General features: G+C 52.3%; 6 protein-coding genes across 13 annotated transcripts in view; 3 read left to right on the forward strand and 3 right to left on the reverse strand.

Annotated features, from left to right (window-relative positions):
• The window catches only part of NR2F6 (nuclear receptor subfamily 2 group F member 6), a 20,693-nt gene extending 20,691 nt beyond the window's left edge, over positions 1–2 (reverse strand). Inside the window, exon 1 of the mRNA XM_084614373.1 lies at positions 1–2. This exon is cut by the window's left edge and continues 1,004 nt beyond it. The gene's annotated coding sequence lies outside the window, so the exon portion shown is untranslated.
• A 23,308-nt stretch (positions 3–23,310) lies between these two features.
• On the reverse strand, positions 23,311–37,337 carry USHBP1 (USH1 protein network component harmonin binding protein 1). The gene is made up of 15 exons (XM_084614502.1): positions 37,086–37,337; positions 34,918–35,075; positions 33,320–33,435; positions 32,338–32,501; positions 31,363–31,647; positions 30,332–30,469; positions 29,503–29,663; positions 28,651–28,791; positions 28,064–28,164; positions 27,686–27,833; positions 26,943–27,225; positions 26,096–26,308; positions 25,486–25,577; positions 25,002–25,124; positions 23,311–24,204 (listed from the first exon to the last, which is right to left on the reverse strand). The coding sequence occupies exons 1-15, from the start codon at positions 37,092–37,094 to the stop codon at positions 24,030–24,032; spliced, it is 2,307 nt and encodes a 768-aa protein (XP_084470628.1). The 5' UTR covers positions 37,095–37,337; the 3' UTR covers positions 23,311–24,029.
• Positions 37,338–38,566: 1,229 nt separating this feature from the next.
• On the forward strand, positions 38,567–46,660 carry BABAM1 (BRISC and BRCA1 A complex member 1). Of its 2 annotated transcripts, XM_084614665.1 has the most exons (9): positions 38,567–38,669; positions 39,294–39,621; positions 39,897–39,955; positions 40,467–40,587; positions 41,050–41,128; positions 42,305–42,329; positions 43,894–44,023; positions 44,723–44,809; positions 45,819–46,660. In XM_084614665.1, exons 2-9 carry the CDS (start codon positions 39,346–39,348, stop codon positions 46,017–46,019), a joined length of 978 nt encoding a protein of 325 aa, XP_084470791.1. In that variant the 5' UTR covers positions 38,567–38,669; positions 39,294–39,345; the 3' UTR covers positions 46,020–46,660. The 2 variants fall into 2 exon arrangements, with proteins under 2 accessions (XP_084470791.1, XP_084470792.1); XM_084614666.1 differs by lacking the exon at positions 38,567–38,669 and having other exon boundaries at positions 39,085–39,621.
• A 238-nt stretch (positions 46,661–46,898) lies between these two features.
• On the forward strand, positions 46,899–62,300 carry ANKLE1 (ankyrin repeat and LEM domain containing 1). Its single transcript, XM_084614718.1, has 9 exons — positions 46,899–47,172; positions 49,792–49,944; positions 51,564–51,669; positions 52,711–52,831; positions 53,921–57,220; positions 58,790–58,952; positions 59,463–59,622; positions 60,363–60,492; positions 61,467–62,300. Exons 1-9 carry the CDS (start codon positions 47,105–47,107, stop codon positions 61,637–61,639), a joined length of 4,374 nt encoding a protein of 1,457 aa, XP_084470844.1. The 5' UTR covers positions 46,899–47,104; the 3' UTR covers positions 61,640–62,300.
• A 491-nt stretch (positions 62,301–62,791) lies between these two features.
• ABHD8 (abhydrolase domain containing 8) lies at positions 62,792–94,496 on the reverse strand. Of its 6 annotated transcripts, none has more exons than XM_084614721.1 (6): positions 94,400–94,496; positions 93,658–93,759; positions 71,773–72,514; positions 69,290–69,460; positions 68,518–68,734; positions 62,792–67,445 (listed from the first exon to the last, which is right to left on the reverse strand). In XM_084614721.1, exons 2-6 carry the CDS (start codon positions 93,677–93,679, stop codon positions 67,293–67,295), a joined length of 1,305 nt encoding a protein of 434 aa, XP_084470847.1. In that variant the 5' UTR covers positions 93,680–93,759; positions 94,400–94,496; the 3' UTR covers positions 62,792–67,292. The 6 variants fall into 6 exon arrangements, with proteins under 6 accessions (XP_084470847.1, XP_084470848.1, XP_084470846.1 ...); XM_084614722.1 differs by having other exon boundaries at positions 94,365–94,496; XM_084614720.1 differs by having other exon boundaries at positions 93,867–94,496.
• Positions 94,497–101,415: 6,919 nt separating this feature from the next.
• Positions 101,416–117,286, forward strand: DDA1 (DET1 and DDB1 associated 1). Of its 2 annotated transcripts, XM_084614409.1 has the most exons (6): positions 101,416–101,511; positions 107,460–107,540; positions 108,051–108,102; positions 108,443–108,504; positions 109,804–109,846; positions 110,792–117,286. In XM_084614409.1, the coding sequence occupies exons 1-6, from the start codon at positions 101,509–101,511 to the stop codon at positions 110,851–110,853; spliced, it is 303 nt and encodes a 100-aa protein (XP_084470535.1). In that variant the 5' UTR covers positions 101,416–101,508; the 3' UTR covers positions 110,854–117,286. The 2 variants fall into 2 exon arrangements, with proteins under 2 accessions (XP_084470535.1, XP_084470534.1); XM_084614408.1 differs by having other exon boundaries at positions 109,804–117,286.
• Positions 117,287–121,501: the final 4,215 nt, after the last annotated feature.

Here is a 121,501-nt window from a genome sequence, read left to right on the forward strand (position 1 = left end):
CCTCCCCTTCCGCTGCCTCCTCGGGACCGCCCCCGGCCGGCCCCTTCCCGCCCCCGGCTGCCCTTCGTCCTCCTCTTCCCCTTCCCTAGCACCGGGCCGCCCGCCCCCTTCCTTCTCTTCCCCCCACTTGCCTGCCTCCCTCCCCCCTTCGTCCTCCTCTTCCCCTTCCCTCCCTAGCACCGGCCGCCTCCCTCCTTCCCCCCTTCATCCTTCTCTTCTCCCTTCATCCTTCCGCCTTCCCCCCTTCGTCCTCCTCTTCCCCTTCCCTCCTTCCCTAGCACCGGCTGCCTCCCTCCTTCCCCCCTTCATCCTTCTCTTCTCCCTTCCCCCCTCCCCCCTTTGTCCTACTCTTCTCCTTCCCTCCCTAGCACTGGCCGCCTCCCTCCCCCCTTCATCCTTCTCTTCCCCCCACCCGCCTCCCTCTCCCCTTCCTTGTCCTCTTCTCCTTCCTTCCCTAGCACCAGGCCACCCATCCACCTCCCTCCTTCCATCTCTTCCCTCCTTCCACCCACCCGCCTCCTTCCCCCCTTCATCCTCCTCTTCCCCTTTCCCATCTTCCACCCACCCGCCTCCCTCCCTCCTTCCCTAGCACCAGCCCACCTCCCTCCCTCCTTCCCCCTCATCCTTCTCTTCCCCCTTCCCTCCTTCCACCCCTCACCTCCCTCCTTCCCTAGCACCGGCCCACCTCCCTCCCCCCCTCCTTCCCCCTCATCCTTCTCTTCCCCCTTCCCTCCTTCCACCCCTCACCTCCCTCCCCCCTCCTTCCCTAGCACCCCCCATCTCCCTCCCTCTTTTCCCCCTTTGTCCTCCTCTTCCCTCCCCAGCACCCTCCCATCTCCCTCCCTCCCCTCTTCTTTCCCCCCTTTGTCCTCCTCTTCTCCTTCCCCCTTCCCTAGCACCAGCCCACCTCCCTCCTTCCCCCCTTCATCCTTCTCTTCCCCCTTCCCTCCTTCCACCCACCCCCCCTTCCCTAGCACCCACCCTCTCCCTCCCTCCTTTTCCCCCTTCCCTCACACCTGCCTGACTCCCTCCCTCCCCCTTCCCTCACACCCGTCTCCCTCCCCCTTCATCCTTTCCTAACACCCACCCCCCTCCCTCCCTCTTCGTCCTTCTCTTCCACCTTCCTTGGAACCCACCTCTCCCTTCCTTCCTTCCTCCCTCCCCCCTTTATCCTTCTCTTCCCCTTCCTGTCTTCCCTAGCACCTCCACCAAGTCTCTCTTAGGGTTTGGGGCCTGCCCCAAGGGGAGCCAGCACCCGAGGGCAGGAGGAGATATTGGAGTCCCAGGCTCTGAGAGGAAGCAGTGGATCCCCCGGTGCCAGGCGCACACCCCTGCCCTAGTGCCAGGCACATGCCCCTGCCCCAGATCTAACAGCTGCCTCTGGAGTCTCTGGGGACTGGCCCCAGCCCAGTGACCAGGGCAGGCGCTGCGGACCTTTGTCAGCTTGGCCCAGGGCAGCCACCCCACAGCTTCCCCTCTGCACTAGGTTTCTCTTCCAGGAGCCCTTCTGCCTGCCCCCTGGGCTCACCCCAGGCTCCACCAGCTGCCACTGCACTCCTCACCCTCAGGCCCCTGCTCCCCATGGGGCCCCTTGCCCTCCCGGCCCTGCGCTCCCCACTCAGGGTCCCTTCCCCTGCAGTGTGTGATATGAACGTGCACGGCTGCTCTCCAGAGCTTGCTTTGCAATCCCCTGCGTTTCAGTTTCCCTGCCAGTCAGCAGCCCCTCTGCTTGCCCGGCTGCTGGCAGCCCTGTTTGCTTTCCCAGCCGTCCCCGCCAGATAACAGGAGCCATTTACAGCATCTCCAGTCTGCTTCCCAGTGGGCCTTGCAGAACATTAAACCAGCTGCGCATTCCTGAAAGGCCTGCAGATAAGGAGGGTGGCAGAGGCCATGACAGGAGCAGGGAAGGTTCAGGGTGCAGCACTTCCTGCTCTGGCTGTTTGTCCGGTGTTACAAAACGTCCAGGGATGGCAAAAATCTCCCCTCCACTGGCTCATACCCAGGCACCCCGTGATTGTCAACCTGGGGGCAGGGGAGTTGGAAACACTCAACCCCCAGCATGTGCCCCACTACAGCAAATTAACCTTAGGAGCACTAATACTATCCAAGGGCCTGGCTTTACAGGGATCTCTGCGCAGCACAGTGTTACTCCTGCATGCACAGAATTTATGTCCCCCGCAGATTTCTTTGCTTCCCCCCTCCCACTTCCTGCACCCATCAGTCCTCAGCTGCAGGGAGAGGGATTACTGTGCAGGGAGCTGCTCTGCCATCTCCCAACCACCGTGCATCCAGACCCGCCCATCGAGCCCCACTCCCCGTGCACCTAGACCACCCTGGTGAGCCACCCGCATCTGGATCCCCACCCCACTGAGCCCCAACCACCTTCACCTAGGCCCCCCTGCAGAGTCCAATTACCATGGCAACCAGAACTGCCCCCACCCCCAACATGCCACTGCACAACCAAATCCCTCCTGCACCTGGATTCCCCCACTGAGCCAGCCAGACCCAAATTACCCCACACAGAACTCTCTCAACCCACACCTGGATCCCTCCACACTTGGATCCGGCCTTCCTGAGCCTGGCTGCCCACACCTCGCATGGAGGGGCAGGGCCCTGGGGTGTTTCTGGGGCAGGCCCTGTCCTTGCGCTGTGTCAAGGTTGGGTACAGCTTCGCCGCTGAGTCCCACCTCCATGCAGCCAGTGGCCTGTACTCCCCAATGCCAAGCAGGAGCCTTCACATTTATTTGACAAATAAGATTTGCAGAATTAAAAATTCTGCACACAATATTTTAAAGTTTTTTGGTGCAGAATGCCCTCAGGAGTAACAGCGAGGCCCTGTCACCTTCACCGCAGCAGCGGGGCTTGAACTCATTCTCCTGTTCCAAATGCACAGGCCCCTTGAGCTAAGGGAGAATCTCTATTGGCTAAATGCAGTATAGGGTTAATGTCACACAGAGCGTGTCCACCCTGCAACTGGGAGGTGTGACTGCAGCATGTGTAAACGTACCTGAGCTGGATCAGGGGGTAGGTCTACACATACTGCAATCACACCTCTGCTGCCGTGTATTCAGACCAAAAGCTGAGCAGTTCTGGTTGCATCCTGTAGAAGATGGTTGTTACACGTACCCACACTATTATAGTGGCATCTAGAGGCCATACCCAAAGCTAGGCACTGTACATGCACCAGTACGAAACGCTCCCTGCTCCAACCAGGCTATGATACAGACGCAAGGCATGGGAAAGGGAGGATTATTCTTCCCATTTTATAGATGGGGAAATGGAGGCGCAGAAAGACAAAGTGACTTGCCCAGGGTCAAACAGGGAATCTGGCAGAGTTGAACCTAAGCCTCCTGAGTCCCCCCCACCCTGTGCCCAAGGCCACCCTTCCTCTCTTATAGTTTAACTTTACCCCTTTACTGAATACAGCAATTCTTTCCCCAAAGTACTTCCTGCACTGTACTGATCAGTCACTATTACCCTAGGACTGTGAAATGTGATGTTTGCGCATTCAGTGTGGTCTTCTATTGACAGGGTGGGACAAGGACCCCAAATTGAAATGGGACATATATATCCTAAGTCACTGAAAGGTCATCAGCTTACACAAAGGATATTAACGGCACTTGTGGACTGGGCACCCCGAAGAGAAGGCCTCCAGTTTGGAGGAATTAGTTCTGTGTAGCGAACTGCAGCTGGAGGCATGGACAAAGGGAACTGTAACCAAAGGTGAACGGTTTCTGATAGTCCAGCCATTGGGGCAGAAGCAACTATGCTCAGCTACAAGACTGAGAGGAAGACCTGGATCATTTCTCCCAGCCCTGGAATGCAGCCACTTCTGGAGGAGAGCAGGGCAGCTGTTTAACAGCACACAGCTGCGATGTCATTTAGGACCAAAGTAAAGTGCTGTATCCAGCTGCACTACAGTGGTGGGAATCTAGCAAGATAGAAAATAGTTGCCCACATTTGGCATGTGGCCAAGACGCAATGTGAGCATCCCCCCACCCCTGCAAAAGTTCCCACAGGCTCTTCATCACTGAAGTAGCACAAGGTCTTCATTTGAATTCTCACCCCAAACAGCTCCTGCATCAGCCCAGCAGCTCGTTGGGGAAGGGCCTTCGTGCAGCGCACTCCCCACCTGGGTTCTCTGTGGGTAGCCCAGGAAGCAGGTCTGACTGTGCTCTCCAGGGGGACACAGCTAGAGGGGGCATAGAGGGACGATGGTAAAGGAGCACAGATGCAATGTGCGGGCCTGCGTGTGCAGTGCCTGCTAATTAGCGCACGAGCTCCAGATTTATTTTGGTTAATGAAATCTTGTTAACGAATCGGTGGCAGGGATAGTCCCTGTGGGAGCCAGGCAGCTTGCAGGTGGGAATGCATTCTGCAGAGTCAGTGTAATGCTGGCTTAATAATTAACTAAGAACTAAATTACAAACAAGGCAAGTGAACTGGGGCTTGGGCCCTTGCTATCATACTGCCTTAGCCTTTCACCTTGGGGCCAAATTCTGCACTTGGTTGCAGTGCAGCAGCCTGGTTTTGTAGCAGAATTATCAGCCTGGCTTTGGTGAGCAAAGCCCAGGGCAAAGGGGCCAGCCTTGTGGCTCAGGGGACCAGCGTCCTATTCCCTGACCTACCGTGTGACCTTGGGCAAGTCTCCTCAACTCTCTGTCTTGTCCAGCTTGGTTTAGACTGCCAGCTGTTTGGGGCAGGGACAGTCTCTTACTGTGTGCGTACAGCACCTGACACAACAGCACCCTGCTCTCGCCTCTGGCCTCTAGGCTCTCCTGGAATAGAAACAGGACTAAACTGAGCACACTGTGTGGTCGCTGCACTATGGGGGCTAGACCGGGGGGCAGGTTTGAGGGGCTTGAGAAGAGCTGCAATGTGGGGGCTTGTCCAGCGCTCTGTGCGTTTCTCCTTCACTTTCACACCTCGCACCACCGTCCCACTCATCCCAAAATACAGAAATATGCACCAACAACGCTGTGACCCAAAGCACAGGGCTTGAGTCAAGCCTGCTCTGAGACCGCAGACAGAGCACAGCTAAGGGACATCTACTACTGCTCAGGACATAAATAAAACCTCCATTTCCTCTCGGCTGAGGGTGGTGGCTCAGGAGATACCCACTAACAAACAGGAAGGGAGGCAGCCACTGTGTGGCCTGCAAACTCAGTGGGCGTGCCATGTGCTAGGTCTTAAGGTGACCAGGTTACTGGCACCCAAGCAATGGGGAAGTGAGCCTGAACAATCAGCTGCTTGCTTTTGTGGTTTCACTCGGCCTCCGGGGTCTTTACATTGTAGTTTCTGGAGTAGCACGTGGGCAGCTTGGTTCTAGCCTGCAAAAAGCTGAGCGATGCTGTAGCGGGGCAGGACTCACCGCCACGGCGCCTCCTGCTGGTTGTCCAGGGAATTAGCTCACCAGCCTCCAGAGCGCCCTCTGCAGGCTGGTGTCTCACTTGCCGCTGGGCCCCCAAGTCTCTCCCAGACCCTGGTGCCCCTTTCACACCAGGGTGTTGCCCCCTGGCAGTACCCCGACAGATCTGGGTCCCCCCACCCTCTATCCCCACCTCACCTCAGTCTTTGGCTACTGCCAGTCACCATCTAGCCCCCGCTCCCTGGGGCGGACGGCAGCGTAAGTGTCACTCATCATCAGCAAGGAGGGTCTGGACCTGCTGCTTCTGCCTACCCTTGGGCCATTCTCTGCCACCCCAGCACCCTTTTCCTAGGCTTTCATCAAGGCCTGCAGCCTGGTGGTTTCCCAGGCCAGAACTCCCCAGCTCCTCTGGCCTTTCCCCAGCCCTGCTCCACATTAGCTACCCTGCTCAGCTCCCAGCAGTGAGGCCCTTCCCTCTCAACATGTAGAGAGAGACTGTGTCCTCCTGGCCCACTGCCCTCTTAAAAAGGCCAGCGGGGCCCTGACTGGGGCGTGGCCACAGCTGTGGCCGTTTCCCCAATCAGCCAAGGCTTGCTGCTCCCCACTGTATTTTCCACTGAATGCATCGGATGAAGTGAGCTGTAGCTCATGAAAGCTTATGCTCAAATAAATTGGTTAGTCTCTAAGGTGCCACAAGTACTCCTTTTCTTTTTGCGAATACAGACTAACACGGCTGCTACTCTGCACCCTGCTACAGTTGGTTATGTAAAGTGTGATTACAGACAGTCATTGTCGTGTGAAAGTGACGCTCCAGGGTCTCACTCAGCAGCTCCCAGATCCAACACTCAGTGGTTTTATGAGGCTGAAGGACGTTTCCCCCCCGCCCGACTTCTAGTGCTGCAGGCCAGCTAAGCATCTTGCCAGGCTGATTTTGCTTCCTGGAGCATCCTGGAAATGGGGTGGGAGTGGTGATTTCTGTAGATGATGTGGGAGACAGAACAGACTTTGGTTTGCTCTTCCTGCAGGGGCTGACGGGAGTGAGTTGTGTGAGGCAGGCATAGCACTTAAAAACATCCCAAACCTGGAGGAATTTTTGGCTAGCTTGTAAGAGAAAGAAGCCCCCACTTGCGCTGCTCTCGGGTCTCTTATCTCAGGAGTGAGGCAGGGAGGGGAGAACATCACCGAGTGCCAAACCCCTCCCTGGTGTAAGTCCAAGGGCTTAGGCCATGTTGCACCTGGGATGAATTTGTCGCAGGCTCTTCAATCTGAGAAGCGTGACAGTCATCTCCCCATAGCGGAGCATCTGGCTTGCTTTTCCTTCCTCCCCTGTCAGCCTTTGATTTATGGCCTTTCCCCCCCCATCCCCCCACCCCCCGACACTCCCCCAAAATAATAATCCAGGAACAAAGGAAGAAATTGGATCTTCTTTGCCCAACCTCCCGCATTCCCCCCCACCGGAGGCCGTGTTTGTTTTGACATCGGTGTCCAGTTGGCGAGGGCCTTCAATCGCCGAAGGAATTCCTTTCTCCCCTCCACTGCCCCGTGCTGCTCCGCTGACTCAGCAACACAAAAGGGCCTCTCTCCGTTTTCAGCAGGAGGAGGGGGGTTTTTTTGGTCATTGTTGTTTTGTTTGGGCCTTCGAAAGGGCAGCTCCATGCCTGCCCCCGGAGGCTGCTGTGCACAGGAGAGCAGGAAGGAGTCCACCGGGTCCTTAGCACTGCCCTGAAAGTGACGTGAACGTTTCAGCAACGCAAAATTTCCTGCCGGTGTCTCTCCGCCCTTTCCTCCAGGGCCACCAGCTCCAGACCCAGAAATGTCATTTTCCCCCCATAAAATGGGCCATTTTCCTATCAGAATTCACAGATTCGTCCATTTTTAAAGTCATTCTGATCATCCAGGGCCTGTTTTATGAAAGTCTTTAGGCAGACAGGTACCTAAAGGGATCTACCGAAGCACCAAAGTGAGCTAGGTACCTAGGGCCCCTTGTCCGACCCCCTCTATAACACAGGCCGTAGGATTTCTCCTGCTGACTATCATCCCAAGAGCCTCGTCTTTTAACCCAATGTGGTTTTCTGTGCCTATTGATTTCCACCAAATAAGTTGGTATAGCCGAAACCATCACATTTCCTTCGCGAGACCATTTCCCATGGCCTTTCCGGCCTGCTTTCGCTCCTTCTTATTTACAACTCAAAAAGCACCATGGGTTTTGAACTGCCTCATGGAGGGTTGGGGAGTGCAGGGGGGACCATGGAACTTTCAAACTGTCTCCTGCTTTCTACCTGCGGGAGTTCCTCCATTTAAGAAACTGCCTGTCACCTGCACATTGCTTTGTCTTATCGTTGGGTAGCGTAAACCCCCCAAAACTTCCGTGTCCAGAAACATTCCCCCACCCACATGAACACTCTTTGTGTGTTATTTGTGAATTTCCCAATGGTTCCAAAGCTGCAGAGCTGGGTAGATAACACATCATCTTGGGTCTGACCCTGAATCTACTGAAATAATTGCTTCTCTCTTTAGCAAGTGACATAGAAAGCCACAAAATAAACTGCATGGAACAGAAGTTGGGGGCGGGGAAATACTCCCTGGATGGAGTAGCGCCAGAGAACAATTCAATTCAACTCCGTACTTTAGTGGCATGGCAAATGCTGCCGCAGTGAACAAGAGAGAGAGGCAGATTTGCAGCTCAGTGAGTTTGGATTTTCATTCCCTGGTCTGGAGGCCAGCGGGTTATAGTATGATGCCACAATGGATTTTGCGTGGAAGATGCTTGGCTACCATGGCCATGGGTGGCTGGAGAACACCGTCAGTTAAATAGCTGCCTGCCCTCTCTACTGTCACGTCTCCTTTCTCCTTAAATCAGGCACATGGTTTTCCTCAGTGCTTTTTCATAACAAATTTTTGACCTTCCCTGCGCATTTGAGACAGTCTCCTCTCATTCCCTTGTATTTCAGACACCAGAGCAGAAAGTGACTCTCTGTAGGGTGACCAGATGTCCTGATTTTATAGGGACAGTCCCAATATTTGGGGCTTTGTCTTATATAGGCACCTATTACCTCCCACCCCCTGTCCCAATTTTTCACACTTGCTGTCTGGTCACCCTCAACCTCTCCTCTTAGCACACTGGGTGGCCTGCCAGTCCTCGGGGCTCAGGCTGCCCTTGCTGCCTCTGTAGGTCACCAATTCTGGATTTGGCAGGGTGTCTGCCCTAGCTTTGCGCAGTCAGCTGCAGCGAGGTATCTGCTAGTGGCATGACAGCTCTGTGCAGGGATCTGCAGTGGTCTGGCTTGTTGTTTGAGATTTGTTCTCCCCCGACCCTCCCATGATGTGTCTTGGGATGTTCACAGGGCTGGAGACGGAGTTGCCGAGGTCTCGGGAAATGACAGTACATTGGAGCGGGATCATACTTTCATTTGGCTCTTATGTGTGAGCCTCCAGTTCTTTGGGTGGGTGGCCGGAGAGCTGCTTGCTGCTTTGGCTGAGAAGGCACCAGACCTTTAGGACTCCATTTTTCAATTCCCCTCCACCTTAGGCTGTCATTGAGACCAGGGCAAAAGGATACAAAGGGGGAGGGGAGTACAAACCAGGGCTATTGTAGTGAGGCTGAGTTTCGCACCCGTTTTGCCCTGGTGTAAATAACTACCCTTTCCGAGTGGTCTTTTCTAGGGAAATTGAGCCAGATCTTGCTTTCAGTCACTGTTGCTGAAGTTCACAGATTCCAAGGCCAGAAGGGAGCACTGTGATCAGCCAGTCTGATCCCCCCCCCACCCCTTTTCCCGGTTTAGCACAGGGCAGAGAATGCCCCCAGAATCATTCCTAGAGCACAGAAGAACATCCAAGCTTGATTTAAACATGGCCAGGGATGGAGAAGCCACTGTTCTAATGGTTCACGGGTACTATGGGGTATTTGTTTTGCTGAACTGCAAATGAAGGGTTGATTGAGCGGTTTTTAGCCTGCCAGGTGTCATCAGCTGGTGAAGTTGGACCCCAGATTTCATTCCCGTCCAAGACGTTGTCCTGTCATATAGTTTTATCGGTAGTTTTACGGGAAGGCTCGGGGGGCAGTTTAGGACATTCTCCTGGTTGCTCCACTCCAAATAAATCTGGGCCCAGCTCTTCCCCCCCCCCCCGACAACTGCGCCTTCGTTCACTGAAAGAGAAAGTTTGGCTGAGTCACCCTGCTCTTTTTGGAATCCGTTTGCTGTCTGTTGCGTAGGGGGACGAGGCTGGGGGCGGTTGACCTGTCACACAGAGATGTTTTATGGTGGCCCCAAGAGAATTTGCAGCTGCTTCCTAACTGGCTCCAGTCTGGGGAGAGGCCCAGCTCCTTGCAGATGTGGGTCAGGGGGATGAAATTGCCCCTGTTAGCAGCACTGTGGATCCATTCTTCTGCTGGGAGCCCTGGATTTTCTCGCCCATTCTCCACTGTTCTGTGTGTCTGCAGTCGCTCCCAAATGAAGATGCATGTGGGAAACGCCAGCAGCTTTGCTTCTCAGGGGCTGATGTGGTACAAATATCGTCCCTACTTTCCAGTTCTGATCTAAACCCCGAAATCAGACCTACGTTCACTGGGAGCTGGGCCCTGAGTCCCCAGCTCAGTTCATGTATTTTAACGAACCCCGGCTGAGTAAGTATCCCTGAAACTACCTCGCAAATATCTCGCTCAGCCTCAACTCCAAACACCTCCCAGAGCAAGTTAATCCACATCTAGACATCTGACTTTAAACCAACAAAAGCAGGGGAATCTGGAGTGAGAGAGGACAGTGCCAGATCACCTCTCATCCATAACTGTGGTGTTTAGGCAAGCGTTTTCCCCTTAACAAATAAGAGCAAGCATCAGATCAGGGCTCTTGGGGGTGTAGCTGAATTTGCAAAGCCAGTCTTTGCCTCTCACCTTTAATGTCATGTAGCAGCTCTGAATGACTGAGTATTTTTGCTTTTAAAATGCAGTGAACAGTCTGAAAAGCAATGGCACCAACTTCTTCCCTGTCCACAGACCTGCTCCTCCTGCGTCTAAGAGTCACAGCTGCTGACCATCAAAATTGGGGACAATAATCTTTTCTTTTTCCCTCCTCATCCCTGTCTTGTGTATTTAGACAGTGAACTATTCTTTGCAGGGTCCCTCTCTCTCTATCTGTTTGTACACCACCTAGCACAACGGGACCCTGATCTCGGCTGGGGCCTCAAGACACCACTTGTAATAATAATGATGATAAACAAATTTCCACAAGAGCCGATCCAGCTACGAAAGAGCAAGCCAGAGTCTGTTCTGCTTCATGCATTGTCATCAGGACGGAGCCACGCTCTGATTGCGGCTCTTTCCCACCCAGGTCACAGGCAAAAAGAACCGAGCTGAATTTTCATATCCTGGGGTTCGACCTTTTAACTATTGCAGAACTGGGATGGCTCAGGTCATGTTTTAGGGGAGCCAGGGGCAGGGGATCGATGCTGCTGATCTTCACGATTTTATCACGAGTGTCATGAACTGTGGAGGTTTCCTAAAGCCCGAGCTCCTGGACTCATGTTATTACATGAGAATCTTGGCTTTTTTTTTTTTAATGTAATATTTCTTAAAGTAAGTTTCTGGGCCTCCTGGACGTGGCGAAAAGCTTGGAAAACAGGACCTGCTCAAGACCTAGAGGTTCAGAAGCTAGAAGGTGAAGAGAAAAAAACCAGCATAGATTATTATTGCAGCAAGGGAGGTTTAGGTTGGACATTAGGAAAAACTTCCTAACTGTCAGGGTGGTTAAGAACGGGAATAATTTGCCTAGGGAGGTGGTGGCATCTCCACGATTGGAGATTTTTAAGAGCGGGTTAGACAAACACCTGTCAGGGATGGTCTACTTAGTCCTGCCTTGAGTGCAGGGGACTGGACTAGATGACCTCTCGAGGTCCCTTCCAGGCCTATGATTATTTAAGATCTCATGATTCTTCAGCCGATCTCCTGCTTTTTGCAGGACTTACCACCCGATTTTTGATCGTTCAGTGATGGCGGCAGGGGGGGGTGGGGGTGGGGGAGCAGACCCTTCATATGTTTCCTGTGAGCTGAGACCCACAGGTCCTGAGTTAGCACAACCTTCCCTAACGTCAACAGGAAGCTGCAGGTGCTGCTGAATATCAGGCATAGGAACTGCCTGGGTGGTTTCTTATCAGTTACATTCCTGGGGCCTGCTTCTCCAGGAGCCAAGAAGCTGCCAGCCAGTTGCGTGTGTGTGTGCGTGTGTGTGGGTGTGGGTGTGGGTGGGTACGTACATGCAGGTGGAGGAGGAGGTGTGTCATGCGTGTGTGTGTGTGTGTGCGTGTGGGTGGGTGGGTGGGTGGGTGCATGTGGGTGTGTGTATACACCTCTGTGCGTGTGTGCGCATGGCTCTGTGTATGTGTGTGTGCGTGTGTGCGTGTGTGCATGTGTGCGTGTGTGTGTGTGTGGGTGTGGGGGTGTGTGTGCGTGTGTGCGCATGGCTCTGTGTGTGTGCGTGTGTGTGTGTGTGGGTGGGTGGGTGTGCGTGTGTGTGTGTGTGCGAGTGTGTGTGTGTGCGCGTGTGTGTGCGTGCACATGGGTCTCCGTGCGCATGGCCCTTGCGTCTCTGTGTGTGGGCGTCGGGAGAGAATTCGGCCTCCAAGGCCTGCTCCCCGAGGCAACGGTGCGGGGGGGGGAGGGCGCCTCCCGCCCTGGGATGGGCGCTCCCTGGCTAGGGCCTCCCGGCCGAACCATTAACCCGCTGCGCCGCGCCCGCCCCCTCCCACTGTGCGCGGGGACCTTTGCCCCCCGCTCCTGTCAGGCGGGGGAAGGTTAACATTTGACCTTGGCGGGGCCGCGGGGCCGCCCCAGACACAGGAAGGGGGGAGGAGCCCCACAAAGGGAGCACGGCCCCGTGGCCATGAGACAGCTGCCAGGGCAGCCTGGGAGAACCGCGGGCACGGCCTGCGCTGCCAGGAGCCAGAGCCAACAGGAATCGGCTTCCCCTGCAGCGGGCAGGGCCAGTGACCTCTCATCCGCCCCGCACAACCGGGCTCCGCCTTGGGCTGTCTCCCTGCCCCAACCGTCAGAGCACGCGCACACACACGGCACACACACAGCACACACACACACACAGAGCACACACAGCACACACAGAGCACACAGCACACACACACACACACACAGAGCACACACACACACACAGAGCACACACACGGCACACACAGAGCACACACACACACAGAGCACACACATGGCACACACACACGGCACACACAGAGCACACACACACACAGAGCACACACACAGATCACACACACACACAGAGCACACACACACAGAGCACACACAGAGCACACACACGGCACACACACGGCACACACACACACACGGCACACACACACAGAGCACACACACAGCACACACACACACAGAGCACACACATGGCACACACACAGAGCACACACACGGCACACACACACACGGCACACACAGAGCACACACACACAGCACACACACACACACGGCACACACAGAGCACACACACACACAGAGCACACACAGAGCACACACACGGCACACACATGGCACACACACACAGAGCACACACACACACAGCACACACACGGCACACACACACACACGGCACACACACACACAGAGCACACACGGCACACACACACACACGGCACACACAGAGCACACACACACAGCACACACACACACACAGAGCACACACACAGCACACACAGAGCACACAGCACACACAGCATGCATGCGCACACACACACTCACACACACAGCATGCACACTCACAGCACGCACACACACAGAGCACACACACACGCTCAGACCATATATATACACACACACAGCATGCACACTCACAGCACACACACACAGAACATATACACACAGCATACACGCAAACACACACTCACATATACACACACAGCATATATACACTCACACGTGCAACATACACACAGAGCATACACACACAGAGCACCTACACGCCGCATATATATATTCACACACACAGCATGTACACACGCACAGAGCATACACACACACCATATATACACTCACACACACTATACACACAAAGTATATATGCACTCACTCACAGCATGTATTCACACACACAGAGCATATGCACATACAGCATATATACACTCACAAGGACAGTATATATATGCACTCACACATAGAGAGCATACACACACATAGAGTATATATACACACACACACAGACACATGGCCTCTCACACACACATGCAGACTCACTCACAGACACTGTCTCACACACACTCACAGAGCATGCACACAGCACAGACACAATCACACAGCACAGATCGGTCTCTCTCTCCTGTGCACACACACACATCCAGCCACTGTGTCACACACAGACACACATTCTCAGAGCACACACACCGTCTCACGCACTCACACAGAGGCAGAGACACACAGACCCTGTGTCTCACACAGTCCCCCTCCCTCTCCACTCACAGCCACCAGACCCAGATATCTCGTCTGACCCTGCTCAGAGCGTTGTCCCAGTGACAGGAAAGTCCTGGGTTAAGCCAGCCTGCTAGCCCTGTGGCTAGTGCCGGGAACAGACTTGCCTCCTTTCCCCTCGTCCTGCCCCATGCTCCCTTTGCTGGGGCCAGAACCCAGTGACTGCCTCTCCCCTGTGAGGTCTGATTCCCACATCCTCTTGCTCACAGCCTGTGGCTAGTTCTTACTTGTGACGGTATCACCAATGAGATCAGAGCCCCACTGTGCAGGGTGCTGCCCAAACACTAAGGGACCGACAGCCTTTGCCTCAGTCCAAATAGACAGGACAAAGAGTGAGAGGAGAAACTGAGGCACGGTGAGGGGAAGTGACTTGCCCATGGTCACACCGCAGAGTCAGTAATAGAACCCAGGTGTCCTGAATGATCCCTCATCCCATGCCCCATCCTGCATTAGTCCCTGCTGCCAGCTCTCGGATGTCTCCCTCCCCACGCACATCCCGCGGCACAGAAGGGGTTAAGGCCTCTTTAGTGGCATTAAAACTTTGCTGCTACTCTGGGCTCCTGCAGGGAGAAAGGCTGCGGAGAGGGGAACCGTGGATGTGGCGGGCATTGGCGGGGCTCCCCATAGGCCACGGAAACATCTCGAACAGGAAAATGCCCCCCCCCCGGCCGAATGTGTCTGCCCTTGTTTGCTTGCGAGTGGACATCTCCCCGGAAGGACTGCAGCCCTGGAGGTGATGAGGACGAGGGGTAGCTGTGGGGTGAGGGGAGGCCCAAGAGTGGAATAACTGGGGGGTGGAGGGGTGGATCAGGAGTGTGGGTCGCTAGCAGATCTGCTGCGGGAGTCCGGGCTGGAATAGCAGGCAGGACTGAGGGCCCGGAGTGAGGGGCATCCGCACAGCTGTGCATGGAGCCCAGGCCTGGGGGAGCAGCAGGGGGGCTGCATCTCAGGACTGAGTGGCATTGGCAGAGCTGAGGGGGGCCGTTTGTGAAAGACCTGCATGTGGTGCCTGACTCAGCCAGCACTAGCCACCCACACCCGAGATCCGAACCAGGCCACAGAGCCGTTCCGTTCCTCTTTTGATTTGGGACGGTGGCCGCGGGTAGAAGGACTCGAGCTCTGCTAAGGCTGCAAACACCCTGCTTTCGTTATCACACAGCCCAGGAGGAACAGAGAACGTGATGAGGCTGAAAGGCTCCATGTGCACAAGGAATGACTGCCCAGAGAGGCGCCCGGGGCAGGGGGGACACAGCAGGGGAGATTAACCCTCCTTATCCCAACCCAGCAATATCCATGTGGGTCCTCTCTGGGGTGGAGAGCCCCCGTGCTAAGGATGCAAGGCCGTGGTTCCTTTCCAGCTGAAGATATCCAAGCGCTTTGCAGACGTCACTGACTTCAGCTTCCCAACCCCCCACTGTACAGATGGAGAAACTGAGGCATGAAAACACTCACCTAGGACAGCAGCTGCCTGATCCGAGACAGCTTCACTCCCACCCTCCACCTGAACCACAAGGCCACGCTCAGGGGCCCCAGTAACAACCCAGCTAAACTTGATGTGGTGTTTTAGTGACATGGACACTGGAGCTGCTTACAAATCATTAACACACACACACACACACCCCTCCACCTCCCTGAGCTGGTGCGTGCGTGCGTGTACACCCACACACACACACAAAACTTCCCCAAGCACACACGCCCCCTCTGCACCACCCCAAGCTGGCCGAACTTGCGTGGTTTCAGGGTTTGGTTGCCAATTCAGAAATGCCCCCGGCCAGGTTCTCCAGAGGAGCAACCCGCCAGGCAGGCCCCCCGGGGAGCCAGGGGAACCTCGGAGGTGGACAAGGTGCAGGATTCTGTGGTGTGGAGCTGAAACGCCGGCAGAGGTTGGGCTGAGTTCTGCTTGGAGCTTTCCGGCCTGTTGGGAGCTGGAAATCAAAGTGAAACCACCCACTGGAGCAGTGCATGCCTCGGCCGGAACCCCACTCCCTCCCAAACACAAGGTCCCAAGCACAGCGTCCAGACCTAGCACTGACCGGGACCACCAGCTTGTTTGGCAGAGGCCATTCCATTCCGTGATTTCTACTCACGCCCTGCCCGGGTTGGATGTGAACCACTAATGCCCTGCCATGGGAGAGCGAGGCCCCTGCACCCCAGAAGCAACGGGCTCTCTTGCCCAGTTGGTACATTGAATTGGTCCCCATAGAGCCCGAGGGCCTGAGTCTCAGCTCTCCTGCTCCTGTGCATGGGGCTTTGCACTCCCTCTATTCTGGGGCTGTGCAGGGCCCTACTGGCCTCTGATATAAACTGGAGCAGCCTTGGGGCTGCTTTAACTTATGCGGTGTTCACCATAGCCCACTATGGGTGCTGGGATGCAGAAAACCACCATAGCACAGTGCTCTCCCCTCACCCCACCCCCCCAGTGCTGGGGGGACACCCCAGCTCCACACCCACTGCAGAGGCCCCCGGTGCCAGGGGAATCCTCAAGGGGCTGTGCCCACCCTTTTACGCTGCCAGAGAAGCCTGAGCATCATAAGAACCAGTCCCCTAGACCAAATGGACAAGGAGAGACAGACAGATACCCAGCAGGGGCAAGGGGGGATCTACCAGCGTGGTTTTCACTGTATGGATGGATGCCCAGGGGCGTCATGGGGGCAACGTGCTATGGACGCTGAGCTCTCACCTCTCCCAGCCCCCCACAGGCACGGCCTCACCTGCCCAGGTACTGCACACCTGCGGCTCTGCTGGCAAGGCTCCAGGGTTAATCTTGGAACAAAGCAACCTGCCTGGATGATGCAAGGAGCCCAGACAGGGAAGGAAAGCTGCTCAAATCCCCCTTTGGCTTGTCTTCATCGGGCCCAGAACCCTCCCCCCTGCTTCAGCAGCCGGCTCTGGAGCGTTCAGCCAGCCTGGGCGCTGCTGGATTTCCCGCAGTGGTTACCCTTGGAGCCTCTGCCACACAGGGAGGGGTGCCCAGTGCTCCCCAGCCCTGTGTGGCCCCGGTTGTCACCCCATTCCTGTCCACGGTGACTTTCCTGAACCTGCCTGTCAAGCAGGCCAAGACAGGACTCATGGGACCTCGGCTCTCCTCCTGTCTGATGGTTCCTACAGCACCTGGCGCTGTTCATCGGGCCCAGCCACAAGGGGAACCAGGTCAGTACCTGGATGGGAGAACACTTGGGGCCAGAGTGAGGCCTGCTGCCTGGCTGCACAGCACCCCAGGGATGCCCCCAGTGCAGAGGGCCTGGAGCCAGGAGCACTCCATGGCCAGGAGGGGCTGTGACCGGGGCTGTTCCCCAGCAACTGCAAGGCCCATAGGGCAGCCAGAATGCTAGTCCTAACCCCCACCCAGGGCCTACCAGGCCCTCAGCCACCCCAGGGTAGAAGCCGAGGGTGTCCAACGAATTGGGGATTTGGGGTCTCCGGGAACCAGCTGCTGCTGGCAATTCACTAGTGGGCATGAACCAGTACCCAGCATGGTGCTGCTCCATCCTGTTGGGTTAAACTGCTCCTGCGTCCCACCCAGAGGTGGCTGCATTGCAGTGACCAGGGAACGGAGCTTCCCCTAAGGATAACAAGCTGCCTTTGCCTCGTTCACACGGGGGAGGAGAGGCCTGCCCCGCTCGTGTCAGCAAAGGGCCTTGGATGGGAGGTGAGGCGCGGGTTCTGCATGAACGATTCCCTCCCGCGCTCACCCTGAAAACAGACCAGAACAGAGAGGGGACTTGAAAGCCGGGGCAGCAGCCCCGGCCCTTTCTTTTCGCTCTCACTGAAGCTTGACCCCGGCTCAGGCTCACAAAGCTCCGAGGCCCCCATTTGAATGTGAAAAGGGGCCTGAGCAAAGAGCACTGACCTTCAACCCGCAGGTCAGCCTGTCCAAGGGCCAGCCCCTGGGAAACCTCTGCTTCGGGGAGGGGGGGATTCCACACCAGGCCAGTCACAGAGGGGAGAGGCAAGAAAGAGAAGGGGGCGGCCGGGGGATGACATTGGCGGCTTCCCCGCACTGGCCGCAGCAGAGACCAGCAATCAGCCCACGTCTGCAGGCCTGCTCCATATTTACACGTTTCCAGGCGTCCCCGTCCAGCGTGCGGGGAAAGTCCCTTCTCCAGGGACATGGGCAATGGGAACTTACTTGGCACAGATGAAACCTGGCCTGTGGCTGGTTTTAGTGCTGTTACACTATCTGTGGTCCTTACCGTGACATAATCCATCACCGTAGGGACCGGGCCCCTGACAATTCCTAAGGTAGCTATCCCCCAACACCCCGTTGTAAGCTCTGTGGGGCAAGGACCATCTCTTTGTTCTGTGTTTGTACAGCGCCTAGCGCAGCAAGGATCAGGGCTCTGATGTGCCACCATAACACACCTCAGAAGAATCATATCACCCCCCTTTGACAGATGGGAACTGAGCCGGTAAGTGACTCAACCCAGGCGTCCGTGGAGGGACAGAGAATTGAACCTAGGTTGCCAGCTAGCATCCTAACCACTGCACCATCCTACGGTCATGCTTCCCTTGGGAGTGGCTCCAGCCCTCTGCCCGCCTCCCGGTGCAGTCAGCACAGGGGTTTCCCCGCCTTTGGGCTCGAATCCTACTGGCTTTGCTCAGGAAAACTCTCCCTCTGCTTGGCCCTGGGGGGATTGAGCGCACATGGGCCAGGCCCATAGACATTCATCTTTTATGAAACCTATATGGATGTCACATTCTTTGCATGGGATTAGGCTGTTGGGAACCGAAATCACGGCCAGTGCTTGAAACAACAGGCCACTGGGATGGGGCTAATCAGACGCAGTGTTGTGATCTCTCGTGATCTTATCGTGGGTCTCGTGAGATTTGGTGCTTTTTGCAAAGCCCCAGCTCCTGGAGTCCTGTGATTCATGCGAGACTTCCGGCTTTCATTTCAGCTAGCGCCCCCGGCCCTGAAGTTTGAGGGAAAAGCTGGTGAATGGAAACCTAGGGGCTCAAAAGTAAGAGCTGGTCGGAATGTTTTCAACAAAATGTGTTTTCCTCAGAAAACCCCTTCGCCTCCGAGTCAGAATGCTTTGCGGAGCCATTACTGGTTGTCGATAACATTTTCAACAGAAAGGTTCCCGTGTCCCTGGTGGACTCCCCGCTCGGTTCCAGAGCGAGATCCGGCCTGCAAACCTGGCCTTGCATGCCGAAAAGGGACCTTCGCCAAAACCCCACTTCACAAAAACTCGCCATGTGGTTTGTTCCGATGTGACATGAGAAGAGCTTTCAAAGCCTCAGAAACCCTGCAGCCAGCGCGGCTCCAAGGCCTCAGAGCCAATAAACCCAAGCCAACGTTTTTAAAATCAGGAGATTTTTGGAGCCCGACTCATGGCTTTTGAGGCTGGAGATCCTGCAGCCGGAAGTGCCCCTATCATCCGTTTCCATTAACCCCTTCGTTGCCAGCCACCAGACAGCACAGCTTCTTGACCTTCCACTGGGGTGTTCCCAAGAGAGACCTGGAGGGGAGGTGAGGCTATCTTCTCCCGGCCCAGCTTGCATTTCCAGGGCAGGGCTGCTGGAGCTGACTCCTGTTACAGGGCTGGGACATGCTAATTGCCACGAACCTATTTCTGTGCCCGTTGGGCTGGTGTCCTGTGTATTGGGTAATTAGCTCCGTGGGCTCAGCGGGATCCAGCGGTGCCCAGGCTCTGGCAGCGGAGGGGATAATTTTTCTGCAGCAATTACCTACAAACTGAAATTGTCCTTGAAATCCATGTGAGTCGAGTGCTCCTGTTTTAACTGCAGCATTTCCTTGCTGGGTCCACCCCCTCAGGGCGTTTCCAGAGAAGCCTTTCTTACCTCCAGTTCCTACCCTGTCCTGGGAAGAAACACACAGCACTTTCCTCCTGCCAGATTGCTACTACCCAGTTCCCGGCCGGTGCCCTGCAGCTCTCGCTCCCAGTGCCTTGTTGAACTCCGCAGGCGTCCGGACTGGGCTGCTGGGACTCCCCGTGTATACAGCACTGATAAACAGGCCTTTTGCTTCCAGCGGGAAGACGCCACGGCTGGGAACGGCCCCAAGTCTCCACCGTTCTGGAGTCTGCACCTGCGTACGGTTGCAGGACAATTGTGGGGAGCCTGGGGGTGGATGGGTGATGGGCTACAAGGAAAAGGACAAGGGCAGTCCCTCCAGCAAAGCAGCGAAAAACAGGGAGCGGCACCACGGCGGCTACTCCTGGAAGTGGAGACCTGTGCTGTCCTCCAGGCCCCGTGGTGGTTTGTCTGCAATGCCCTGCGGCTGAATAGCAGGGCCCGTTTCCCAGCGTATGGGCAAGGTGTCAGTGCCCATTTGCTCCCCTCCAGCTGAGGTTGCAACGCCTGTCCGTGTACACACAGACACGGTCGGCACGCCCGGCTGCACCCGCCCAGCAGAGGGTGCGTAAGCACAACGGGGCACACGTGCCCTGTTTGCACCGCCTTGGAGCACACAGCCTTTACCCTGCAGCGAGGAACACGGAACCGAGCCCGTTTCCATCGCTGCCCGCTTGCCCTGGGAGCTGCCAGCCTGACCCCGTCTCAAGTGGGGTCACCCCCCCATAGAACCCCGCTGACCCCAGGCCTTGTGCCTCTGACCCGCTCTCGCTGCTCCCCTGTTTTCACATCAAAGACCCACGACCTTGCTCAGCTGCCCCCAGCCCGTCCCCCCCCCCCGCACTTTGACACTTGGCCTCCTTGGGGAAAGGCCGACAGTTGGTCGGCGCTAGGTGAATCGATAGCGCCGAGACAGTCAATTACCCTGCACAACACAGCAGCTCCTCAGCCCCTGAGCATAGACTCAGAGACCGGCAGGGCTGGACCAGCCACCGGGGTGAGTGAGTCCAGCCCCACGCCAAGGCAGGACCGAGGAACCCCAGCTCGGCCCTGACAGGCGTCTGTCTAGCCTGGTCTTACAACCATCCAGTGCCAGGTCCAGCGAAGCAAGGGCCAGGGGGGAGTCCACAGCCCATGCAAGCTCCAGGACCAGCCCCAGTTCTGCTGCTGGCCTCTCAGTGACTGGCAGCTTGGGGGCCTCACTCGTGGTTCAGGACCCTGCAAGATGTCAGCTGGCTCATGCTCCAGCTGGGTCCTGAGTGTGGGGTGACACGGGGCTGCTGGAGAACGGAAGCCCCCATATAGCAACACCCCCACATCAGCCAGGGCCGAGGCACTGAATCAGGGGCAGCTTCTGCTGCCTCTCGATGCTGCGTGACTCCACTGACTGCCATGGCTTTAAGCCTGCATGGCTGGGCCCTGGCTGCATCCTGTCCCTGGAGACCATCCCTCCTCCGTCTGCACTGTCAGGGAGGCCCCCACCCGACCGAGGTCAGGGCCTCGCTCCTCTCATGAATATGCACCGCGCCCTCCTGCCACCGTCACCTCTGATCCCACTGTCGGGGTTACCAAATGTCTTCAACGGCGCCCAGGAAATATGGGGGGGAGGGCGGTCTTTGTTCCCAGCAAGAATGAGCTGACCTGCTCCGCCGGAGCCTCCCAGCCCAGCCGCCTGTGACCCCCGAGAGCAGCTGGGGGCCTGGCGGCGGGTGGGGGACCGGAGTCACCCTCTCCAGCCAGCCCAGGTTGCGGGGGCAGGGAGGGATTGTGGCTGCAGGCTGAGTGGGTGACATGGGTGCATCGCAGTCCAGTTTCGAGTGGGCAGGGCATCCCCAGCCCGCAGGCAGAGCGGCCGGGGAGCTGTGTCGTGCTCGACGGAGTCGGGTGTGGCCCCATGCACTGGCAGGGCAGGGTGGGGAAGGCGGCATTGCTCTGTGCCTACAGGGTGTCGTTCTCCTGGGCTGCCCTGGTAACGCCCAAATCTCGTCACCCTCCCGTCGAACCCGCTGCCTCCTTGCCGCAGAGGGCGAGAACCGTCTGCTCTGCAGCCCCGCTGTGCAGCAGCTCCCTTCTCGCCAGCTCTCTGCCTCTGATCGCCCTGGCCCTGGGCTCTGCGCTGCGTGCTGGGGACACAGTCAGCATGAAGGACGCCGTGCAGATCCCAAGCCAGCGACAATGCCCCATTTCCGCTCCGGCTGCTTGGGCTGGGGAGGCGGGTTTCCTCTCTCCGCCAGACCTATCCGTCCTGGGTGCAGTCAGGGCAGCGAGTGACGGATCACTCAGGCGCTGGTGCAATGCAGGGGCAGGCAGGGCAGCCGCTCCCACTGCTCAGCATCAATGAAGGGCCTGTTAGAAACCGCTGCACAGAGCGGGGGTCAGGCCGAAGGGGGGCTTGCTTTGAGCAGCAGTGGGTCCAAGGTGATCGGCTGCCCCAGGCCAGGCAGCGCACACACTCTCGAGTGCCCCCGGCTTGGCGCTGGTATTAAACGGGCCAGGCACACATCAACTCCCTGGCCTCAATAGGGATCACTGCTGCTCTGGGGCAGCGAGCACTCTGATAGATGGATCAAAAGGGTTCCCTGCTTCCACCCCCTCCCCAAGCTGCTATTCACATGACTCCACTTCACATATTCTTCGAGGCTGCCCATAGCCTGGGGGGGACTTGTTTTTTCCTCCTCCCTTTCTGCACTGGCCAGATCATGCTAGTGGCTCTTTCCACAATCCGACTAGCACGTCCCGCCCTTCCTATGGACCATGGGAGAGAGACAGTGCCTGGGGCAGGGCTGAGGGAGATGCTGCTCTGCTCACAAGCCCCTGCCTGACCTGCTCAGTGCTGGCTGGGAGCTCACTGTGCAGGTTGGAGCTCGCCATGCCCGAAGGCGACTGCAGACATCAAAGCCACTGCGGGCTGAAACCTCTTGGCCCAGCACTGAACGGGCGCCGCACTGGGGGGATTGGCCCTAGACTCCTCCTCAGCTCTCGGCCTCGACAAGGTCTTGTGGCAGAGAGTTCCACAGGATAAGTGTGCATGATGTAAAACAGCTAAATTAGTTACTAAAAGCAGCTGAGTTCAGTGAGGCCCTCCCCTCTATGCTGCTCTGTCTGAGGCTACAAGAATGTGCTCCCTTGGGAAGGTCTGGGCCCGGTGCTGGGGCTGCACTTGGCTTTGAGGCTACCCGAGTCGATTTGCATTGCTGGGTTTCCCCAGGGCAGAGATGTTTCAGGGTAGCAGCCGTGTTAGTCTGTCTTTGCAAAAAGAAAAGGAGGACTTGGGGCACCTTAGAGACTAACCAATTTATCTGAGCATGAGCTTTCATGAGCTACAGCATCGGATGAAGTGAGCTGTGGCTCACGAAAGCTCACGCTCAAATAAATGGGTTAGTCTCTAAGGTGCCACAAGTCCTCCTTTTCTTTTTTCCAGGGCAGAGAAGCTCCCTGTTTGTGTGCAGAGGCGCCCTCCGCTGGCTCTTTGCTGGCACTGCAGGTCTGTGCTGGGATAGATGTGAATGCAGAAAGTGCCCGGCTCCATTCAGAGAGAGTGAGAACTTGCTTATTCTGGCTCCCTCCATGCGAAACACACCATCCGGAAAGGCAGGAGCTTTCCTGTTCCCATTCCCACCCCCTGTCACCCCTAGGAGAGGCCCAGGGGAAAGGAGCTGTGTATTTTCTTACAGAAGGGAGTCCCGCAACCCCTGGAGTCCCGCAACCCCTTGTCTCTAACATTGTCCAGAACAGAGGATGGTGATCTCCAGGACCCGCGTTAAGGATGAAGCTGGAGAATCTGCCATGCCAGGCGTCCCCCTGGGCAGCTGGGGAAGCAGCAGGAAGACTCGAGAGGTAAAATTTATGGAAGCCTGTAACAGAGGATGTGCAAAGAGCAGCCCGGCTAGACCCAGACAGCTCAGCCTTGTCCGTGCTCTCGGGGATGCCGGAAGGCATAGGGAAGAGTCCCATTCGAACTGGAGATCTCTTTATTGAGTGATTTCGTCTCCACCCAAATGCCACAGACCCTGGGCCCAGCATGGACTAAAACCAGACCCAATTCATCTGTACAACCCTCTGCTATTAACCCCTTCCTGCTCAGCACCAAGAATAAACCTCCCAAGCACTAACCTCCCCCCAATGCAGCTCTCTGGGTGGGAAACCAGGACAGGCTGGGAGGCATCGGCACAGCTGTGTGTGAGGAGCCCAGGGCTGGGCTAGCAGGGGGCTGCGGGGTGTGATTTATGAGCAATAAACTCAATGAACAGAAGACCCCCTGCTCCCAGCTCCCCATGGATTGGAGAGGCGACCCTGGGCCCTGCCAGCTGGTCACCCCTGCACGCCAGCGGGAGGGACTCGGCCACCCCCACTCCCCACCGTGGCTCTGCCCTAGATGCAGGTCTCGCTGCCGGCCATGCGACGCTCCTCCAGCCTTTGCAGAGCCTGTGTGAGCGAGCGCAGCTGCTCCGCATGCCGCTCGCCCATCGCGCCCATCTGGGCCTCCAGCCTCTGCAGCTGAGCCTCCTGCTTCCTCCTGGCATTCCTGTAGGCCAGCACCAGGGCGCTGCGGAGAGAGGTGGACTCAGCAGCAGGGACTTGGCTCGCGAGATGGGGCAGGAAAGGGAAGTTGCTCTGGGATCAGCTGGGGCGGGGAGCACAGGGAGGTGCAGAGCTCAGGACAGGCTCAGGGAAGCCCCTGGGGTGTTTCTGGGCCTTAACCAAAGTGCAGCTAAACCCCTCTGCTGGGTGCACGTTGATTGATAATCTCACCCAAACGGCCTGCTGCAGACAGAGGCTGCTGCCTAGGGACTAGCAGGGGGCTGGGAGCAACTCGTGGCCCTGGGGTCTACCCCTAGCCCTGGGAGGGGATTGGGGCCCGGTGGGTTAGAGCTGGGGCTGGGAGCCAGGACTCCTGGGTTCCATCCCTGGCCCTGGAAGGGGAGTGGATTAGAGCAAGGGGCTGGGAGCCAGGACTCCTGGGTTCTACCCCTGGCCCGAGGAGGGGAGTGGGGCCCAGTGGGTTAGAGCAGGGGGCTGGGAGCCAGGACTCCTGGGGTCTTTCCCCAGCTCTTTTGCAGATGCCCTGTGCGACCTCGGCTCCATTCCCACAGAGACCTGGGCTCTGCCCTTGTCTTTACCAAGCACTCGGAGCCGTTCAAATGAGGCGTCGCCAGGTTGCTGCCCTCAGACCTTTCCCCTCGGGGCGCGTTGCCCCAACTGGCTCCTGCAGACACCGGACAAAGAGCTCCCAGGCTGGGCTGCAGCCCCAGGAGAGTGGCGGGAGGGAGCCCTGGGACTGGGGCTGTGTGGAGGAGGGGGTGCAGGGGCTCCCAGCAGGGCCTTGGGATTCTCCATCCCCACCTGTGAGCCTGGAAGAAGTCTCTGGTGATCCCGACGCACTGGGCCTGCTGCACCCGGCTGGTCGCGCTGCGGTGCTCCAGGGAGGCCGCCAGGCCCTGGGCTTGGCCCCTCAGCTCCCTGCTCCTGCCACGGAAATGAAGGCTTGAGGGAGGATGTCACAGATCCCATGGAGAGGGGAGGCCCCCTTCCTCGCACACTGAGACTGGATTTCCCCCGCCCCCTCCCCTGAGATGGGATCCCCCCAACCCCAAAAGCATGGACCTTTCCCCTCCCCACAGCCGCTGGCTGAGTCTCCACTGCACTGCGCCCAAGAGCTTTCCACTGTGGGCCCCCGAGCTGGGCAGGGGCCCCGATTCCTCCACCCAGCCTGTGGCCCCCGTGCAGTCACTGACGCTGCCAGGGCTGGGAGGGGGTGGCAGGGACATGGGGCACCAGCAGATGGGTGGAGGAAGGGGCTCTCCACGGAGGGAGAGGGGGTGCTCACCGGGCCAGCGCTCCAACCAGCTCCAGCATCATCGTCTCCCGATCCAGGGCAGCCTGGGGTCTAGCAGCTTCTGCCTCCCGTCTCCCGACGTCCTGGAGAAACCCAAGAACAACCCCTAAGCTCCCCCATCACCATACAGCGGCTGCTGGGACGGGGCCCGGGGGCACCTGACAAACCCAGCTCACAACCTCTCCGTCAGCTGGGCTCAGAACCCACCGGCCCCCCACTCCCGGGAGGGACATCGGGGTCACAACGGCCTCTCGGCTCCTTGTGAACCCGGCAGAGGCACTGATTCTCGCCTGGATCCCCCTTGCGGGACCCCCCACCCTGTCCCCCGGGAGGGGCAGATCCCCCACTCCGTGGGGCCATCTACACCAGTGCACAATGGGTGTGAAATGCCCAGGTCAGGGGCAGAGCTGCTCTCCCTTTGGGGTCCGTGGCTGCCTCATGGGCCAGGCCCCAGGGAGTTTCCCTTTTGTTCCTGCGTTCCCCTGACCCCGGCCACCTCCAGGTACGCCCCTCTTCCTCGGGGTCCAGTTGGCCGTGCCTCAGGGCCCCCCTGCCCTGCTGTGTCTGCAGGCGGGCGGGCGGCGCCCAGCCCCTGACGTACCCCGAGGCAGCTGCTGCAGCTGGTGCTGTCTCCACTACTGCTGCTCCCGGAGCTGGGGCGTCGGCCCCGCTGCCCGTCCAGCTCCCCCTGCAGGTGTTCGATGAGCAGCAGGTGGGCGGCCTCCTGCGCCCGGTGCGTGTAGGTGCAGAGCTCCAGGCCTCGCGTCTCCTTCTCCGCCAGGTGCAGCTGGGTCTTCAGATCCGCCATTGACTCCTGGGGCCAGAGGGAGGCGCCGTCAGGGAGGCAGAAGCGAGCGGCTGGCCCTGGGCCACGGCGGGTTCCGGCTCCCCAGGCCTGGCCCCTCCGGCCCGAGCTAAACGCAGGGTCCCCAATAGCTGAAGCAGATCTCCCGGCTCGTGTCCCTCTGTGGGGGGACAATCCCGCCACTAGAGGCCCTCATGCCCCACGTGTTGTGCTCCCCCCAGCCCCTCACCCCACCCTCCGGGCTCCCGTTATGGCCTGCTCAGCAGTTACCCCATTAATAATATTTCACAAATGCTAACCAAGCCTCGCCACCCTCTGGGTCCCTGATATACATCGAGGGAAACTGAGGCACAGTGAGGGGACATGCATTGCCCAAGATCACCCAGCAGGTCTGTGGCAGAGCCAGAAATAGAACCCCGGAGTCCTCACACACACACACACACACACACACATTCTAGCCACTAGACCTCTCTCCCCTCACAAAGCCAAAAACAAATCCCAGAAGTCCAGCAACCCCCTACCCTGACCTGGCTCTAATCACTAGACCACACTCCCTTCCCAGAGCCACAGACAGAACCCCGGAGTCCTGGCTCCCCGCCCTGCACTGTGGCCGCTAGCCCAGCCCGTCCTGCCCCGTGCCTACCCTGATGGCCACTAAGTCGTGCAGCAGCTGTGGTTTTTCCATCTTTGGCCTTGGTGTCTCCCTGGGCAGGACCCCCCCTGCGACCCTGACGGCCTCATCCAGCTTGGCCTTGATGGCGTCGTTACTCTGGATCATGGCACCGGCAGAACCAGGCGCGGCCTGGCAGCCCAGCTCCAGCAGGGAGACCTCCACCGAGGCCTGCTCCGCCCGCAGCCGCCGGATGTACTCGTGCAGAATCCCCTCCTCTGCCCCTCCGGGCCCCAGGGCCCCGGGGCTGGGGGTGCTGCTGGGACAGAGAGGTGTCGAGAGCAGGCTGGGAGAAGAGGGGGAGGGGCCCAACAGCCCTTGGATCTGGGTTGGGGGCTCAGGGTCCCATTCCCGGAATGGGGGGGCGGCTCGGGGGCTCACAGTCCCATCCCCTGGGGTAGGAGGCTGATGGTCCCATTCCCTGGGACTGGGGAGTGCTCAGGGTCCCATCCCGTTGGATGGGGGAGCTCTGGGGTTCAGGGTCCCATCTCTGACTCCTGGGGTTGGAGGCTGCTGGTCTCATCCCCCGGGACTGGGGCCAAGGGGTCCCATCCCCCTGAATGTGGTGGGGGGGAGGATCCAGGGCTCAAGGTCCCATCCCCCTGGACTGGGGGCTCGGGGTCCCATCCCTCAGGGCTCAGATCAGAGTCTTGGGGCCCATCTCAGAAGCCCACAGCCCCAGTCCCTGGACAACCCTCCCATAGGAGCTCTGCTACCTTTCCCATCCATGGGTCCCAGCCCGGTCCTGCCCCGACCCGGCTTCCTCGCCCTCAGGCTCCGCTCTCCCCAGGAACCTCCTGGCCTCGTCCAGCACAGCCCCAATCCTGCCACCGGGGCTGTTGGGAGCGCGCGCCCCGGGCTCTCCTAGAGCAGGGAACAAACTCATGCTGGTGCGTCCTCTGCTGGCAGGGCCCCCCGCTCCTGGCGGGGTTGGAGTCCAGGGCAGAGCCTGGCACAAGGCAGCTGGTTCCCCCCTCGCCCCTGGGGGCGCCGTGGAGCGATGGGCTCCCCCCACCGACCCCTGAGCTGCCAGCCCCACAGCGAGGGGCGTTTGGTGGCTGCGGGGTCAGAGGGGACCAGCTGCAAGGACTCACCTTTGTCCAGGGCATCTCCCTCCTCCACTGGCTCCAGCCAGGGCCCCAGCTTCACCCCGGCCAGGGACAGCAGCACCTCGTAGGCCTCCACGCAGCGCTCGCTGCCGGGCCAAGCACAGAGAGCAGCCTGAGAGCTGGCGGGGCCCCCAGCCCCTTGTAACCCATCCTGAGCCCCCCAGGCCCTCGCACCCCCTCCTGAGCTCCCAGCCCCTCGCACCCCCTCCTGAGCCCCCCACAGCCCCTTACGCACCATTCTGAGCCACCAGCCCCTTGCGCCCCCTCCTGAACCCCCCAGGCTCTCGCACCCCCTCCTGAGCTCCCCAGGCCTTCGCACCCCCTCCTGAGCCCCCCACAGCCCCTCGCACCCCCTCTTGAGCCCCCACAACCTCTCGCACCCCGTCCTGAGCCCCCCAGTCCCTTGTGCCCCTTCCTGAGCACCCCCAGCCCCTCACACCACCACCCCCAACCCCCGGAGCCCTTTGTGCCCCTGCCCCTCCCACACAGTCCATTCCGCCTCCCGGCCCAGCTTGGCTCCTCTCTCCCCATGGGGGGAATCCAGGCGCGGGTCCCGGGGCCGGGCCCCTCACCTGTATTGCGCGGCCAGGCGCAGGGCCGTGCTGTTGGACTCGTGCTGCCCCAGCAGCATGCTGAGCCTCTCCGAGTGGCCCTTCCACTCCTGCAGCGTCCCCGAGAGCAGCTGGTTCAGGCCTTTGAGCCTCTCGATGCACCTGGAGCAGGAGGCGTGGCGCTGAGAATCCAGCTGTGACCCGCACCAAGGGGATCGGACTGGATGGGGCAGGGCTGGCTCCTCGGGGAGCCCGGAGAAGGGCCGGTTTATAACCCACCCAGCTCTTCCGCATCCCCAAGTGATGCCCGACCAATACACCTCCCGTGCTATCTACACATCCTCCTCCCAAAGGGACCCTCGCCACCCGTCAATGCAGCTCTGGAACGAGCCCCAGGGGGTGCCACCGGACATCCTGCAGCCCTCCCCAGCCCGGAAATTCAGCCCAGGACTCCCCCTTCACCCCAAGAGGAGGATGTGCCAAATACTGGGGCCATGGCGGCATTTCATTGTCACCATTCTCGGGGGGAAGGGGTTGCCCATTAGAGCTTTGGATGTGAGAGTCTGAAACTGTATTGTCTAGTGCTTAATGTAGGGGACTGGGAGTCAGGACTTCTGGGTTCTATTCCCAGCTTTGGGAGGGAAATGGGGTCCAGTGTTTAGTGCAGGGGAGGGGAGTCAGGACTCCTGGGTTCTATTCCTGGCTCTTCTATTCCAGGCTTCCTGTGTGACTTTGGGTGAGTCACTTCGCCTTTCCGTGCCTCAGTTTCCCCTGCCTGTACCTGGGGGATGATCAAACTCATTGGTGCAGAGGGGCCAGGTGCGAGGCTGCCCTGTCCAATGGGTAAAGTACTTGGCGAGCCTCTGCCCTCACCCTCGCAGCTGCTGTGTCCGAGCTTCCCACTCCCTGACGTGGCTCTCCGATGCTGGGGGGCGGTGCTGGGGGAACAGGCGGCAGAGGTGCTGGGTGCTGGAGCAGCTCTGAAAGCACCGGATCAGGCTCTGGGCCGCGGCAACTGGGTCCTGCAGAGGGCACTAGCGGGGATGACAAACCCAGGAATGAGTCTGTGCCTGGCGGAGGCTGCGGGTGGATGTAAGGACTCCTTGCAGGACGGCGACAGGCCTAGGTCCCCAGGGGGCTGGGATAGGGGCATGCAGGTGACACCCAGGGTGGGGCATTAACAAAGCTGCGGTTAAACATCACAGCAGGGATGGAGCTGCCTGCTAGAAGCTGGTGTCACAATCCACGGCCACCTGGGACCAGTGCCCACAACCATCAGTGGAGACTGGCCCAGCCTCTCTCAGCTGAGCCGAAGGAGTAAATCCCCTGGCTGCGAGAAGCCGGCTGTTGTAGTCGCTCTGGCCAGCCCCTGGAGGGAGACATGGTCACACGCCTGCAGCCCATGTATTACACCCCCTTGGCTCCTTGCCTGTTGCAGGTGATGCACGCAGGGCCTGATCCAAACACCCTGCGGTCAGCTGGGGATTCTTTCCATCGGCTGCAGTGGGCTTTGGAGCATGCCCGCAGCTGGCTGGCAGCTGCTCATCCCGGTCTATGGGTCGTTCCCGGCTCTGAGCTTGGCAGCCACATAACCCAGCAGCCTGGGGAGCTGCGACCCGGCTGGCATCCTGACCCCCCGCAGTGAGCAGGACCTAGCGGCATGGGACGGAGAAGCAGCACTGAGACCTGGCGTTGCACTCACCTGGAACGGCCAGGGATCCCCTTCCCCGCCGGGGCTGACGGACCCCCTGGTGCTGACAGTGTCACTGGCAGATGCTGAGGGGCTGCAGGGCTGGGACAGTGTCTCGATTCGGAGCAGTGAGTCCTGCAGCTCCTTGACCTGAGCAGAGAGCGGCACCCGTCACTCACCTCACATGGACTCAGCGAGCCATAGCAAGGGCTGACTGACAGCAGCGACCGGAGTAAATCCGGAGTAGCCCCATGGAAGTGCGGGGGGTGAGTCTGGATTGCACCCAGGAAATTAACAAGCCGAGTCCACACAGATCCCAGACCTTGTGAAACCGAGGTCCTCGCATCCCAACACGGACTCTGTGAAATCCCTCCCTCCTTCAGTGCCCCGTCACCCAGCCCCCTTCCAGTGGAATAGCTCAACAGGCTGAGCAGAGCCCTGCTTCCTGGGGGGCCAAGAGCTCCACTGCCAGGGGGGTGGCCCAGCCCTTCATCCTCTGGAGGCAGGTAATGCGACTCCCATGCATTTTGCCACAAGATGAGAAATCACGGATCCAATGCATCAGGTGTGTGTGGAACAAAACGGCTACAAAGACACAGGCTTCCCCACCGCTTGAGTTCTAGCTTTGTCTGCTTTGTTTACCAGGGAGCACCCCCACCTCCCATGGAACTCTAGTCTACGCCGCACTCAGTGACATCTACTGGCTGAATAAAATACTTCATCCGATGAAGCGAGCTGTAGCTCACGAAAGCTCATGCTCAAATAAATTGGTTAGTCTCTAAGGTGCCACAAGTCCTCCTTTCCTTTTTGCAGATAAAAAGATCACCCATGTGGCCATGTGCTTGGGGCAGTCGGGTTGAGACCTTCCCAAATGAGGTCCTGGCTGCCCTGCATGGACAGTGAAATATCCACTGCACTAGTCAGAAGACCTGAACCTACCACCACTGGCCAAGTCCCTTTTCCCGCAGGGAGCAGCACTGCTGCCCTGCCCCCAGAGGTGGCTGCATGTCAGTGGCAGGGGATATCACCACTGTCATACACACCTTTCTCTGGAGCTTCTCCCGTTCCTCCTGGAATGCTTGCAGGGTGACCTTGGACCTGCTTAGCTCCTCCTCCTTGCTCCCTAGCGCCACCCGGAGAGCCGCATTCCTCTCTGCGTATGTGGCTATTTCCTTCTTGATCCAGCTCACGTCCTCGGCTGAGAGCCCTGGGCTGGCCTCGCTCATCTTCTCCCCCGGCGCCCTGGGAGCTGCCTTCCAGGGACAGCTCCTGTTGTCCTCCGGGAGTCCCGCAAAATCCCCCAGGCCTCTTTCTACCTCTTCCAGGGTCTGGAAATGCAACACACACACACACACTCATCCCAGTCACCCACTGAAGCTACAGTCTCTGCATCATGCCAGGAGTCCAGAACTCTCCCTAGGAATTAGGTCTGTGTAAGGCACCTGTCACCTTGGTATCTAGGCTTCATTGAATCCCCACCACCTCTGGTTCCAGGCAATTTAAACTCAAACCTCGCAGATCAGGGGACTGGCTGGCTCAGGAGCGTGGGGAATGGGACACGGGGCCTTTTTCCTCTATGGGGCGCCTGCTCCAATCTGCCCCCAGGGCAGGGGAACTGGCTGGCTTGGGGGGGGGGGCAGGGAATGGGGTGCCAGGCCTTTTCCCTCTAGGGGGCACTGGCTCCAAATCAAGGGGCGCTTGCTGGCCTCTGTGGGGTATATGCAGGTGGGTCTCGGTGCACTTCCACCTCAGACACCATCACAACTGGCTGTAGCTGCCCTCCGTGAGTACCCTCTGGAGAGGGGACTGGCCAGGCCCCAGAGAACCAGCTGCCCGTCCCCCAGCGGGGTCCGGGCAGGACAGAGCTGGGCCCCAATGCCAGGGCACGTCAGGGTTGCTGCATAGAGAAGGCAAACCCCGCCTGTCCCAGCCGGGGGAGGCTGAGAGCCCAGGCCAGGTGTTTGGAAGGGAGAGGGGATGGTGGCGGTTAAGAAAGGGGGGGAGGGAGGTCTGCTCACCTTGGCTATCTGGGCCCACTCCTCTCCCACCACGCTGGGGCCGCCTGCGCCCGTCTCCCCACCAGCACTGCCAAGCAGCCGAGCCTGGCTCCGCCGGGAGAACACGGCATTCTCCAGAGAGGCCACAGCCTGCTGCAGATCTAGGAACACGTCGGAGCTGCCTCCTAGCGGGGGAGAGACAGGGACGAGTCGGGGGGAGGGCTGGTGGGGCTCATGCCCCTTACACCCTCAGGGATCTGGGCTGCATCCCAGAGGGGCTGCTGTAAAGAGGGACAGACCAGCAGGCTGTGGCTCCCCTCAGTGCACAAGGGGACGGAGCTCCTGGCACCGACTGCCTGCGTGGATTTAGCAGCAGGCCCACCGCCGGAGCCCACGGCAGGAAGAGAAGCGCCCATGAGTCTGTACCACCAGGAAGCAGCTGGCAGGCTTTGCCCCAGACATGGCATCCCTGTGTTCACCCCATTCGATCATGACAGTCCCTCCTGCCTCCCTCCAGTCCCATCCCACCTCCCCCGACTTCCACAGGCCTGTGCACTGTTGCCTGGGGCTGGCGTTGCAGTGATGCAGGTGGGCCAAGGCAACGCAGCAGCATCACGACGGGATGAACCCGGGATCGGCGACCCTAGCCGGGTTCGTACACAATAGGCAGCCTGCGACTTCTGGGACCCAGGATCTGTCAGGAATCTGGTGAGAACGGGGCCCCTGACGAGATGAAACCCTTTCAGTGATAATAAACCTTGTCAAGAGCTCTTCCCACAGCAATCTCAAAGTGCTTGACATAGCAGGGGTGGTACCATTTTCCTCATTTCACAGCTGGGGAAACTGAGGCATGGAGGGGGGAAGTGACTTGCCCTGGGTCATTCAGCAGGCCAGTGGCAGAGGCAGGAATAGAACCCAGAAGACCTAGGTCTGCCCACTAGACCTTATTGCCTCCAAAAGGCGTGGGATAGCTTGGGACAAAATATAATGAACCCCCCTTTACCTTCCTCCATGCAGCCCATGGGGAATGGACGGATGGCTAAGCTCCAGGGCCTCTGCACACACCTGGGAAGGCTCGCTGTGTATTCGGAGCACTGGTCTGAATACTCATCTTCCTCTCTGCAGGAAATCAAAGCCAGAGGATGCCTGGGGAGAGAGCGGTCGACTCCACTCCCCCGGAGACACGGCAAAGGGAGCAACTGATGTGAGACAGCTGAGTTCCAGGTGCGAGTGTAGCCACCTGAAACCAGCCCTCTAAGACACCAATGTTTTGTTGCCAGATTAATATTATGCCACTAAGAAACAGTGACATCTAGTGAGCACCTGGATTAATAGCAAGCCTCTGTTCCCAGAGCACGTTTAGTACAGCCTTGCAAAATTAGAATCGTGGGTTTTTGTTTTGTTTTTGTTGTGATGGGCGAGTAAAATATCAGGAGTTTTTTCATCATCATGGGACAGGAGGACAAGAAAATTGTGGATCTGAGCCCGTAAATGTTCGTGACAATTGGACAGCCCAGGTCGAAGAGCAGGGTTGTTAGAAAGTTCCTATCTTTTTTCCCCAGGGCTGCAGGAAAAGAAGAAGAACGCAAAGTCACTGCTAGATGAAGCCAGGCAGGTCAGACCACAGCAGCCAGTCCATAGCCTTTAAAGGAGGCCATGTTTTCAGCTAAAGAATCAGACACAAAGATACCCTGGTGACAGGCAGCGTACAAGACCCAGAATAGAATAGAATAGAATAGAATAGATGACAACTTCATTTTAAAGAGCATCTTTTCTACAAGCAGTGTCCAGAACTGCTTCACAGAGTTAGCTGATCCAGAGTAGCAAAGGGACAGAGAAACTGAGGGCTACCAGCCGGAGAGGCGCGGGCCTTTCAGATGAGAATGAGAGTTTTCCCAAGGGCAGAGAAGAAGGCTCTCGCGCACCAGGCGGGGAGCTAGGACGGACAGACAGAAAGGGAGCTATTGGTCTGAGGGAGAAGGGGAGTTGAGAGAGAGGCCAGGTATTGGCACAGGCTGGAGGGTAATTTCGAACTGACCCCTGGAATGAACAGAGTGGGGGAGGGTTTGAATATGGAGTGGAAGAGGGAGATGGGAAGAGGCAGGACACTGGGGAGTGGGGCCGTAAGGAGGCCACAGGGCATGCCATTGACAGGGCAAGAGGAGGCCAAGGCCTGGGCGAGGATTCATGGGCAATCAGTCCCAGGCCCAGCATGGCTGTACCAACCCCAGTCCTGCACTACCAACGGAAACTGAACCCAGAGCCATCCATAACACAGCACAGCCCTTTCCCACTCGCACTAGAGAGGGGCTCCATTAGCTGGCAGCAGTAGCGGGCTGTCATTCTCCGTGGGGAGCAGCTGCTCGAGGGGGACATAACACACACTTTGTGGATGAGTTACAGGAAGCCCAGCAGGCCAGAGCACCCCGTCCTACAAAGGGCTAGAGGCAGATGTGTTTATCCCCGCCTGGCATTGCTGCTCTATGCCACAACACCAACAGTGGCAACTGCATGCCCTTCAGTGCCCCCCTGAAGGGGCTCCTGATTCCCCAGGAGCTGTTGGCAGGGCCTTTAGGGTACTGTGACAAGCAGGGCAGGTACCTGGTTCTCCTCTGCTGCAGCTGCTCAGCCTTGCTGTGGAGCTGGGTGATGGTGACGAGCAGTGTGGTGATGTGCTCCTCGTAGCGCAGGATTGCCCGCTCGTCCGCCCCTGCTACGTCGGCCTCCTCCTCCCTCTCAGAGATTGAGTCCAGCTCGCCCTGCAGAGAACCCCGCCCAGAGAACCCCAGACATCTCAGGCTCCTTTCATGCCGAAAGATCTGAGAGCCCTGTACCGACCATGGCCCTGATTCCCTGCACCCTGTCGCTGACACCTGTGCAAAGTGCTACATTTGGATTCAGCTGTGTTTCTCAGTCACTTTGCACTGTAAACAACAGCACCAGGGGCAAGGCCACAGAGAACTGGGCGAAGAGGACACCCACCCACCAGTGCATTGCTAAAGCAGCCAGCTCTGGTGTGGAACGCATCAGCCAGTCTGAACTAGCTGCTTGATACAGCAATTTCTAGGACAACAGGAAGTAAAGAGTATGGTGGCCCGATGAAAGGTTTCAGGGAGACAGGAGGCCCCAAGCATGCAAAAGTCATGAACCTGTCTCCCAGTAATCCAGATACTGGTTTAAAAATCCAGAGATTTTACAAGTGAAACATTGGGGGTGTTTTATTCACCTTTCAGGTTTAGAACCTTTGGGGGTCAAATTTTCAAGCTTTTCTCCCCAGCCAGGAGGGCTGGGATTTGACTTTTTAAAAAAATTGAAGCTGAAATTCTCCCATAATCACTGGAGTCCAGCAGCTGGGGCTTTAAGGAGAAAAAATCAGCAAAATGACGGAAGCTGGCAAAGTCCTGTGTTGGAATGGGGCCAGGACACTAGGGGATGGGGGGTAACCCCTGAGTCCTGCCGAGAGTGGCATAGGATCTTTAATGACCACACAGGCTCGGGATGCCTGTTTCACACCTGAGCACCCCCATCAAACCCCCCCCCCCCCGCACTGGATCATCGGCGGTACCATTCAGCGCCATGGGCTTCGTTTGGGGGGCTCCCAGCCAACCACTGGGCAAGCCCACCCCTGCTTCATGTACAAGACCTGCCAGACTCTGCAGCGATGCAGTTACAGCCCCCGCAAGCAGCCTGGCTTTGGAAGCTGTACTAGGGAGATGCCACTCTCCTGTGGGGTGACATTCCCGCTGGGCAGAGAGGCCAGCCTGCGACCTTGGAGCACGTCAGCCCCGTTACACCCAATGCCAGGAATAAGCAGCTCCTGGTTACTCTCAGTGCCTCTGTGGCTGGTGCTTTTACAGGTCACACCATGCCCACCTGCAGCTTCCCGCCTGCGCCCCCTTTGGGCTGAGAGGGGCAGTGCAGCCCTCCATGGGTCATTAGCCAGCGGGTTTGTAAGCGTCTCAGCCAGCATGTAACCAGGAAAGGCTGGAGCTGCTTCCTGTTTTCAGTGGGAACAATGTCCTCCCCGCAGCAGGAGCGACATCAGCCCAGGGTTAGCCCACTGGCGCCTAGCGTGAGCAGGGAGCCCTCCACCGCCCTGTGCCAGAGCCCCCCACCGCACACCCTGGGCATGCTGGGTACCCCAGCGCTCTTGGGAAGGACGCTGTGCCCACTCTAGGGCCCTTTCCCCAGGGCCATACAGGATCCCTGCAGTGAGGGTAGGATTTCTGGAGGTGCATGCCCTTAAGATGCCACGCTCCTCCTGCAACCCCACGTGCAACTGGCTTGTGAGGAGCAGGGCTAGGTCTCTCAGTCCCACCCATGGAGCAGCTAGCCATTCCCCCCTCCCTGAGCAGCAGAGGGGGAGAATATGCAGGCCCAGGGCTGCAGTGGCAGCTGGGCTGTGACTGTGTGGAGGGGCAAGGGCCCTACAGGGTCATAGCAGAGAGCGAAAAGATGCATCAGACTGTCCAGCCCGTCCCCATGGCAGGGCAGGGTGGAGCCCAGGCTGGTGCACTGAGATCAAGAGCTCTGGCCATGGCTGAATCGCCCACAATGACACGGTGGTCTGTTCCCTGGGGGCTCCTGGTAGAGTCAGGCTGGGAGAGGGAGACAGGGGCCCAGGGCACCTCGTCCTTCCCCACTGCAGAGCGAATCACAGCCAGTCTAAACCCTGCGAGAGCAATTGCAAAGCCAAGCCAGACCCATAACCCTCCCTGCCTGCAAGGCGAGGCTCCCTTGCCCAGACCCCCCAGGAGCAAGCCACTTGCCTTCTCCATCCCTGTTCCTTTGCCCCTTTCTCCTTCCGCACGAGAGGAGCCACGTCTGAGGATCCGATCCCTGGGGCGGGAGGTTACAGTCACAGGAAGCAGCAGGGTCCTATCGCTTTGGTGAGAAAAGACAGGGGAGATAATCAGGCAATGCCATTGCACCCCTTCTCAGCAGCTGCTCTCCAAGACCCTTGGCCTAGCGCAGCCCAGCCACCTCTCAGACTGTCCCAGTGCGAGGAGAACATGGCTCTGCCAGGATCTCCCCGCCGTCTGTGCTGCTTCCCGGCATCCCGGCCCATTCCCATTTCCCGATCCTGTGTATATTTCCTCTCCCTTGTAAAACTTGGCTGCAGGCTCTGTTGCCCTTTAACTCTTGCGCGTCCCATAGACAGGAAGGTAGAGCTGAGTCTGTCCTGCCCGTTGCCTTCGCTACAGCCGAATGAGACGTAAACCTCTCTCTGGACACAGAGGAAAGTGTTCAAAAGATCCGGCAGGTTGAAAGGGCGCTGGGGATCGTTATAAAGTGTCCTGTATTGCTTGTGGTACTGTCTCACAGGGGGTGTGAGGTGCTCAGTCACGGAGGCCAGATAAGTGTCTAGTTAGAGGGCTGGGTCTGTCACATCTGAGACCAAGGGTTTGTCTGCCCTAGTCGGCAGAGCCCCCGAGTGTGGATGCAGCCTAGGCTGGCTGAAGGAGTTTTTCTGTTGGCGTAGGAAGCCCATCTCCCCGGACAAGGTTAACTACACTGACTGAGGCCCTCTTCTGTAGCATAGCTGTGTGTACACCGGGGTTTGTCCCCACCCCGACGGACATAGTCATGCCGACAGACTTTTCAGTGTGGACCACGCCTCAGGCCAAGTCTGCACTAAAAAGTGAGGTCGACCCAGCGACATCACTGTGGAGGGTGAAAAATCCACAAGCGCTGAGAGACATCGTTAAGCCGAGCGAACCCCAGCAAAGCCTCCTGTTGACCCAGCTCCTGCCCCTCCGGTCGCTGTGGTGGGTGCGACAGCTGCAGTGTTTCTAGCCGAGGCATCGCTTGGGATTTGATACGAGACGCCTGTCCCCGAGCACCGGCTACGCTGGAAGGCATGTTTTTCTTTGGGTTTTGCCAGGGCACCCAGGAGCCCCAGTCATGGCCCAGGCTCCCACTGCGCTAGGGGCTGTACAAACACCGAACAAACGCTCCCTGCCCGCAACGGGTATTGACCACAAGCTGAAGTTTATGGCTGTATGCAAATGAGCCTGTGGAATCATGTACATACAATGGTACCTATGGAGCTGGGAAGAATTTGGTAGCCGGCCATGTTGCGGTGGGGAGAGGATTTGGGGCTAGCTGCAAATTTGAGAAAATTTGCATGTCAGAGATATGCAAATAGGCATGCAAATTTTGATGCGCCACGAGGGCATGGCGGGGGTGATTGGAGAGCACAAGGCTCGGGGGCGGGGCTGGGTTCGCCACTGGCGGATGGAACCCAGGGGCAGCGAGGGAGGCCCAGGAAACTACATCTCCCAGCAGCCCTAGCGCTGGCGGCGCCCAGGCCACTTCCGGGTTGCGGGTCGCTGGGGGAGAGGCAGGTCGCGGTGAGCAGCGACGGGCCGGGTCGGGGGGGGTGGGCTGGGGGAGGAACGATGGGAGGGACCTGGCCTGGGGGGGGAGCGATGGGGGGGACCGGGGTGGGGGGGACCGGGCTGTGGGGGGACCTGGCCGGGGGGGGAGCGATGGGGAGGAGCAAGGGGGGGACCGGGGTGGGTTGGGGGGGGACCTGGCCGGGGGGGGAGCGATGGGGGGGACCGGGCTGTGGGGGGAGCGATGGGGAGGAGCAAGGGGGGGACCGGGGTGGGTTGGGGGGGGACCTGGCCGGGGGGGGAGCGATGGGGAGGACCGGGCTGTGGGGGGAGCGATGGGGAGGAGCAAGGGGGGGACCGGGGTGGGTTGGGGGGGACCGGGCTGTGGGGGGAGCGATGGGGTGGGCTGGGGGGAGCAATGGGGGGCACAGGCTGACTGACTTGGATGCTGGGGACCCCTACCCAAAGGCCAGATCCCGATGCCCTCCCAGCACCAAGCCATAGGGAGGGGAGGTGGGAAAGGCCCGCCAGGCCCCGTCTAGCCCACTCCGGCCGCTGCCGGCCAGTGGAGGGCTGTACGCGGGGTTGTCCGTGCAGCATCCCTGCACCGAGCCGCTTCTCTCCCTCTGCCTGAACCAGGGAGCCCTGTGCTGCATCCAAGCTGGAGTCGCCTGTGGAGCGGAGCAACCTGATGGACACCTCGGAGCCCGGGAGCGCCGCCGAGGAGGAGGAGGAGAAGGCGACGGAGCAGAGGCCCAGAACCCGCTCCAACCCGGAGGGGGCCGAGGACCGAGCCTTGAGCGCGCAGGCCAGCGTGGGGAACCGCAGCGAGGGGGAAGGAGAGGCGGCCAGTGCTGATGACAGTCCACAGAGCGCTGCCACGCCCAACGGCAAAGACTGGCAGGTCCCGGCCCAGCCCACGGAGTTCCAGGTCAAGACACCCAGGGTGAACTGCCCTGAGAAAGTGGTGAGTGCCAGAGTCCCGCTCCTGGCCCGCCACCCATTGGGTGGATCTCCTGCATTCTCTGTCAAGGCCCTTCTGGTTGGGGAGAGTCCGTGCCCAGGTCGCTGAGCCGAATGGACCCGATTTAACCCTGCACCCTTCTTTTGGCCATGTGTGTGTTTAAACGTTGCCACTCAGCCGGGCACTGAGGGCTAGTGGTCAATGTAAAGCCGAAGCTCCCAGTGTGATGGGCTCATGAATGATGTGAGATGCTAACGCTGCTGTTTTCTTTAATGCAGATCATCTGCTTAGACCTCTCTGAGGAAATGTCTCTGCCCAAACTAGAATCCTTTAATGGGTGAGCAGCTGCTGTCTATCGGTCAGTGTTTTGTGAATGCCATTAATGCAGTCTAGCAGACAGGGCATCGGCCTGGGAGCCAGGAGATCTGAGTTCTGTTCCCACCTTTGCTACTGACTCCCTGGGCAAATTGCTTCCCTTCTCTGTGCCTCGGTTTCCCCACTTGTGAAATGGGGCTAATGATGCTGACCCTCCTATTGTAAAGTACTTGGAGGTCTATGGATGACAGGGCCTCATGGGGATGGTGAGGAAAGGCATGTGTGACGGTGGGGTCCAGGTGTCAGGCCGATGTTCAAAGCATCAGACAGTGCAGCCCGGAAAATAGGGAGGGAGTGATGTTACAGCGAGCCAGAGGGGAAAGGCAAAGAGGTTTGAGACTCAGTTCGGATCAGGGGGCTGGCACTCCCTCAACCTCCCCTTAAGGATTTGATGCATGGATGCTGGGAGAGGAGGGGATGGGAAGGTGTTAGACAGCCGCTGACCTTGGCATGCTCTCTCGCTTGTTCTGTAGATCCAAAACCAATGCCCTGAACATCTCCCAGAAGATGATTGAGATGTTTGTGAGGACAAAGCACAAAATCGACAAATGCCATGAGTTCGCTCTGGTGGTGGTGAACAATGATGCCACCTGGGTGAGTGAGACCCCCGCAGGCCTGGCACTTTCCTTTCGGATACCGAGGAACAGCCAGGCTGCAGCTGTCCAAGCAGCTATCTAGTCGGGTTTTCTACTTCTGACGTAGCTGTTTGTGGTACCCCAGTCCTAGCAGTGAGGTCTTCTGGGAAAAAAAGGAGGCAAGCCCCAAATTCCTAACTTGTAGAAGAAGTAGAAAAAATTGAAAAGTGATCTCAAAACCCCCTGGCAGGCCTTCTTTACCCATCATAGAAAATACCCGGGGGCAAGCCTTGGGTGTCACCTTTTCAGATCACCTTTAATAGCCTCTCTCACAACAGGGCCTAGGGAACCCCTCGTGACATCGGGGGTCCCGGTGTGCTAAGCACTGCAGAGATACTTTTCTTCTCACACCACCATCCTGGTGTGATTCCAGAGGGAGTCTCTGTCAGTTTCCTTTAACATCTCCTGTCTTGCCTCTTAGCTCTCCGGTTTCACCTCTGACCCCAGAGAAGTGTGCAGCTGTCTGTATGACCTGGAAACCGTGGTCTGCAAGTCGTTCAGTATCCTTTGATGGGGGGTGGGGATTGGGGTCTGTGCTGTAGGTGGATGGGACCGAGATCCTTCTTGCCTTCCAATCCCACAGCGCCACTGGTCACCCGTGAACACAGTGACATTGGTCTTCAAAACAGGGCTTCTGAGCCCTGCAGCTGCGGAGTCTTTTGACAATGTGCACACACAGATTCTCCCCTTCTCAGCCCCCTGACTGTCTAGAAACCTTAGAGCCCAACTCAGGCCTGACGTCAGGAACTTCCCAGATCCTGAGAGAGTGAATCCTATTCTGGGAACAAAGGACTGTGTTGTAACGGATATATTTCATAAAGTGTGTATCTGATCTGGGGGATCCTTTGATATTTCTGAGTTGCAGCCATGTTAGTCTGTATCAGCAAAAAGAACGAGGAGTACTTGTGGCACCTTAGAGACTAACAAATTTATTTGGGCATATGAAATGGGTTTTAGCCCATGAAAGTTTATGCCCAAATATATTTGATATTTCTGTTATCTGCTGTTTTGCCAGAAGATGGCAGCAGGTCCCAGTGTAAGTGAGCGCTGCCTGTAGGGAACAAATGCAGAAAGATCACAGACATCTCTCCTGGTGTGGTGTCTCAGCTGAGTTTGGCTGGCATTTTCCTAGAGCAGGGAACTGCAGAGTCAGTGCTGATGCACCAGCTAGGAAGGATGATGCAGTGGTTAGGGGCACTGTCCTGGGTCTCTGAAGACCTGGGCTCAGTTCTCTGCTCTGCCATAGACACACTGGCAAATCACTCCTTTCTGTGCCTCAATTCCCCACCTGTCCCATGGGACTAGTAGCCCTGCCCTGGGAGGATAAATACATTAAAGGTTATGAGATGCTCACCTACTATGGTAGCATGTCGCCTAGGATGGATGGAAAACTTAGCATTTTATTTGGAAATAGTCTGCATGCCCTCCTAAATACGTGTAGATGTTCCAACCTGTCCCCACACCCTCTAGCGTGTGACCGATCAGAAATGTATGATTGCTTATCACTTACAGTAGCTCCCAGAGGTCCCCCCAGCTCGGGCCCCATGGTGCTAGGTGCTACGCAAACCAAGTGCCATGCCAAGTGACCCCCAACAAGCTCACCAGCTAAAAACACCTAATAGCATCTGGAAGGGCCGTGTGTGTGTAAGGACCAGTCCTTATCTCTCGAACCTTAGATCTCGAAGGCCTCTTCAATCTCATGTAAGTTTGCTGCTCCGTGGAAGGCAGAAATTGCAAATATTGCTTTTATAGCTGCATTGCCCCTTTGATCTGAGCGGTTTAGCCAATGTCCAGGGCCTTGTTTCCATTAGGATGAGAAATCAGTTATACGAATCAGGTCTCGTTCTTGGTGTATTCTTGCTGACGGAACAAAATATGGACACCATGTAGAATCAAGCACGTGGGTTTATTACGCACAGTGTTGGCGGAGTGTCACCTTGCTTATTAGGCTCAGAGACACTGCCAAACAATTGATTACAATGGATTTTATGGATTTTCCATGGGTGGAGGGAAATGATGGGGTAGGCAGTCCCAAACCGCTGGATAGGTCTAGCAGCAAGACAAGATAAGCACAGTAGCCAATGGTCAAAAGGTTACATAATGTCTCCGCCCATGGTTTCAGGTTAAGACATGACACTTTAAAGGAAAACACCTGTGTACTAATTAACAATATATAGAGTGTGTTAGTATAAAATATATATGTTGAATTCTGATTTGGGATCCATAGGAATGATATCGCTTCCCTGATTGTCCGACAGGTACACACTTAGGACAAGCAACAGGACAAATGAAAAGTATATAGCAATAAAGACTGTCTTTTAGTTGTTCATTTGTGTTTCTAAGGCAGGCACTGACAATGGCTTGGAGGAGAGGTGCACATCTGTGAGAGGGAGGATATCATATCTCATACTGATATGTTTGAACCTCTTCCATAAACTCAAGGCTGGTGTGTAGGAAGGCACCTCTTCTACAGAAGAAACAGGGCCCCTTTCGTTCCTTTGGTCTGTTTGCAACTTTGAGATAAAGCCCTCAATTATAATTTCCACCTGGCTTCTTGCTGACCAAGCTTATCTGAGCAAAAAGCAAGGTTGTCCTTTGTTTGTTCTGCTTCTTCGCTAATATTGTTCACTCTTTGCTAGGCCTCTGTCTTCTTGACCAAACTCTGGATTTTGGGCCTGTAAAAAGAGCTGACGCAGTCTATATATCAGGTTGTAACAAACAGCATCTGGATTTTAGCCCTTCACTTGCTTATTTTTTAAAAAAAAAGTCCTGTTTCCCTGAACACAGTAGAAACAAACAGCAGCAGGGAGCTTCTTTGCTGAGAGATCCCCGGCTCTGTCACTCCAGCGAGCTCTGTGCCCAAGAAACTCTCTTTCTGCTTCCTGTCAGGGTCCTGCTCAGAATTCCTCCTGCTGGGCTTCTCCAAAACACACAGGCTGCAACTGATGTCCTAGCCCTTGTATCTGCAACCAGGGAAACCCCTCAGACCACGCAGCTTAGCTCTGATCTTATGCCCCATTATCTGCAGCTGTTTTTATTGCATGTTGTTTGCTCTTTCTGTAGAACCTGAAAGCAGGTGCTTGGCCCATTGGCTTTAACAGAGTCTATGATTATCTTTGGAGCCAAGATTCACCTGCTGGTAGCCATTGGCCCCTTCCAGCATAACTGTAGCTGTGTATGTGCTTATTTAGCAGCCCAACCCTGCGGCTTCACAAGCGCATGTGGTGGTATTTCTGAACCGCGTTCTTTCTCTTTAATGGCACAGACAGCAAAAGATCGAGCTGCCCGTGACAGAAAACATCCAGACAATCCCACCTCCCTATGTGGTCAGGACCATCCTGGTGTTTAGCCGGCCAGCCTGTCAGCCTCAGTTCTCCATGACAGAGCAGATGAAGGTAGGTGTTTCCTGGTTTTTCTACTCATTGGGCTGTCCTTGATGCTGCACTCCATGTTGTCCCAGACAGAAAGCAGCATTCCAGTGCTGCCAGATTACTGTCCAGTGGTGGGTGGCTGTCAGAGGTGCTGGGCACTTTCACTGGAATCAAGAACCTTTGTGAATCAGCCATAAACTCCTGCAGTTTTAAAGATCCAATGGTGCCTGCTGGGATCTGACCCCAAAGCCAAGTCTTCTCACGTGCTTGCTATGGGAGGGGCTGGATGGCTCAGGCCAGATAACGGGGAGTAGTTTGCATCCAGCCCAGGTCAGCAGCGATGGCCATAATGATGACCTGTTTGGAATGAGTTTAATCTCGGCTTGGTTCCCAGCCGACTGGCAATCATGGCACAAAAGCCACCGCTGCAGCCAGCATGAATCAGCCACGGAACCAAAGATTTAAGTGGACCAGAGACACCAATCTTGTCCTGAGAGATGAAGGGGTCCCATCGGGGAGTGGCGGGGGGTGTGTGTGAGATAAAGTCCAGGTGCACTGCTCCTTGCTATACCCAAGGATCTCAAGCACCGCATAGCTCAGGTTGGCACCTTTCAACCTTTCCCCCGGCCGTTTACCCTGGGATTCTGCTTTGCCATGGAGCCTGCTAATCAGACTCTACAGTAAGAAGGAATGTGTTTTTTTTTTTCCCCCTCTTCTCTACAGAAAATGCTTCAGTGCCCTTATTTCTTTTTTGACGTGGTTTATATCCACAATGGTGCTGAGGAGAAAGAGGACGAGACAAGCTGGAAGGTGAGAGCCCTGTGGGATCTGTAGTGTGATCCACCCTCTCTTGTCTGAATCCTCCCCAATCCATCACACATCGCTTCGGGCACAGAGGAGGCTCTGGCATCCCTGTCTGTCCTGGGCTGTTTCTTGAACATCCTCACAGTGGTTAAGATCCATCGATATTTTTTTTTTCCCTCCCTGAGCGCTGGTTGATGGAGACATTCTTTCAGTCGGCACCTTTTGCATGTTCCTCCAGCTGTCCAATGGCAACGCCTGCCATGGCAGACATGCTGGCTCCATTCTTAGCCTGTGGCCCAGAGATTGCCATCTTCCTTTTCTGGGGAACGTTTGAGGTAAAAGCTTAGGACATCAACTGAGGACAGAGCCAGTATTTGGGGGTGTCTCCGTGTGTGTATCTGGACCCACTCTCTATTATAATAATCTCTAGGATTAGGACTGCAACAGCTGAACAGTGTCTTGAGTCCAATGCTTATTATTAACATCTCAACTCCTGCCGTGGCCCTGGGTATTACAATGGTCTAGGCCTGTACACTGTTGCATATTTGTACTGTAATATCTAGGCCCAATGGGGTTACACGTCCAGTTTAAACCTTTGTGCTGACTCTGATATTGACCTGTGGGATTGGTATTTCACTGGTAAATGGTCAGTTCAAACCCAGCCTCGGTTAGTACCATTCTTATTGAGCAAGTGTTGGCATCCCAGTAGGCATCGGCTCGTGATCAGAGTGTACATTTCTAGTGCTGTCTGCCTGAGGATCACATCTGGGTGCTAATGAGTTAATGCTAATGAATTAAACCCCATGGCATCCCAGAGGTCAGACAGCATTATCACCCATTTAACTGATAAGGCAACTGAGGCCTGGCCCAGAGTGACTTGCTTAGAGTCCCAGAGTGGCTCAGTGGCAGAGCTGGGAATAAAACCCAGGTCTCCTGACCCCAGCAGTGTGCTTTAGCCGGCCCTTGTCTCATACTCAATGCCTGATTGTAACTGAGCTGCTCTGTCCCTTTCCAGGAGATGTACGCTTTTTTCAGCAATCTGGACACCAAAGGCACCAATTACAAATATGAAGTGTCTGTGACAGGCCCCGCCGTGGAGTTGCACAACTGCATGGCTAAGCTCCTAGCCCATCCCCTCCAGAGGCCCTTCCAGACCCACGCCTCCTACAGCCTGCTTGAGGAAGAAGAGCCAGCAGAAATTGAAGCCACCGTGTAATAAATGATCCTTCAAGTGCCCAGTTCTATCTACCAGTGTCGCAAAATTCAGGAGGCCACTTCTCGCCGCAAGGTGTCCTGTGTCCAGGGTACTGTTGACCCAAAAGTCTGGAAACAGTTTTTTTTAGTTTATCTGCCCATAGAATTGCTGTCTCTGTCAGACAGATCTCTAGGAAAAGTGTTCATCAAACCAACTCTCTTCATAAAGCTGCCAGTATGAATTGCTTGTAATATTTCGTTGTTGCCAGTTAAAAGGTCGGATCTTTGCATCACAAGATAAAGCTCGTAACAACAGCTTTAACTGGGCGATTTTCCACCTCTTGCGCGTCCAAGGGTTTCACTGGCCAGACGTGTTTCTTTTTAAATAGTTGCAAGGAACACCCATGGGATTTTCCGTTACAGGTGTGCGTTTGCTGGGTTGGCAAGCTCCTGCCTATGTTAACTTCCACGCGTCGGTGCAGCCTGGGCTTTTGATTGGCCGCCCCCACCAGGACTAAGGGCCATGCTGGATGTTTTATTGGGCACCCTAAGGGGTCGGCTGGTCTAGTGAAATGATGGTTTAAAGAAAAAGCTTTGCAACCATGTACCTTGAAGCCCAAGCTAGTGAATAAAAAGGTTGAAAGGAAACTTTCAGCGAAAGGGTTTCTGGCTCCTTGTCTTGTTTTAAGCCTAGGTCCCTCCCCTGCTGCAGCCCCTGGGGCGATCACGGCTCTCGCCCTTCACTCAGCAACTTTCCCTGGACATCCCCGCCTGCCCTTCGCACGCGGCCGGGGGCGGGGCTGCAAAGGCCGCGCCGTCGCCCATTGGCTGGGAGGGAGAAGCGGCGGCGGCCAATGAGGAGCGGGCGGGGCGCGCAGGCGCAGTCGGGGCTGGAGGGAGGTTCGAAGTGGCCGGGCGGGCGCTGGCCGGGGCTGAGGCGAGATGGCGCCGCCGTGAGCGGGACCCCCCCGGGGACGGCTCCGGACCCTGCCCGCGGGCGGAGGAGCGGCGGCGGCCCCGCCTTCCGCGAGATGGGAGGGGGCGGGGGGCGGCCCGGTGTGCGCATGCGCTGAGGGGAGCGGTCCCCCCTCCCCGCCCGGAGCCGGCATGAGCCGCGCGGGGCCCGCGGTCCTGGCCGCCCGGCTGTGCGAGGCGCTGCACGGCGAGGAGGCCCCGTAAGCGGGGGAGGGGCGCGCTGCTCGGGGGCAGGTTGCTGTGTGGGGGGAGGGCTTCGTCCGTTGGTAGCAGTGGGGCGGTCACTGCGCTGGGGGGGTTAATCTTTCAGTAGCAGTGGGGGTGTTGCTGCATTCACTGCACTGGGGGGGTTAATCTTTCAGTAGCAGTGGGGGTGTTGCTGCATTCACTGCACTGGGGGGGTTAATCTTTCAGTAGCAGTGGGGGTGTCACTGCATGCACTGCACTGGGGGGGTTAATCTATAGGTAGCAGTGGGGGTGTCGCTGCATGCACTGCACTGGGGGGGTTAATCTATAGGTAGCAGTGGGGGTGTCGCTGCATGCACTGCGCTGGGGGGGTTAATCTATAGGTAGCAGTGCGGGTATCACTGTACACTGCATTGAGAAGGGGTCAGCAGGCAGGTTCGGTGTGCAGTGGGGATTGCTTCACTTAGGGGGAAGGCACCTTGCTGCTATGGGGCTACCAGGGACACACTGCACTGGTGACAGGAGGTAGCTCGCTGTGCACCAAGGGGCTTGCTACACTGGAGAAACAGATGCTCACCATGCACACTGCATTGCTGGGGGACTCTCCCCAGTGGGGGGGAAGGGGAAGGGATGTGCAGCACTGGGGAGGGGAGGACTCCCTGTACTAACTAGCTAGCAACTTTGTCCCTTGCTACTGATTCTATGGCTGTTAGTCCCTGGTTTCCACTCAGCCCCCATGGAGGGCAGCGCCAAAGCATACAGGCCTATGGTGCTTGTGTGGGTGTGTGTCTGCCAGCTGCCCTGCCCACCCTGCTGTCACAAAGCAGCACTAATCAAACGTAGGGCGGAGCAGTAGCCAGGCATTAAGGATTCTTCAATTGCCTGAGCTTGTGTCATCTGGGTAGACTAACCTTTTCGGGCAGAGCCTGTGTCTTTGTATGTCTCCAAGAACCTAAGATGCTTCTGAGGGTACATAAATAAGCAATAGTAACCTTGCACTCATTGCAGCTCTGAGCCTGCCTGCTGGTATGAGCCAAAGCATCCAATAGTGTGTAGCCCTATGCCATTTATGCAGTACTTTGCTTGAACATGTGCAATAACATTTGATGCCTTTTTGCAAATTGTACCTCATAGTCATTGCAATTCCAATGTCAAGCAATTCACTATACTTGTATTATGCTTTCCAAGAAAGTAACTGGTTTTATCTTTGCTGGTTGTATAATGGTAATTCATGGTTATTTTGCACCTTGGTGTGTTTAAGAGGTGGTGATAATGCTTTTCATCAGTAGATCACAAAGCAGATCTGTATCATTATTCCCATTTTATAGATGAAGAAACTGAGGCACAGAGAGGGGAAGTTGTTCCTGCCTAGGGGGATTCTCTCTCTGAAGTGAGGGTAGAAAAAGGCTGCTCTGATGATTGTATGGTAGAAATGAGAGGATTCAAACGCCCCTATATCTTGCTGAAAATAACAAGCTATCTAATCTCAGAACGCAAGGGATATGTCTGGACTTGTTAGTAGAAGCCTGAGGTTTAAGTCTGACTATAACAAGGGGCGGAGCCTTTGCATTCTCACTGAAAATAGGGCCTCCCGTTAAACAAGTAATCAGGAGAAACAGGAAGCATAAGTCTACAATGCATGGGAAAGCTATCCGAAGGGGGGAGCACCCCACTAGGTGCTGCCTCCGGAAAGCCAGCAGCCAGAGGCAACAGGAAGCTTGTGACGAGTGAAGGCTACTGATAAAGTAGTAGGTGCTCCTTGTGTGCATTGTTTTGAGGGCCAGAAGTTTGTTGCAAAACTTGTAGCAATCTTGAATCACTTGTGAATTACAAGTATATTTCCCCCCACCCGATGAAGAGTGAGAAGAGAAAGTGCGTCTGCAGGCGTTTTAGTGACAAACACATTATTGTTATGAACTGCTGCCAAAACCTTCCTCTTCAGAAAGTGCATTTTACTGTAAGAATGACACCACTTTCTACCCCTCTCCCCAAGAAAAAAAACAATCCAGGGGAGAAAAACCTGACCCAAATCAATTTAAGAAAAACAAACAAGTAAATTTTAATAAAATTTAAAGTGTGCATAATGCAGCCTCAAGCAGACTTCATCTTGAAATGGGAGACATGCATGAGATTCAATGAAGTCTAGTAGGGACTCTGCAATTGCTATAGATTTTATGTGGCAGGTGCTCAGATACCATGGCTAAGGGCAGCAACACAAAACCCTGAAATAGATTTTAAAAAAGGAAAAGATTGTTACAAAAAATGTCATTTGTCAGTGGATTATATCTGCTAGGGAACACCAGTCCCTAACCAGCACGGCTGGAGATTTTGGGGGACAAGGAGAGATTCTTGCCAGCAGTGTAACCTCAGTTGAAAGATGCATCTTTAGACATTGAAATTATGTATCTTCTGGCACACCCACTCACATTAGATGATAGACTTCTAATAAATGACAAGTCTATAGTACTGTTATCTGATACTCACATAGTGGAATGACTGTTGTAGAAACTTTAAACAGACATTGTCCCTGCCCCGAAGATCTTAGTCTCATGTTGAATGGTCCCTGTCTAGTCATGCTGTGTGACTATCCCATGTGAGCAGCTTGTAATTGGTGCCCTGTTGTACATCTGAAGGGATGTGGAAGCACTGCTGAAGCAGGGTGCGGATCCTAACCTGGTTCTGCCAGAAGGAATTGCAGCGATCCATCTGGCTGCTGGCAAAGAAAGGGAAAGTGGGGTTCGTTGTCTGAAGCTGATTCTCCAGTATGGCGGCAACCCAAATGCCAGGTAATCTGGGGAAGCTTTTTTATTTGGGGAGAAGGGGGGCGGTTTTTAGTTAGCCAATGAAGCCCATTTAATACTTTGTGCACTTCAGACGTTAATGAGTTAATCCTTCTCCCTTTCCACTGCAAAGCAACGTCTTTGTTGTTCAGATAGAAAAACTGAGAGGTGAAGTAACTCACCCAAGGTCACACACTAAGCTATTGGCAAAGCTGGGGATAGCTGGGGAGTCCTGCCCCCTAGTCTTGTGCGCTAGTCATTGGGAAATCTACCCCAAACTTGTGATCCTGGATTAGTTAACATCTGTCTTTCCTTATGTACACCTAAAAATAACTTTGAAGCACAAAATGAAAGACTTTCTGTTTGGTAGATTATCACAATGTGCTGATGGACGGGAGATTCTTGCTCAAGGTTCTATCTGAGAGCGTTGAAACTGACAGACTGGACACAGATGTGTTCAATGTGAATTGTGTGGCTTTATTTCTCACCTGCTGAAAAGGCAGGGCAATCAGGGAGGTAGGTAGTCTGTGCTCCAGTCCAGTGTGGAAAATGTGTGAGATCCGGGTATGCTGGGTCCTGTTGAATCACGTTTGAACTGAAAGATGCTGGAATGACTTTTTGCCTCTCTTTTTTGCACAGCTAAAAAGATGAGATGCATGTGAAGTTTGATCAGAGAAGAATAGTTGTAAACTGTAAACTTGTGAGAAGTGTTACTATTCAAGATGGTCCCATTTCAACCAGGGCGTTGTGAGCCAGTGTTCAGAACTGCATTCAGTATGATAACGTGTCTCAGGGATTTGCCCTCCACAGAATTGCTGTTTAAACCACCCTCTGAAATGTTAAATGTTTGTCACTCTTTTAGAAGTTGCATATACAAAGACAGACAAAATATGAAACTCTGATCTCTTATAAAACAATAATAAACTTCCCCTGAATTATGTGTTTCTTAGAAAGCTTGCAATAATACAAACTGCCACAAACCTTGTTATGGTCTATATCATGACAGGTTGTACAAGGAGTGTATGTAACCGTTTTGCAAGATGGAGTCAGCAGTAACAAGTGCCAGGTTCAATATCCCAGGGTCCCTCTTAACAATATAACACAGACCCAGCTTGAGCACCCACCCAGTAATCAATTTTGGTTGGTGTTGGGTTACAAATCATTTGGCAATATAGCTCTGTCTGCTGGATACCTAGGCTGAGTAGGTGTGTTCATGTAAATACCATCTGGTCCTGAAGCCTTTTCCCCCAGCTCATCACTAGCTGTCAGTGGAGAGCTCATTCAGACCTTACGTATAAAAAGAAAAACATTTGTGTGTCTTATCATGTTGATATACCAATATTTAGAGTGGTTGCCATCCATCCCTCCACTAGACTCAATCATACATTTGACAAGACAATACTAAATGAAATGTGTTTCTTCCTTTGTCAAATAAGGTTGGAAGTAGTTGCAAAATGTTATGTACCAAAATATACACCAACCAGTGGGTGTTACTCACTATACTGTATCATAATCTCCTGTTTCCTTTGTTGCGTTTTAATAGACACACATTGGCATTTAAAGAATTATTTTCTTAAGGCACATAAAGGTATTGGAATGTAAACCTGGGGCCCTGTGTATTTCAGGTCAATAGAGGAACTCACTCCATTGCATGTAGCAGCTTCTTGGGGATGTTACAAATGCTTGAAGCTCCTACTGAGGAACGGAGGGGACCCAAATCTCGAAGACCAGGTTCGTATAATTATAATTTCAGTGTTGTCATCTTCTCCAGGCTCTTGCTAACTAACTTAGGGACAGACATTTCTCAGGGCTGTGATGGATTCTCTCATCACTTTATCTAGTCTTCTAAATCGGATCTTTCTAACTGATACACTCTAGCTCAACTTGTGGGCTTGATGCAAGACTTGCTGGGTGATGTTCTGTGGCCTGGGTTATGCCAGAGGTCAGACTAGATAATCATAGTGGTGCCTTCTGGCCTTAAGATCTATGAATCTATAACCAGTGAGGGCCCTGAATGGAAAACCATGTCTCCTTATAGTCCTGAGCAGAGATTACTGCCTGGGTCGAACTGACTGGTGATTTTATGATGTGGGTGAATGTCTTTTAGGGATTAGAGGCCACCAGATTTGTTCCATTTGTCACTTTGAGCAAGAGCGGAAACATTAATGTATTAAACTGTCTGTGGCCCTGAGCACTTGTCATTAAAGCTTATTATTTAACTGCCAGTTCTGTTCAAGGCAGAAATAAAAGCATGGTCCCTGCCCTGAGGAGCTGACATCTCATGGCTGTGTTGCAACAGGAAGATCCACCTATATTCATTCACCCCATGGTGAGCCTTTTGCTTCACCTGGGTACAGTATTCTTCTACACCCTGATTCCTGTTGCGTTGCTGTGCGCAGTAAAACAGCTGCCACGTTCCACCTCAGAGGTGGCTGCATTTCAGTAATGAATGAAGTGATTCCTCCATTAATAAAGTGCTTTGGTGTGATCAGCACTATTTAAATACAGCTTCTTCTTATTCCACTAGAACCCTTTACTGTTTAGCTTGAGACCCTTTGTCTCTGGAAACTACATACATCACCTGCATAATGGGCAGTCTTCTTCCAGCCTAAGGTTGGCGAGCCTCCAGATGTGGCTTTCCAGCTGAGTAGCGCAGCATGGTCTCACCTTTACACTTGGGTAGTTCCCAGCAGAGTGTTTCCCCTTGAGAAGCAGAGCATGATCAGGTGGTATGTGTTTAATCCTCTTTTTTTTGGTGCCTTTGCTCTTCAGGATGGAAACAGAGCAATCGACTTAGCCTTGGAACAGGGAAACAAGATGTGTGTGCAAATCCTGCAGGGCTTCCAGCATGCCTGTCTCCCAGAGGAGGCTGATGGAGCAAACACGCACACATGTAAGTGCAGTAAGCATTTCTGAATGAGTGCTGGGCTTGTGCTTCTGAACTGTGAATGCCCTCATTTGTAAGGGCTTCAGCTGCCTCGGGAGAATCACCTTCTCACGAGCTCTGTCTGGCCCCTGTTTGAAGCAGGAATTGACACTTAAATAAGTGCAAAATTGTATTTAAAAAACCCAACACTTAACACATTCCCTGCAATAAGTGCTGGGGAAAGGCTTTGGATTCTGGGCCGCTGTCTGTTTGCAAACTTCCTCCCACAAACCATCTGTCTCAGCCCTGACTTGGAGAGACGATCTCCGTGGCGCTGAGAGGGTACTGTAAGCCTCTGGCCCCTCAGTCTTTGGTCTCTCTACTGACCTAGCAAGGCACTGAACAACTAACAGATGAGGACTCTTGCTGTTCATTGCCTGATATGACCTAGAAATGAAAGGCTCTGGATCCCTCTATCCCCTGACCCAATCCCACAAACTGTTCTCAAGCATTTTCACTTATATGCAGTCTAGAAAAACTGAAGCAGACTGGATTAATGCTCCGTATTGCTGTGATAATAATAATACCCAGCTCATAGGTAACACTCTTCATCAGTCGATCTCAAAGTGCTTCACAAAGCAGAGCAGTAGTAGTATCCCCATCTTACAGATGGGGAAACCGAGGCACAGGGAAGAGAAGTGACTTGACCAAGGTCACCCAGCAGGCCAGTGACTGGGAATAGAAACCAGGTTTCCTAAGCCCTAGTCCTGTGCGCTGTCCACTAGGCCACACTGCCTCCTTTTGAGTTGTACTGTGCTTTGATTTGATTTAAAAATGAAGCCTGACAGCATGCTGTGAGGTGCTTCCCACATTACACGCGAGTGAACTGAGACAGACAGGTGAGGTGACTCTCTCAAGGTCACACATGGAGTCAGTGGCAGAGCAAGGAATAGATTCTAGGAGGTCTGGTGCCCGACTGTCTGCTTTGCCAACAAGGTGGTACTGCAGATGAACTGCTCTGTGTGTTTCGTTAGCATGGTTTGTAAGACGCAAACATATGTTGATGTTTGCTGTTTTAATATAATGAACACTGGTGTGTCGCTCTATCTTGTACAGTCTGCCATGAAGGCTTCAGAAGAACTGAGAGCTTCCTTTCCATTCTGACTGACGACTGCACAGAAACCGGTATCATCTCAAGTCTTTCTGAAGCGTGGGATGAACCTGGACTGCTCAGCAGCACCCAAAAGTGTCTGCCGGACAGGAGTCCCAGTAACGCAGGGCTGGGTGTCACCTTTAACAACGCGGCAGCTGCCGATGCAAGTGGCCGGCTGAGTTGTATCCCAGGGAATCTCCAGGACCATCCGTGCGGTTCAATGCCCCTGTCCACATTGGCCTTTTGTGCCTATTCACACCCGGGGCGTTCCCAAGGACCTTCCATTTTGTCTGACAATGATCCTAGCAGCCATCCTGGCCTACCTCAGCCAGTACTGTCCAGCACTTGGCTTTCAGCCAGTAATGAGCCTCAAGAACTAACTTCAAGTCTGACTACAACACAGGGCCTTCCTGGGGACGAAGCTTCTGCTTCTCCTTCCTCAGAGACAGACAATGGTCTGACACCACCTGGCCGTGGCTATGAAGACACAACAGATGGTGGTCACGATCTGTCTTCCCAGCCAGTGCCTTGCCAGGATGAATCCATTTCAAAGGAGCCCATGATCTTCTCTCAACCACAGCGTTGCAGCATGAGCCGTGCAGTGCGAGCACGGAGAAGTGTCAGTTTCTGTGAGTCCCCTAAAATTTTCCCCCTCCATAACAATGGGAACTGGAAGGAAAGCCCTTCCGGGCTATGCTGCAACCCCAGAACTAGTGATGCCAACGGGACTATGGGCCTGTCCCAGCTCAGTGACTTCCTCGATCTCGAAATGTTAGGAAAGGTGAATGGCCAGGAAGGATTGGATGTCACATCCCCAGACCACGTGTACCTGTTCTGTCGGGCCAACTCCACAGCCATTTATGACTTGGAAAAGACAGTGATGGATCCAACGTTCTTGGCCAGAACGCATGAAAATTCAGACTCTCCCTTCGCCACTGGACAGGTGCTTAGCGGAGGCCCCGAGAGCAGCGGCAGCCAATATGGCAGCTGTGACAGCGACTGTTACATTAGTGCCACAGATGCTTCTGACCACAGTGAGCTGAAGAAATGCTTGGAAGGGAAAGATACACAATGCTGCAGCTCTTCTCTGTGTGCCGGGGACGGAAGTGCTGATTCCAGCTGCACTGGCAGCAAAGATGGGAGTTCACGAGCGTGCTTAGGCAAACAGTTGATGGCCAGCACCACAGGTCAGAGCTGCGAGAAGCTGGTAGAAATGCCATCTGCAATGGAAACAGTTATGCAGCACGTGTCCCGCTCCGAGTCACAGAACACAGAGATTGCAGGAGGAAGGCATTTATGTGCTAGTTCTGAAGCATCCCATATTAGCAGGGATGGTTCTGGTTTGACCTCCGCTGGGAAGCCAGCTTCAGAGCTGTGTACCTGCGGCACTGCACACGAATCTCTCAAAGACATGGGGATATCGAGCCCTTCCCAAGCGTTACAGGCTGAGTGTGTCCCTTACAAGCAGAATGACAGAGGCTCAAACATCTTGTCAACTCAGCAACCACATCAGTTGACACCGGCTGCTGTTGCAGTTGAGGAGGCTGGTCCTCGGGAAGCTGCCTCCACTGTGAACTACAGGCAAATTATTGCAGACTGGGTACTGCAGGGTAAATTGAAGGGGATGGTGCTTTCCACAGAGAGCAGTCTCTCTGCAAGGACAGAACTGACCAGTAGCCAGTGGGTAGCAAGAAAAGCCGATATTCAGGAATGGGATCCCTCTGCAAATGGGTGTGACCCAGAGACGGCGGACACGGTGCTGCTAGGCGGGGCCACGGGTGGGATGCCGGACATGGGGACGCCAGGTGGGGCCGCAGGAGGGACGCCGGACACGGGGACGCCAGGCGGGGACATGGAAGACAATAGCAGAGAGGAAGAAATGAACGGCAACCCATTCAGAGGGAGATCGGTAAAGCCTCCCAGTCTGAGCAGTGAAGCTGACACCTTGGTGATCCAGTGCCTTGCCAGTCCCGCTGACAGCTCTGGAGAAGAGGAGCTCTCTTACTTGAGTGAGAAAGAGAAGATGTTTCCCACAAAGTCCTTCCACTCACCACTGCTTCCCTGCCACGTCACCCCCAGAACAAAGAGCCGCTTGACGTCCGCAGCGCGTGACAGCAACTCCTCCTCATCGCTCTTCGAGGAGACGCTGGAGATGCCAAGGCGGCCCAGAAGAATTAGGAGCCCCCAGGGGATGCCTTGGATGCCAGTTGGCCCTGCCCCCTGTCTGGAAGGTAATACCGCAGGGGGGAGCTGGGTCGCTCCGGGGGGTGAAAATGCATCTTGTTGGGAAGCAGAAGAAACGAATGACCTGGATGATACTGAAATAATCGCAAAAGCCACTAGCCGCTCAGGGTCCTCTGCTGGTCGTAGCAGCTACCCAGATGCCAGCCCCACGGTGCTGCTAGACTCTGATGGGGGCACCAATGAGCAGGCCTTGTCTGGTAACAAGGGCGAAGCCAAGCCAGGTGCTGCCTGCCACGGTGGCATCCCTCCCCACCTCCCAAGCTCCGATACAGACAACCCTCCATTAGACAGCATGTGGCTGACGGAGGATGGGGAGGGTCATTGCACAGACCCAACATGGCAGGTTGCTCTCACCAAGCCCCTTGGTGCAACAGCCTTCTCCCAGGCTGAGTCCGACGCTGTGAGTGAGGAATGTGGGAGAGTGTTGCTCAGTGCGTGCCTGCAAGAGGAGCGCCGTCAGCCTCAGCTGGATGCCAAGAGGCAGCCTGGTCCCTCCAGGGTTAGTTTCAGTCGGCTATCTTCCAGGAGGCCTTCTCGGGCAACGTCTGCCACCGACCACCTGTCAGGGAGGCTGAGCCCCGTGCTGGACTCATGCAGCCAGGACTTTCCCCTCTCACCCGGCGGCCGCCCTGTGAACCTCAGCACCTGTGAGCCAGTGGAATATCTCTACATGGACGAGGAGGAAGGGTACGTGCTAATCGAGCGTCACGTCCCATGCACGGACAACACGTCTGTCCTTGCAGACACTACGAGCTCCGATGACACTATCGTTTATGACTGGAGAGCCTACCAGAGCAAACTGGCGGAGCAGGAGAGCAAGGAGAACCAGCCACCGCAGTGCAAGGCACCAGTGGCAACCTCCAGGCTGCATCTCCTTTCCGACGAGGCCCTCATTAGGAAGCTGAGAAAGCTGGGTGCGAACCCAGGGCCCGTTACGGGTCTAACGAGGAAGCTCTACGAGCAGCTGCTCGACAAACTGATGAAAGACCCGAACACCCAGGCCAGGAAGAGGTCTGCAGGTAAGCAGTTTCTTTCAGGGAACAGGTGGGTGTGGAGCTTTTAGCTAAGCTGTTCTGTCAGAGGCCAAGTCAGCATGGGAAAGCTGCACCTGTTTAAATTGATTAAGTTAAACTCCTGCAGAGTCCTGCTCCAATTTAAACCGGGTACATTTGATTTAGCTAAAGTGGATTAGGAACCTGAAATAAGCCCCTCGCCAACTGAAATCAGTGTCAACACAGGGATTTGCACTGGTTTTCCTAAATCGGTTTAAACAAGTGCAGCTTTCCTGTGTGGACAAGGTCTGCAACATTAACATTTTAACAGATTTTTCTGTTGCTGCTTTTTCAGTCCTGGGGCCTGCTCTTGTCTACGCACAAACTTGCACTGGGTTAGTTAAACCAGTTCAGGCCGCAGTGTGGACACTATAATCTTGGTTTAGCTTAAATCTGTTGCTAATAGACTTAGGGCTTGTTTATGCTTGAAATGCTGCCGTGGAACAGCAGCTGCGCCACTGTAGCGCTTCCGTGTAGACGCAACCTGTGCTGACGGCGGGCGTAGCTAATCCCCCTCCCTGCGAGGCAGTAGCTAGATCGATGGAAGCGTTCCTAGCACTCTGTTCACGGGGGACGGGGCAGCTTAACTACGTCACTCAGGGAGGTCGATTTTTCACACCCCCCCCAAGCAACATAGCTGGGTCAGCCAAACTTTTTAGTGTAGACCAGGCCTCAATCTGCTTGAACATGAAATAACGTCCCACATGGCCTTTGGCATCAGTTTGACAAAATTGGTTTAAACTCTCACCTCAAATTAAACCAGTGCAGCTCCTGTGTACAGAGGTTTCTTTAAAGGTGCATTTGAGTCCACATCACTGCAGACCCCAAAGAAAGCAACCACTTACATGACCCCTTTTCTCCCCTCTGCCATGCCAACCCCCTTGGTTTGTTCCACGAGCTCTCTTTCTGTTAAAAGCATCGCTGCTAGAGGAATCATTCCTCGACAGCATCAGAAAGCATCTACTCCCCCTTCCAGGTGTCGTGTTGCGTTGCTCAGTTACCAAGCCTGGACTCCACTCTGTATTGGCTCTGAGGCACTAAACGCTACCAGTTCACTATGATGACCTCTCCCAACAGCCCAGAGCACCTAGTTGGACATTCAGAGCCAGAGAATTAAGTGGCATTAATCCCAGTTGGGTCCGACTGCTGCTGAGGCAGTTTGGAATGGCCGGATTTCTTTGTAGCTTTGCCCCCGCTGTGATGTGGTGACGTTCACTTAAAGGACTAGGAAAGGCTGGCTATTCGGAGGCCGAGAGGACGGTAATTAGTGTAAGGAAACACAAACCGATAGCCCAGATCCAGAGCGTACGTACCTGGTAACCTACAGCCCAGAGTGCCGCAGTCACTAGATTTCTGCTGTTGTGATGTCTCTTGGGAAGAGACGACAGCTGCGTGCTCTCTGGCATGTCCAAATTACTCCACGTTGCCTAGCCATCTCTGGCTCGCCTTGCCTTGTCTAATCTAGCTGTACGCTCTCTTTCTCCCCCTCCCGCCTTTCTGGGGGGGTGTGTGTGTGTGTGTGTGAAATGGGCACAGGACTCAGCCCTGAGCTGGCCTCTGCGCTAGAGGCTTTTCAGATCCCCGACTGCAAGGACGACGACATGGCTCTCTCCAGACAGTTCGACAAGCCCGACAAGAACAGGAAGTGGAGGGAGGGCGTGCTGAAGTCCAGCTTTAACTATCTGCTGTTGGACCCCAGGTATGGCCTCTCTTCCCAGCTCTCTCCCTGCACCATGTCCACGCAGAGCGGCTTTTGCCATCTCTCTCTTAGGGGGTCTCTCTGAACTCTTCTCCCGTAGGGACGAGGTTTGCAGGTCCCCACATCTGACCTGCCTTAAAACTGCCATCTCCTGGGGAAGGTCCACTAGGAGAACTTTCTCTTCTACCCTACTGCTCCGTTGGCAGGAGTGCCTCTGCTGTCCTATTCCTGCAGGACCTACGTGGGGCCAGGGGAGATGGTTTATGCCGTGTTTGTACCAGCAGGGAACTGATGCCCGCTGGCCAAGATTTTCCGAAGTGACTGGTGATTTTTGAGACCCCTTAAAAGAGCCTGAGCTAGTAACAATACACAGAAACTAGCCGGGGCCCCAGAGGAGTCCTGCGGGGCAGCAGCCTGCTGAGAAGTAGCTCAGCCGGAGACTTGGGGCGTGTGTAAGGAACAGCAAATGAGACCAAACCCTTCTACACTCAGCGTTGCCTCCTCTTGCAGGGTGACTCAGAACTTACCTTTCCGCTGCCAGCACCTGAGCCAGGCTGACTGCTTTAGGATTTTCATCAGTGCCATCTTCTACGTGGGCAAAGGAAAACGCTCCCGACCCTACAGCCACCTCTACCAGTCCTTAACTCACTACAAAGGTGGAAAGAAGCAGGTAACTGGGCAGGGGAGTCATAAAACAAATGGCCACTAGGCGGCGATAGGCCCTAAACGAGACTTTTCTGCTCTGCCCGAGGTTTAAAACCCACATTTAACACAAGCGCTGTACAGATGAGATCAGCGTAAAGCTGGGGCTCACTGATTTACACAGGGCCAGGATCTGGCCCAAAGCTGTTTAGTCCCCTGTGGAAAGGGGTGTGGGGTGTGCATGCCTCAGGAGAGCCCTTTAACATCAAGGTTTGCCACTTTGACTCCTGCGCTGCCTGGTAGTGACAGGAAGCTGGTACCAGCTGATGGCTGGGTGCTGGGAGCCGGCCTGCTTTGTGGATGGAAAGGGCTTCGGGCCTAAGGGCTCTTACCTGGCACCGTTCACACTTGTACCACTTGTCAATGAGGGCCTGGACAGATGGCTGTCCCGTGGAGAATGACCAGGAACCTGTTAGGGGACAATGAGCTGGCTGCTCCAGATCTGGCCGAGAACCAGTTGGAAGAATAAAATTGCTTGGATTTAAATGTCTCTGGGAATGGCCCATGCCCAGTGTGTCTCACGGGATAACTTGCCCCCCCAGTGGTTTTCAACCTGTGGTCTGCAGATCCCTGGGGGTCTGCAGACTGTCTAAGATTTCCAAAGGGGGCTGCACCTCCATTCAAAATTTGTTTTAGGGGTCTGCAGATGAATGAAGTTTGAAAACCACTGTGTTGGAAGGTTTGTAGTCACCCCTGTGTCCCCCGCAGGCATGCCCCAAAGTGCAGCACATCCTGGACATCTGGGCGGGCGGCCAGGGCGTGATCTCCGTGCACTGCTTCCAGAACGTCATCCCAGTGGAAGCTTACACGCGGGAGGCCTGCTTGGTGGATGCGATTGGTAAGGCAGTAGCAAGTAGCACAATGGTTTTGTCCTAGGTTTACACGAGCTTCCCCCCCTCCCTGAAATCCTTTAAAGACACCCCCCATCTGGCCATTCCCTCCATAGCCCCACGGTGATGTGGTTTAGAAGGGGAGGGGCTGGACTCTGAGCCCACGACTGGGAGCCCCAACTCTGAGGTTCCAATCCCAGCTCTGAAATTGAATCCCCCCCCCCCCCCCCGTGACCTTGGGGAAGTTTTCCCAGCTCCGTGCCTCAGTTTCCCCATCTGTAAAGGTGGAATGGCGATGACAACTTGCCTCCTAGTGGGGCATGGAGGGTTGGCTTGTTTATAAAGCACTTTGAAGATGAAATATTTGTTCTTGGTTTCACGTGAACCTCAGTCTGCTCGCCCTTCTGAGCTTCTAGCCATCCCATCCTCTTGAGTTCAAGGGGCTCGGAGCCTGGGGCAAATGTACACTGTTTTTTCGGGGGGGGAGAAAGGATTTGCCTCTATTGTAAAGCAGGTTTAACTGTCTCTGCGTCAGAGCCTGTCTGGCTCTCTCTGCAGCCAGGTTGCCGTTTCCTGTTTTCAGTCTCTCTCTGATTCAGTTGCAGTTGGGAGCTATGGGCAGGCAACGCCTCCTGCACTCTGCTGGAAAGACTTCCCCGTGTTGGGGGGCCTAGCTTGAATGCGCCCTGCCTGAATCGGGGGCGGATGGGAGGGATGGGGGCTGTCACTGAGCTGAACTCACTCCTGACACGAGCAGCTGCGACTCTGTTGCGCTCCATGGAAACGCACCTCCTTCAGCAGCCTTCCCGTAGGCAGCCAGAGAGAAGTTTCACATGGCTGGAACAGGACGGGGGTGATTCCGCTGGGGGGTGAGGAGCGGGGGGAATCAAGCTGTGGGCTCCCCTGCTAGTGAAACCGTCTGACTCCCCCACCTCCTTACAGTAGAAGGCTTGAGTGAGCCTGCTTCCCCTTCCCCTTCCAGGGTTAAAGATGCTCACCAATCAGAAGAAGGGGAATTACTATGGCGTGGTGGCAAGCTGGCCCATGAAGCGTCGCCGGTGCCTGGGGATTCACATGCTGCACAGGGCCATGCAGATCTTCCTGGCGGAAGGGGAACGGCAGCTGCGTCCCGCAGACATCCAGATTGGGCAGTGAGGATGCTCCCGGCTGGCAGCTGCAGCACCAATTGGATGACTGCGTATGGTGAGCCGGGGAGGTGTATGGCTCGCAGAGGGGCTCTTAGCCAGATGGGGTCTTGGAGTCATTCACCACCGGCAGCAGGGCTGAAACTTGCTGCTCGAGAAAAGGGGAAATCCAAGCTGCTGTGGAACTGACGCCTGCTCACCTCTCCCTAGAGAAGGGGGAGTGTTAAATTGCACTTGGCCAACTGGCCGTGGAAGGTGCCTCCTGCCTGCCGGGGGGGGATTTTTAATCACTGAAACGTGAATTAAATTTGTCTTTTATCTCTGCTGCTCTGAGGTTTGGCAGGACCCTCGAGAAGTCAGGAATAAAGAACACCCGGGGGTTTTACAGCGTTTGTAGGAAGCGGAATCATTCTCTAGTGTCACGTGCTGACCGGCATGTGAGGGGCAGGGGAGTTTTAACATCGTACCTGTTAATGTCTGTTCATGTTCTTGATTCTGTCTGTGGAATTGCGCGTGGAGAAAGAGCTGCGGGAGAGCAGGCGCTGGGGAGCACGCCCTTTTACATACTGCTAGTTTTTGTGCTGCTTGAAGGTTTGTATTTTTTTAACTTTTTTATTATTCTTCCCTAAGTGTGTTTTTTTAAAAAATAAATCACTGTGGATGGCTCTTAACTCAGAAGTAGAAGCTTTTCAGCCTGTCTGTCTGCAGGGATCTGAGCTGGGTCTCGTCTCAGTCCATCCCCCAGCCTCTGTTCTGCTTTGTGAAGCAAACAGTGCAGGATCATTCCTCCTCCCCATCTCTACCCCGAAGTAGGGAGAGGTGTTGGGCTTCCCTGTTCCTTCTCTCACACATTTTAATCTCTCTGGTACATTGTGCTGTACCAATCTTTAGGCTCAGAGCTGGTTTTCTCACACCCCTTTGAACTGATCAGGGCTGTTCTCAGTACCAGCTCTAACAGGTTCCTTGGAGAGCCATAAGACTCCTGCCCGGCCTGTGAGACACCCTGCTCCCTTGCTCATGCTTTAAAATTCAGTGAGACTCTCCTTGTGACCAGCAGAGAGGCTAACGGCTCAGAGCAGTAGTGATGGAACTAGGGCCTATGTTTGAGCCCAGACCAGACCCTGCCCCAGGAGCCTGTCACTATCAATAAAGTCACATGTGCTGAGAATATCGTAGATATTTACTGTATGAAATGGCACACTCACAGGTTAGGGTTTCATTTTTAAATGGTGGATCACAGCACACAACTTTCCTTTTGCTTCCACACAAGCAGGGTCAGGTACAAGTGGCACAGACTCCAGAATTCATGGCAACAAACACTTAAAAGAACGTGTACCACAACAGGGCACAGTAACAGTCACCTCAACACAGCGACAAGGTCAACCCTGTGTTTCCAAGTACAAATCAGGAGGATGGGGGAAGCAGCTCTTGGGGCCCAGCTGTAGGGAGGGACTGTTAATGGTCAAATCAGACAGCATGGCAGTCCAGTGCCAGCAGCAGGCTTCTGTCTGTGGGGCCACAGCCTGCCTGGGGCTGGTGGTTACAGACAGTTCTCTAAGAACCTCACCCTTGCCACTTAGTGGGAGAGAACCTAGCCAAAGCATTGGCCTCTTCTCCCTCCTCATTGGAGAATAGCTCCTACCCTCCCACCCATCAGTTGAACACACCCTGCTCTAAGGGTGAGGAGAAGGGTGGGACAGGGCTGCACCCAGGGCTGCACCTCTTCACCCCACACCTTGGGCAGCCATTAACCCTTAGTGCTAGGATGGTGCTGTTTGGAGTCGGTAGCATTTTACACCCACTGGTGTAAGGGACTGTGTGGGGTGAGGAGTTGGGTCCAGTACCTCTTCCTTTGTCATGGGCAATAGCTGCCCACTACTGCCACTATTTTGGGGGGTGGGGAGGGAGAACAGTCTGTCTACTGCAATAAGCAGACATTTCTTTACGCTACAGTGACAGTGTTCTCTGGTGGCTGGCTGACCATGCAGCCAGCCCCTGTCTGCACTCAGCGCAGGGTCCAGTGCCAATCCATTCTCTGGCAATGAAGTTACTACACATTCCTCATTCCGTGGCGTGTCTGACAGACCCCTCGGCTTTCTCAGAGCAGTGTTAGCATTTCCGGACCCCATCATAACAATGAACTAGAGGCAGGAGCCTGTCTGCCATTTAGTCCCTAATCAGTGCAGCTCTTCCTCCTTGGAAGCTGCTGTGTCGTTTTCCTGCTGCTCGGGGCCAGAGCTGGCTGAGTTGCTGCTTCTCTCTGAGATGCCCATGCAAATCCCCTGCAAAGAGAATCTGTTGTCTGTAGTTTCCAGTGAGCCAGGGCTGTCCAAACCACAGCGGGATAATTCCACTGCCCGCTGAAATTCAGCAGCTGTTTAATAGCGTGCAGCAAAAGGCTGCACAACCATTTCACTTGGCAATGGCAGGGTTAATTTAAGCAGGCACAATGTAATTACCCAGAGTGGGACTGGGCCAGAACAATGCGGTTAACATTCCCCTTGCCCTTTCCCAGCGAGCTGGGGGGATCTTTCCTGACTAGTTCTACATCTCGTTCAAACGCAAAGTGCTTCCGAGCCCCACAGCAATGACCCCCGAGGATTCAGTTTGCAAAGGGAGGGTCCCCTTGGATTGTTAACTGGATGGTCCCTAACAAATGGAAGGTTACAACAGGTCTGTGCCCATTTCTGCAGCTGCTCTGAAATAAAACATCAGAAGGCTGAAGTGCTAGGCAGCTTCCACTAAGAATTAAGGACACAACACGGGGGTCATCCAGCCATGTAACTGATGACAAGGCGTCAGTCTAGAGATGGCGTTAGTCTAGAGATTCCTGCTTCGATTGGTTAATAGCAGCTACTTGGTCACACAGTTCACTGGAGGCAAAGTCGACTAACTGGAAACATGTTTTGAACCTCCTTGTAAGTCGTTAAAATTCTCATTATGAGACAAACAGGTACAGACAGCAAGGGCCAGGAGCCAAGTCCACCACAGCCGCATGGGTCAGGAGCACCCGGGAGGGACACCCTTCAGTCAGTGATCCATACCTGCTGGTTCCTGTGGAGCAGGGAGTCAGGTTGCTGTCGCATATGGTGGGTTGCCATACTCAGGCTTCCTCCCCGCTAGAACCTGCTGGCTCGGGAGATGGGTTCTGTTCTGGAACGGCCATCCCTAGGCTTATGGCGGTTACTGTTGTCGTGTCAGAGACCCTAGGGCTGTGCTCCCGGGGACGAGCCAAGTTCAGCAGTGGCTTTTGGCTTGGCCCACAGCCGCTGCAGTCCGTGGCAGGGCTGAGCGTGCCTGTAGCAGGTTTGGCCTTGGAGAAGTGGTGCTGTCACGCAGAGGTGGGTGCAGAAGCCCCTCCCATGGCCTGGCACGTTGGAAGCCCCTCAGCCCTGGCTGTGCAGAAGAGCAGCGGGTCAGCTGCACTCAGCAGGCCCCCAAAGATCCTTCCAGCAACTTGGTCCAGCTCCAGTAGAGGATTGGCTCCGCCTGTTCTTGGGGTGAAGTGTCCAGATCTGCCCCACCCCGCCCCCGTTCAGTTCTCTGCAGAGTGCGGGAGCTGCTCTGCGGAGGCTGTACAGGACAAAGAGGCTCGTTTGTATCTCTTTGGTTTCGATGACGGAGCAGGGAAGGGAGAGATCCCTGCACCCGGCGTGGGCTCTGGCAGCCTGGGCGATGCCGCACAGGGTTGGGTGTGCAGCCCTATGGCCACGAAGCGCTGTTCCTTTTATGGGCCGTCAGCTGGCAATAATCCAGCGTGGAGCAGGAGGGAGCCGACAGGCCTGGCTGCATGGGGGAGAGCTGCAGCACAGCTGTCCCAGCCAGGCCTCAGTCACACAGCAGCCCCCACCCATCCCCTCACTCCTAGTAACTGAAAATGAGGGGTGGGAGGAGACTTTTTCCTCTGCCTCTGGGTCAGTCTGGCCTGCAACTGGACACGGTTAAACTGGCCCCAACTCCTGTCCACCCTGCTGTGGACTGGATCAAATGGTCACTGCTGTCAAAGTGGAGGGGGAGCCCCAGAGCTCAACTTTCAACTCTTCGCAGCCCGTTCTGCAACGGACTCAGCCCCTCCCTGCCCCTTTCAGCCGGTACCTGCCCTGCTGCTGGTTTTGCCAGGGTCCAGAGGAAAAGCCGCATGGACAGCGTCAGAGGGTGGTTTTTCCACAGTAGTGGCATCTATAGGTAACGTGACTGGTTTTCTTTTGTAGTTATTCCCTCATTCTTTGCAGCATTCCCCTCCCCCCACTAACCCAGGGCTAGATTACTCGATGCCCACCAAGTTTGGGTGCGAAAGGTGACGCTAACGGGGATGGATGGATGCACGGTGTGTTAATGGCTAGATAATGATGTGCCACGGCTCCCTCTCCGCTTCACATGCGGACACACTCAGCTTCCGTCCGGGCTACCAAACTACACTCGGGAGATGCTCAGCGGGAAGCTGGCGAGGAAAATGCCCTGAGGCAGGACCTGGCCCCAGTGAAGGGAGCAGTTTGGGGTTGTAGTGAATCCGGCTGCAATGTCATTGACCTATGGTCTGACTGATCATGGGACGGCGTCAAAATCAGTTCCCCAAGACCCTCCCCTGGCCCTATCGGTTCATTGAAGGTTGTGTGGGGAAACGGAGGGTCGCCATGTGGATGAAGCCAGGGAAAAGGTACCTAAAGCACTGGTGGGTTAGGAGGTGGAAGGCATGCTTGGGGTGTGCTGAGAACAGTAGACCCTGCTGCTGGACAGCTCGGCCTTTGCTCATCCGCCCCCTCCTCTCGGACAGCTGGTGTCAAGCTGATCTATGGGCCCAGTCCCAAGGCAGGGCAGCTAGCGTTCAGCAGGAGCCGTCCCTGTGTCCCAGAGCCAGGCTCAAGGGCTGCTCTTCGGAGTCTGGCACCACCAGTCACTATCCCGCCTTGCTCAGCTGCCAGCCAGACATGCATGGTGACCAGTCCTCACTTCTCTGCCTCTTCTCCCTGGGGCAAAAGCCACACATCCTTTAGGTTGTGAGCTCCTCGGGGCAGGTACCCTGTGTCGGGCAGGGTCAAGCCCACCACTGGCCCTCCGGCAAGGCGCTTCAGCTATCCAGGGCTGGCTCACGTTCAGCCGAAGCGAAGCGGGGGATCTAGCTGCTAAGAGTTCGTGGGAAGAGCCTGCCCCTTATGGCTTTGTCCATCCTCATCTTGTGGCTTCTCCCTTAAAGCGCCCCTTTGGTTAATGGTGGGTGGGATGCTATGGGGAGCGGAGAGGCCCTACATGCTGTACCAGTCTGAGCCCCTCCCCACAGTCTCCCTTCTCCACCCCCTGCCCTAAATGGGGCCACTGCATGAGAGAAATTATACTACAAGGAAACAGGATGAAGATGCAGCTTGCGTGCTTGCGTACCCTCCCAGGGAGCGCGCCCTCGGCCAGTTTGCCCTACTCCTGCCGCCAGCCTGCACGCACCAGGCCCTGCAAAGAGGCTCCCCTTGAAGCCATTGTGCTTAACCGCCAGCCAGCCCAGCTTCCAATCCAGCTGTATCCAGGGAAGAAAGCAGCTCCAGGCGTGGCCAGGGAGGAGCCTTTCCACCACACCCCCCTCCGCTCCTGCACTCAGACCCCGTCTCTCTCCATGTCGAAAAGTCCCTCCCGTCGAAGTAGCACCGGAGCCGGGTCACCACTCGCTGACTGGCTTATTTCTTCTCCACTTCTCGCCCTTCCCCGGCGGGCATCTCGGGCTCCCACAGGAGGAACTCGTGGAGCAGGGTGTTCACCGTCTCCGGACACTCCATCATCACCATGTGACTGCCCTCATCAATCACCTTCAGGAACGCCATCAGCAGGATCTGGGAATAGAGGACATGGCACAGGATGGCCATCAGGGCTTATGGAAACTGGAAGAGTCAGGATCCCAGCCAGCAGTTCCCCCTCCCATACAGGTGGGCACTAGCGGGGGTGGGGAGGGCATATACTAGTGCTGAACTGATGGTGCAAGGAGGAAGTCTGGAGCTGTCAGACTCAATGGCAGAGCCCTTGGGGCTGAGGTCAGGCTCAATGGGCATGGACTGATTTCCCCCCAGCTCCAGTCCTGGCACCCAGCTCTGGGCTTATCTCATTGGGACGCAAGCTGCTGCGAGAGCCACCCTGCCCATGCCAGCAACACGTTCCACGCTGCTCGTCCCCAGAGGAAGAGGAGATAACGCCAGGCAAGGGCAGCTGAAGGGCTCTGCCTGTCTGTTCATGCACTGGCAGGCATCAGCCATCGCTCACGCTCCAGCTAGCCTGGGGGAGCAGGGTGACCTCCAGGGCCGCTGGCTGGCAGCACAGGAGCCAGAGAGGAGATGTGCCCTGAGCCCAGCGTGCCTCTCTGATCAGGGGCAGGGAAGGGGGGGCAGGCAGTGGGTGGGGGTCCCTGCCCAAGTTGACCAGCATGTTGCACACAGCTGTCCACACAGGGTGGCTCTGCCCCCAGGACTGCATCCAGCTGGACCCCTACTCTGCCTCTCCACCATGGCAGCCGGGGGAGTTCAAGGGAAGGATGATATATCTGCATATGCAAATCAGAACCACATTTCATCCAATGGCTGCAATAGCTAGATTGGGCTCTGTCCAATGAGAGGGCACATTGCACCTGAAGGATGTGTTCCTTCCAGCCACTCAAGGCTGAAGGGTTTTAATGGGTCCTGGCCTGAGTCAGTACAGCAGGGAGGGGAGATCCCAGGGCAGGGGTCTCACTGGGGGCAGCTGGGGAGAGGCAGAGAAAACCAGGCAATATGACCCCACCGGTCTGGTCCAGCACAGCAAGAAGGGGGATGCTGACTACACAGACCAACGATCTGATGCCACTTAGCAAATCCCATTGCTTCTAACTCACGCTGTGCTCCTCAGCCCACGCAGGTCTGGCTGCCGGTACCGTACCTCGGCCATCCGCTGATCCTCCTCCACTGGCACAAACTTGTCATGCATGCCATGGACCAGCAGCACCGGCACGGTGAGCTCGGCGTGATAGACCTCGTCACCCTCCGGCCAGTACTGCCCACTCATCATGGCCCGCAGGACGAAGGAGGATACGTTGAAGGCGTTGCCTTCCTTGAGCAGCTGCTTCTCTTTGGCACCCTGGCGAGCGAAGCCAGCCCTACCGGGCACATGACAGAGAGTGGGGGAGAGTTAGCAGCATGGCCCGGGTCAGGGGGAGCCCAGCTGGGTCTGCAGTAGCACAGAGAGCTGGCGCGGAAGATGCCTGGCACAGGGAGTGAGCCCAGGAGATGGGCTGGGGAGGGAGAGCTGCCGTTTGCCTGCTGGGCGGACGGACTGACTGTCTCTGGGCAATGGCAGAGCCCAGATGATCTCCCCCTGCGCGTCTCTGCTCAGCTAGAGCCGGGCCCCTCTTGGGGCTGCAAGAGGCCGGGCAGGCCCCTGACGTGGGTGCATACTAGCCCCTTCAGATGCCATGCTTAGCGGGACAATAGGTGAAGCTGTGCAAGAGGGGGTGAGAAGCAGGTGTGGGGAGCTGCTGCCAGATGTGGCTGCCACTTGTCCTGGCACATCCCCAGCGCTGCCTCTGCCCTTGCTGGTACAGCCCGTCGTACCGAGCGGAGGAGGGGGAAGCTTTTCATACCCTTCTGCAAACCTCTCCCTCCCCAGTGTTAATTTTCTCCAGCCACAGCTGTCAGAAGAGTTGGCGACTCACTTGAGGAAGCTCCAGGCTAGGCAGGGGGACAGGCAGTGAAGGACGCAGGTTGGCATGTTGAAGATGGAGCACAGGCTGGGCTCCAGCGCGGTGGGGCCGCCCCCGTTGATCATGATCACCTTGTGGACCAGGTCCGGGTACTCATGGGCTAGGAAGGTGCAGAAGGAAACCCTGCAAGGAGGAGACGGGGCATTTATCTGACGGGGGGCACCCACAGTCACACCAGCTGGTGTGGAAGTTACAAAGGCTGTTGATACTCGTATGTCCGAGTACAAAAAGGATTGAGGCTGGCGGCCGGGGGGGGCTTCTCCCCCTTCCCCCCCACATGGGATAGTGCTGTGTTAGAGAGGAGATACGCCTTCCTCGGAAGCTGTCCCAGCCATGGGCTCCCTACACACACCGCTCTGCCAACGCCAGTCACTCCTGACCTGCGCCCCCTCTCTGCTATCCCGTCCCTGGGCTCCCCACACACACGGCTCTGCTGACCACCCTTAATCCTCCCCTGCTAATCCAGTCCTACTTGAAACATGTGGGTTGACCAAGAGCTGAGGAACCCCAATATCGTTGCTCCACGTGAAACCCAGCCTGTACCATTTACTTTGCCTGAGACACATTTTGAGCCCCAGAGCAGGAGGGAGCTGATCGGTTCAGTCCTGCTTTATGTACACACCTGAACTCAACCAGCTGCTAGGGCATCTTTGCTCCATAATTACTGGGGTCTGAATTACACAGACGCTCCAGAGCTGGGACAGGGATAGCCTCTAACGAGTGTCTGATTCTCACTGCGCTGCAAATCAATCATTAGACAGCATGGATGAGAGTGTCCATCGCACAAGGACCTGGGTGGCGGGAGGGTGGGGGGGATGTTTCATCTCTGATCTAGTTGACAGCCAAGATCCCTTCACGTTCCACAGCTGTCTTTCAAACCTAATCCCCTTTCACTCAGCGGCTCTGAGCCAGTATCTGTCTCCTCCATTCCTGGCCACACCATTAAATACCTCGGGAGGCTGCAGCGAGGGCCTGCTCCTTTACGAATTCCTTCTCCGCGCACTGCTCTTTGCACGGTTTAACTGCTGCCTAATTGACTTTCTTGGACTTACTGCTATTTATAAGGCCCCCTCCCCCTTGCAGGACAGGTCATCAGCACTGCTTGGGAGCAGTCACTCCCCCTTCATCAGCCTCCCCGGAGGCCACAGATGGAGGTCTTTGTGCAGCCTGGCTTCCAGCATTAGAGAGCAGAGGGGAGATGGTGCTGATCATAAGTGAAATGAGGTCTCCAGCTCTCAGTTTAGACCCTGAAGGATGAAGCATATTGGTCCCTACCGGGAAAGCAAGAGCTGGGATGAGCTGTCTGGCTCTACCTCACTGCTAGGAGCACTAGGACTGCAAGTGAGTGGCCGGGAGCCCCTGGGGCATGATCGAAGCTGGACAGCCAAGGGGGTGGGACCGAGCTACGGAGACATTCAGATGCGGTTTCCCAGTTCAAATCCAGATCAGGTCTGGCCCGAGCCCTTTGTGCGATGAGGTGACTAGTCTCAGCACAGGACTTCTGCCCCACCGGCCTCTAGCCAGCCCTCTCATCAGAGGTCTCGGCAGAGAGGCCAAGGATGGGAAGCGCCATGGAAAGTGATCTCCCCTTTCACCCGCAGTGCCTGGGGGTGAAGCACATGCTGTGGGGGGCCTGCCCAGTAGCTGTTCCCAGACTTCCTCAGCGTGGCTCAGAGCTCGTTGCATGGCCACTGGGAACTGCGCAGGCTACCTCTGCTCCCCGGGCAGCAGTGACCAGGGGGAGTGGAGCTGACACTAGGGCCAGCCAGCACAGCACAGCCCCCCAGAGTGCATGTTTAGGGCCTGTGATCTGGGGCTGAAGACTGAATCTGCCTGGGGGTAGGGATCATGCACCAGTCGACAAGAGGCAGCAGGAGATGCACTGGGCTTTGCTGCAGCCGCTGCCGGGTTTGCAGAGTCTCCTCCCAGATTTAAGAACCAAATAAAAACTAATAATCAAGGGATCAGGAAGGAGGCTGACCACTCCCAGCCACCCCTGACAGCAAGGAGCCCACTGGGGAGAAGCTACCATTAAAGGGACAAGCCACACAGCTACCCTACCAAGCAGAGCCAGAGCGAGAGAGGTCTATTTGCATTACTGCTTCCTCTGGCCTTGCACAAGCCTTGCAGCTGCAACTTGGGCCACTAGTTTCCTTGACGGGACAATGGGCCAGCTGCATGGGGGGCTTCCCTCACCTTCCAAAGGGCCAGTCCAGGAGGATGGCCCAGTGGTGTGATCCAGCTTGATGAGTGGGTGGGACATGAGACCGGATGTACCGATCTGTAATTGAAAGACCTCTAGTCCTATCATCTTTCTTTCAGCGGGGAGTCCTGACCCGCACGGTGTGTTGAGAGATCCATTCACTAGAGAAGACTATGCTGGGGTGAGGAGTTACCCACTGTGCAAGCCTCTCCACCACCCGCCGGTGCCTTACCCGTACGAGTGGCCTATCAGGATGTTCCTCTTCTTTGCATAGCGTTTGAAGACGGCCCTCATGTCCTCAGCCAGGGCGTAGAAGGTGTAGGCGGCCGCAATCTGCGGGGCGGAGCTAGAGCCATGTCCGGCCAGGTCTGGGGCCACCACCTCGTAGCCCAGCTTGCTGAAGAAGTCCAGCTGCTCCTTCCAGATGTCCAGGGAGCCGCCCACGCCGTGGATGAAGAACAGCACCACGTCACTCTGCGTCCCCTTGCAGCTGCTGATCTGCTTCTTGCAGTCGATGTTGACAACCTTCTTGGGCTTGCGCTTCCGGCGCTTGCCGGGCGCCAGAGCCTGCTGGGCGCTGGAGCCCGGGTTGGCGGTGCCCTGGGTGGAGGCATTGCCAGCAATGTCCGAGAGTTCCAGTTCCATGGTGCTCTGGGGCTCCATGGGGCCATTCTGGCAGTGCAGGAGCTCGGAGCGGATGGCATCGCCCAGGTTCTCAATCACCAGCTGCCCATTGCGGTAGAGGGTGATCTTGCGCTTACAGTGCACCACGCCCCGCTCGGGCCCCTCGGGTCCCTCCTTGGGCTGGCGGGTGGGCAGGGAGTGTTTCACCCGCAGGACCCTCCCGGGCTTCACCTCCAGGAAGCTGTAGCCGTCGCTGGACTCAAAGCTGTCCACAGGCCCCACCGCATTGGTTGTCTTGCCCATCAAGCAACACATGATCCCATCGGCGATACTGGTCAGCATGATGCTTCCTGGAAAGGGGTGAAAGGCAAGCAAGGAGGAGAGCTGTTAGCGAGGAGACCGACTCCCACTGAACCCACCCGCGCTCCTGTCCCAGGCCAGATCTGCAGCGGGATATGAATCGGCATTGCTCCATTGACAGCAGCTGAGGATCTGGCCTGTCTCAGGGCAGGGAGAGCCAAGCAGCCCAGTGTGAGCAGGACACGACTGAGCCTGGTTCTTCTCTACCCTGCACCGTGTGTCGTTGCTGTGCAGAGAGAGTGGAACATGCTGCCGTTCGGCTCTGTAGCACTTCACACCCACCAAGTGCAAGCAGCGGGGAATCAGGCCACTACAGCCAGAGCTCTTTGTCACCCTCCCCCAAAATCAGAAGAAAGAAATCCCCAATGTGGCCCCGGGGGGCCTGATTCTGTTCTTACTTACACTGGTGTGAATCAGCAGTAAGTCGAGCCAGTGGAGTCGCCCCAGGGTAAATGAAATCAGAGTGGGGCCCATTGGCTCTTAGCAATGCACATTTCTCCTGCTTTGGAGATGTTAAGTGCGGAGCATTAGCACAGATGCGCCCTGGCAGAGACACTCCAAATGCCCAGATGGGGCACTGGCGACGAGACGCAGCCCGAGTCTCTCCTCGCGCTACCAGAGCGCCAGCAAAGTCACCTCAGTGAAAGTCAGAGGAGGTTCAAGTCCCATGAACAGTGCCAAAAACAACCCCACTGTCCTGACTCACAAAACACAGTAACAGTCCCCCCTTCACTGCTGCAGCCTTCCTGCTACCCACGTCACCAGATACATGCTTTGCAGGCGATTGAGAAATACACTCTGATTTATCTAGTCCCCTTTCGTCAGGACTCCTGGGTTCTATTCCTGACTTGCTGAGTGCCATGGATAAGTCCCTTCCATGGATGGCAACTGTGATTAAGCAAGTCGGGTGTGACGCACAGCCAGCCTGGCTGGAGATAAACTCAAGTAGCAATAAACCAGCGTCTAGATAGCAACAATCCCTGGCATCTCACAGCCACCCACAGTGGCAGAGACAGGCCCCAGAAGAGATAACATTAGAGGGCATGTATCTAGGTCACCACACACACCCGCCAATACTATTCCTTTGCCCTTGCCTAGCGCCCACACACCTCAAAGCACTTTACAGACACACTCGTTAATCAGAATTTACAACAAACATGGGAGGAGAGGAAGATTATTACCGTCATTGGCATCGAGAGAAGAGACTTACCTGAGACCACAGACCCAGTCTGTGACCAGCTGGCAGTTCTAACCTGAAACATCCCCACCCTGTGAGGAGGGGCCGATTCTGCTGAGAAAGGGTTACGTGGGTTCTGGGCAGAAAGAGAGGGAGAATCTAGAGTGTGGGCTGAGCAGGCCTGAGCGAGGAACAACAGGTGTAGCCAAGCCTGAAGGGAAGGCTTGAGCTGGAATTTAGGTTACTGCTAAAGCCAAATCCCAGGAAGGGGCGAGTTTGGGATGCAGGCTGGGAAAGGAACCTACTCGCGGAGCCAGACAGCAAGGGGAATGTAAATGTTTTTTGTGACACACAGTTCCATTGCTGCTTCCGACGAATCACCCTCCCATCCCTCCACAGACACACACACACGCCCCCGCCACACGTACACCTTTGCTATCCCCTCTCAGTTCTGAATCAGCTCAAACTCAGGGAATCGTTTAAATCAGATTCTTCGACGCTTACCAACAAAAACTCCCAAAGAAGAGCACATTTTTAAAAAAATCTACATTTTACTTCTGGCCCCGAGTTAGCCGCTAAAGAAAGGCAGCTACAACCACCAACATATATAGATTTGAATGGTCTGAATAATGCATCTCCAGTCAAAACCACCAGTACAAATATTGGGAGCTTGAAATTACAGGGAATGGAGTTGGAGGGTTTAATTACAGTCATTCCATAAACCAAGTCTGACAATCGTGCGGAAGGGGAGTTTGTGGGGGGTGTAATTACGGCTCCTCTTCCTCAGGGGGCGGGAGGCATTCTTATTGGCCTTCCAACCTCTCAAGGACCAGACCGTAGAAGGCCCAGCTAAGGACACAGATTAGTGAGAGACCACCATGGTCCGGGCCACCCCCAGTAAGAGGACCCAGACCAAGCTATGACATCTGCCTTCACCATCTCAAACCAGTGAGAGCCTGGATGGGGCCTGTCTTAGCCTGTGAACTCCCTGGAGCAGGGGCCATTTGGGCAACACTGAGCATTGCTGGTGTGTAACAGGGTAACCTGCCTCTTTGAGGGCCAGGAGGCCTCAGGTCTGCCAGCCCTGTTCAATTAGCCCCAGCCTGCTACACCTACCTGGGCAGCGGGACTGAAAAGGAGGAAAGCCCAGCCGAGAGCTGGTTGGAGGGCCCCTGCAACCTCAAGACTCCAGGTGGGAGGCCCGAGTCACTGCTCCGCAGAGAGGCTTCTGCAGGGAAGAGGCTGCAGCCAGGTGGGGCTGGGAGTGGATTGACGAAGAACTCAAGTGAGGTGGAAGGACTCTTGTTTGGGTGGACTCTTGCTGGACTTTTGTTACCCCAAAAAGGGGACTAGACCATGAGAGTGACCCTGCAGGAGGGCTGAGCTGCATGAATCCCCAGGAGCGATGGAAAACCCTTGTGAGGAGAAACCTGAGACAGGCACCATAGAGCCCCCCTGGCCAGGAGGGGGTGTTCTGGAGGCACGCTGCCTGCGTAGAGGAGCCCTGATCCTGACCAAGGCCTCTGGGCATGACCTATTAAATAACAACAGGGGATGGGATGTGGCAACTTGCCCCTGCAGCACACTGATTCAAAAGCAGTCCAGGTGGGCAGGGGCTGACAGATCTAACCGTTGGGTGGCCCCTATGTGAAATGAGTTGGTGGGTCTCGGTGTAATCGGCACTACAAGCCCCCGCCCTGCTGGCTGGCAGTTCTCAGTTGGGAGGCCAAGGGTGAAATAAGTCCTGGAGACTGGGCTCCTCTCTCACCCCAGGGGTGGCTCTTCCAGCTCAGGGCTGAGAAATCAGCAGGATCAGTATAGGGAACGCTTGCCCACCCCTGTCCCAGCTCTGTGCAGAAGCAGGTGACTTCTAGCTCCAGGGCTGCCAGTTTACTCAACGTCCACCCGCGTCAAAATCTAGCCGCTGTGAGCCAAAGTGCGGGCGAAAGTCCCAGCTGCTGCCCGTTGACAATGCGCTGGGGGATGAAAGCAGCAGTGCTACCATCCAGCTCCCGGCAGCACGCGTCTCTGGAGCAGGGTCTCCTATTTCCCCCCGCAGCTGGCCTGCCAAGACAACGGTGGGCCGCTCCCTTGTCCCGCTTAGACACGGAGCCGCCTTGATCGCAGCGGCCCAGCAATGCTACGACGTCCAGGAGAAACAGCCCATTCTATGCAAGTACGGGACGCTGGAGTGATGTGTCTGAGGGCTGCAGTAACACGTCCGCCAGCTGTAAGGTGCTGGCTCTTTACTGAAGAATACTCACGCCCACGTGCGTCCTCACCAGAGGTTCCTATGGCTGCAAGAGTAAGTCTCAAATCAGGCTTCTGGATCAGAAACTACTGGGGTTTCTGTGTGCCCTGCAGCATCTTTGCATGTGGAGAACTCTTCTGCCAGCCTGCGTCCCTCCTCCCGCCCGTCCACAGCGGGCACATGGGCCAAGCTAGTGGCTGTGAAGAGCAGGAGGAATGGGGAATCAAAGCAATACAGAGTCAGGGTTACAGGGAAAGCTGCAAAATACTTGTGCAACAAGCTTTCAACCCAACAGACAAATGTGGGGTAGGAAGGGAGGGAAGGAGGGAAAGTGGCCAAGGTCACAGCAAAGGGTTCAAAAAAGAACTAGATAAATTCATGGTGGATAGGTCCATCAATGGCTATTAGCCAGGATGGACAAGGATGGTGTCCCCAGCCTCTGTTTGCCGGAAGCTGGGAATGAGCAACAGGGGATGGATCACTTGATGATTCCCTGTTCTGTTCATTCCCTCTGGGGCACCTGTCGTTGGCTACTGTTGGAAGACAGGACACTGGACTAGATGGACCTTTGGTCTGACCCAGTATGGCCCTTCTTATGTTCAAACCTGCTCTGATCCGCCAGAGACATTGCCTGCACCTGTCTTGAGGAGAGTCGGGGTGACTTCAAGTCAGGGACTCAGCTCAGCGTGTGTTGCTATGGTGCAGGTGGGGGAACTTTGGCCCCAGTAAGATGGATACACGGGAGCGTAGCTCCTATCTGCTGCGGCACTGGGATGCTAGATTGTGCACTGGGGAGAAATTCACGCCAGGGCAGGGAGACAGCAAAGTTAGGCTCCCATCTAGGTCACCCTGGACTGAAGAGGAACAGAGGCCTTGTGGGGTCAATTTCACCCCATATGCTTGGACATCTGAAATCAATGCAATAGCACTAGTGTAATCGCCCTCAGTGCAGTGAGCTCATACTAGCCAAGCTCTCAAGCCTTGTAACCTGCCACCCTAGGAGGTGGATCAGGGTCATTATCCCTGTTATTGATGGGGAAACTGAGGCACAGAGAGGTGGTAGGAACTTGCCCAAGGGGCAAAGCAGGGAACAGAAGCTGGGAGTTCCTGACTCCCACTCTAATGCTTAGCCCTCCAGATAAAACAGTAGGTCAAAGGATCATCACCACCGTTGGAAGAAGGACTAGGGGGATGGTGTCATACAGTGGAATGGCCCTTTGGCTTGCACCCCGCCTGTGACTAATTAGCTGCCTCCCAGGTGAATAGTCTGAGAATCAGGTGATAAGATTCAGGTCACCTGGTCCTTGGCTAAAAGGCTAACAATCAGCCAGCTGGGAGTGAGCCAGGCCAGCCCCTGTGGAGAACAGGACTGGGTTTAGCTCTTGGATTTATGTCAAACTGTTGGATTTGGAGAAGCAAAACCCAACAGTGTAGAGAAGAGCCTGAGCTGCAGCTGTTGGATGCCCTGGCTTACAGGTGGGTGTTTGGTGCGTGCGGACGGAGGCTGTTTCATGCAGATGGGAACAGGAGATGGAAGCCCAGGGGGCGAGATGAAGAGCTCGTCTATTATCCAAGTTCATCTGTAATCTGAATGCCAAGAACAGTTACAGAAGGGATCCTGGGAACGTAACCTGGGTCAGAAGTGACTCTGTGGCACAGCACAGAGACCCACCATCCCCGCAGAGAGAGGCCCCAAGGCCCAGGTAAACAGAGCAGATGCTACCAAAGGATCCACACCCGGATATCTGTGTCAGGTCCTGACCCGCTCCCCGCAGGAGCCAAACTTGTCCGGGGTCAGGCAGCCTGTAGGACGCAGTCCCTGCAGGGGGGAAGGGGAGATCCCCCCTCCCGCGGGGCAGGTCGAAGAGCATTTCTTATTTACCAGGCCCAGGCTGGCGCAGTGAATTATTGATGCTGATGAACTGTTAGAGCAGGAGAGTACAGCTGGATCCATTACTGTGCAGAGGGGGCTGGCTTGTTGGGAGAGCTCCCCCCGCCAGCCCCCACCGGAGCTAATGCCTGCACTTACTGCCAGCCAGACAGCAAATCCCTGCAGAATGGAGGGAGGGAAGCGCATGCTTCCAGCAGGGAATCAAGTGTATAAACTCCAGCTAGGCTGTCAGGAGCTGGCCACTTCACTCCACCAACACACTTCAAACCCACCCGCCGCAGGATGACAAGAGCTTTGTTCACAGATGGCAGGAGAGGGAATTAGAGCAGTCAAAATAAATCCTGGGGGACAGGTGGTCTTGCGGTTGGACCAGGGGGTTGAAGTCAGGACTCCTGGGTTCTGTTCTCAGCTTTGGGTGAGGAACAGGTGCTGGAGGGCAAAGCAGGACTCCTGGGTTCTAGATCCATCTGCAGTCTCCCAAGGCTAGTTGTTTTACCACGCTGAAGAAAATGACCCAGCCCTGCCTCCCGGGTTCATCTTTGTAAGGCACAGGGAGGCCTTTGCCTAGAAGGGAGGAGAGGAGCAGGGGGTGACTATAAGCTGGGGGGAAGGGATCCAAAACTTTTTTACATGTTGGATCCTGTGCTCCGCTGGCCGTAATGGCCTTCGCATTGCATTACAGAGCACCCCAGCACCCCACACGCCATCCAGACTGTATCAGCAATCCCCCACACCACAGGGGCTCAGACAAAGAACATTCAAATGCACTTGATGGAGAATAAAACTTTCATCCATCAGAAATAACTTTCCCCCTCACAGTGCCAGTCCAGAAGTTCTGACACCAAGACGCTGGGCATGGTACGAGAATCTAAGCGGAACAGACTGGATGTGCCACATGCCAGCTCAATATCAGCAGCTAGTCCCAGTACGTGGTTTTGCCCAGTCGGCCCCCAGCACAATTGGCCGCTCCCGGGGATTTCTCACCACAAGGGCAGCCCGTTTATTTCATGCAGCTCATCTGAGCACCAGTTCCCTTAGCAAAGTCAGAGGCTTTATGCAAGGGGAGTTTCCTGTCAATTCCCTTCTTCCTTTTGGGATAAGTAGCTACAATTCAAGTCTCTCCGAGCTCTGAACTCAAGGCTCAGAAAGTGGAAGCCCCACACATGCCATGTAACAATCTGGACAGTGAAATGTACCAACAGGACTTGACAGACACCTCACCAAAGCTTCCTCCTGCATTCCTGACATCCTGCCATTAGCCTGGAGTGGGAACTCCTCATTGGCCAGGGACAGATTTACTGGTACCATGCTCAACACAACAGAGTCCAAACGGTGGCTGAACCACCCCCCCAACCCGCCCGCCCCTGGCATCACCACAATCCAAATAATAAAACGATGGAGTCACAGGTATAGTTTTACCATATTTTAGCTTGTGTCTGATACGTACACACGTGCACACCAAACTACCTCTGTCCATAACACTTTGCACAAGTGTGTACATGTTACTTAATTCCTGAATTATATCATTATCATATATAGCTAAAATCATCCGAGGTACAATGAGCCCGATTCACTGGCACTTGTGTCACCTCTGCAAAGCAGGTGCCTGACGCTACCAGATCGGAATGCAGTCACTTTGCAAGGGGATCACTGACGGTGCAAGGTAGAGGAGAGTCAGGTCCCACATCTAAACCTGCCATGTCCCTTTGCTGTCACGTCTGTGTTAGCAGAACCCATGTTTCGCAAGGGGACACATTAAAACCTGCCTCCTGTCAGGGTGACGGATCATATAAAGATTCAGCTGCTGGATCCAAGGGCTCTGCTTTGTACACTGAATACAGCAGCACCTCCAAGGCTCCTGGCCCTCAGAGTCAGGGAAGTGGATAACTGGACCCTAAGGAATCCTGGGTCAGGCCCAGGTTAGTTCACGTCTCTGCCCCAGCGAGGAAGAAGACACCAGTGGAGGCACTAGAGAACTTACCCTGAAAGCAGCCAGCATGCAAGGATGAGAGGGTCTCTCTTCCCATCACATGGTGGAGTGGCAGATCCTGAGCTACCATAACCCTCACACAGGCCAGGCAATGTCAAGCCAGTGCCCTTGTGCTGTGATTTCTGGACCCAGCCAAGTTCACGTCCGGGTGTCCTCTCCTCCCCAGCGCAGACATGTCCCATGGGCACTCGTGCAGGATGCAGCACAATCCCTAGAATGCCAAGATTTTTCTGGCAGCTTCCTAATCCTTGTATCTGTTAATAGCTGCACTAAACCAGCTGGTCTCATCCACCCCAGTTCTTTTGCTCTTAAAGGGACAGCTCCTTCCCCAGCTGACACAGCAAAAGGGAGACAAAGCAGGAGACTTCCCAGCATATGAAAAGTGGGGTTAGACATGGGAATAACTTGAGTAAATTTCGGGGGTGGAACCAGTAGCATAAACTTGGTTCTGCTGACTCCCATTTTCAAACCTTTGGTGGATGGAGCACCAGGATCCTGGATTCTAGTCTCAGCTCTGCCATTGATCTGATGTGTGATCATGGGGGCAGATCATGTTGGCTTTCTATGCCTCAGTTTCCCCATCTGTAGTAGCCTTGCATAGTGCTTTGAGTTCTATGGATGAAAAAAGTCAATGCAAGAGCTAAGCTGTATTATTGAGGATCACATTTAAAGGGAATTTTGTCCAGCTGTTTTAAGGTCCCCTATGACCAGCAGGGGGTCAGTTCTGTCCTCCCACTACGTCAAATACCTTTGGTGGGAGTTGTGGAAACTTCTTCTCTTTTGATTAAATGCAAGTCAGGATCCTTACAAACATGGGAACAGCGACCACAAATTGACTGAAAACAAGCTGAGAAACACCCAGTCCTATAGAAGTACATTAACCAACACCAGGGGTCAGTCAGCGCTGCCCAGCACCTTTGGCACTTGTCACACCCAGGGCCAAGCAGGTTTAACAGCCTAGTACATAGAGCTGGTACCATGCTGCACTCACCAGGCCCCAGCTGCAGGACAATGAGAAATCGGTCCCCCTTTCCTTACCTGACCAAAGGCGAAGGGAGATGCATACACACCTTCTCTTGTTGGGACAGGACTCAGCTGGCCACGACATGGCACTCAGCTACCCAGAGCCTGACTTGAACCCCCAGCTGGGAGAAGCCCTGACTGCCTTTGTGATGAGCTGGAGACACTTTGCTTCTCGGCGCTGCAGGCAGTATTGTCCCACTTTGGAAGACGGGCAAGTTGGTGCCAGACTTGGGCTCCTGATCAACGCCCCATTGGAAAAGTTAAACCGACACGTTGCACCAAATGTCTCACCTGGCACTGGACGTAAGCTACGGAACAGGCCTGGGGCCCGGTCAGAGCAGAGCAGGCAGCGGTGAGGTATTGTCTGAGCGCTTGCTGCAGGGCAAGATGGGATTGCAATTGCCAATGAAAAGGCAACTAGCCCCTTGGCCAGGAGTCAAGGGCTGAATGGGGCCTGAACTCCCCACCTACCCCAGAAGGGGGCTGCCAGGACAGTGCTGGGCAGAGGGCCCTGCCTGAGAGAAGCTGACTCTGCCCCTGCCCATGCTGACCCTGCTCCGAGGGTAGGCAGGCTGTGGTCACCAGGCAGCACCGAGCCCAAAGGGTTAATGGCTCAAGCCCTCTGCTTATGCACCTCTGGTTCTGTTTGTTTTGAATACAGACAATAATTAGCTTAACTGCCTTTTAATTAAATGAGCCCTGTAAATGAGAGCAGCAGATCCCACAGACTGGCCTCCCTTCCCCAGTCTCGTTCTGCCTTTGGCTCCCAGCACGAGTGGGGCTTCCAGCCAGACCTCACTTGGCTAAATCCTCACTCACCCCTTTGGGTCACCGGGCTGCAGGCTTAGTAGCCTGGATGGGAGCCAGAAGAGGCCCATCAGTACCAGGGTCACTTTGAGGAGAGTTTGCCTAGGCTGCTCCGGGGGTCACTGGGGAAACAGATTTCTGGAATGTCCCTATAGAACACATACCTCCCCCTGATCCCAAATAAATCCCTCTCATTCTGCCCTTTCCTCCCCTCCCTGTGAGGCTCCTGAAGCCATTTACACTTGAATTTTCACAACACCCCTGTAAGTAAGGTATTATCGTCCCAGTATTACAGACAGGGAAACTGAGGCATGGGATGGGGAAGTGACTTGCCCCAGAGGTCACATGGTGATTCAGCAGCAGAGCCCGGACTACAACCCAGAAGTCCTGACTCCAAGCCCACTGCTCTAACTGCTACAATTGCTCCTGCCACCCTCAGTCTGGCTGTGGATTTCTCCTCTTCCTGCACCTCTCTCCCCCATCCCTCTGTGCAGTGTGTGTACGTTATTCATCTCTCAGTGATCCTCTTTTCCTTCCTCTCAAGCCCAAATGCCATCAGAAAGAAGTTAATAAGGCCTTTGATCTGGCAGCGCAGGACTGCAGCTCTCAGCAAATACTAATGGAGATGCTGCAGCGGGAGCGGAGCAGCTAAACGGATAAACTGTCTCCTTCCTGCCTGCGTTTGCTGCGGCTGAAGAAACCTGCTTTTCACAGGCAGAGCTGATTTCTTAAACGCTTTTGCAAGGCGGCTCCTTCCACGGCTGCATGGCTCCCACCACCTAGTCACACACACACACATTCGCTGCCCTTGTGCTGACACTGTCTTCCCCACGGCCGAGATGGTGTTCACAGCTCCTCCACCGGGGGTGGGGGGGAAGGAACCGTCTGGACCATTTCACCTGTCCAGGCACAAACCCTACTTGGCCCTTTCCCATGAAGACGGATCAGGAAAGCTGGGGCAGTCTCCCTTGCCCATCAAAAAAAAATTACTTTCCCAGGCAAGCAGATGTTTTTGCAAGGTTGCACACATGTGTATGAGCCAACCCCACTCTCTTCAGTTCCCCTGCAAAGCAAGGAGAAGCTGTGACCATCAGGCTGAGCAAGACCCAGACTTTCTCAGGAGGAAGGGAGTGCTGATCCTTGTCTCTGACTTGCTCCTAATGGATAGAGGGCAGCGGTCAGTCTTACCCATCCCCCCTTCAACAGGTCTCTGCACCATCCTGGCTCACCTGATCCAGGCCCCCAGGATGCCAGATTCCCTGCAGCTGTTATTGGGTTACAGACAGAAATCCTCCCTTCCCAATGCTCCCAACCCCTGCTGAATCTGTTCTCCTGGGAGCTGTGATCATTAACAGCACTGAGCCTATCCAGAAGAATCACACTGTTGCTTCTCTAGTTCCTTTCATACATGGACCTCAGAGCACTTTGCAGACACTCATTAATGCAACTTTACACACCTGCCATCTCCCAAGAGGTCTGTACTACCCCATAGTAGAGCTGGGGAAACCGAGGGACAGAATTTACACAGTGAGTCAGGAATACACGTGACGTGAGAACAGATCACAGGAATCCTGCCTGCCAGCCCACTGCTCTAACCACTGGGTGACACATGCTGAACGAATGACATGGCTATTACATCAGCTGAAGAGAAGAAATAAATATGAGGGGTGGTAGAAATGGGAGTTCAGCAGCTCAGTGCAGGGACACTTGCTCACTCACATGGGGCTGACCGGCTCAGCAGATTCGGGGGCAGGGCGCTCAGTCCTCACCGTCTCTCAATATTGCCAGTGAGGCTCTAATCGTGACTGAGAGGGACCCCTACTGAAAACCCAAGGAACCAAATCATCCAAAGGCTTCCAAACCCCGCCCCATACATCAGAGTGAAAACAGGATGACGGAAACCAAGGCAGGGCTTGTCTACTTCACAACCTGCTGAGACAGCCCTTGGAAGATTTTCTCCCTAATTCTTCCCATTGTGCCTGGTGCCTGACTCCCACCCGGAAATGCTCAGCGTGGGACAGTGCTCAGCCATCAGCCCTGACAATCAGCAAATTAGCACAGCTGCAGAGCCAAGAGTCAGCTAAACTCAGCCTCTAATGAGGCCGGACTGTGATATGAAAAGGCAGAATGGAAGGAAGCCGGGTGCAGAGCAGGGAACCGTGGTCTGGAAGGAGACCCCTCAGCCTTCTCTGCACTAGCCTCTTTCTTAGATTCTCTCCCTCTTGCATGGCTCATATCCTACTGAAATGGTGGGAGGATTAGTGTAGACAGAGCTGGGGTATATTTAAACCACCTGCTCAGAGGTGGGCTACATGATACAGTGCTTATAACGCCAGCAGGAGAGTCCCTACTAGGGTTCCCAATGCTGCTGGTGCCAGCGGGGCCGAAGCAGCGGTAGCCCTGGGGTGCAATCTTTGCTTAGATTTCCCTAATAGAGCCAGGGCCCATGAGCGATGGAGTCAGTCTCAGATATCTCCCTGGAAGATGACTCCACCATCCTTTCCCCTTTGCAGAATCTTCCATTTGAGAATCTCCAAGCCCTTTGCGTACTTTAAGTTGCACATCACCCTTGTAAGCAAGGCATCATCCCCCATTTTACAAATGGGGAAACTGAGACTCAGAGAGATGTGACTTGTCAAAGGTCACACAGGGAGTCAGTGACAGAGCCAGGAATAGACTCCAGGAGTATGGACAGCCAGTCCTCTGAACTCCTAGGCTACTAGAAGTCAAAGCTCACCTCATACCTCACCAGAAAGGTCATTTCCCCGGGATTTCCAATAAGGGCTTGGATTTAAGCTATGCCCTCAATAACAAGAGGTATTAATGATCTCCGTATGGGTAATAGGCTAGTGAACGTAATAGGATTTCTGGCTGATCTGCTAGAATTTGATTCATTTACCAGGATAAACTCAATTAGCCCATCTCGCTCATTTCCAGACCTGATTTCCTTGGAACCTTTCCATCACCATGTCTCAGGCAGGGACTCTGCTAGCTGGAGAGAGATTCACCAGAGAAGCAAATTCTCCTGCCCTGTGCAAAGATGCTTCTCACCTCCTGATTACAGACCCACAGAGCAGCTCTCCAGCCTTCTCACAGTTGCTACCTGTTCCCATGTGGCTCATGGGCGTTCTCCATGGTGCTAGTCTAAATCCAGGAAGGGTGCTTGCGCTGCAGATTAGAAGCCAGATATCACCACTGGCAGCAATGACACTGCTTAAGTGCCTGAGGCCAGCAGAACTAGGAGTCTGATCCAGAGTCCACTAAAGTAAATGGGAAGGATCAGAACCTAGGTCCTTAAGGATAAGGGTGGCTGATAAATGCTTCTTTGGCTTAGGCCACGGATTGATTCTCAACCCCCTGCTGTCCATTAACTGCTCCCTGCCCCCCTCCTTACCTCCCTACACTAGGCACAGATCAGGGGTGTTTGTTGACCAGGCAGAAAAAGGCTGAAGGAGAAAAATATACATCAGGCAAAACAAAGATGTACAGACTGATGAAGCACCTCTCGGTGACAGAGCCCAAGCAATCACGTGGCGGTGCTGGGACGTTCTTTCCACACTGTGAACTTTGAATCGTGCTGCAGCATAGAAGAAGCCCTCCCCTCTCCCCAGCCTGTTATTGGCCTAACCCATTGACAGTGTCTTGGGGCCATTATCCCACCGCACACCACCCCTTTTAAACACTACATTGGGGGAGAAAGAGTTAACTGCACAATCATCCATAGAACTGAAGGAAACGGATATTCCAGAACAGAGGCAGGCCCCCTCTGAACAATACAGGGCTGTTCCCTTTGAAGCCTCTTCAGCTGGGACATCTCTGTTCTTATATACTAAGCAGGGAAGGTTATTGGGAGCCCAGTAAGCTGCCTCCATCGCCGGCCTGCTGCTCAAACCAACACCCTCCCCTGCCCTCCTACAGGATTCCTTCCAAATCCCTTACTGACGATTAGCTTGGCACTCACATTTCAAGGGGTGACAGCCCCTGCTCAGTAAAGGAATTAATGGAAGCTGAGGAAAGCCACCCAGCAAGTGTGGCAGATAAATACGGCATTTATCTGAGCTGGTCAGCCGCAGATCTCAAAGCACTCCACTCAGAAGGGGAAAATCACCCAGCAAGTCAGTGGAAGAGCTGGGAACTGTCCCCGACTCTCCTACTTCCCACTCCACTGCTCTAACCACCAGAGAACTCTGCCACCCCCAAGGGCAGCCAAAAATCCAGGGCTCTTCCCTCCAGAGGATGAAAAGACTGAAAATGAAACCATATGGACTGTACAGAACTTTGTAAAGATTCTGGTAACCATGGTGACAAGCCCTGGGTACATTCATCTGCCATCCCCAGCACAAAGAATTGAGCACTAGTTACATAACGCCAGTCACAACAGTGAGTCAGGCGCAAAGAGCATTATATAAACCCCCTTCTCTCTGTACCTCTGCCCCCTGCATAACCCGTCTGGGATAGGCTCAGTTGAAACATCACAGAGAGGGGATGGAGCAGAGTTGGAACCTTCTGCTTCAAGCCACTGCAGGGGCTTCTGGCTTCCTCTCACTGAAACCCCTTTCATTAAGAATCTCAACAGAAATGTTACCACACGACCTCCAGAAGTCTAGACAGTATCAGTTCAGCAGTCACAGTTCACTAAGGGCTCGTCCAGACTGCAGAAGCAACAGTCTTGGGGATGGGGGGTTACCGCACGGCAGCCCCCAGACAGTGCTATTACGGCGTTTGATCTCTCTTGTGTAGATGAGACCAAAACAAGTTACAGTATATGCATCTTCCCTGCCAGCACCACAGCTTCCCAGGGAAAATGCACCCTGATTCTGCAGTAGAGAGATGCCCAGGAGCACCATAATGCTGATGGCTAGTCCTGCGAGACAGAAGCAGTCTTGTTTGTTCTCCAAGCCCAGTCTTGGTCTCCGAGCTCAGCTCTTGGGCCTTTTGCATTTGAATCACAAAGCTACTGAGGAGCCCCCCTGACTTCCCTTCTCCCTGTCTTCCTCCCCCACTTCCAGGATGGTCGTGCCTGGCAGAACAGGCAGGCCGAGGAAAAACAACTTACTGACCTACTTTGAGCTGAAATGCCTTGAATTTTATATAATGTGATGGCAAAACATCACAGTCAGAGAAAAAGAGGGTCAAGATGCAAATGGAGGGCTGGAGGGCAAGAAAAATGGATCCAGTAACACTACGGCCATGCATGCAAGGCTCACAGTATGTGGGGTCGGTATGTCCCAGCAACACTTATACCATACCCACCCCCCAGAGGTGCTGGGCTCACAACCACCATTAACACCCTACTGTACAGGATACAAAAACCAACTGAAGACTAAGGGCCAAACCATCCCCTATGTGGGCTGCTCCAGAACAGGATTTGCAAGGTTCCTGACTGATCATTCCATCAGAGACCTGGGTTTGCCTGCTCACACCAGAAGAGGGGATCCCCAGAACTGCCTCCTGGCTTCTCTGGACACACAGCTGCCTCCCCACAACTGTGACTGCCCCTCCTGCCTCTTTGGAAGGCTTCCTCCCAGCAGTGGGGGGAACTAGTATAAATGAGAATGCCAACAGGTCAGCTTTCATATCCAGCTGGATTTCCTGTTGATGGAAAGTGTTTTTTCCTCTGTCCTGCCCACAGTGCAGAATCCACAGGCCAAAGGGTGGGTGGGGGGTGGAAATGTCCTTTCACAGCCCCTCTGCATCCTTAGCTTTTGGCTCATCTTTGCTCACAGAAGTCAAGAGGAGCATTTGACCCCAACAGATGAACCAAGAGTATTGTTCACTGGGGAGCATGTCTAATGGGTAGAGCAGTAGAGATCTGGGTTCTTCTCCTGGCTTTGCCACTGACCTGCTGCGTGACCTTGGGGGGACCTCGCATCCCTTCTTGGTGCCTTAGTTTCCCACACTGGGAATAATATTTACAGCCTTGCAGGGCAGTTGGGGGACTTAATATTTGTAAAGTGCCATGGAAATGGAGAGTGACATTAGATGTGCCAAAGCTGGGATTCTAATTACAATAATAATTTGTTCATCTCTTGTCCCTTCCATCCAAGAATCACAGATATGAATGGAGCTAAACAACATCCCAAGGAACATGCAAATATTGTTATTCTCCCTCCCCTCACACCCTCTTCCCTCCCCCCACACCCTCTTCCCTCCCCCCACCACAGGTGGAAAAAACTGAGGTACAGAGAAAACATTCAAACGTAATGACAAACAAACAGGGATCTCTAATAAGCACACAGGAGCTAATCGTTTGCACCGCTAATTTTTAGTGAGCCATCTCAGTGCCTTTTAAGCAATGTTCCCACTGGGGAGGGAGCAAACATTTTGTATCGGGGAGGCTATCACCTGTGGTTTTTACATTGTGCCTGGCTTCTTGTATGCCGATTGTGTCACTAGTTGGTTTATTAGGATCCTGGGAAGTATCTGGGAGGATTTTGCAAGCAATAGAAATGGGATCCCAAGAGATTCAGATCAGCTTGCAGTTCCCACCAAGCCCTGAAAGGTGAAATTCTCAGCATACACAGGGACATAGGTGCTGGAACTAGGGGGGCTGCCAGTGCTCCACCCCCTGGCTTGAAGTGGATTCCATTATATACAGGGTTTACAGTTTGGTTCAATGGCTCTCAGCCCCCCCCCCATACAAATTGTTCCAGCCCCCTTGCACAGGGATGCAATTAAAGTATGCAACATCCTTGCAAGAAGCGGGGGTGGGTCCCACAGTCAGTGGCAGGACTTTGCTTTGGGCCCCACAGAATGACAATATAGACAAATTATGTTCAAAAGAGAAATGGCATCACACAAAAATAAAAGCCTCTATAACATGCCAGGCAGGTTGGGAGCCATGGCTAGCTACTGCCACATAGGTCTCTCTCCCTAGGAAGTAAGACCTTGAGAAACACAGAAGATCATGCATTGCACAATGAAGCAACCTGTATCTGACCCTTCCAGGATTTAGGGGTCAGTTCACCCCCTCATCTTCTCTTCCAGAGATATCCTGACGTTACACACACACACACACACACACCACAGCACAGCCACAAAATAACCCAGCTGCAATTCCTGAAGCAGCAAACGCCACAGCCCTGAACTACAGAAAGGAGCGAACCAGTTGGAGGAGGAAGGGAAAAAAACAAAACAAGTCCAAATCAATACATTAAGATGCCCCCTCTGCCTCTTTCCCAAGCCAAAAATCCAAGAAGATCTGCAACGCACAGCAACAGTGGTGCCTTCCTCAGAGCCAGCGATAATTTATTGCAATTGCATCACAACAGGAGATGCATGCACCTAAGTTTTGCTGGTGGGTAGCTTTTTCCCTTGCCTAAGCATGCATGGATAATACAGCTATTTATGTGCAAACAACCTGGCATCACTCGGACAGCTACTGCCTTCCCCTATTTTCCTGAGATCCCATTTAACGCCTCTCAAATCCCTTTTGATCTTAAGCTTCGGAGCGGGTCTTTTGGCCATTTTGCACCCTGTGCAGAATACCCCCCTCCTCCTTTCCCCTGTGCATGACCCAAATTCCAGCTGTACATTCAGTCCCCTGTACAACAGAGAGCGACAGAACATCATGCTCACCTCATTGATTGACAAGAATTGTCAGCAGTTGAGATTGCAAATAAAAGGATTAATCTTGAAGAAAGCAAAAGAGGGGGGAGGAAGAAAAGCCAAAGTCAGCAGCCGCCTGTGCAAGGAGCTAGCGCTGGCAGGATGCTCAGCTTTTGAGCTGCTCTGATTACATTTTTTTTTTTTGCATGTGCAGTAAGAACGATTGAGCCTTCCCTTCAGCTAAAATCATCTGCTTTAAAATGGAATCTCTCCTCCCATCTTCTCTCCATGAGCCACAGTGGAGGGGAAAACACCATAGCCTGGCTCTGGGGGATTTTGGGGAGCTATTTGCCCTTGTATTCTGTAGCCATAGAGAAGCCCCTTAAATCCCTCCCACAGAGGAGGAGTTTCACGATGACAGACAGGGAATCTTACCAATTGAAGCAAAAAGTCACCCAATTTACAGCCTATGGAGAGCTTGGGAGAGAAAAAGGGGTAAGGGGACATGCCTTCCCCTCTAATCCCTGGCATGGGGTGTAAAGTGCACTAGTCCTGTTGCCAGTGCTGAGGTTGGGAACCAGGACTTTTTCTTCAATTGCATGAGGGCGTCCCTCGTCTCCTGACACATCTCGAAGGAATTTGGCTATGTTTGTGACAATTCGGCTGTTAATCTGCTGAAAATACTTTACCGCCAAGATTGTTCCAATTAATTCATATGATTTTATGAGTGTTGCCAACTCTCACGATTTCATCGCAAATATCTGGTGCTTTTTGTAAAGCAGTAGCTCTTGGATTCACATGAATATGTGAGAGTCTTAGCTTTCATGTGAAAACAAAAGTAAGTTTCTAGCCCTCATTTTTTGTGCAGAAAAGTTTGAAAACATGACCCCCTGAAGAATATGACACTAAAAGACAAATAAAAAGACCCTACAATTTTTTTTTAATCTTATGAGTTTGGGGGATGGAGGGGGGGCTGACTCATTTGTTTTGAGAGCTTGAGGTTGGCAATATACAAAATGCAAACTCTTCTGACAAGCCAGCTATCTTTGCCTTCACCAATGGAAAGGAATGTTCTGAAAACAAGGCCTTTTCTTTAATGGCCAGACCAGGCAACTGGGAGCCAGGATTCCTGGGTTCTACTCCGGACTGCTGCCGACTCACTGTGTGACCTTGGATGAGTCACTTTGCCTTTCTGTGCCTCGGTTCCTCTGCTCTGTAAAATTAGGATAATTATATTCATCTATACAGGAATGATTGGAGAATTAATTCTGTTTATAAGGTGCCTTGAGGACATTGTTTGTAAAGTATTATTATTTCAAAGGGAGTGTCTGGATTAGATGGGTGGGGGAAGATGCTGGCCCCTTTATATAGAATCATAGAATCATAGAATATCAGGGTTGGAAGGGACCTCAGGAGGTCATCTAGTCCAACCCCCTGCTCAAAAGCAGGACCCATCCCCAATTAAATCATCCCAGCCAGGGCTTTGTCAAGCCTGACCTTAAAAACTTCTAAGGAAGGAGATTCCATCATCTCCCTAGGCAACACATTCCAGTGTTTCACCACCCTCCTAGTGAAAAAGTTTTTCCTAATATCCAACCTAACCTCCCCCACTGCAACTCCTTGTCCTGTCCTCTTCCACCACTGAGAATAGTCTAGAACCATCCTCTCTGGAACTACCTCTCAGGTAGTTGAAAGCAGCTATCAAATCCCCCCTCATTCTTCTCTTCCGCAGACTAAACAATCCCAGTTCCCTCAGCCTCTCCTCATAACTCATGTGTTCCAGTCCCCTAATCATTTTTGTTGCCCTTCGCTGGACTCTCTCCAATTTATCCACATCCTTCTTGTAGTGTGGGGCCCAAAACTGGACACAGTACTCCAGATGAGGCCTCACCAATGTCGAATAGAGGGGGACGATCACGTCCCTCGATCTGCTCGCTGTGCCCCTACTTATATCTGCTAGCTGGTCCCCCCAACCAGTTTGTATTACACTTAGTATATTATCATGCTGTCCACTATGGCTATAGAAAAGTTCCTCTGACATTTAAAGAATCCAAAATCAAAGAGCAATAATGAATAGTTAATTACCTGTGACAGTAAGTAACTGAAAGTGTGGAACTGATTATTTTTCCATCCAGTAATGAGTAGCATGGAAACAATTCCTGCTCCACCTACGGATCCACGGCTTGTTGTGAATTACATTTTCCAAATCATGTTAATGATTTATTTTGTCTCAAGAACTTCAGATCAAATGTGCTCAGTTTACAAGTAAAACAATGCTTTTTCTAACTACCAGTGCTGCAAAGCTAGTAATTCTGATCCAGATAAAGTGTATCATAAGTGTTGGTAACACCTTGCAGACCTCTCTGCTGGATTCTGGAGCTGAACTGTAGTAAACAGTGCATTTGATAATGTGTGAACGAAAGAGAATGCAGCTCACTCTCTGGTCGGTAGATGCATTGGCTGTGAAGGGCTAATATCAGCAGATATGACTGATACACACAGGAGACAGATTTGTGAAGCAAGTAGATGCAATTCTGAAATTGTCAATTTTCTGACTTCCCCATGTTATTATTAAATTACCCCTTTCCCTGGGCAGCCAGAGCTAAATTAGAACAGGGCTTGATCCTTTCCCCACTGACCTGAATAGTCCAGAGAGAGAGAGAGAGTCTAACAACTCTGCTGCTGGTTCCCATTAACTTGAAGGAAGAGCCATCAAAACAGGGAGTCTTTCAAATAATCCCCTTTTTGTTACTAAAAATTTGAGTTAATAAGTGAAAGTAAAAAATAGTGTATACTGTATACTCCAGATCAGCATACAGTGTACCTACATTGGATAATCTGCTCTAGTTTTAATTCCTGCAATAATTCACCAAATAGTTTCATCTGGGGAAAGCATGAATCAGAAAACCTGTGGGACAGAGTAACTGGCCCAAGAACAGCTGCTCTCTCCCTCACCACAGGTAGCTTCATTTCAGTTGGAAGGTGAAATAATCCCTGTGGTAACTGTACAGCACCTTAATGTTTGTGAGGGGAGCACCAAAATGAATAATAATGGATAATGTCGCCTGCTAAATATCACATGACCATGTATTCATGAAGGTCTAAGAATAATCACCCTTCTATAGAAAGTGTCATCTGAAATCTCAAAACTGCTTTACAAAACATCCAACCCCATAACTCCCCTGGGGAAGCAGTAGTATCATTCCGGTTTTACAGATGGGGAAACTGAGGCACAGAGAGGTTTTTTTTGTTTTAAGTGACTTGGCTAATATCATAGAGCAGCTGTGCAATGGAGGCAGGAATAGAATCCCAGGAGTCCTGGCTCCCATTTCCTCCTCTAAGTGTAAGACAATATTCATCTCCAATTCTCTTTGTTCTTTGGACAGCCCCAATTATTCCAATAACAGGATCAAGGAATGAAAAGCCCCGGTACACAGGCACATGGCCATTTCAGGCATATATCTAGTGAGTGCATAATTAAGTGAAAAGAAAAGGAGTACTTGTGGCACCTTAGAGACTAACCAATTTATTAGAGCATAAGCTTATAATTAAGTGATAACCCTAAGAGGCCTAGCAATGAGGAAAGGGGCAAAGCGTCTCCCGCAGCCATAACGAGCACCAAGCCTGTGCACATTTGTGTCACTTCCCCTGCACAGCCCTGCGCCTCTCAAATCAGTGCTTCAATCTTAGAGCTAACAGAAGCAAAGAAACAGCCCAGAACTGTTGCCAGCAAAATCATTTTGACAGAAAATGTATTAAAAGTTTTTTAACAATCCATCATGGCAAAGAGCCCATAGCCCTGTGTGTTGTGGTGACGCCAGATACACTAGGGTGGCCAGACATCCTGGGAACTGCAGGACAGTTCCTTGTTTATGAACATCAGTCCCGTGCTTCCATCTCTGTTTCTGAGGGATGAGGGACACTGACAGAGAGAGACGTGATAAGAACAATGGAAGAGATCATATAAATGCAAATTATTATTTAAAGTCAGTTGTATCTAGCAGTTAGAACAGGGAAGCCTGGGAGTCAGGACTCCTAAGTTCTACTATTCCTTGCTGTAGGAGCATGTGTGGTCTAGGGGTTAAAGTAGGGGAATGGCATCTTTTCTCAGCTCTGCCATGGCCTCTGCTCAGCCTTAGGTAAATCTCTTCTCTGTGCTTCAATCCCCCTGTTTGAAAAATGGGAACACACCTACCTCACAGGAGGGAACGGGGATTGGAAAGTTCAATTCATTGTTTGCAACCTGCTTTGGGTAAGATGTGTAAGGGCACCAGGCACCCCACCACTATGGAAATTAAATGGGAGGTGAGTACCTAACTCCCATAGGCTTTTTAAAAAAAGACACCCTTCAATGCCACTAGATGAAAGGCATGATACATGGATAAGGGATTCTATGAAACATTATTATTGCACAGTGTGTAATATGACAGATGAGGAGCTACTTACCCAGAGGGCTACAGGGGAACATCTCATGCTGTGGTTAAGGCATCACATACAGAAGCTTTGTTTAGCTGATGGTTAATTCAGATCCTCTTCAGGCACCAAACCCTTGTGTTATAAGACACAAAATGTCAACCACTTAGTTTTCACTCACTGCCTTCACCCTACGCAATAAACAACTTTCAATGAGATCTGGCTTTTCAAAGGTGACTCACTAACTATAGTCTTCATCCTTGTTTATGTGAGACCACTGGCCTGATTTTTCAGAGATTCTGAGCATCCCCATATTGAGATCAATGAGGGCAGAAGGATCAGGCTCATTGATATCACATGACTTGAACCTCTGGCAGGTCTAAACTCAGGGCTCCAGAGGTGAACAGCAAATCGAAGTAACTTGCTTCACCACACAGGGCCAAGTCCAGCACTTCTGTAAAGTGATCAACCCCACTGAACCGAATGAGAGTTGCACCAGGGTTAAATCTGGCCTTTAGTGCACCATTTAAAAACCAGACTGGGATTTCCGTAGCTGCACCTTGCACCACTGGTTCATACTGGGCCTTTGGCTCCACAAAAGGTTGTGCCCTCTCCTCGCTCACTGGGTGCCCCAGGTGCAAAGGAAATTTCATGCAGGATGGGAACTGGAGAGATGCTTTGGGATGGTTGTCCCCACCCTCTCCAGGAAACTCCCACCTCAACCAGACTAAGGCCGCTACCGTGCAAGTCGTTCTATGTGGACGGCCTCTTGTACCTGCACGGAGCGTGCGGCAACTCCGAGCCTCCCGCATCCCTAACCATTTAGGGGGGACAGGGCGAGAACCCAGGAGTCCTGGGTTCTGTCCCAGCTCTGGGAGGGGAGGGGGGGTCTAGGGGATAGAGTGGAGGAGCCGGGAGCCAGGATTCCTGGGTTCTCCCCCTGCTCTAACCCGCTAGACCCCACAGCCAGGGGGAGAACCCAGGAATCCTGGCTCCCGGCTCCTCCACTCTAACCCCTAGACCCCCCTCCCCTCCCCTCCCCTCCCCTCCCAGAGCTGGGACAGAACCCAGGAGTCCGGGCTGCCAGGCTTTAGCCCACAGGCCGCCCTCCTTCGGGGGGTCCGTTTCCATGGCGACCCACGGCCCGTGGGGGGGGAAGGGGAGCCCTGAGGAAACGGGGCAAGGCGGGAACACGGGGCCAGCCGGCCCAGGGCCCGGGGCTCAGCACACCCCACGGAGAGCCTCGGCTTGTCCGGGAGAACTACAGCCCCCAGAAGCCCTTGCGGCCTCGGCGTGACACGGAGAACGATATGTCCCAGAAGCCCTTGGGGCGCCCCCAGCCCCGCGTGGCCGCGGGTTGTGATAGGCCCGGCGGCGGGAGCCAATAGGCGAGGGTGTTGTTGAGGGGGGAGGGGAATGATGGCGGCTTTCCTTACCGGCCGCCTGGGCCGCCTTTGGCCTCTGCCTCCCGCGGGCAGGTAACGCGCGGCTGCCGGAGAGCCCCTTCCCCAGGGGGGCTGAGTGGGTGAGGGGCAGGCCGCGGGGAGGGGAGGCTGAAGAAGGGGGACTGGAAATGGGGTGAGGGGGAGTAGGGCAGAAGAAGGGGGACTCGGGGGGGCGGGGCAGGAGGTGAGGGGGAGGCCAGGGCAGAAGAAGGGGGACTCGGGGGGGGGCGGGGCGGGAGGGGGAGGCCAGGGCAGAAGAAGGGGGACTCGGGGGGGGGGCGGGGCAGGAGGTGAGGGGGAGGCCAGGGCAGAAGAAGGGGGACTCGGGGGGGGCGGGGCGGGAGGGGAGGGGGAGGCCAGGGCAGAAGAAGGGGGACTCGGGGGGGGCGGGGCGGGAGGGGAGGGGGAGGCCAGGGCAGAAGAAGGGGGTCTCAGAAGGGGGGGCGGGGCAGGAGGGGAGGGGGAGGCCAGGGCAGAAGAAGGGGGTCTCAGAAGGGGGGGTGGGGCAGGAGGGGAGGGGGAGGCCAGGGCAGAAGAAGGGGGTCTCAGAAGGGGGGGCGGGGCAGGAGGGGAGGGGGAGGCCAGGGCAGAAGAAGGGGGTCTCAGAAGGGGGGGCGGGGCAGGAGGGGAGGGGGAGGCCAGGGCAGAAGAAGGGGGTCTCAGAAGGGGGGGCGGGGCAGGAGGTGAAGGGGAGACCAGGGCAGAAGAAGGGTGACTGGGAGGGGTGGGGGGGCTGGGGCAGGAGGTGAGGGGGAGGCCAGGGCAGAAGAAGGGGGACTGGAAATGGGGTGAGTGGAAGCTGAGGGCAGGAGAGAGGGGGTGTGTGTGGCTGGGAGGGTGGGGTGGGGGTCCTGGCTGTAGATGGGGAGGAAGGGAGGTCAGAAGCAGTGATGACTATCTGATCAGAGGGGTGCTGTGTGTGTCACTGCATTGGCAGAGCCAAGAGAGAGATGGATGACCGCAGTGCTGGGTGCGGGAGTGTGTTGCCGAAACAGGGCCAGCATCTCCCTTCACTATGTCTGGCTCAAATGAATTGTCAGAGTCCCTTATTTAACCAGTTATACCTCCAAAATTACATTATTTGAATGAAAGTCTCAATCACCCCATCCCACATACTGTGTTTTACACATGGTGCTTAGATTCCAAACTCTGTAGGTCATTGTCTTACTTCCTGTTAACCTCTTTCTATTGTTTTTTCACTCTACCAAGATTCTTTCTGCTGCAGCGCGTCATAGCCTGCCCCTCACAGCCCAGGACAATTTCCATCCTCTCTGATGTTTTGGGGCAGCCTCCGAGCACCAGCCTATCCTTCAGATCTGCAGGAATCTTCCAAAGCATCCCTAGACACCTGTCACCATGGAACCTTCAGCAAATACGCACCAAGGCACGCGGGAATGAATATCAACCAAAGAACCTCAAGCGCAAACGGACCCATGGCTGGATCAAGCGTATTAGAACTCCCAGTGGGATCGAGGTGATCCTCCGACGCATACTGAAAGGCAGGAAATCACTGAGCCACTGAGTGTTGTAGCTGCAGGATCTGTTGAGCGTGAAATGTTTCAGTCAAGCCTGAATAATCTTCCGCAGCTCAGACCTTTAGAGTGAACCAGCTCGAGAGTTTGCAGTGACATAGACTTCTCTATGAAACACCCATGAGCGATTGACTATTCCCATCATGTTATAAAATGTGGTGAAGAATTATTGAGTGGTACTTTGACAGATGTAGGTTGCTGGTTTTCTTTTCCATTGGCGTCACTAGATGGCTAACTATTTTTAATGGCAAAATTATTACAACTGATGGGAGTAGTTCTAAGGTAAAAATTGTACATCCATGAGGCATAATTACAAAATAATAAAAAATCATATCAAGCTTCCTGCATTAAGTTTGTTAATGCAAAGCTATAGGGGAAGAAAAACTCTTTTATTTCTCTTTTTTTCTTGTGGGAGTAGCGGACACACTTTCTTCTTTCTCTAGAAACCTAAAGGGATGAGTTTTCAATCTGTGGATGTGCAGTTAGCGTTAACCACAAGACAAGGTCTATGACTATTCCCCAACGTACCCAGTGAACAGTGTGCTATTGACTCCACTCCCCTCTCCCTGTGTTACTCACTAAGGACCCTATCATGCAATGTGCTGAGTGCCCTCAGAGCTGTTTGAAGAAAATGAGTACCTTGCATGTCTGGAGCCTAAAGCAGGCGTGGGGTAGGGTTCTTTTTGCTGTCAGTTTAAGGCCAGATCTTGCAAATTTATATGTGCCCATGAAGAGTCTTGTTGCAGAAAATGGGACTCCAGGCAGCCACAGAATCTACTTGCATAGATTTAATTGCAGGATCTGAACCTAGTGGTGGGGCTGTAGTCCTGTTATAAACTACAGCAGTAGTGCATGTTGGTTTTGCTTTCCTGTTGCTCTGTTAGCAAGAATTCCTTTTGTCACTGGGTAAAGATTCCAATGCCCAGCTTCTTAATGGCACCTGAAGAGCACCCAAACACCTCACTTAGCACACTTTGGCTTAGTTTGCTGCTGTGTGGGGGTGAAATTCACATCTGTGCCCAAGAGCCCATGCAAGGCCTCTCTGCATTGCTTAAGTTTTCCATTTAGTCTCTCAGTTTAACACCCCTTGGAGCATAGGCTTTGCAAAGACCTTCTGTACTGGGGTGTATTTCACACCGAGTGTGTGAGGCTGTGAGAGCTTTTAAGAACAAAATCTACAGTCTATATTCAGGATTCTCTAAATACTTGGATCAAAATGCAGGTTTTGTTCAATTTTTTAAAAATTGACATTGAATAAAAATGTCCCCATGGTATCTTAATTAAAACAGTTTTTTATTTTAAAAACAATGTAAACATTCTTCTAGGTGTTCCAAATGGAAGCATGAGACAGACTGTAAAGCTGACAAGTTTAAATTTCCCTCTCCAAGTTTAATGCAGTGTGACAAATATGCATGGCTTACTTGAGGGGAAATTAGATGCAAAAACTACCACTAATGCAGCAGTAAAGGTGAGAATCAGGTTCATGATATTCAGGAAATTCCAGAGGTTGAGATTCTACCACAAAGTGAATTTAGCCAGATTAACAATCAATACAGGAAAGCTTGGAGCCACAAAGTGCCCATTATAGGTTCCTTACTCTTCAGGGACTGAGCCTGAGATCTCTTGAGCTGATTTTATAAACCTTTCAAGATGACCATTAAAAATGTTGGCCTTGATACTTAAAAATGAAGTAGAGAGGAGCCTGAACCTCTTTGGGACAGCATGTGGGGCAAGGAGTTGGGCCTGTCTGACACAGCTCTCACACATGTCATCTCCTTCCAGAAGTTCAACAATATATCTTCCTTACCCTGACTTCCTAGCAGCTGGAGGAATTATATGTAGAAGGCTGAGAACACCTTCCTTTTCACCTCAGTATCGGACACTGAAGGTAGCTGGGGGCTAGAAAGTCCCCATGAGCACGAGTCGTGGTCATCGCCAGAGCCCTCAATTTGAAAAATGGGCTCCAGTAAGAGGAAGGTGGTCAGTTTGCTCTCTAGAGTCAGTTGTAGGGGAACTTAAGAGCAGAACTAATAATTCAACACCCCAAACATCTAACCACTCCTCTGCCTATGATAAACAGAATCAGTCTGGCATGATCCCTGAGAGGATTACTAGCTAGTACAATCTTTGGTACTGTATACATTCTGTAGCTACTGAGATGGCTGGCTGGGGGGAGTGAGTTTGTTTATGGGGTGGGATCTTGCTCTTTTGGTACCTGTTCAAGGAGCACAATATATCTTTTTATTAAAGGTTGTGCACCTCTCCAAAGGCATGTAGGCAGGGTACAGCTTATAAATAGGATTATGTGCTTTCCTCTGATAACACAGCCTCTGTTTATTGCATTTCAGTCATACCTTAATAATGAAAGAGAAACTGAGGATGAAGGAAGCTGGATGAATCAGATGATTGGGAATGGGTTACAGTAGTTTTTCCATTGCAGGCTTGGGACTTTTTGAAACAAAGACTGCCAACTGTACATGATTTTTCAGAGTGATGTGCAAAAATGCCTGCTAGGGCCCAGTACTAAGTTTTTTGTGCAAGGATCTCAAAGTGCTGTGCTAATTATCTAAGCCTCACAACCCCCAGTGGCAGAGAGGTATCATTCTCCCTATTTGTCAGATGAGGAAACTAAGGCACAGGCTGAATTTAAGAAGGGGCTGAGCAACCACGGCTTCCATTTAATGGGAGGTTCAGGTCTGCAGCACGGCTGAAAAAGTCACTTGTCTAAGGCCACAGCTGGAACCAGAATTAGAACTCAGCAGCTTCTCCATCTCAGAACAGTGTGCAGACACCACAGTGCCTATCTTAAGAGGCCCTGGTGCGCTTTCTTGAAATGAAGGGACTCCTACAGAGCATCATTCCAACCGTGTTTGTAACCCATATGCGGAAAGCAAAGTCCAGTTTAAAGAAACCCAGCAAAACATCTGCCAACTCAACCAGAGAAAGGATGGAAAAAGGCATTAGTAAGAGGCAACTCTGTTTTTATAACATATCTTCTTTTTATTTTTTTAATGGATCTTTTGGAATCTGGAGAAATTAGAAGTGGAAGAGACTAACACTATCAGATTAGTGGCCAGTGCAGAATTGTTTCCCACAGCTTATTTGCCTGGGGTTTGGCAAGTCCTAGTTTTAAATGCCTCCATTTAGGGTACTTCCACTCTTTCAGGATTAATTTCTCACAGCCTAATAGAATTCTTAGGAACTTTCCCCAGTGTTCAACCTAATGTCCCATTGAGCCGTAATCCAAAGTTTTGTATGAGTCGGGTGTCAGCATCTATTCTTCATATATTATTTTTTCTCTGATGTCAAGCTGCTTTTTAGGAGTTCAGCTGTCATATTTTAAATTGACCTTTGCTGTAACAACTCCTAGGATATGGGACAGGTTCTCAGGAGATTTTGTCTCAGTTCATAGCTCCTTATTTTCAAAATTAACCTGAAAATGCTGTTTGCATAAGTGTTTTTCAGCGTTAGCCCCTTTGCAGAATGCTTCCTTATTTGTAGAATGTGGACCATTCCCCCAACTGATGGCGCCCGTTCCTGTGGAATGGGTATGAAGATGTCCTCTTGTCCCACATGGAGGGTAATGATGGTGGATCACTTCACTCAGTGGCATTGTTAGTGGCAACAAATGTACACCAGGCCACAAAGAATGTAGCACTGGAGATTGACCAGATGATCCTGTCAGCTGTAATTGCTGAACAGGTGGAGAACGCCTGTGAAATAGCTTATTTTTGATTACTGTTTTATTATTGGTTATTGACCATTACAGTCTTGATTTAGGGTCATATCTGACAATTGTCTCAAGTAGCACTGAACTGTTGTGTATCCCTCCCTCCAGTGTACCTTGTGTCTTTTGTTAATCCTTTTTCTGTTCACACTGCAAGATCACTGGTGCAGGGACCTGTCTTATTACATGTCTGTATTGCAATTTGCCTAACACATTTTGGGTCTTATACAAATAACTCATATAGATTATTCAGAGAGAATTAATTTGTGACTCATTAGAAATGATTAAATATTCTTGACTTTTGCCCCCATGTTGCAAGCTGCTTCACCCAGGCAGACCTCTGCACCCCTTAACAGGACACTTTGTGGATACAAGGGTTTGCCCAGGGACAGCAGCTTGCAAGAACAGAGCTTTATTAATGAATAAATTCTTAATTATGAGTGCTTGATAATCAGTTACTTAATATTTCATAATCACTCAAATTGGTTATTAATGTTTACTGTTTGGAATCTATGGCTAAGTTTGATTAAATGGTAGTGGTTATAAGCCATTACTGATAGGTTATTTCATTATAATTAGTAACTCATAATTGACTATGACTTGAATACTGATTATTAATCACTGATTAATTATCAAGTGTTGTTGAATATATATTATTATTATTATTAAGTTGTTTGCTCGTGTGACCAGATAACAAGTGTGAAAAAATGGGATGGGGGTGGGGGGTAATAGATGCCTATATAAGAAAAAGTCCCGAAAAAACGGGATGGTCCCTTTAAAAAAGGGACATCTGGTCACTCTATTAATAATGAGCCATAAATTATTATTGATCCCGACAGCAGTCAATGGCCTCCTTCATGGGAAGTGGGAAGCCAGGTGTTCATTACTGGAACTACAGCTCCCATGAAGCAGCGCGGCCGGCCCCCACATCCGGGTCCTTTCCTCTTCCTCCCGCGAGCCTTAGGAGCCGGGGCGGGCATTTCCTGCCGCAACCTAAAGGGCTATTTACTAGGCCGATTGGAGGGACAGGTCCGATGGCCAATAGGCCTGCAGTCTTGGGCAGAGCCACCCAATGGGAGCGTGCGTGTCTGGGCGGAGGGGCGGTGCGAACGAGGAGGCAAGTTAGGCTGAGGAGTGGGCTTTTAGAAGTTGCCGTGCGGCGGAGGCAGCGGCGGGGAAGATGGTAGGTGGCTTGTGCCCCCCCCCCCATACAAAATGGCGGGTGGGGGAGGCGGGGTGCTGGGTCTGGAGCCTCAGTAGCCATGGGGGCTCCCGGGGAGAGGGCCCCGCCCCCAGCCTGAGTGGGGCGAGGCTGGGTCCACGGGCCCCCTTCCCATGGGGTGCGGCCGCCACGGACCCCCCCTCCCCCCGGGCTGGGCTGTGGGGCGGGCGCCCTGGGGCCTTCTGGGGGAGGGGAGACAGCTGCAGCCGCCCTGGCGAACACCCCCCCCCTCCAGCAGCTATGGGCCTCCCCTCTCGGGGCAGAGCCTTCGCCCCCCTGCAACCCCCCCCCCGCCAGTGCCAGCACCGTAGGCCCTTGTTGATAGGTGGGGCTGGGGCAGCCCCGGCACCCAGGGGCCTCTCCCCCCCCCCCATGGGTTTTCCTAGGAAGGGTGTCGGTCCCCTCCCACCTTCCCCCAACGGCAGTTCCTGGGCCTGCTTATTCAGGGGAGAGGGGTGACTTTGGGGGTGCGGGGCGCGACTGGGGGAGGGGCTGGAGTCCCCTGGTCGCCTTCCCGTGCAGCCGTGTGGCCCTGCCTAGGAAAAGGGCTTCGGTGTTTCCTTCCTGGGCCTGCGTAGCAGGGAAGGGGGCCAGTGATCTCTCCCGAAGGCCTGAGGTGGCTGCGCTCGGGGGTGGGGCTCCTGCATCTGCGGTTCTCCCCGCCCCCGGGGGCCTGGTGGGGCTGAGCGGTGTTGCTGCGTTCCCTCCTTAGGGTCGAGGGGCTGGGGCAAGGATGTCCTCTCCATCTCTCCGCTTAGAGCTGCGGGCTCCAGCCGTAATGGGATTTTTTTGGTCACCGTCTCGGGGAAACTGCTTTGGGGGGTGGGGTCTTGCTGACATGGGAGAGGCAGATGCAGCCTTGTCTCTGCCTCCCTCCTCAAAGCAATAGCCGTGGGGAAAGTAGGGAGAGACTCTCCAGGCAGCAGCTTAGTCACAGTTTTGCATCTGGGGTTCCTGCTATGTCACCTTCCCTTAAAATAAATGGAGAAACGCCTCAAATTTGAGGATCTGCTTCACTTCCCGACTCCTCAGGACATTCCTCAGCAATTTTGGTTTGGCCGGGGCATTTTCCCTCTTTGTCCTAAGGAAAAGAGAGAGGCAGAAAGCTGAGATTAAAAAAAAAAAAAAAAAACTTTTCTAAGAATCACTTTTGTTTTCGTGCTAATATCTCCATAATGGTGGTTGCCCAGTAAACACTTCACATGGTGTTGGAGCTGAATCATTCAAATAACTTCTGCCCTGGGAAAAAATAGTGTGGTGGCTAGTAACCAGGGAAACTCCAGCTCTCTCTTGCTTGCTCCCATTAGCCTAGAGCTAAGATATCATGGTGCTGCATGTAGTGTTAAATGACTAGCTAGATTCCTTTGAAGTGAGCTGTAGCTTGAAAGCTTATGCTCAAATAAATTGGTTAGTCTCTAAGGTGCCACAAGTCCTCCTTTTCTTTTAGCTAGATTCCTTGTTGCAGGTGTGTAATTCTCTGGCCTGCACAAGTCTGGTGTCTGTCTCGCATTTATTGTTTTTAATTGGAGAAGCTGAACAATGAAACAAAATCTGCAGACATTATTCCTTTAACAAAAGATCCTGTGTGATTTTCATGCCATTATTTTCAGGGCTGTCGTTCTGAGGCTTTATCCTATATTTGGACTCTCATAAGACGAGATGCTTAAATGTGGGGACAGCTGTACATAATCTAGTAGGCACCTAGAAATACATTGCCATGAAAGTAATTAACTAGGGTGCCTGCCACCCCCACTTATGCTGGAGGAGTTAGGAGGGAAGAACTGTTTCTTTTGGATGTTTGATAAGGTTTTATTGCCCTCTGTCAAAATGGATTCCAACTGTGTTCTTTACAATAATTGATTCACTGTTTAAATGGCATTTGTACATTAGTAGGTCAAAATGTATAATGTGTGAATGGGGGCATGGCAGAATAATTGAAAACTGTTGTTTTAAGCTGTCTTGCAACCTGTCCAAAACAGTGCTAAGGAGTTTATTTTGCATCTCGGAGAAATATTTAGCCCTCATCTTTAAGTACCTATAATGGTTCTCAGGGGGGAAGCAACATTGAGGGGGGAGGGGTAGCTCAGTGGTTTGAGCTTTGGTCTGCTAAACCCAGAGTTGTGAGTTCAATCCTTGAGGGGGCCATTTAGGGATATGGGGTAAAAATTGGGGATTGGTCATGCTTTGAGTAGGGGGTTGGACTAGATGACCTCTTGAGGTCCCTTCCAACCCTGATATTCTATGATTGCTTTTTAGTGGATGAGGGGGAAAGTATCCATGTTTATGCACATATGCTGTATGTGATACAATCCCATTTCAGGCCCAGTAGTCTCACTCTTTATGTAGATAGTCTTACTTTAGGACTCATCAGAGCAAAGACAAGTTTTTCAGTTTTCTGACACTGTTTCTTAAAATGACTAGTTTTGTTCTATATATTTTGTGTAAAGTTAAGGAGTGCTACAGAAACGTGTTGATGACTTGGGCTCCTACATGATTAGAAAGTACAGTTTTCCTCTCACAAACTTTAATTTTTTTCTTTTTACAGTGACTAGTTGCAATTATTGATAGATTCCTTCTTGGTCAGGTCTCTTACAATACAGTTATTTGTAGAAATGGTTTTCTACATTTGCATCTTGACCCAACTTTTCCTTTTGCAGAATCCTTGAAATGTGTCTGCCTGAATGTATCCAATTTTTGAAACGGGGGTTGAGCTGTAGCTTATTAAACACCTGAAGTAGTGTAAAATATTATTTAAAAATAATTACACTTTCAGGGTGGTTGTTGTGTGGTGGGGTTTGGTTTTTTGTTTTTTTTTTTTGTTTTTGGTTATATGCCAAGTAATAGTCTGAATAGTTCAGTTCAAAGGCTTTTCTGTCCGGGCCTAGCCTAATGTAATGGTGCAAATATTCAGTTTCTTGCATCAAAGTGCAGTGAAAGGCTGAACAAAATTAAATGGTTTGTGGTGGGGTATGTTCAAAATTTTCCTCTCTAAATAGAGTAAGAAACATACCTGGGAATTTTGATCAATTCCAATCAAATACTTACTAGCTCTAGTATGTAAGAACTCAAGGTCAATTCTAAATAGAGTGAAATGGGATGCTAAGTCAGTGAAATATGCCTCGATGTTAGTAAGAATAATACTAAGAGGATCTATATCCTTTTCGCAGTCATGGAACTTTCCGATTGAGTATTCTGTAATCAGAACCAACCTTGGGAGGCAAATGAAAGAAGCAGCCCATCAGTGGCAGCATAACAGTTGGAGCACACAGCAGAATCTGAAAACAAGTTTAGGCTCGACTGGAATAGAAATAAAGACCAGCTTAGATACTGTTTTCATTGTGCCAGTCATTCTACAGAGAAACAAGAACCTGCCCTGAAGAGCTGGCATGTGCTAGATAGACAAGGCAGATAAACGGTGGGAGAAAGGAAGTCATATTGTACCCATTTTACAGATGGGCAAGAGAGGTTAGTTATTTGCTCATGGTCGCACAAAGACTCTGTGGCAGAACTGGAAACTGAGACCCGTTTGGTTGAGTCTTAAGTCCAGTGCTGTAACCACAGGGCTATTTTTCTCCTAAAAGCAAGCTTGGGAGGGCATAAATTTGGAAACCTTACTGTTGTTAACTTTTCTTAAAACAAGATCAAAGTATAAATAGTGCTTCGAGGCTATCCTGACTGGAGCCTATTGCTTTGAATAAGCTATGACAGTTACAAACAGAAAAGTAATTGTTCCCATTAAAAGAGATTTTTAACTCCTTCCACAACAGTAGCATTGCAGAAGGACTCTATCTTCTTGTTGCGTGTGAAATGGGTTGAATAACTCTGCTCATTAGAATCATCTGCTTCTTTCTGATCTTTAGAGTTGATTCTACACAAGATAATATATTAAGCTTCTATTGTAAGCTCTGGTGCAGGGTCTGTTTCTTTGTTACATGCATGTGTTGTGCCTAGCATAATGGGGCCCTAATCCTTGACTGGGGCCTCTAGGCATGACTCCAGTGCAGATATTAAATCTGTTTTTTGAGATAGGGGTTTAGGCTAGCTATTTTCCTTCATGGCCTTTCCTACGTTCATCTATCTTACTTATTTTAAGGACCTACAATTCATAGATCAGGACCCCATGGTAATAAGCACTGTACAAACACACAAAAAGACAGTTCCTTCCCCAAGGAGCATACTTAATGGCTTCTTGTGATATCTGTCCCCTTGCTTCCTGCTACTTAAAAAATTCAGCTGTTGTCAGGAGTCTTTCTTTTTCTCTAGGTATATTGTGACTGAAGAGGCTTCAGAGTGGTTCTGGGTCTGGCATACTGCTGAGTTGATTACCATACTGCCCCCTTTATTGCTTTTAAGACAAACACCCCTCCATCCATATCGGTTTAGCTTGGTTAACTGTGGGTAAAGGGCCTCTTCAGGGCCGCTGCTGCTGTTACACTGAAATGCTTCCAGTGAGGCAGTGCTGCTGTTGTCAAGTGTGTTACTCTGACTCTGCTATGAAGGCTGAACCAGACCTCCTCAAGAACTTGGGAGATCTTTGCATGGAAGTAACCACGGATTGTGGGCCTGATCCTGCACACAATTACCATTGACCCTGCACCAGGAGTTACATGTGTGCAAGGGCTACAGGATTAGGCCATAGAGGTTGTGTAGTTCTTTTGCCTTCCTGAGACTGCCTCCTTTGTGTTTGTGCAGATCTAGTAATGGCTGTCAGTTTGACTGTGCATCCTAGGCCTTCTCTGTGCTGAGGATTTTATCTACTGGTGTAGCTATATTGGAGTAGGCCCCTCGTGTGCATATTGTGTAGCGAGTTGCATTGGTAAGTTCCATCTGACAGGTTTACACTACGTATATTCTAGGGGGTTGCCTCAGTGTAGCTACCTTGTTTGAGAACTCAGCTCATTTTAATGAGTAAACACCCTTTTTAGAACAACTATAATGTATTAGGTGGAGGGTTAATAGTTCCGCTGTCAGGTTCCCCCACTTTTCAGGCCCTAACAAAACCAGAGCGTTGGCATTAAGGATGCATTTTGGCAGTTGAGATATTTTAGATAGATGGCTGCTTGCTACAGGATGGGCAAATTCATTCTTTCCTACTTATTCCCTTTGCTTTACTGAGTACACAGTGATTCAGTATTTCATTGTGCAGTTACAGGTCTGTCTCTAAGTAAAACTCAAAGATATGGTCAAGTCAAAATTGGCCCAGAACTTTAGCAAAGTGAAAGCAAAATAAATGTTTCTGTGATTTTTTTTTTTAATTTAATGAAACTTTGCAACTCAAATGTAACAGCATTGTACTAGTTCATATGAGCCAAGAAATCAAAGCTTCTTGTATTTAAAAGTAAGAATGTCTGATCTATTTTCATTGTTCAAGCTGAGGTACAAAAGAGTTTGCAATATAAATAGTAAAAATGTAAATAGCTCAAGTTTTGTTTTAATCTAACCTATCTAAGAGCACTAATTTTCTTTAAATGATTAACTTGACAATTGCCCCCTTTTAAATCAGTCACTATGCCTCTTAAGAGGTGATTTCCCCAGTTTACCATCGTAGTCTTAAAAATGAGACCTTACTGCACCAACAATTAACTAGTTTTGTTTTTGTTTTTTAAAGAAAGCCCTCTATATCAAAATGGATGTAGCTACAGCAGAGCCTTTCACTGGAGATTCATAAGTCACTTAGGTTGGAGAAATACAGATGAGACATTCACATAGGACTGCAGGATTTGTCTTAAGAAAACCAGTGTTCGTTCTGAATATTTAATATCTGACCTCGTAGCTGTCAACATACTTCCAAATGATTAAAAAAAAAAACATTATTGGCATGTGCAACTCCCTTGATCTTTTTGCTGGTCTACTATTCTAATTCTTTACTTGCTTCATTGTTTAACCAAAGCTGTCTTCTGTCGTTTTAGGCAGATTTTTTGAAAGGCTTACCAGTCTACAACAAAAGCAACTTCAGTAGATTTCATGCAGACTCCGTATGTAAAGCGTCGGTGAGTATTCTATCTAAATGCAATCTCTCAGGAGATGATCTTGAAGTCTTACAGAGTTGCAGAGGATACTGGTGCTTCATATGGCCTCTAAGTGGGCCTTGGGTCTCTTAAAATAAGTTATTGCTAGTATCATCATGAGCTACAACTGCTTATCTGAGATTGGAATCCCAGGAGGGGAGATTTCCCAGATATGAAGTTAATGTACTTCAGAAAAATTCAATATCAGCAGAGCCAAAGCTGTGTGGCATTCCCTCCCCATGTTTTCCATTCTTAATTTACCAGTGGCACTGGGGCACATATATGATAAATGAACCTCTTTTTACATGTGGAAGAATTTGCAGCTGCGTGGCACAGTGAGACTGTGGTATGCTGCATTGCCACAATTTTATAGCATTGCAGTTGAGATGAACTTGTCAGGACTGGGATTGTTCAGCAGCCTTAGTTGTATGTGGAAATTTTGGGGTTTTTTTTGTTTTCCTCTGCACTGTAACGATTCTAATACTTCTACAGAACAGAAGACCGTCAGTATATCTTCCCACAAGGGAATATCCATCTGAACAAAGTAAGTATGCTCCTTCTGTGTTTGAAGCTTCAAGTGATGTGTACTAGAACTTTTATTTTGTGTTTGAGTACGTACCAAATTTTTAATATTAATCTCATTTGATTATTAAAAAAAAGTTTCTGTTTTGTGCTATCTATGTCAGATTTAAGTACCTCCAAAGAGTACAGTTGCTTAACTTTTGGGTACGCTTTTGCACATCTTTTTCTCTATCCTTACTGAATGATTATATCACTCCTTTTTAAAAGGTTCACAACCTGTATGAAGTCTTGGTCACTGTAGTTTGTTTTAAATGTTATCTCTTAGAAATGCCTTCAGAGTGTGTTCTCTCTTTCTTCAACAGTCATAGTAACAGAAAAGACTAACATACTTTTGCGTTATCTACATCAGCAATGGGACAAAAAGGTATGACTTTTTTTTAATGTAAAACTTTGTATCTGGTTTTAAAGTGCAGTTTGTTTTTGGTTGCTTCTACTGTGTGACCATCAATGCCTATAGTTAGTCATGAAAATACATAGATACTAAATTAAGTGGAAGACTGAGCCAACCCTGAATTTCTCAATTCTACCAGAAGGTGCTTGTGACGAATTTTCTATCTGTGGTAGACTTTCTCACTCTTCATATTCTAGAAAGAGGAAAGATGGTCCAATGACTAAGGCAGTAGCCTAGAATTGGGAGGTCTGTTCAATTTTGCCACACTTTCTACATGACCTTGGGCAAGTCACTTAACCTCTTTGTGCATCAATTCCCTGTCTGTAAAATGAGGAATTTTTGGGGGTATACTTGAGACCATAGTCCTTTATTAGACTGATAGTACAGAAGACTGGGAGCCAGGACTCCTGGGCTCTTTTTCTGGCTCTGCTGTTGACTCACTGGGTGCCTTTGAATGTATTATTTCCAGGTACTCATCTGTAAAATCCTATATCTTGCTTACCTCACAGGGTCACATGAATAGTACATGCCAGGTGTACATGTGTTATAAAAAGTTCCTAGCACGCACCCTGCCTCTGAGTTTGTGCTCTACAGGCACAAGTGGGTACAGTACAAGACGCACACAGTGAGGAATGGTCATAGCCACAAAGCTTCCCAGAGCAGATGTAACTTCAGAATGTGTGCGTTTGGGAAGAGTACATGAAGGCTGCTCCAGAGGTACAGAGCAGCAAGAAGGAAGGTCGGAGGCTGGGAGTGGGTAAAGGGAGCAACTGAGAGAAGTTTTGGCAAAGCATAGAGATGGAGGAGGAGTTGAAAGGAGAAACACAGATGGGAGCAGAGTTGTCAGGAGTCTGAAGCTGATAATGAGGTGCTTCAGAGTGATGATGGAAGCCAGTTGGGAGGTTTGAGAAGTTCAGAGACTGAATCAGAGCAATGGGAGAAAAAGAGGGTCTTATTAAAGTTTATAAAGCACTTGAGATCCCTGGAATAAAAAAGAAGCTAAGAACAAAGGATTGTCCTTTAGCAGCCCTGCTGGGGCAGGAGAGCATTTTAGAAGAAAATTCAATATATAATATAGTTCAGCTTTGGACAGAACTCTGGCGTTCTTCAGAAGATGCCTCTGCTAGTTCATATACATCAGCATCTTCACTCCCAAAGACCTTTACCAACTCTTTATGCAAGATGCATCATTCAGTACGGAAATGTAGCCGTCTCTGGAGTGGAATGTTGTGGAGGACTTCACTGATGTACCTTTCTCTTTGCTTCAATCAGAATGCAGCAAAGAAGAGAGATCAAGAGCAAGTGGAAATAGAAGGTGAGAATTCGGCACCACCACGGAAAATTGCTCGGACAGACAGCCAGGACATGAATGAGGACACTTAAACTCTTGCTCTCTCCTACACTATTTTGCAGGCGCTTCCTGTTTTGTCTCAAAATGTGTAAATTTCCACGCCCCTTCCCCCCCCCCCTCCACTATGCAGCCCAAACCACTTCAGACTTCTTAGGAGCCAGTGTATTTATTTTTTCTCCAGTTTTTATTTATGCTGTAAAACTTACGGAGCAATCGATGGTGGAACAAGTCAGCAAATGATGTGGTATAAATTTAATCCTTTTTTAAAAAAAAAAAACATACATTATCACTTCTCCAGATTTTGTTAAACCTGTTGCTTAATTAACCCAGTTTGCCATGGAAGCCTGGAGAGGAGACATGAATTTACGGCATGCAAATTCCAGTGGTATAGGCTTTCTGATCCATATGCCCACTGGTATATTACAGTCGTCAACTCTGTATTGGCTGTACTCAGTCTAGCAGTAATTGGGGGGAGTGGGGGCGGTCTCGTCCGCTCTGAAATGTTAATTCTAAAATCAGCATTGTACTGAGAAATCCCAGGGGTTATTTAGGGTTGTGCTGATCTTATCAAACGTGGTCATCTTGATAGAATGGTTGTGGGTTTTTTGTTCGGCAGCATATGTTATCACACACATCAATGGTCATGGAGAAGTCAAGTGACAGGTGTGTTGCTTTGGTTGCTCTTACATTTTAACAGCCTTTTGGCTTGAATGAACTGGTATGTGCAACTTCTCCATTGGAATAAAAAAGGATACTTTTATCCTACTGAGTATTTGATCAACAGTGTCTTTAATGGCAGCAGGTGGAATGGAATTGGTAGGTCTACCTTGCAAACTTGTTTGTTAAATTTGAGAATCAAATTGGGTACAGCTTGGCCTCTAGATTGGCTATTTCCTTTCTCTCAACCAGTGATTCTGAAAAATCGTACACTGCATGACGAGCTGAGTCCAGGACTTCTGGATGCAAAGTAGCTGAACAAAATGAGCTTCTACGGTCTATATTAAAGGCAGACCCTCTTTCATTTGGACAATGACAGTTCAGTGCCTGTCACCTGTAACCCTTTGCTGACTGTCTTCAGTAGGAGCCAAATACAAAAACCTTCAAGATATCTAAGTGGAGTCAAAGGAAACCAGCATAGTTGGTTGAAGGTGTGTGTGTATCTCACTATTGACTGTCCATTGTGCTTTTAATGTGAAAAGCTGAGTGTGTTATTTTTAGGTTGAAATCTAGATTGTTGCCTTCCGTTGCTCTTTTCCCAGCATCTCTGCTCATCAGCAAACTGTAAACAAACTGAGTCCAGAAGCCATGTGAGCCTCTTTCTAGAAAACCCTGAGTAAGCCTAGTTCTGTAGGGAGTTTGACCATGGGTGGTTAAACTCAGACGAAAGACTTGTGAGGCTCATGCCGTCACCTTCGCTACTGTGTCCCAGTTAGACCAGGGGACAGAGCTTGCTCAGAATAAAAGCATGATGAGAGTGAAAGCCATCAGCAGCACAGTTTCTTATGAGACAGGACTTCAAGAGGAGCAGGACATAGCCTCGCTTATTGCTCCATTTTTACAAGTATGTACAAGGCGCTAAACTCTGATTCTAATATTAGTCATCTCACTTTTTCAGTGAAGATCGTTAAGTTACTTAGACCTAAAATTGTACCTGCCCTTAACATAGCTACGTTTTGCTGCAGCAGTGCCCCTCCAGATTATCTGGTTAAAACACCAGCTGTGTTGATAAGGACAAAAATATGGTTTTACAATTTTATGTGGTCGACTGGCAATTACAGCTTAACAGAACTCCTTTTCCCAGAGCTGTGCTGCCAAAAAAGATGCTGGCATGTGAAATGCAAGAAGTAAACGGAAAATGCTTTGTTAGCTTCAAGGGCATGTTAAAAGGTTTGTAAGATACCAAAGGAGGAAATGGGTGTAGTGCTGATGACAAAAGTTTAACAAGTGCTGTGTTTTTAGCTACATTTCAGGAGTTCCAGCCTCGTTTAAGTGCTGTTTAATTCCTTACTAAGAATTTGGAGCTTTGCTGGCCTCTCTGCTACAGCGAGTGAGGTACCATTAAAGAGTTGGCAGTTCCATCCTGTTCGATACCCCCATCTTTGTTCCCTTTACAGTAAATGTGACCTTGCTGGTAGCGGAGCCTTTGAAATCTTACAAATAAGGATTTTTTTGTTTATTTTACCAAAAATCTCTGCAATTCTCACTCTCTTAGAAAAATTTATTTGGCAAAGAGGAAAAAAAATAGTTGTCTTTAGTTTCCTGAGAGCAAGTCTGGGGCAATGGGGGAAAACCCCCCTGTCCGTCCTCAAAAGTTCTTGAGTGTCCTTTCAATCAGACTATAGCATTTTGCTTTTGATGTTGGCTATACACAAGCAGCATGGACTTCTGATGCTCACAAACAGGTATCTTTGTTGCATTTTACTGAAAGTTTTGATAGTCTTGCTCAACTGGTCAGAGTTATCTAATCTGAACTGAAAGCCTCCTCCCTCGCCATCCAGTTTCCATGCTGCTAACTGCTTAAAAATGTCACCCTCAAGCTGCCACACGTTCAGAATGTTTCCACTGCTGTTTAATACATGTGTATCGGGTTTGTGTTGCATGTGAAAACCCTCCAACCCAACTGACTATCTGGTGTCTTAGGCAAATCGTACAGTAAACAGAGATCCAGAACTTCTCCAACATTGTTCACTTTGTATAATATGTAGCTCCTCTAATACTTTCTGATTATCCTGTTACAAAGTGACTGGGATTTAGTGACCCTTAACTGGTATTTTGTATATGTCCGCATAGTGGTATTTTTATGGTTTCTAGTATTGATGTATATTGTACAAAGTTTTTATAAAACTTTAGAAGCTTGTCAAAAAGATCAGGAGAGAATTTTTGGAGTGACTAGTGTGACTTTTAGCAGAAATTGGAGCTGCAGGAACATATTTCACTCTTTATTTCAATGAGAAGTACAGAGGATGCTGAATCCTAGGAATAGCCTAGCAAGCATCTGCTCTCCCCTGCGAGGCAGATTGCTCCTGTACTGGATAGCATTGAAGTTTGTGCCGTCTCTGTTTAGTAACCCCTCAGTGCGATTGGATGTGATGGGTAAATCTGTTGTTTCAATGGTAGCCATTGCCTTTTTTTTTCTTTTCTTTTTTTTTAACAAAGACTGGATGTAGTGGGTGTTACCACAAGTTTAGTGACTGACGAGGCAAAACCAAAGATGTCTTAAACTAACTCCAGATATCAAATGTTGACTTCAGAGGAGTGTTTGAAGGGGTTTTATTCTCTTCACCGCCCTTGACTCGTAAGCAACTTTAAAAGGTATTCAAGTTTGAAAGGGAAGTTGTTTGGTCTTTTTTAAATAAACAAACCCTTGGAACATGTTCCATTCCAGTGATCATAAGTGGTCACATCTGCTCTGCAAAGGCCCTATTTATTTGTATGGGTGGTTGGTTCTTCAGACTTGCTGGTTGCTTTATTTTATCTGTGTACGTTACTGAACACAGATAATGTACACATTCAAGCCATTTCCCTGAGCAAACACAGGGGCATACAAAGAGATACTGCTGAGGGAGGATGATCTGTTTTGAGTAAAACTGGCAGGCTGGTAAGGGACACTACTGTTGGTGCTTAGTCTGAAAATGTTTTCAAATGCAGGTACCCATAAGAGCACTGAATCCATACCCGGTTACAAACCAAGCTACAATGGAGATCAGAAACATTGTGAAAACCCTGCTGGACAGGGTGTGTTTGTGAGGAAGAATCGACCAGCTCCCCTGTCTGTTTAAAACTTTGGCTAGACTATGACCTATTTTCCCAGCCTAGACAGGGCCTGAGGGTTTAGCATAGGTAGGGTATGTCTATGCTGCAATTAAAAACTCACAGCTGGCTTAGCCTAAGGGGCTGTTTAATTGTGCTGGAGCCCAGGCTCTAGGACCCTGTGGGGTAGGAGGTTCATAGAGCTCAGGCTGTAGCCCAAACATCGACACCACAATTAAACAGCCCCTTAGCCTGAGCCCCACAAGTCCGATCAGCTGGCATGAGCCAGCCTTGGGTCTAATTGCAGGGTAAACGTACTCTTTTTAGAGGGCAGGGTGAAGATTCACTAGTACTACTAAAATGGAACTGTGTTGTGACCAGGTTCAGTGGCAACCGCTGGTCCTCTGGCACTTGTAGTGTAGATTGGGCCTTAAGTACCAAACCATACAAGCTGAAAGCATGTTCAGAACCAGGTGCTGAGCTTGGTTCTGGCTGACCTGGCAGAGTGGCGTGTAATTCTTTGAACACTGTTTACTATGGTCTGGAGCTCCAGAGAAGATGAGGGCCTATGTACCAATCTGAATGCTATTTGCAGTGTTCAAAGAAATTTCTTATGCAGTCAGTCACTTGGGGTTTTAAGCCTACTGAATCAAAGTACTGATTTTTGTTTGCTCTTCTTGGGGGGCTACAGGGTTTAGAAGCTCCCGGATTCTTGTTGGCTGGTGTCTCTTTCTCAAGGCATCATGATTCTTGTGCCTTATACAGTAATTCAGTTGTTAACACTTGGACTGTTTCCTGTGTTGAGGCAGAATTTTGGGGGCTTGCTGGAAAAATCCTAAATCTGCTTCTGCAGTAGGTAGGATTACTTCAGAGGAGCTCGTTTCAGAATATACCTTTTGAAAATAGATCTGACTAAGCAGAAGCTGATGATGTACATCATGGACAGGCCATACAAATGGGCCTCAGTCATAAGCAAAGCTGCCATTTACCATCTAGCATTAGTATGTTTATACCACTAATGTGACTTTATTTTTCTGTTTAAAAGAGATGCGTCCTTTTCTTTTTTGGTGGTTTTTGTTTTTTGCAACTATGCTTATTATAATGGCCTTTTCTTTCCCTGATTTATTGACTGGCATCTGGCAGCTGGGAAGTCATGCTACACTATGGCTTTGACTGGAAGGATTCTTGGTGATTGTCTTCTGTAACTTTTGTGTGTTATAACTTCCGATGTATAAAAAGTATGTGTGATTTTTGTTTTTAGTGGGCCATGTGTGGTTGGGGGGGGGGGGTGAGGATTAGGTTGGTCAACGTGCCCAATAAAGGATACTGTATCATTTGTTTACTCAAGCACAGACTATCCTTCATACCATATTGAATGCACATTCAGCAATCTCCACTTGGCTGGTTCACAGATGTATGCTTGTCCTCCTTGTAGGGGAGAATTTAGTCATGGAATCTCATCTAGAGATTTATATGGTTTGGAGCACTGTTTAGTACCACTAACCTGCTGAGAAATGTGGGACCAAAGCAGCATTTGCAGGTAGGCTGCTTGACTTCCTTACTGCCAATTGCAAGCTTATGCAGAGTGGATGTGCTCATTAGAACCATACTACTGGCTCCCTGGATTACTCCCATTTTACATCCACCAGCCTACATTTCTCATTTGAGAGGCCAACAGCTTTGTAGCTGTCTCCTGCATTACTGCTGACCTGTGTGTTCATGGATGTATGTGGATTCTTCAGTGGAGTTCAACATCACACTAGCAACATTAGAGTTGAACTTACACTTCTTTTCTATTCATTCTAATTTCCTTGTTACAAGATTGGGATGAATATTTCCTTTAGGTGTAGAGAGGGTTGAGCTTGGTCTGTACAAGACAGCAACTTTGTAATTATGACTTTAAAAGTGGGAATGGACAAACGCCAACCTTCCCATTTGTTCTGCACTAAGATTTTATTTTATTTTTTTTAAAGCAAAGCTTCTCTGCTCCCTGCCTGTGCCTGGATGTGGTGAGTGAAAAGATTAATCATATGTACAGATTGGCCTTTTCATTCAAATTGGTGCAATTCCAGTGATGATTCTTGGGTTCTGTAGAAGGGCAAACTACTACTGAAGGTCTGAATGTTTTTTGGAGGAGTCCTGGTGGACTTAATCCTTTATGACTGAGTTCAGCTTTTATCAGTGTAAACCTGGGAGTCGCTAATCAGCTGGAGGGATAAAAGGGCCATGTTGTCAAAACTTTTTTGCTTTTTTCAACTAAAAATTAACTGATGGCAGAGGTGGGGTGGTTGAGGAAATCAAATGGCATGAGTCAACCCACACCTCTGTGGTCCTGGGTTCTAATGCTGTTCAGGCCACCTGTGTACAAACGAAGTTTTGTGTGTGTCTATCTTTTTGTCTCCTCTACCAGACAAGCACACACTTCAACTCAATTGGCATTCTGTGGTGAGAGATGAACATCCAGACTAGAATAGCCATCGTGCTGGGAGGATGAATCTGCCTTAACAATGAGCTGTGCATGGTGGGGAGGTTAGCCTGCGCTATATCTGGCTGGAGTTACTGCTTTGGCGCTCTCACGTCCGTGAAAAAATTTAGTTTTGAGGGTGAATGGAAATCCTCTTGCTGAGTATATAGTCATGACTTTTCACTGGCCAGCTCGTTGCTTCCCATATTATGAATACTACATTGATAACTGGTCCCTGTAGCTGTCCAGTGCACCCCAGTGCTGTAATCTTGTGGCTGGTTGTTTATAACACAAATCTAAATGTGCTTTTCTTCCTTTCGGAAGTGGGGGGAGATCTAACAGTGTAATCAAATACTCCTTCCTTGCTTTGCTAAGTAATGTGTGTATAAAATGGATATCTTCATCCCTGAGATACTAGCAAAGATTGGCCATTTAGTTATTTAAATACACATGCATACTTGTTGGAGGAGGGCAGAGTAAACTACTTCACTCGCTAGCCACCTGCTTTGTTCTGCGATGATGGCTGTCTAGCTTGGATTGCAGAAGAGTCCTGACAAAAATGGATATTGATTCTTCACTTAGAAGAAGAAGTTGCAGAAAATACTGCCATGCAATCTGAAGGAATGATCCATGGTGCTTATCAGCACTGTCACCGTGCATAGTACGGCTGGGCTGGACTTTCAAATACATGTGTTTCTTACGACTTAGTGCAATGTGTATAGTTAAAAAGGCTTTACTGGGTTTTTTATTAAGACTAATCTTAGTCTCCTTGGTCAGTTGCATGTAACAGATGAATGTATGGGATTGGGCCTTATCTTTCTAGCCATCCCAAATTGCTTTTACGTCCGTTACAGTCTGTCTGGAATACAAAATCCCAGGGAGATTTTTTGGCAATACACAGTGTATCCCTTGGAGCCTGTATTACTTACAGCCTGTCCTTCTGCTTGTGGACAAGAAATACCTGCCGAGTTCCAACTCTGCCTCTTCCCCCTTACTCTCTTTGCGAACACTGTGTCTGTGGGGCAGGGGGCAATGTGTTCTCCTGAGGAGTTGTGTGGCGATAGAGGGGCTGCTGTAATGGAGCGACTGTAAATATTCTGTTCTAGTTGAATGTCACAGCTGTTGGATTTTGCATTTATTTTTAAACTATTTCATGTTTGATACTGTGTATAATAAATTTGCAGAAATTAGAGGATTAGAATGTTTTTCTTTCCCATTTCTCCTCTACCATTTTTACTTCAATAGGGTGAGACTGCTTGCTGCCTGAGTGCCGAAACTGGTACATGAGTGACTGTTGCACTCCCAAATCAAGCTTGATTTTTTAAAAAAATGCTATATTTCTGTCCCATAACTTTACCATGGGTGTGAGTGCACAGAATAATAGGTACACATGGAAAACAGAACTGTTACTGATAGAGCTGCTTGCAAAAACAGTGAAGATTTTCCATGGGAAAACCCAGTTCAATCAAAATCAAAACACTGTGTGAAATTGCCAGTTTTGCAGAAAGTTTGATTTGGAGGGAAAAAGCAGAAAGAATGCAACAGCAGTGAAACGTTCTGAACGAAACATTTCTTATAGCAACAGAACTTTTATAATCTGGAATACAACAAATTCAAAAATGAAAACAGTCAAATGAAAAGTTTTGACTTTTTTGGCCTAAACAAAACATTTAGGTGGATACAAAGCAGTTAAAAAAAAGCTACCAATGTTAGGAATCATTAGGAAAGGGATAGATATAATAATGCCACTGTATAAATCCATGTTACTCCCATACTTGAATCCTGCATGCAGTTCTGGTTGCCCCATCTCAAAAAGGATATATTCAAATTGGAAAAGGTACAGAAAAGAGATACAAATGATTAAGGGTATGGAACTGCTTCCATGGGAGATTTAAAAGACTGGGTCTTTTCAGTTTGGAAAAGAGATGACTAATGGGGGGTTTCACAGAGTTCTATAAAATCATGACTGGTGTGGAGAAAGTGAAGGAGTAACTGAACACTTCCTATTCATCTAACACAAGAACCATGGCTCACCCCAGGAAACTAATAGGTAGCAGGTTTAAAACCAAACAAAAGGAAGCAGTACTTCACACAACGCACAGTCAACCGACGGAGCTCGTTGCCAGGGGATGTTGTGAAGGCCAAAACTATAACACAGTTCAAAAAAGAATTAGATAAGTTCATGGAGGAGAGGTCCATCAACAGCTGTTAACCTAGATGGTCAGAGATGCAAGGTCTGGGTCTGGGTCTTTGCCTCTCTTTGCCAGAAGCTGGGAGTGGATGATGGGATGCATCACTTGATGATTACCTGTTCTGTTCACTCCCTCTGAAGCACCTGGCATTGACCACGGTTGGAAGACAGGCTATTGGACCATTTGTCTGACCTGCCGTGGCCTGCCTTATGTTAAAACAAAATTCTGTGTACATTTTTTGCTGAGAACTTTGAAATTTGTTTCATTTTTCAATCAGAATGAGAACAAATTTCAAATCCTCTGGAAAGAGCATTCTGTTCTCCACCTAGCTTTAATTATTACTTTTCTTTGTGGGTGGGTGGGTGAAGGCCCCTAGAAATGTCACGCTGTAGCTTCTCTATTCTGCCGTGCTCCAAGTGTCCTGCTTCCGAGTTAGAAATGGCATTTGGAGCAGGGCAGAAACTGCCCTTCATCCCAGATATGTTTTTCCTTGTTAGCTGTAGAAGGTGGCTGCTCATACTTTATTTTCTATTAGTGACAATCTAGGAAATGAAGCTAGATCACCAGTGTGCTAACCCCTTTATCGCACAGTACAAGTTATGCACTGAGTATATCTTGTGACTTCCTCCTATCCCTTTTGTCTGTTGAGTAAACAAGGTCCTCCTGCATTCTCTTCTCCTCTGCTCCAATCATATTTATAGCGGTGTTATAACCTGCTTCTCAGACGGAAGAGACAGGAAGCACTTATTTATTTATTTGTAAGGTATAGAATAGTCATGCCTTTCTCAATGGTTACTCACTCCAGTCTGCCCCGCTCTCTGGTGGAGCTAGTGGCCTGCTGGAGCAGTGCTGGTGGGCTGTAGAACAGAAACTTACATTTCCAAGGTCGATATCGTCCCTTATTCCTAGGGGCTGTGGTGACCCCTACTAGTCTTAGGGAGGATGCAGAAAGCTCTTACATAGGCATATTGACAGGGCTGCTATGTACCACTGGTCCAGGGCCTACTGTGGATTTAACTGTTTCATGGTATAGGTGGAGGCAACCTCATCCATAGGGCACATTTCCATGCGCAAGCCTGTAGCTTCTGCAACACCATCAGAGTTAATGTGGCTTTGGCTGCAGGGGAGGAAAGATTGGGAAGTGCAAAAGTGAAGGGATACATTTGCCCCACTTTGCCCCCAGGATCACTAGGCCACCTGCTGCAAGTCACGAAGTATCAGCTTTGCCTGCCCCTCCGTCTTTTGGGCTACCCTTAGCCAGCTGTGGGTCCCAGAGGCCTTTGCGCATTGCCCCTTGGGTGAGGGAATGCCCTGCGAGTGCATCTGTTTGGGGAGCCAGGAGGTAGTGCTTGGAGGCCAGTGAGCAGCCAGCGGCTCCAGTGCTATCTTGGTGGGAGCTGTGTGGTTTCTGTGCCATGATGAGGGCCTGGCCAGAGGCCTCTGGGGATATGCTGCTGAGGGGCTGGCAGCCTTCCAGCTGGAGCTGGCTGGGCCTGGTCAGTCCATCTCCCCCAGGGGGTGTCCTCCAGTCCAGGGTGGGGACAGCCCATGAGAGAATGGGGGTGGGGGAAAGAGGTCAGCGTTGCCAACTCCTGAGTGATTTGGTGTTTCCCTTTAAGCCCCAGCTCCTGGAGGCAGTGGGTTTGTGGGGGGAAGGATCTCAGATTTCATATATGCCAAAGAAAAGTTTCCAGCCCCTGGCTGGGGAGACTGCCCCCCCCCCTCCAAAAATGGGCTTGGTCACCAGGAGGCAAATAACCAGAACCCTGCGTGTGTGACATTAAAATCTCATGGTTTTAAGGCAATTTTGTGGGGGATAGATTCAGGATTTTTGAATCACTGGGGTTGGCAGTCCTGGCTTCTAGTCTTGTGTGTTCTCACTGCTTGGGGCAGGATAGGAACAAGACCCATGGCTGCCCTGGCACCTATTCCCCTTTGGTCCTGCTGTGTTTGACATCAGTAGGGAAGGGGGGGCACAGAACAGCATGTCTCACATCTTGCTTCTTCCTGGGGGGAAAATCAGGCCCTGAGCTTTCTAAGTTTCCTTATTATCCCTGGTTTTACAGCTGGGGAAACTGAGACCGCCCAAGTGGAAGTGACTCACTCAAGGCCATTATGAATCTCTGGCAGAGCTGGGACTAGAACCCAGGAATCCTGACTCCCAGTTCTCTGTTCTAGCCCCGCACTGGGCTGCCTGCCCCAGTGCTTGGACTGACCCCACAAGTCCTGGCTCCCACTCCTGCATTTAATCCAATCGCCCTCAAAACGAAAGCAAACTCGCAGGGCTTCCTCAAGGAAAACCCTTGAGGCAGACTGAGTGACCTCTCAGACACGGCCGCCCCCTCCCTATGGTACTCGCACCTTTCCCCATCTCACGTACATGCACGTACTCAGAAACCTATGGCCTACATTATGCAGGTCAGGTGAGATGATCGTCAGGGTCTCTTCTGCCCTTACATCTGCTAATCCTGTGTTTATTATCCTCACATGGCGGAAGCTATTGGTGACAGCCAATAGGACACTGGAGACCTCTACTAACCAGGGCATAGGAACAGAAACCGGGAGAAATGATTCCCCGGAGCCGACGCAGCCTGCAAACTGTCTAGTTGATTCAGCAGATGGCAATAGTCATGTTTGTTGAAATATATTTTTATTGCATTTCTGCAGGTTTTACAAAAATATGACAAAAAGAAATAAATAATCCCTTTATTTTTTAAAATTTCAATTGAAAGAAATAAAACAGCAAAAAAAACCCCAAACTCTTCACTCTTTGTACAGTAATTGCCCAGGAAAAGAAAGACACCAGACAGCCAGATGCTCATATAAATATGTTTATAGATAAACATGTTTTAAAAATTCCCTGGACTGCTGGGGGCCTGGTAAGTGGCGCTTGTAGGATATAGTTTCAGGAGTGTTACTCTCATGTGAACATAATAAATAAGAGCTCGCTCCTTTTAAGACCAGCGTGATTTAAACAATGACAAACACAAGAGTTGGCTTCAACAAACTGAAGGTGGATCATTTATAAAAACAAGTTAAAACGGTGTTTGAATACAAAGCCACCTTGGGGTTTCCTCCTCGGACTGCCCGTGGCACCAAGAAGTTGAGGAATGACTTTGCACCATTGCAGAGCAGCTCCTCCAGCTGTGGAAGGGTTCCTGCTTAGCTCTCAGCTCCTGGGATGAGTGGTGGGAAATAATTGGAGGGGTGGAG

Source organism: Lepidochelys olivacea (genome assembly GCF_965140295.1).
Source record: "Lepidochelys olivacea isolate rLepOli2 genome assembly, chromosome: 25".
Classification (NCBI taxonomy): Eukaryota; Metazoa; Chordata; order Testudines; family Cheloniidae; genus Lepidochelys; species Lepidochelys olivacea.

Coding starts and splice junctions, on each gene's coding strand:
- USHBP1 (XM_084614502.1), bottom strand. Junction 28,165..28,650: donor CGCCTGGCCGCGCAATACAG/GTGAGGGGCCCG, acceptor TTGGCCCGGCAG/CGAGCGCTGCGTGGAGGCCT. Junction 24,205..25,001: donor GACTTCTTCCAGGCTCACAG/GTGGGGATGGAG, acceptor CTCTCTCCGCAG/CGCCCTGGTGCTGGCCTACA.
- BABAM1 (XM_084614665.1), top strand. CDS start 39,346: ATGGACACCTCGGAGCCCGGGAGCGCCGCCGAGGAGGAGGAGGAGAAG. Junction 40,588..41,049: donor TGAACAATGATGCCACCTGG/GTGAGTGAGACC, acceptor CTTGCCTCTTAG/CTCTCCGGTTTCACCTCTGA. Junction 42,330..43,893: donor GAAGGCCTCTTCAATCTCAT/GTAAGTTTGCTG, acceptor TTAATGGCACAG/ACAGCAAAAGATCGAGCTGC.
- ANKLE1 (XM_084614718.1), top strand. CDS start 47,105: ATGAGCCGCGCGGGGCCCGCGGTCCTGGCCGCCCGGCTGTGCGAGGCG. Junction 47,173..49,791: donor CTGCACGGCGAGGAGGCCCC/GTAAGCGGGGGA, acceptor GTACATCTGAAG/GGATGTGGAAGCACTGCTGA. Junction 51,670..52,710: donor ACCCAAATCTCGAAGACCAG/GTTCGTATAATT, acceptor TTTGCTCTTCAG/GATGGAAACAGAGCAATCGA.
- ABHD8 (XM_084614719.1), bottom strand. CDS start 79,870: ATGGGAAGAGAGACCCTCTCATCCTTGCATGCTGGCTGCTTTCAGG. Junction 72,515..79,824: donor GCATGCTGGCTGCTTTCAGG/GTAAGTTCTCTA, acceptor ACCCCTTTCCAG/GAAGCATCATGCTGACCAGT. Junction 69,461..71,772: donor CTGATAGGCCACTCGTACGG/GTAAGGCACCGG, acceptor TCCTCCTTGCAG/GGTTTCCTTCTGCACCTTCC.
- DDA1 (XM_084614408.1), top strand. Junction 107,541..108,050: donor ACTCCGTATGTAAAGCGTCG/GTGAGTATTCTA, acceptor ATACTTCTACAG/AACAGAAGACCGTCAGTATA. Junction 108,505..109,803: donor ATCAGCAATGGGACAAAAAG/GTATGACTTTTT, acceptor TGCTTCAATCAG/AATGCAGCAAAGAAGAGAGA.